This window comes from Mercenaria mercenaria, chromosome 1, assembly GCF_021730395.1.
Source record: "Mercenaria mercenaria strain notata chromosome 1, MADL_Memer_1, whole genome shotgun sequence".
Taxonomy (NCBI): Eukaryota; Metazoa; Mollusca; class Bivalvia; order Venerida; family Veneridae; genus Mercenaria; species Mercenaria mercenaria.
Window position 1 is genome coordinate 106,448,330 of NC_069361.1, and position 129,247 is coordinate 106,577,576.

Consider the following 129,247-nt stretch of genomic DNA (forward strand, 5'->3'; position numbering starts at 1 on the left):
GCTGTTTTAAAAATGAAAAAAATAAGTTTACCTCGAGTCAAAGCAACACAGTTTCTGTCTGATTTCAAATTATGTAATAGAGCTAGAAAATCTTAATGTAACTTTTAACATGGTTTAAAAGTTTGTATATATCCATAAATCTTCCGTCAAGCATCATTACTGCTATCAAAATTTCTGCAACGGAAGTCAATCAAAATAAACCTTGATGACATCAATCTGCCTGATTTCCACTGTAAGAGATGTGGACTGCGTAAAGTAGCAATAGGCGTTACGTGAAAGAACTGAAACACATATTTATTTCCTCAGATATAAATCAGGGCTATCTGTAAAGGAAATATTTTAGAAGAAAAATGTTAACTTTTATAAGAAATTCAGGCTATAAAATATGTAGCAATTTGGGGTTTTCGAATTATTTCAATTGTCAGATAAGTTGCTGGGCAACCATATCATTTGTGCATACCCATTGTTTTAATTTAGAAATATTCAAAAATAAATGTAAAATTCCATTTTTATAAAACAGGTGATATTTCCATATTATATACTTTTTGCAGTGATACAGTTTCACAACAGTGATTTTAGCAGAAATGGTAAAAATATCAGTTTCTAAATATAGCTCGGGAATACATGACAGGTGCTTCCTGGAACTAGAAAGTATGTCACTGATAAAATGTGCTACTGTGAACTCAACGAAAATGGAATTGTGTATTTTTTAAATCAGGATGATCAGGAAGGGGTAAAGTTTTGAGGAAATGGTGATTTGAAAGACGAGTTTATCTTATTTATTTTTAAATATGCCTGTTTTTGTTAGACTGTCGAGAACACATGACGCCAGGATATCTGATTCAGAACACGTTCGTAATTTGCTTTAGCTTACCAAAGGAAAATAAAATAAGTTTGCACAAAACAGTTTTATACAAGATTGAAATTTGGCGAGCGCGCGGGAAATTTCCATAACAAAAATACACCGGTATTTCTTTGATAAATTTATGGTATTTTTGTAGGGGTTTATGGCAGAATTCAGTCTAGTCCAAATAATTTGACGTCAGAACTGATTCTGAGATATTTTCATGATAGGGCAGAATCCCTCTCTTTACGTCAAAACCATGTAAAGACTTTTTCTGTAGTGAATATAGATATAGGTAAAAACACGATCAGACAATATCCTTAAACGATAAAATTGTAAAACCAAATAAAATCGAAACATTTTATGGTTTAAACACGTTAATAAAATGTTAACACTATAATGTTTCATTTTGGCTGCCTTGCTTGTATTTACGTGTCCGCCATTACACTCAGTACAGCTGACAGTGCAGTTGCTTGTTATTGATCATGTGACACGAATCGGAGCCATGTAAAATTTGTGTAAAATTTAGTGTGCGTTGTTTAAAATAGTGGCAAACTCATGTTTTGCCGTTAATTCACATAAACATCAATTGAATGGAAAGATAAAATGGATATTCTTTCTAGGTATCTTAAAATTTCACAAATATTTTTGTTTTTTAATAGTAAAAATGCGATATTAAAATACTTTAGCACATAACGTGACCTTAACCACTGGGCCACATAGGCCGGTATACCAGTGTGAAATAAGGCCAAGCTATTCACACGACTTGAGAATTCAGGCAGATGTTGATAAAAATTCCCATCTACGTTGGTAGGTCACCCTATCAAATCAAAGGAAAAGCTTGTTAACACTCTAGACGCCACATTTCTGACCCTATCTTAATGAAACCATGTCAGAATGTTTATCTTGATGATTCAAGGCCAAGTTTGAATCTGGGTGATGTAGATTCAGAAAGTAGACCACACCCTCAAATTAAAGAAAAAGCTTATTATTAACACTAGAGGCCACATTTATGACCCTATCTTCATGAATGTCTGTCAGAATGTTTATATCGATGATCCCTAGGCCAAGTTTGAAACTGGGTCATGCAGGGTAAAAAACTAGGTCACCCACTGAAATCAAAGGAATGCTTGTTAACATTCTAGAGGCCACATTTATGACCCTATCTTCATGAAAGTTGATCATAATGTTTTTCTTGATGATCCCTTGGTCAAGTTCGAATCTGGGTCATGTGGGGTCAAAAACTGGATCACATGCTCAAACCTCATTAAAAGCTTGTTAACACTGTAGAGGCCAAATTTATGATCCTATCTTCATGAAATTTGGTCAGAATGTTTGTCTTGATGATCTCTTGGTCAGTTTTGAAACTGGATCATGTGGTGTCAAAAGCTAGGTCACTAGGCCAGATCAAAGGAAAATCTTGTTAACACTCTAGAAACCACATTTTAAGTTTGAATCTCTCATGAGAATTTGTCAAAATGTTTGGCTTGATGACCTCTAGACCAAATTCGAATCTGGGTCATGTGGGGTCAAAAACTAGGCCACTCGGTCAAATCAAAAGAAAAGATTGTTAACACTCTAGAGGCCACATTTATGACCCTATCTTCATGAAACTTGGTCAAAATGTTTATCTTAATGATCTCTAGGCCAAGTTCAAAACTGGGTCATGTGGGGTCAAAAACTAGGTCACTAGGTCTGTTCGAAGGAAAAGCTTGTTAACACTCTTGAGGCCACATTTATTTCCCTAGCTTCATGAAACTTGGTCAAAATGTTTATCTTGATGATCCCTAGGTCAAGATCATATCTGGGTCATGTGGGATTAAAAACTAGGCCACATGCTCAAATCACATGAAAAGCTTGTTAACACTCTCAAGGCCATATTTATGATCCTATCTTCATGAATCTTTGTCAGAATGTTTGTCTTGATGATCTCTAGGTCTTGAAACTGGGTCATGTGTGATCAAAAACTAGGTCAGTAGGCCGAGCGATGTAGGGCCATCATGGCCCTCTTGTTTATTTTTCCTAGCCTTTTCCTTTGATGTTGATTTTTGTAATTTACAAAATTGCTCCAAATTTTAAGGAAGAATGACACAGACTTATTTGTTGTTTGCTATAATATCTGCATGCCGTGGGAAACCATGGTGGGGGACTCTTTGTTCAGAACCTTTGTAATTTTCAAGTACAGAAAGTTTCTTATCATGAGCTTTGACTTGGATATGTCATTTCTTCCTGCCAAAACTTTTGCATTGATAAGAATCAGATTTATTGCATACATGATTGTATCAGGCAATGACAGCTCTACTATATGCATGCTCATATTATTAAAACACCTGGGGTAATCAGTAATCACAACCATCTGTAATCAATTACATTTGTTCAAGTAATTACATGTAATTAGTAATCAGATACATTTTGATTACATGTTGTAATCCAAATGGAATTGATTACATCAGAAAATTTTGTATACTTTATGAACTAGTTTCATAATAAACCCATATTGTAGATGACATTTTCAGCAGCAGAGTTATTTCCCCTGTGCATTTTCAAGGAGAAAATACCACTCCAGTGAATAACTTATATTGAATATATTTTCACCAGAATCAGGAAGTTTCATCTTAACACTATGCAATGGGAAGTAAGATATTGTGATATTGAAATGGTGAAACATTTCAATATAACATGTTGTCACATGATCTGATGCTGCCGTTTTTCCTATCTGTGATACAACAAACACTGTGTTACACAATACAGAACATTGTTTTTTCACTGTTATAGGTAATTTATCTATTAAATTTGAAATGGAGTTTGCGATTAAATTTAGGATGTTATTTAATAAACAAAAATGACAGGTTTATAAAGTGACAGGAAGTTATGCATTTATTAGGTTTGTTTTAATATTTTATAACTGGAAGTAATTAATCCCTGGCGAAATAGTTTCCTGTTGTATTGATCTATCTTATCTGTCAAAGGAGCAATAGGTTGACTACTACATTTATTTTCTTAATAAATATACAATCTTACCACCTATCACTCTCTGCATTTTGGTGTATATATATATATATATATTTGTATTCAATTGAAACTGCTACCCTGCAATTTTATTTAAAATAAAATAAATATTACCAGAGTTATTGCCCCTCCATTAATCAAAAGCTGCAAAAGTCATTTAATGGTTAGTCTTATTTAGCTGTTATATTTACTCATTTCTGTTCTCTGCAAGTCAGAATCAGTTTAGAATGACTAGAGTTAATGCCCTTTAATTGATTGAAAAGTGAAATTTTCATCTTTTTGCTGTCATATATCTTTGTAAAGATTGGTCAAACTGAGTTGATAAGTGGTGTGAATGTATATTTATATTCACAGCTGTAAATGTTGTTAAAACAACATTGTGTTATCAGAGTTAATGCCCAGATTTGGTTAAAATCTTCTTTTTTAGCTCGACTATACGAAGTATTGAGAGCTGTCCTGCTCGACCCGGCATAAGCGTCTTTCCACATCAGCACCTTGGTTAAAGTTTTGATGCATTTCCTCTTTGTCTCTGTAATTACATGATCGGTTTTGTTTCAAACTTAAAATAGTTATTTCTCATCATCACCCACATCATATGGCACAAGGGCCATAACTTTCACACCAATATTTCATGAATTATCTCCCCTTTTTACTTAGAAGTTCAGGATTACTGAATGGATTTGATTCAGACTGAAAGTAGTTGTTCCACATCATCTCCTACATCATATGACACAAGGTCCATCACTCTGGTACCAATATTCAATGAATTATCCTCCTTTTACTTAGAATTTCAGGTTAAAGTTTTGATGCACTTTCACTCTATCTCTTTATTCTAAATGGATTTGATTCAAACTTAAAACAGTTGTTCAACATCATCACTCACATCATATGACACAAGGGTCATAACTCTTGTGCCAATTTTTCATGAATTATTCCCTCCTTTTTCTTAGAATTTAAGGTTAATTTTGATGCATTTTCACAATATCTCAGTTATTATGTCTCCCACCACACAGTGGTGTGGGAGACATATTGATTTACTCCTGTGTATGTGTGTGTGTGTCTGTCTGTCACTCAGTCACAAATCTTGTCTGCACTCTAAGCAGAGCTCCAGATAAGCTGCGTATTTGCGCAATTAAAATTGCAGAAAACCCAACTGAATTCATACAGTGTGCATACTGAAATGCAAGTAAAATTCCTAATACCCAGTTCGTAAAAAATAGCTTGCGTATCGCATTTTCCTTATAACTAGAATGGGTATGGGACTTTAACGCTAGATTTGACTGACTGGTTATACGTTACCGCAGAACAGGTTGCATTTTATTGGAAAAATCACAGGACCATTCTTTCAGCTGATAGGTGTTATTTGGACGCTTTGTAAACAATTTTACGCTGATAAATTGTAAAGAGGTTGCAGGAAAAAACATTGTTGCAGCACAAACAAACAAATTAGTGGGATATTTTGCTGTTCAACAATCACAGTTATCTGTTTGTGACGATGTAGTGTCACCAATACTGGATGACATCTTTTGGAAGAATGCAAATTGCAGTGACCACATTGTTTGGGATATTGTGGATGAACTGATCTCTGACTACATTAAAAGTGAAAAAGAAAACAACAGTATGAAACATTCATTACAATTTTAAATACATTTTTGTATTAAACATTGAAGGGCGCCATTAAAATACTTAGTCAGTCCTGTTTAATGATATATACCATGTATACTGTAAGCAAAAAAATACTCAATTGTTAGTGCGAGATTGGTAAAATACCCAATTGGTTTTAGCAAATACCCAATTACTTCTGAAAAGGCTGGGTAATGATATTATTTTTACCCAAGTCAAATTTCCAATACCCAATTCAGACAAAAAGTGATGGGTAAATACCCAATTGCACCAAAAGCCTATCTGGAGCTCTGACTCTTAAGTTGAACATTTTTCATCCGATCTTCATCAAACTTGAACAAAATGTTTGCCAATAAGTCCTCGGCCAAGTTCGATAATTAGCCAAATTGGCCCAGGCACTTCGGAATTATGGCCCTTGAACATAATTATCGAGAGGCCGATTACTCCAACATGTGAATTACCAATAGGCCGCTTACTCCAACACGTAAACAGTATATAAAGACAGACTTACTATTCAGATGATTAGGCAGTTGTGGGAGACATGCGCTTTTCTCAAAAGCACCTCTAGTTACTAAATGGATTTGATTCAGACTTGAAGTAGTTGTTCCACATCATCACCCACATCATATGACGCAATGTGCATAACTCTTGCATCAATATTTTATGAATTATGCCCCCTTTTTGCTTATAATTATACTTATATAGTGTTTTGATATACTTTATCACTCTTATGACTCAATTAAACTCAGGTGAGCGATATAGGGCCATCATGGCGCTCTTGTTTAGATCATCCAGTCCTTTTCGACTTAAATAATTAGAACAGCTACAGATTTGAAATTTTATATATTTTTCTCATGAGTAGGAAAGTTAAGTACATTGTAGGCCAAGAACCATAACTATGTCTTCCCTGGTCCTTATCAGAGGAATATTTTCACCCACAGGTGATGCTCTTCTTATTTCTTTATTTCATTGTGTCTGAGGTGTCAAAACTGAAGTGAGAGAGCAAAGTCGTGTTCTCGCTTTTTATTGCATTAATTAGGTGAGAAAGGTCATTCAGAACTAGTGAAACTTCTTTTCCATTTGAAATTTTCATATATGGCATTATAAATTTGCTTATCTCAATCAATCATACCAAAATTAATCAGTTTTAGAACAAAAAACATATGAACATATGTTTTTGTTATACATTGATGGAAAATGCATTTCCAGTATATTTTAAGTTTTTAACCCTTACCTTGCTAAATTTATATAGTGTACTTGTCCATCTTCAATTATGGACTGTACCATTAACTATTAAAAGGAGTTCTTACCAAAAAGATACTGACTGAATGGTGAACAGTGTAGATCATGATCAGACTGCACAGATGTACAGGCTGATCATGATCTACACTAGTCGCAAAGGCAGAATCAATAGTATCCAGCATGATAAGGATTAAGGTAGTTCTGCACGTTTGAATCGAAATTTTTTCTACAATGTAGAATTTGCTTAAACCCCGATTTTTCAAAACTTCAGAATATACCTAGAAAATGCAGCAAATAAAAAAGATAGGATCGTGTGCTTGATTTTTTGTTAGACTGGTTTAAACAAGTTGGACCTCACGCAATATTTCGTAATGGGAGTCTATGGGAAAATCATAACTTTCATAACATTTTCGCGATTAGAAATTTTTCTACAATGTAGATTTTGATGAAACTTCTTACAGTTGTAAATAAACATATGGCCTATAATTTCGTGAAATAAAATGTATAGGTCTGTATGCTTATTTTTGAGATATTTGACCATAATTAAAGCGAACCGGACATTTCACGCTAATTTTAAGACATTTTTTGAAATTTTTAACGTATCCTTTGTTTTAATATCATATTTTGACTTGAAAAATATGGCAACAGTGTCACTGCAATAAATTTTCTCACAGGTTTCGATTAATTCATAGAATGATTTTCATTTCCGTACGCCGAATCCAGGCTTTATTCTACATTTTCCGGATAAATGACGTTACGCCATCACTTCCGGTATCTCAAACGTGCAGAACTACCTTAACAGTGAAATCAAAATAAAATAGTGTTATTGCTGCAAAAGGTATTTGATAGTAACTGTTAAATAAAAAAAGTTGACCTTATGTAGTAGTTCTATTTCTATATAATATCTGTATGCAAAGTCATAAATTTGATAGGCCACTGAACTTGTTATTAAATATATGATATTTAGAACTTAGCGTATCAGTGTAACTGTGAGTTCAATCTGTGATACTGTGAAAGTATACAAAATGTTCCTAGCTTATTTTCTCTCTGTGAATGTGTTGGGTATTTGATTGTATTTGATATGTCATCTACCGAACTAGGTGTATTATTGATACAATGTAACAATAAAACCTCTTTGTTTAGAGTATAAAGTTTCCTTGTAATGCTGACAGCATGGATTAGATTACATGTATTTCATAATTAGATCAATCAGTTGATAGGTAACCCTTACATGGGTTGAAAAAGTCATGTGCTGATATATTTTAGCTGAGCTAGAGATACTGGCGGAAGTACAGCTGTTTAAGTTGGTAGTGGCAAGGCAGGTATCAAAACTGAGTTTGAGAAGTAGCTTCAGGATATACCTGTTTTTTAGCTCGACTATTCGAAGAATAAGTAGAGCTATCCTACTCACCACGGCGTCGGCGTCGGTGTCGGCGTTGGCGTCGGCGTCGGCGTCACACCCTGGTTAAGTTTTTCGTACCAGTCCACATTTTGACAAAGTCTTTTGAGATAAAGCTTTGAAACTTTCAACACTTGTTTACCATCACCATGTCCAGTTATAGGCAAGAGTACATAACTCTGTCAAGCATTTTGACTGAATTATGGCCCCTTTTGACTTAGAAATCTTGGTTAAGTTTTTCGTACCAGTTCATATTTTGACAAAGTCTTTTGAGATAAAGCTTTGAAACTTTCAACACTTGTTTACCATCACCATGTCCAGTTATAGGCAAGAGTACATAACTCTGTCAAGCATTTTGACTGAATTATGGCCCCTTTTGACTTAGAAATCTTGGTTAAGTTTTTCGTACCAGTTCATATTTTGACAAAGTCTTTTGAGATAAAGCTTTGAAACTTTCAACACTTGTTTACCATCACCATGTCCAGTTGTAGGCAAGAGTACATAACTCCATCAAGCATTTTGACTGAATTATGGCCCCTTTTTGACTTAGAAATCTTGGTTAAGTTTTTCGTACCAGTCCACATTTTGACAAAGTCTTTTGAGATAAAGCTTTGAAACTTTCAACACTTGTTTACCATCACAATATCCAGTTGTAGGCAAGAGTACATAACTCCATCAAGCATTTTGACTGAATTATGGCCCCTTTTGACTTAGAAATCTTGGTTAAGATTTTTGTACCAGTTTATATTTTGTGTAAAGTGTTTGACATATGGCTTTGAAACTTTTATATCTTGTTCAGTATAATAGTCTCTATCAATAGGCAAGAGTACGTAACTCTCTCCTCTTTTTTGGCTGAATTATGGCCCTTTTTGAACTTGGAAACTGGTTCTGTTTTGTATATGTCCATGTTTTGTCAAGACTATTTGACATATGCCTTTTAAACTTTAAACACTTGTTTATCATTATGATTTCCATCTCTAGGCAAGAGTACATAACTCTGACAACTATTTTGACTGAATTATGGCCCTTTTTGGACTTTCAAATTTGTTCAGTTTTTCTTACAAGTCAGCGTTTTGTCAAAACTATTTGAACTGTGGCTTTGAAACTTTTAACACTAGTTTATCAACATGATTTCCATCTGTAGGCAAGAGTACATAACTCTGTCAACTATTTTGACTGAATTATGGCCCCTTTTGGACTTGGAGATAAGTTAAATTTTTCATATAAGTCCATGTTTTGCCTAACATATAACTTAACATATTTGCCATCATGGTCACACATTGCCATTTAGTGCAAGACTAATCGAAATCCACAAATACAGGAACATTTTTTGTTTAATCCATTTTTTTGTTTAGTCTGAAAATCTATGGAAATATTTTGACCCCATTCTTCAATCAATTCTTCGAATAGTCGAGCGCGCTGTCATCCGACAGCTCTTGTTTGGCAATGTTCAAAACTCGTGTTTTATTACAGTTCAAAAGATGTGAATGGAAAGGTCAGCATTGTTAAGTTATAGAAGAATGAAATGAAATGACAAAATGAGTGTGTGGAAAAGATTACAGCGTGTAGGCAAATCAGCCTCCAAGTTCCAGTTTACAGCATCGTATCAGGAGCTTCAAGTTGAAAGTTCTAAGAAATGGTAAGAAACTTACTGATATAGTATTCTTTTATAGTAGTGGAGGCTAAAATCGGATTTATGGAGGGAAAAAGTTTGACACATGTGTATACGTGATTTTGAGCATGCGAACTTACTGCTGGGGACTAATATTGATGGAAATCAGGATTATGTTGGTCCTACAAGTCCCAACCAATTAACAACTAAACTTACATTTATTTTATTTTCAGAATGAAAAAAATCTGTCTCCAAAAGAGCTGCTTTTGCCAAAACCACAAAATTTTCCAACAAATTCAAATTATTTCCATTAATGTGTTGGACCCCTTTTGACTGGCTTTTTATATTTTGTCAGTTTTAAATATTTGAAATCCTTTTCAGCATAATCACATTATGATTAAGAATAAAAAGTTAGCCTTTACCCAGCCCTGCTTGAATATGTTAAACACTTTCCTTTTCCATTTTGTTTCCAGGCAACCAGACAAGATTTGTATTGTTTGGACAAGAAGGAACCGGAGAAAGTCCACCATGGTAAGAAGTCCTGTCTAGCAGTTTGTCCAATCCAGCAGCTGGACAGGGTGCTCTTTAAGTTTCTGGTTTATCTGCCCCAAGAGCAAATGTTCACTGCATTGATTATGTTCCCGTAATTTGTCGTCTATTTTATTATACCATCAGATAACAAATTATATAGAAAATTTACTTTTGTCATGCATGTCTGCTTGACTATCATGTCAGCTCCATATCTTCTTAACTACTGGGAAGATTGTCATAAACTAGCATCTGTTGTTGGCCTAATCAGCATGCAGAGTGCACAGTCGGGTCACAAGGTCCAAGGTCAAGGTCACACTGAGGTCTAAATGCTGAAAAGATTTTCATAAAGCTAGCAACAGTTGTTTACCAAATCAGGATGACGTGCGAAACACATGACCTTGGTCACTAAGTTCATGTCAGGGTCACAGAGGCCAAAGATCATGATATAGCTTGAATTCATGATCACTCCATATCTTCTGAAACTTTAGAATGAATTTCACAAAATTAGTATTAGTTGTGAACCTCAGCCAGGTGACAGGCAAAGTGTACTAGTATGACCCAGGTCATTATGTCCGAGGTCAAGGTCACGGAGGTTAAAAATCAAATAGCTGAAATATGTTTCAGCTCCATCTCTTCTTAACCACTGAAAGGATGCTCATAAAGTTTGCATCAGTTGATTACCTCATCAAGACGACATGCAGTGTGCACGTCCCAGGTAATTAGGTTTAAGGTCATAGTCAAAGGTCATGATCTCAGTATCAAAGTAGTGTATTAATAGCCTTTAGCGATAGCTCTAGTTTGAAAAGTTTGATTAGTCTGTTAGTCTGTATTAATCAGACATTCTAGGACCTCACTTGTCAATAAAATGAAACAACTAATGTTGCAATTTAATTAACTAACACAACTCATTTTACAATAAAACTCTTTAAGAGAACATATTAACAAACTATGTATATTTAGTTAGAGAGTTCAAAACTTTGATTTACAGATGGAGTGAACATTTGCAATATCCTCATAATTATTACTTCCCAAATTGTAACAAAACATAAGCTGCATTTAACTTTGCTTATGATCACCTATTAAATATTCATTAACAAATACTTACCTGGGTTTATTTTATCTCTTGATACAGTACTTTTTAGCTCACCTGTCACATAGTGACAAGGTGAGCTTTTGTGATCACCCTTCGTCCATCGTGCGTCCGTCCGTCCGTCAACAATTTCTTGTCTGTACGATAGTGGATTTATTTATGATTTTATTTTAACCAAACTTGCACACAACTTGTATCACCATAAGATCACAGCTCCTTTCTTGAACTGGCCACATCCCATTATGGGTTCCAGAGTTATGGCCCCTGAAAGGGCCAAAATTAGCTATTTTGACCTTGTCTGCACAATAGCAGCTTTATTTATGATTTGATTTTTACCAAACTTGCACACAACTTGTATCACCATAAGATCTTAGTTCCTTTCTTGAACTGGCCAGATTCCATTATGGGTTCCAGAGTTATGGCCCCTGAGAGGGCCAAAATTAGATATTTTGACCTTGTCTGCACAATAGCAGCTTCATTTATGATTTTATTTTAACCAAACTTGCACACAACTTGTATCACCATAAGATTTTGGTTCCTTTCTTGAACTGGCAAGATTCCGTTATGGGTTCCAGAGTGATGGCCCCTGAAAGGGCCAGAATTAGCTATTTTGACCTTGTCTGCACAATAGCAGCTTCATTTATTATTTGAATTTAATCAAACTTGCACAAAACTTGTGTCACCATAAGATCTCGGTTCCTTTCTTGAACCGGCCAGATCCCATAATGGGTTCCAGAATTATGGCCCCTGAAAGGGCCAAAATTAGCTATTTTGACCTTGTCTGCACAATAGCAGCTTCATTTATGATTTGATTTTAACCAAACTTGCGCACAACTTGTATCACCACAAGATCTTGGTTCCTTACTTGAACTGGCCAGATTCCATCATGGGTTCCAGAGTTATGGCCCCTTGGAAGGTCCAAAATTGGCTATTTTGGCTTTTGCAGCCATATAGAGACTTCATTTATGGTTTTATTTGATACAAACTTCCTAAATACCTTCAACAACAAGAAATCTTGGATTCTATGACAAATCAGATCCAATCATAGGTTCCAGAGTTATTTTATATCTGATTACCTCCCCTGATTGTAATCAAAATGGATTTATATCAGTAAGTACTTACAGGACTTATTTGAAATTTCATTATTGTTATTAGTTGGACTGAGACAATCAGGGTAGATAACTATAGACTGATTTTATGTCAAATTACCTCCCTTTATTTCAAATTAAAATTGTTATATCTCCATAACTAATGAAGATACTGATCTGAAATTTCATTTATGTCAACAGATTTATTTGGCAGATCCTTCTTTTGTCCACTTACAATATTTATTTTTTTTAATTACTTCCCTTTTACGTTACTATAAATAGCTTATTTTTAGTAACTTTTTTTATTATTGGCCGTAGGGAAAACACGAGACCAGTTTTCTGTGGTACAACATGGATGGTACCTCCAATTTTTAGGTGTATTTTAACATATCTATACCTTGTAAGATTTTTTTTTCTTTTTGGTTAAATTTCTTCCCTTTGTTGTTCCAGTCCTTTGGACTTAGATATTTTTTCTGAGGACCTTGTCCTCAAGTGCAATGATAACAGGTGAGCGATATAGGGCCGTCATGGCCCTCTTGTTTAGTTTAATCATATTTTATTGTAATTATCACACGAGACATTATGGTAAATGTACATCAAGACAATAATATACAGATACATATGTAAAGATATATATACAACAGCAAACTGTCATTACATCAAGACATATATAATACTACTGTACATTAAGATACATTCGGTAACTTAGCAAAGGTGCAAAAATACAAAAGGGTTGGACCACAAGTTTTACCAACATTAGAAATTGGTCTGTCCCTGGATACAGTAGTTAAAATAGTGAGTGTAAAGGGGTGGATCTACCTACCAGTATCATTTTTTCACTAAAAAGGGAGATGGTTACCAGGACCATTTTTCACCAAATATGTGCCAGGCAAGGGAGCTGGCTAGCTTCAACTATTCGAAGAATAGGTAGAGCTGTTGAATTGCCCATTCATCTGCATCTGTGTCCCGATTTGGTTAAGTTTATGTATGTAATCTGGTATATCAAAAACGACTTGAAGGAATGGATTGAAACTAAACACACATGTCCACTTGATGATCAGGTATGCATTGCACAGGTTTCATAACTCTTTTTTTTTTTTGTATTTTAACAAAATTATGCCCCTTTTTTGACTTAACAAGTTTTTGTATTTGAGCTGGTATCTCAGTACCCACGGATGGGAATGGATTGAAACTTTACGCACTTGTCTGCTGAGACGAGCTGACATACACTATACAGGTTCAGTAGCTCTGATTTACATTTTTGGGGAAAAAAAGGTCAAGGTATTTTTGTCACTTGATTGTTAGAGTTCATTAAAAGTTTTGACACATTCTTGGTTTACTAGTTAAATGTATTCTCCCGAATCTGTATTTCCATTTCAGCTCCATAATTGGGAACCTACCATAAAGAACCCATACTTAGGTGAAGTTATTTGGACAGTTCCAGAGAATATAGAAATACAGGTGACATTGTTTCGGGACAATAAACATTCACCATATGAAGATAAAGAATGGCATTTCGTGATTGAAAATGTAAGTAAACTTAATTATGTCTCCCACACCACTGTGGTTGGAGACATATTGATTTTCTCCTGTCTGTGTGTCCATCTGTCTGTCTGTCAGTCACAAATTTTGTCTGTGTTCAAAGTCGAATATTTCTCATCCGATCTTCACCAAACTTGAACAAAATGTGTTTGACAATAAGTCCTCGGCCAAGTTCAATAGCAAGCCAAATCAGCCCAGACACTTCGGAGTTATGGCTCTTGAATTACCGAAAATACTGATGCCAGTGATACAGGTCTTGGCACATGGTTGACTCAGATACATAAGGGAGAAGAATGCCAATCTAGATGATTAGGCAGTTGTGGGAGACATGCGTTTTTCTCAAAAGTAGCTATAGTTTATAGCTATAAAAAGTCAAAAGTTAGATATTCACATAACTGTAATACATAAACTTAGTTTGTAAAAGAATAGATCATTTGTCTGTAATTGATTTCAGTTTTAGAATTTATAATCATATTCTGGAAATTTTGTAACTTAACCCAACAGTTTTAAATGTTTTACTTAATGGCATCAGAAAATTTAGCCATTGATCAAGTATTCCAAAGCCTAAGTATAGGGGAGTAGATTGTTTGCTGCTCAACCCAGAGGTTTTGACGCAGCTGACGATTTAGAGTGACTTTGTAAACTAAAGAGTAAAATTAATAATATTTCATTTTGATATTGTACCAGTATACCTGAGCCCTATATTGTTCCTACACTACTAGTACATGCTGACATTAAGGAAACTTATTCAGAGGACATGTTAGTTCTTGTACAAAGTTAAAAGAGACTGGTTGAAAAAAGTGGATGCCAAATAAAATATGAAAATACTGTCTAATTATGCTGTTAAACAAAATAATAATCTGAATAACATTTATTTTTGTATAGCAAGATAAGAGTGGCCGGAGAAAGGTTCTGGCATCTGCAGCCATCAATATGATGAAATATGCTAGTGATGTACCAACACAGCATGACCTGGCCATCAAACTGAGTCCAGCTACAAGGAAAATAGTGTCAGCAAAGATTAAACTCACCTTGTCTTGTGTCTTTCTCAGAGAGGGTAAAGCAACGTAAGTTACTGTGGATTCAGTTTCTGAAATTAATTTAGCGCAATGTATTTTTTTGCATCTACTTAAAGATTAAAGCAGTGTTCATTGTGTGGTTGTTTGTGTACCCCTAGTTTCAAGAACTCATGAGGTATATATAGTGTTTAGTGTTCATATAAGGGAATGATTGAATGTTTTAAAGTAGTAAGGAACATGCCTTAGTGTAAATTACCTACAGGTACAAATATAGTCTTTATTAGTCCCCTACTGGTTAAAAACCAGTTTCGGGGACTATAGGAATGCGCTTTTCCGTCATTCTGTCCGTCTTTCCGTCCGTCCGCAATTTTGTGTCCGGTCCATAACTCTGTCATCCATGAAGGGATTTTAATATTACCTGGCACAAATGTTCCCCATGATGAGACGATTTGTCACGCGCAAAACCCGGACCCCTAGCTTAAAGGTCAAGGTCACAATTTGAGGTCAAAGGTCAACAGGGCTTTTTTCCTGTCTGGTCCATAACTCTGCCATCCATGAAGGAATTTTAATATTACTTAGCACAAATGTACCTCATAATAAGACAATGTGTCCAGCACAACTTTCAGACACCTACCTCAAAGGTCAAGGTCACACTTGGCAGTCAAATGTTAACATGGCATGACCAGGGTCTGTTTCCTGTCCGTTCCATAACTCTGTCATCCATGAAGGGATTTTAATATTACTTGGCTTGAATGTTCCCCATGATGAGATGATGTGTCGTGCGCAAAACCTTGACCCCTAGCTCAAAGGTCAAGGTCACAATTGGAGGTCAAAGGTCAATAGGGTTTTTTCCTGTCCGGTCCAGAACTCTGACATCCATCAAGGGATTTTAATATCACTTGGCATAAATGTTCCCCATGATGAAACGACGTGTCATGCGCAACACCCAGAACCCTAGCTCAAAGGTCAAGGTCACACTTGGAGATCAAAGGTTAATGGGACATTTTTCCTGTCCGGTGTATAACTTTGTCATGCAAAACAGGATTTGAATATTACTTGGCATGAATGTTCACCACTATGAGAGGGAGTGTCATGCACAAGAACCTGGTCACTAGGTTGAAGGTCAAGGTCACACTCAGATGCCAAAGGTCAGATACAAGAATGACTGTGTCTGGAAAACTTCTTCATGCATGGAGGGATTTTGATGTAATTTGACATAAATGTTCACTATCATGAGACAGATTGTTGTGCGCAAGAACCAGGTCCCTAGGTCTAAGGTCAAGGTCACGCTTAGAGGTCAAATGCCAAATTCAGGAATGACTTTGTCTGGAGCATTTCTTCTTTATGCATGGAGGGATTTTGATGTAACTTGGCACAAATGTTCACCACCATGAGACACTCTTGTTTTTTAGAGTTATGTCCATTTGTTTTTACTACAAATATACTGACGAGATAAAGAAACGCCTCATTGAAATTTTGCGTTATTTTTTTCCTAACGCTTTTTATTGTTGTGAAATGTAGTAAATCTACATGTACTCTGACCGACAAACACAGTGAACAAAAACTCGCGCGATTTCATTCAGCCAATTGTTCACTTCATGTACCTAGTCATGATTTCCTCGTGCAGTCCGTGCATGTAAACCATGTGGTTTGATTGAATGATTTTTGCACATGTACATGTGTAATACGACACACAACCATATTTTCAGCTATTCTCTGAAAAAAACATTAGTTTTCATAATGCCGAGGCTGAATTCTGAAGAGAGGGCTCAGGTTTTGGCTATGCTTGAATGTGGGCGAACGCAGGAACAAGTTGCTAGACGTTTTAACGTCTCTCGTTCGACAATTGTGCGTCTTATTCTACGTGTTAGAGACACGGGAACATCTATCGATAGACCACGTTCAGGTAGACCGCGTGTAACGTCAGTACGACAGGATAATTATATACGTCAACGTCATTTACGTGACAGATTTGTGACGGCGCAATCTACGTCACGAATAGTTGTAGGTAACCGTGGACGTCCAATTAGTCGACATACAGTGAGAAATCGACTCAGAGAACGCGGAATTACCTGTCGTAGGCCCTACCGCGGTCTAATTCTAACGTTACGCCACCGTCACCAACGTCTTATTTGGGCCCGCAACCATCGCGGCCAGCGTTGGCAGAACGTAGTGTTCAGTGACGAGTCGCGTTTCAACTTGTGGAACGCCGACGGACGTATCCGTGTCTATAGACGACGCCATGAACACTACGCAAACAATTGCGTTTTGGAGCACAATCGTTACGGTGGAGGTGGAGTAATGGTGTGGGCAGCAATCAACCATAGGTTTAAGTCCCAACTCATCATTTGCCAAGGTAATCTCACAGCCAGGCGTTACATCGACAAGATATTACGTCATGTAGTTGTCCCTTTATTCCGTCAACGTCAAGGATTAGTCTATCAGCACAACAACGCGCGACCTCACGTTGCACGCGTCACCAGGGACTTTCTACAGGCTAGAAACATTAATGTTTTACCTTGGCCGGCGTGTTCACCGGACTGCAATCCGATTGAACACGCGTGGGATTATCTCAGACGGTGGTTACGCCAACGTCAACCCCAGCCAGCAAACGTCCGGGAACTGGTAGCAGCGCTGCACCAGGAGTGGGCCAGAATCCCACGGTATCTGTTACGCAACTGGTGCGGCTCTATGAGGCGTCGCCTTGCTGCTGTGATTGCTAGCAGAGGTGGGCACACGCGCTACTGATTTTTCTAATGCAATTTCTCCGACCGGGCTATTACAATTCAAGATTTAAGCATAATGCGACAATGAAATGATTTCTTATTGACCATAAATTCTTGTAAAGCATCTAATTTGCGAATGGAATTGTTCTTTTCTAATTTTGAATCACGGTTAACGAAAAATTGTATACCGAGTTTGAATGAGGCGTTTCTTTATCTCGTCAGTGTAGCTTATATTGTAACTTACTTGTTACAGGCCGTAGGGAAAAATCGAGACCAGTTTTCTGTGGTACAACATGCATGTTACATCCAATTTTTAGGTGTATTTTGACCTATCTGTACCTGGTAAAGAGTTTTATGTGGACTTATATGTTGTTTTTTTTTGTTTTTTGTTTTTTTTTTTTCGTTGTTTTTTTTTTTCGATAAATAACGTTACCTTTTTGATAATCGGTCAGATATGCTATATGAAAACAACTATAGGGTTTTATGTATACAAATTTTAATCCAAGTCTTTTGTTTATAGCATACTGTATATATAGTACAATATTGTTTATACATCATTGACAGATATCAGTTCATTATGCTATACTGCAGTACAGAAAATTAGGTGCCTTCCAGTAGGGGACTTTGTATTGCATGGCAATACTTCATTCACTTGTTTATCTTTATAGTTCAGGTGTATATGGGATAAATTGAAAAAACTGTGTTACCTTTCAGAGATGAGGACATGCAGAGTGTGGCTTCGCTGATGTCGATAGGAAAGACAGACATTGGTAATCTGGATGATGTAGAGGATGATGAGGAATCGGACCTGAACATGTCAATGAAAGTTGCAGAAATAACAAGTCAGATGTCACAGTTGCATACAGCCAATCAGAACATGGGTAATCCATTTGGTGACCCAGATTTAGATGTTGATGAGGACATTGGTATTTGTTGTTTTCTGTTTGCTTCTTTCTTGCACAAGGGTTCTCCACAGTGTATCGATAAAATCTCTTTTTCTATTCCTATTTCACTTCAAAAACAGATGGGTCATGATGTTAAAAGTTTCAGACAAGCTTGTGAAATGACATACCGTTGAAACAGGAGATTTGGTTGACCTTCGTTGAGTTTAACATTTGGTAAGACTTATCCCAGTAAACTTGTGGGGAAAATGGTTGATGTTACGACAAAAAATGTTGCATTTAGCAGGGCTGAAAAAATAAGAACAGCTAAAACATGATTAACACTAGATGTGTTGTCAGTTTTATTTCGATTCTCAGTGTTGATGTTCAGTTTTGATATGTTCTTTTGTACAAGAAATGGAAAAATTATGAAAAAAAAAACAAGAGCTGGTGTTATTATATGCTGATTTGGAATGTTGTTTTGGCAGTGGGAAAATCACTGTTGGGAACCCTGAGTTACAAAAACACCTCCTTACAGCACTGCTGAAAAACAAATTAAATCATGTGAAATATATAGTAACTTTGATTTTGGTATGTAGTAGGAAATGCACTGTTCTGCATGCAAAGAAAAACTAAGGTTAGTATATCAACCGCAGTGTAAGTTTTCTAACAAAAAAGAGATTTTCTAATAGCATAATAATTCCTTTATGAAATATTATGCTTCACCTTTCAAGTTTTACTGAGCAGTATTGCATTTTGTATAGATATTTTTGGTTGCTAACAGTTTTCAGTGTAAGGAGGTGTTTTTGTCTGCCATATTTTGTTGAATTAAAATCTTTAAAGCAAACTTCAGCATGTTTCAAGTTTGTTTCACACATCAAAATCTTATGTTTTAACATTTGTTATTTCCCATTTATAATTAATTCTGCTTGTTATAATATATGTTATTCTCTGTTGGTAAATTTATTTTTAAGGTTTTGTTACACCCTGATCAATAATTGCCTGGAAATATTTGTTTTTGCCTGTAAACTTATTGCTATTAATTACCATTTCATTTGTGTGAACTCTCCTCACCGGTTGGTTTTATTTAGAACTACTAGTAATGATGTTTTCAAATAAGTTTTATGAGCATTTTCTTTATTTATCTTACATAAGGTATATATTTACAATACGTAAACTATACGATGAGAAATTGTCTGTGCGAAGTACTCTGCCAAGATACACAAATACCTCCCAGCAGTTGCAGATATTTCTTTCCAAATACATCAGTTTCCAAAAAAAAAATTACTGTTGCAGCAAAACTGTTTACAACAAATAAGTTCAGTCTAGTAGTCAATGTTTGCAGTAGGTTTCACTTGAGCCTGTGATGTCATTTAATATTCAAGTGTTACCATGTAACACAAATTGCAATGCTGTTTTATCAACCTATTCTGTGACAAGGATTTTTCTTTACTGCTCTTTAAAGTACAGTAATATGCATATTCATTCTAAAGAGGTGTAATGGTGGCAATAGGAACCATTTTAATTTTCGAAATACTTTGACTGCTTTTAAATTTTATTTTATCATCAAGAAATAATTTTATAGGGTATTTTCCATTGTAAATTTCAGCTATTTTGGACACCAGAAAAGTTATAAAATTTCTTTTATGATGGGAAGGTTAAAAAAGACATAGACATTTATAGAGAAGTTGTAGTTTGATGGATATTTTATCGAGTGCAGTAACTTTTGGGATCACAGAGAGAGAATGCAGCTATTTTCCGTGTAAATTTCACAGCTTCTTGTACAATTCTTTTTCGAATGTCAATTGTTTAATTATAAAATCTAGCAAGTGTTTCTGTTCCGTTCTCTCAGGCTGTCTTAGTAAGCATTATAAACTAACATTTTCATGCCAAAAACAAGATGGTCATATTTCAAAAAGGTATTTACAGATTTTTGATGGGCTAAATTTTACAGTGTATTTTTGGCCATGGACTTGACATTAAAGATATCTTAAAAAGTTCAAAAGCATAATACTAGGACCCATGGATACATTTAGAATGATTTATAAATTATATCAGGATTTTACAAAAAACAGTGACAGATTTGATAGACCACACAATAGGGTAGATAAAACTAAAGATATTATGTTTTTATCATGCATCTGGTAGTTACACTTTTGCAGAATTAATCAGCAAGTTGCTTTAATAGTCTGGTTAGGTATATGTTTACCAAAGAGCTATGATTTCCATGTTGCATGAACAGTGTTGGTGTCAATTTTCGTTTCTGTTTGATGGAAAAAGTAAGTTTTGTTTTACTGTTGTGACTTGTTGCATGCTTCATGTGTTTTTGAAGTAATCAAGACCATTTACAATGAAAACATGAGCAGTCATGAGTTGTTGTTGTTGTTGTTTTGGGAATGGCCTTTGCAAGTTGGCATTTTATTGCAATCACAGATTTAAAAACTATTCATTGCTCCATCGTGACTTATTTTTAAGGTAGATAGTACATTTAAGTTTAGATTGATTTCATTCAAACTTTGTATTTTTTTAAATTTCTGTCATGCACAAGTGTAACTCAAGATGTTATAAATTTTTGCTGTGTATTCACTTTTTAAGGTGTCTACAAAATAATCAGTTATAATTGAACGTTAAAAATCTTGTACCAGTTTCTCAAAATTTTAACTTATGATTAAGCTGATTGAGTGTGAACTTTTAGGGTTATATTTCAGCATTTTAGAAAACTTAAAAATAAGTATAAGTTCGGGATTATGAACACTAGAAATTCTTTACAGTTAAATCAAAGCATCATACTAGTGTTTCCCACCAACACTAACATTTTGAACCAAAATTTAAGTGACAATAAGTTTAACAGCCAGTTTGAGTTTTGAATAACTGGGCTGGTGTGTATTTGGTAGACTTAAAAGATGATTTAAAAAGGATTTTGATATGTTAATTTTATAAGGTTAACTTTTAAATTATCATTTTCAGATCAAATGTTTCAAAAATACACACCACAGAAACTTCCACTGAATCCATTTGAGGAGGCTGAAGAAGACAATTATCAAAGTCCGTCAGCAGAAAACAGCAGCATAAACCCATTTGAAGAAGAGTTTGATAAAAACACTGATGATACTAATAATAGTGCGAGTACTAATCCATTTGAAGATTCAACTGAACTTGATGATAGTAATCCTTTTTCGGAAAATTTCAAAGACACATCATTAGAAAAACCTGCCAAAAAGAAAAAGGCGCCTGCGCCACCTGTATCAAAATTTCAAACATTACCTCAAAATGTGCCAGTGAAATTAGACAGTGAGGCCAAGCCTCCTTTGAAAGTAGAAAATGAAGTAAGTGTTCCCCCTGTGAATGAAAAGCCGCATAAATATATTAAATCACCAAAAAAGAAGGCTCCAGTAGTCCCTAGACCAGTTTATCAAGGGACACCACCCTTGTCACCAAAGGAGAAAAGAAGGTCAAGGCCAATTACTCCTCCTCCAGATGCAACGGGAGATAATTCTGTACAGCAGACACCAAAGACTGAGTAAGTAAATTGCAATAATTTGAGAAAATTGCCCCCACTGAAAATGAGGGCAATAGTTTTGAGAAAATTGCTCCCGCTCAAAATGGGGATGAATTGAATTGAATATCAGACAGCATCTTGAAAATAATTTTTTGTGAACTTGTTATAAGGTTGACTTGTTTTGTATTTTTAAATATGGTCACACATGATGTGTAGATTTGTAAGAGGTAAAGAATGTTTGAAATGGACATAATTTGGGGGTTTTTTATGCCCCCGAAGGGAGGCATATAGTTTTTGAACCGTCTGTCGGTCCGTCGGTCTGTCAGTCTGTCCGCAATTTTCGTGTCCGGTCCATATCTTTGTCATCGATGGATGGATTTTCAAATAACATGGCATGAATGTGTACCACAGTAAGACGACGTGTCGTGCGCAAGATCCAGGTCCGTAGCTCAAAGGTCAAGGTCACACTTAGACATTAAAGGATAGTGCATTGATGGGCGTGTCCGGTCCATATCTTTGTCATCGATGGATGGATTTTCAAATAACTTGGCATGAATGTGTACCACAGTAAGACGACGTGTCGCGCGCAAGACCCAGGTCCGTAGCTCAAAGGTCAAGATCACACTTAGACATTAAAGGATAGTGCATTGATGGGCGTGTCCGGTCCATATCTTTGTCATCGATGGATGGTTTTTCAAATAACTTGGCATGAATGTGTACCACAGTAAGACGACGTGTCGTGCACAAGACCCAGGTCCGTAGCTCAAAGGTCAAGGTCACACTTAGACATTAAAGGATAGTGCATTGATGGGCGTGTCCGGTCCATATCTTTGTCATCGATGGATGGATTTTCAAATAACTTGGCATGAATGTGTACCACAGTAAGACGACGTGTCGTGCGCAAGACCCAGGTCCGTAGCTCAAAGGTCAAGGTCACACTTAGACGTTTAAGGTCATTTTTCATGATAGTGCATTGATGGGCGTGTCCGGTCCATATCTTTGTCATTCATCCATGGATTTTAAAATAACTACGCATGAATGTGTGACACAGTAAGTCGACGTGTCGCACGCAAGACCCAGCTCCGTAGGTCAAAGGTCCTAAACTCTAACATCGGCCATAACTATTCATTCAAAGTGCCATCGGGGGCATGTGTCATCCTATGGAGACAGCTCTTGTTTATTCCATATACAGAGATAATATCTTTTAAGAGCCACAAATGATGATGTCTGTAATTAAAACACATGTTTCCTCACACCCAAAAAATGTATAAAATCAGAATTACTTGTTTGTGTACATTTGTCTCTCATGACATTTTTCTGTTCTAAATTGAGACATGAGATGTTTCATGTTCTAGCATGACAAATGACAAACCATGTTTCATTTCCAACAATACATAGTAAAGTTGATGTCACAGTGACATAATTGTTGTGGCAAAGAAATAGTGCAGCTATGTTTGTGTGTTCAGATGCTTTACATAACTAAAATCAGAAGAATTTAGTGAAAGGGTGTTATGATTAAACATTCTGAATTGGTTATATGCCACATGGGATAATTCATACTGACTATGCCCTGGTCAAGTTGTTTAGTGGGACGTATAACTTCTCCTTTTTTTTTTCAAATTAGTTAAGAATTAGTTAATACATGCTTCTGCTAAATATTGTTTCTTAACTGTAGCTGCTTTGAATTAGAATATAAAGGAAAGCATTCTATTGTATCATGCTGAAAGTCCTTGGCTATGTAACTTAGTTATTAGATGATCTTTTGACAAGTTTCCACTGACAAATCTCAAAGTTGTAACAGGAAATGGCCAGTAAGAATTGGAGTTTCGACGTTGATCTGCATAATAAGTTTTATAACCTGATGATAATGGCTTATTTATGTTAGGACAAAAGTGACAGATGAAGTAAATGGAACACCAGTAGCCAACAACTCACCCAGCACAGACTCTAGTTATGTAAGTATATGTAAGCATTTCAGATGTGGATATAATTATAGTCATCATTTAGATGTAAATTTAAAAACTTATATGAGATGGTAAACTTACTTTAGTAGTTTATGACTTAATCTTTGAGTTTTAGAATACTGCCATGCATTCACTAAATCAAGTTTATGTTAATGTTTGTATACACTCACCATAGTATGGAGTGCTCATGGTGAGTTTTCAAGATCTCTGCATGTCTGTCGTCCATCTGTTGTCCACAGTTTTGTTAAAAATTCTCATGAACCATTTGATGCAATTTTGCAAAACTTGGCCAAAAGCATCCCAACATTGAGATCTCTTAAATGTGCTCAGGTGGTTCCACTTGATTAAACAACATTGCCACCAGAGCGAAAAATAATAAAAACTTTGAAAATCTTCTTATCAGAAACTGCAAAACTGAGGTCATAGCTATTTGGTTTGTAGCATTGTCAGTTTGTCCTGTACAGTTATGGTTAAATCATGCCCCTGGGGTCAGAATACGCCCCGCCCTAGGGTTCTTTTGACCTGGAGCTTAGATATCTCTTTTGCATGTAGTATTGTCAGGGTTCTAGCCAGGATTTCCCGAAGGCATGTTGCTGAAGGATATTTTTGAAAAGAGTGTGTACAACAATGGGGTGGGTGCGGGAGGGGTACCACCTCCTGCTGGGGGGTGGGTATGGGGGCTACCCCCAGAAAATTTTGTATTACTACAACTCATTTTGGTGCATTCTGGTGCATTTCAGAGTGAAAAACACAGTGTTATTTTCAGTGTTTAATAAGCATCATTTACATGCTCAACAAGAACAAATAGAGATAATGTGTCATAAAAAATTCCTCTAGAGTTTATTTGCTGAATGACAATGTAAACTTATCCAGTTATATAAGTTTCTGAAAATGTTCACTATTTATTTTACATAAAACAACACAATTTTAGCACTGCACATTTTCAGTCTTTCAGAAGTTTCAGTCTTCTATTCCTGTGGAATTTATTTGCTGAATGCCAACGTAAACTTATCAATTTTGTGTACTTGGCGTTATCCCCCTTTTCCAAACTATTTAGAACATCCACTCCTAATGTCTTAGCTACATCAACTAAAGGTTTGTGTTTGGTGGTGTGGGGAATTTCCTCCTTACACGGAAAGTAAAGCAGTGTCATAGATGCTGTCATTGCCTCGCAGTTCACATGTTCTTCCCTCACAAAGCAAGCCTCGATCCCACCATCTATTTTTGCTTCCGCAACGTCAAATACCAATGCTTTCTTGTGTGAGTCTGTGTCCTTATGAAATACTAAAGATGATCGCCTTATTGAGGTACATGGAATGTCAGCCCACACAGCTCTACCAGGAACACACTTCTTTGGCCTTCTCTGGTGCTTACCCATACTGAACACAACATACCTTGGCCTGAAGTAAAGAATTTAAAACAATTTTGTTATTTACATAGCCAAAGGGATCAGTCACAGCTTTGATAAGAGATCTAAATGTTGTTGTTTTTAATGAATTTCAAGAACTTATATGTAAAAAAAAAAAGACACAAACACATAAAATATACTGTAGCCCTATGTGTAAAAGACATGACAACTTAATTTCTAGTTAGTCATCAACTCTTCCTCCCTATTTTAAGTATGCATGTCCAATATTTTTTCCCCAAAGGAATCAGATTTGAAATATAAAATGTGGTCTTCTTATAATTTGTTTAACAAATGATAGTTTGCACTTTTTTTAAATACCTTAACTAATCACTTGATACATATGATATGATATGATACATTCAATAGACCGTTCAGTATTTTTGGGATTACATAAAAATGATTTAAATTACCATTCTCTGAGACTGTCATCCAGGGAAACGCTTGTTTCCATTTTGGATCAATGCCTGATTTCCTTTGGCCATCCGGTGTGGCTGGGTGGGATTCTGAATTTGTGACCGTTTTCCCAGGTGTACCTGGTCCAGGAAGAATGTCATTCACAGATTCGTCTCGCTTTTCACATCTCACTGTCTCCTCTATTACTGAGTCACTAACATTGTTCTCCTTCCGTACCTTCTTGAAATAGTTCATATTTAACAATGTCCCACTCTCTGATTTATGTTTATTTCCAGGCATCATCAATAATTAATTAAGTAATAGATCAACAATATTTCAAACTTTTCTCTACAACTTCCATTTTGAAAGTGACGACAGAAACACTAATTGTGGCATTGTCTTTTCGATACAATTCATACATGTCAAAAAACATTAATATTACGCCGAGAATTGTTCAAAATCATTTTAACGTGTTGCACAATTTTTGACTTGGTACCTTCCATTGTCTTTCCTTGATTGCGAAAAACATTCGGACAATAATAATTATTGTTGAAAGTCATCTGTCATTATTTCTGATTACATAAAAAATCTTAAAACACTTTCATGTACACATCACAAGATACCGTCTGTCAAAGGATTTAAAGGCGAAGCTACGATAAATTTACGTCACAAGTTTCTACATAGGAAGCTGTCATTGGTTTATCGTGTATCTTAGCTGACATCGCTTTACCTGAACTATCGGGTGAGCATGTGGTAAACCTTCGAATACACTATCGGGTTAATCGAGATGTTTATTGGAATGCGTTTAAGACACATCGCTTTGGCAATTAAGGGATGACGGGGGGAAATAAAGGATGTCGAATATACAACTCAAAGCCTGAAGGCATGTCGCACGTGACAGGCGATAATAGCCTGGCTAGAACCCTGATTGTGTAGTGGTCCTTTACCAAGTTTGTTCAAAACATGCCTCTGGGTCAGAATTGGCCTCAGCCAGGAGTCAACTGTTTATATGTACATATAGTACATTGAAGTGGTCCTCTACAAGTAAATTCAAAGCATGCCTCTCGGCTCAGAATTCACCATTCATATGTCATGTGTTAAAATCAGTGACTGGACTATAAGCAACATGTATCCATTTAAGTCAGGTGAGCGACATTGAGCCATCATAACCCTCCTGAGTCCTGTTTTTAATATTTGCTAAAAGAACTATAAAGTATAAGCATTACATCTTTCTATTCATCTGTCTGTCTCATAATGTCCTTTTTATATGTCTGTCATCAATCCAGGTGTTTTAAGACTTTGATAACATTTTACATACAAAATCATACATCACATTTATACTCTCATTGGGCAACTTTTTATGTATAATCTTAAACTTACTGCATTTTCAGAGTGAATCTCCTGCTCAGAATGCTCCTAGTTCAACCCTTGACCTCCTGGGATGGTGTAAAGAGGTCACAAAAGGTTACAAAGGGGTCAAGGTCACAAATCTTACAACTTCTTGGAGGAATGGAATGGCATTTTGTGCTGTTATACATCATTTTAGGCCTGACCTAATGTAAGATTCTTTTATAATCATTTTATTTCTTAATAAAGTCTTAAAGGAGAAAATGAAACATTATATCTATAATGTAAACAGTCCTGTTTTGGTTGCTGCAAAACAAAACATCCATCTGCAAAGAAAAATTTCATCTTAAGATAGTTTTGCAAATAGAAAGTAAAGGAGAGAGTTAGACTGTAAGTATAAAGTGTATAATTTAAGTATAGTTGTGAAATAATATTTGTTTTTGTTTAAAAGACACAAGGTCATGGTCTCTGTATAATTTATACCCAGTGTGAAAATTAGAAAAGCACTATTCCATCTATATTTGTAAGTGAATTTTGTGTCAGATGAATTCCTAAGTACCTAAATGTTTCATTAGAATATAATTATTATCTTTTTGACATTTTTTTTTTGGAAAAAATGACATGAATGTAAAGAATACACATTTTTACTTTAGTATATCTCCTGCCACGCCTCTGACACCACATGGCAGATTTACATCAAACTCTATAAAAGTTGTCATTACTATGCTTAGTTTTGCATGTTTTCAGCATAATACTAGTTCAGTGATTTTCAATGGAGTTATGACCCTTGATTTGTCAAATTTTGTGTCTTATATCATAAAGAGGATTTCCACCAAACCTTACATGAGTGATCAGTGCCAAGCTTAATTGTGCATATTGTCAACAGGCTCTGGTTCAGTGATTTTCAGTGGAGTTAATGCCCTTGATTTGTTGTATTTTACCTTATCCATGCAACTTCTCTGATACCACCAAGAGGAATTACACCAAACTTCATAAAAGTTAACACTGATATATACTGAACTGTGCATATTCTTGTTCAGTGATTTAAATTTTATGATGTTTTGGCTACTTCTCTTAAACCATTAGGCAGATATCCACCAAACCTTGCAGGAGTTATCAGTGCCAAGCCTAGTTATGTGTATCATTGGCATGTTTCTGACCAGTGTTTATCAACAAAGTTACGGCTTTTGTTTTGTCACATTTCACAGTGTTTACACTACTTTTCAGTTATCACTTTGCTGAACTTAAACAGACATCATAAGTGATCTGTATGAATCGTAGTTGTGCATATCATTGACATGTTCTAGTTAAATGATTTCCTGAGATGATCTTTTATTTGTCAAATTCCATGATGTCTGTGCTACTTCTATAACAGTGGTTGGAATTTCAACAAATTTCGCAGGAGTGGTCAGTGCCAGTTTATTGTTGGAATATTATGGTTTAGTGGATTTCACTGGAGTTATGGTCCTAAATTTGTGGCATTTTACGATGTCTGCATGTTAAGTGGTGAGAGACATACATTTTTTATGGGGAAAAAATCTGCAGTTTTCCAACTTCTGCATGGCAGATATATTGTGGGTTTTTTCTCAACTTTTTAAGTAAAAAATCAAATTTTCTGAAAATAGAATTACTTTGTGTTTGTTTCTTTGTACAAGTTTACTCTTTTTTGTAGTTTCCTAATGTTTTGTTACTACATTATAGAGAATTCAGCAAGCTAGCACCACATGATATTAAAGGAAATAATAGAATTGTAAGTATGGCTTTATTGTTATTTTGGTTCTACTGCTAACGTCTGGAAGAATTTGGGCCCATGTAGTTTTCTGAGTCTGAAAAATTACATTTATTTAATTTGCAGCTTTGTTTCTAGTCTCTATTAAATGTTGACAATATTTGTCAAAACTCATTTTCATACATGCAATTTAAGTACATGATAGAACAAAAAATTGAAACTTGCCAAATTTTAGACTGTAAAAGTACTTTGATGTAGATTTGGACTATTCACACTTCCCTGTACAAGTTAACTTACATAGATAACAAAAATCATATTCATGTGATCAACTTTTAAATGTTGAAATATATAATATATATTATGGTTTAAGTAAATTTAATAAATTACTACATAGGAACTTGTCAGCTAGTTTAACAAATCCGTCTGACTTTGGGTCCAGGCCTCATGTTCACAGAACATTTTCAGTCTCAGTTAAGTTTGTTAATACAACTTTATACTCATTTCTGTGTTGCATGTTAAGGTAATGATGGTTTTAAAATAACTTTTCACTACTGATGGTCAGTCCCAATTTGAATTTAATCTTTAAGTTATAGTGAAATCTGATGTCAAAGTAAGCTGAGACTGAAAAATGTTTTGTGGGGCAAGATTATAAAACTGAGCTTGAAGACAAGTCTCAAAATTCTGGTATTTGATTGGTTGTTTCTGGTCACAAAAATGAAATAGACCAATGGGAAGGCTGCATTATGAGAACTCAGTTTTGAAAGCTTCAGCCCTGTTTGTGTGTTATGTTGCAGGCATTTGATGCAGCAGCAAGACTTGGAATTCCTCGTGTGATAGAGCCATCAGACATGGTACTGCTGGCTGTCCCTGACAAACTGGCTGTGATGACATACCTACATCAGCTGAGAAGTTACTTCACAGGAACATCTTTAGAAGTAAACAAACATTGTTAACAGATGTTTATTTACTGTGAACTTTGAATTTCTCATTTAGCCTTTCACTGTATTAATGCAGTTGTGCTTGTTGTACCCCCCGATAACAAAGTTGTAAGGGTGGGTATACTGGTTTCAGGTTGTCTATCTGTCCGTCCGTCTGTCTGTCTGTCCGTAGACACAATCTTGTGCACACCATCCCCCCTCATCCCCTTGACACAGTTTAATGAAACTTCACACAAGTGATCAGTAACAAACAGTAGTTGTGCATGGGGCATGTTAGGTTCTTTCAGAAAAAAATTGAAGAGTTACGGGACTTTGTTTTTTGTTACTATGCTATATACATAGACACAATCTTGTGCACACCATCTCTCCTCATCCCCTTGACACAATTTAATGAAACTACACGCAAGTGATCAGTAACAACAGTAGTTGTGCATGGGGTATGTTAGGTTCTTTCAGAAAGAAAAATTGCAGAGTTATGTGACTTTGTTTTTTGTTACTATACTATATACATAGACACAATCTTGTGCGCACCATCTCTCCTCTTCCCCTTGACACAATTTAATGAAACTTCACACAAGTGATCAGTAACATCAGTAGTTGTGCATGGGGCATGTTAGGTTCTTTCAACAACAAAAATTTCAGAGTTATGGGACTTTGTTTCTTGTTAACATACTATGTATATACAGTCTGCATATGCAATCTTGTGCGCGCCTAATCTTCCGAACCCTTGCACACAATTTAATGAAATTTCACACAAGTGCCAACCCTGGTTGTGTATGGTGCATGTTACATTCTTTTCCCTAAATATTCTGCATAGTTATGGGACTTTGTTTTTTGTTACTATTCTGTATACATACAGTCTATCTATATACATACAGTCAACATAATTATGCAATCTTGTGTGCGTCAAATTGCAATGTACTGTGTCGGTGAGGGGGGGGGATACATTCATCACCTTTAGTGATAGCTCTAGTTTAAATTGCAAAAACGCTAGTGTGGGCTGAACTTACATGGGACAATTTATTCTGCGTTTAATGATCTTCGCTATAAGCTTATTGACATGTATTGTATCTAAGTAAAGTACAAACCTTTTGTCTGAAAGTCCCAAAATCTCTGCAGCACTTTAATAAGATCTAAGGATGAAGTATGAACTTGGCAACGACTTTGATGTTCATTACATGTGAAGAAAAATTTAAAACCAAATTACTGTATTGTTTTAGATTCAGCAAGTTGGTCCTAGTTCTTCTGAAAGTACATATACTCTTGGTGAGCATGATACGGCCGAGGACACGGCCATTTCTAAAGAAATGTATGGGGATAAAATGAGTGATAGAGTAGCCTCCCCATCTAAAGAAAAAGTTAATGAAAACTCTGTAACAGGAGGAAGTGATAAAGTGGACAAACACATGCCAAATGGAATAAAGGAAATTAAAGACAGCTCAAGTGATAGGAGTAATAGATCTAGTCTTTCAAGAGGAAGTTCTAAAGAAGGTTCTCCAACTAAAACTGTAAGTGATTCAAAGAGAAGTTCTGTCTCTCCAGAGTCAGAGAAAACTAAGACAGTAGGAAAAGAGGAGTCATTAAATCCATTTGGAAGTGATGATGAACATGAAAATGCTGTTGAAGATTCTGAACAACAGTCTGATACAGCTGATAAGTAAGTTAGAGCAATATATTGTAAATTGTTACCACTTTTGACAAGTCATTCATTACAATGTCTTTGTGTTTAATCAATTGAACATTAAATAATAGTGAAAGGGCATTTATAAAAAAAAGTTTTTGTTCGAACTCTGCAGGTTGCCAGATTTCCTTCTCGGCCTTTTATCCAAGTATATAAGTTTTTAAATCAGTATACTTCTATGTGGAAATTTTGCATGACATAGTGCTTTTAATGCTTGTGTCAAAGCTATTATATCTTCTTTAAAAAATATGTTTTAAATGATAATAGTTTTATAGGAAATAAGGGATTTTTGTAGGAAATGAATTTTTTTTTGTGCCCTCAAAAATTTGGGGGATGCACAACTATTTGCCTTTGTGCATCCAGATGTCAGTCCTTCCATCCAAATTTATGTTGTACATATCTCAAAAAGTATTTTATCTAGAGTCATCAAACGTCATAGGATGTGTTTGTGAAGTTACACAGTTAGGGCTTTATTTGGGAGTTTTGTGGGGAAGGTGGGGGGCGCTTAACTGAGTGATTATGGTTACTGACTTTGAACCGCTTGCCTCTCACAGATGATAGGTACCCGCCCGCTTAGCTCAGTAGGTAAGAGCGTTGGTCTACAGATCGCGGGGTCGCGAGTTCGATCCTCGGGCGGGGCATATGTTCTCCGTGACTATTTGATAAACGACATTGTGTCTGACATCATTAGTCCTCCACCTCTGATTCATGTGGGGAAGTTGGCAGTTACTTGCGGAGAACAGGTTTGTACTGGTACAGAATCCAGGAATACCTGTTAGGTTAACTGCCCGCCGTTACATGACTGAAATACTGTTGAAAAAGGGTGTTAAACCCAAAACAAACAAACAAAACAGATGATAGGTGGGTTTTGAAACTCACTTGGGGTGAAGCCATTCAGCTGGCTTATGAAAGATCAGTGGTTCTACCAAGGTGCCTGCTCATGCCTGAAAAAAAAATGCTTGGAGGAGAACCTGGGGTCAGCCTGCACTATCAAAAACTGGAAAAGTCTTCATATGATTTAAATAGCACCAGCATGACTCTAATCTCAACTAAAATTTTGGATGCAGTTAGGTTTCTTGACTTAGTAAAGAAATGTTTAAAAGTCCTTTAAGTTCGCAAAAAGTATTTAATTAAAGAATTATAAAACCTTATAGGAATTTTATTCAGCATGTGAAGTTGTGCACCTAATACAGTCGAATACCGTTACCTCGATATTCAACGGACTGTAAAAATTGCATCGACGTATCCGAAGTTCAACGTAACGATATCGACTATCTGGGACTACTTTGTACTTGTGTCGTACGTCTATATATTGCATTATATCCAATGCTATTTTCAGAGGGTTTGAAAGGGGAAAGAAATAATATTAAACGTAAATACGATTTTAATTTTATTGACAAACAAATCATCTTTATTAAATACATACATACATACAATTTTTTAATTTTTCAAAATATACATTTAAACATTAATTTAGCATTTTTACTCCTTCCAGAAACAAGTCTGAATGTTTTATAAGACTAATTATTGGGAATTATATGCAAACTTCTGACATTTAAATTGGATTAAAGATCAAATAACAAACAAAACAAACACACAAACTAACTTGAATATAATTAATACAACGCCGGACAACAATAGGTTGATTTTCACACCTTACAAATAACATAGATATTTTTTGACAAGCTGTGATATCAAAGAAACCAGGTGTAAAAAACAGTACAGATAAGTTGACGGGACTGAAAAATCTCATCAAGCTAAATGAAATATCGAGCTAATCATATCGAGATAATGATAAATAATTACATTAAGATAAATAGGGAAAAATTGGGACCGTCTCAAACACATCATGCTAACCGGAGTATCGAGCTAACCGATATCGAGGTAACGATATTCAACTGTATTTTGTTTGGGATATCCCTTGGCAAGACCCGAGTTATGAACCGTGACTTAGTCAAAATATGCATAAAGGGTCTAAAGTTTCTGTTCTCAAAAAAGTATTTGATGTAGAGTCGTGAAAATATAATTAAGTGTAGTTTAGCAATTGGAGTTGTTCACATAGGATTTTACTTTGGGTTTGTTGTACGCCTCACCAACACACACACACATTTCGTTTTACTGCTGAGGTCCATTTTCACATGGTGTCAGTTTACTACAGATTGTCATCATGAATTTTATTTCTTGTAGAAAACAAGATGGAAATGCAAAAAGAGCTATGAATCTGCCAGGTTTAAAAACTACAGAATTTACTAAGGTAAGAACTGTTTATATTTCATACCCCATACAGTCTAATTTCTGTTTACAGCACCCATATATAGCAAACACCTCACTGCATAGGCAGATATTTCCTTTTTACAAGTCAACCAGTTTCTAAGTAAATAGATTACTGTCAGAATATCTAATCTCCATCGATTGACCAGTCTAAAGTTTGTTCAAATAAATTGGCTCTTTCTCTTAGCTAAACTCTGGAAACTCTACATATTTAATGAAAAGTTTGTTTGATCTTTACCAAATTTGGCTTTCAGCATCTCACTTGGGTCTTTCTTGGGTTTTTAGCTCACCTGTCACATAGTGACAAGGTGAGCTTTGTGATCACCCTTCGTCCGTCCGTGCGTCCGTTTCGTGCGTCCGTCAACAATTTCTTGTCTGCACGATAGTGGTTTCATTTATGATTTTATTAGCTCGACTATTCATAGAATAGTAGAGCTATTGGACTCGCCCATGCGTCGGCGTCCGCGTCCCAATTTAGGTTAAGGTTTTGTATGTAAGCTGGTATCTCATAGAATAGTAGAGCTATTGGACTCGCCCATGCGTCAGCGTCCGCGTCCCGATTTTGGTTAAGGTTTTGTATGTAAGCTGGTATCTCAGTAACCACTAGTGGGAATGGATTGAAACTTCATATACTGTGACAAACTGACTTACATTGCACAGGTTCCATAACTCTATTTTGCTTTTTTACAAAATTATGCCCCTTTTTCAACTTAGAAATTTTTGGTTAAGGTTTTGTATGTAAGCTGGTAACTCAGTAACCACTTGTGGGAATGGATTGAAACTTCACACACTTATTCACTGTGACAAACTGACTTACATTGCACAGGTTCCATAACTCTATTTTGCTTTTTTACAAAATTATGCCCCTTTTTTGACTTAGAAATTTTTGGTTAAGGTTTTGTATGTAAACTGGTATCTCAGTACTTGCTAAAGGGAATGGATTGAAACTTCACATACTTGTTCACTGTAATGATCTGACATGCACTAAGCAACTCCCATAACTCTACTCTTTTTTTTTCAAAATTATGCCCCTTTTTCGACTTAGCAGTTTTTGGTTAAATCTTTGTAAGTAATCTGATATCTCATTATCCACTAATTGGAATGGATTGAAACTTCACACACTTGTTCACTGTCATGATCTAACATGCACTGTGAAGGTCCCATAACTGTGCTTGGCATTTTTACAAAATTATGCCCCTTTGACTTAGCAGTTTTTGGTTAAGTTTTTGTATGTAGGCTGGTATCTCAGTATCCACAAATTGGAAAGGATTGAAACTTCACACACTTGTTCACTGTCATGATATGACATGCAGTACAGAGGTTCAATACCTCTACTTTGCATTTTACAAAATTATGCCTCTTTTTCAACTTTTGTATTCATTCAGTTGACAAGGCTGTTGAATAGTCGAGCGTTGCTGTCCTCTGACAGCTCTTGTTTTAACCAAACTTGCACACAACTTGTATCACCATAAGATCACGGTTCCTTTCTTGAACTGGCCAGATCCCATTATGGGTTCCAGAGTTATGGCCCCTGAAAGGGCCAAAATTAGCTATTTTGACTTTGTCTGCACAATAGCAGCTTCATTTATGATTTTATTTTAACCAAACTTGCACACAACTTGTATCACCATAAGATCTCGGTTCCTTTCTTGAACTGGCGAGATTCCATTATGGGTTCCAGAGTGATGGCCCCTGAAAGGGCCAGAATTAGCTATTTTGACCTTGTCTGCACAATAGCAGCTTCATTTATGATTTGAATTTAATCAAACTTGCACAAAACTTGTGTCGCCATAAGATCTTGGTTCCTTTCTTGAACCGGCCAGTTCCCTTAATGGGTTCCAGAGTTATGGCCCCTGAAAGGGCCAGAATCAGCTATTTTGACCTTGTCTGCACAATAGCAGCTTCATTTATGATTTGATTTTAACCAAACTTGCACACAACTTGTATCACCACAAGATCTTGCTTCCTTGCTTCAGCTGGCCAGATTCCATCATGGGTTCCAGAGTTATGGCCCCTTGAAGGTCCAAAATTGGCTATTTTGGCTTTTGCAGTCATATAGAGACTTCATTTATGGTTTTATTTGATACAAACTTCCAAAATACCTTCAACAACAAGAAATCTTGGATTCCATGACAAATCAGATCCAATCATAGGTTCCAGAGTTATTTTATATCTGATTACCTCCCCTGATTGTAATCAAAATGGATTTATATCAGTAAGTACTTACAGGACTTATTTGAAATTTCATTATTGTTATTAGTTGGACTGAGACCATCAGGGTAGGTAACTATAGACTGATTTTATGTCAAATTACCTCCCTTTATTTCAAATTAAAATTGTTATATCTCCATAACTAATGAAGATACTGATCTGAAATTTCATTTATGTCAACAGATTTATTTGGCAGATCCTTCTTTTGTCCACTTACAATATTTATTTTTTTTTTAATTACTTCCCTTTTACGTTACTATAAATAGCTTATTTTTAGTAACTTTTTTTATTATTGGCCGTAGGGAAAACACGAGACCAGTTTTCTGTGGTACAACATGGATGGTACCTCCAATTTTTAGGTATTTTAACATATCTATACCTTGTAAGATTTTTTTTTCTTTTTGGTTAAATTTCTTCCCTTTTTTGTTCCTGTCCTTTGGACTTAGATATTTTTTCCGAGGACCTTCTTGTCCTCAAGTGCAGTGATAACAGGTGAGCGATCAAGGGCCATCATGGCCCTCTTGTTGTAAACAACTTTTAAGCACAGCTGAAACAAAACTTGCTTTTTACTTTTTAAGGGTTGATTTAAATTCAAGATTTGAGAACAAGCTTTTTTGTTTTAGAAAATTACACCTTTTCATATAACAAAAATTTAAAAAGTAAAAATCTATTAAAATTTGTAAAAAAGTTGGATATTATCCAGAATTTTTTGTCATAGAGAGTTAAGGTAAAACCTTATAATAATACATAATGAAAATGGCATTTGTGTCCGTGCATCAGGAATATTGTGTTTCTTTTGTGTTGTTTTCAGAAGAAGCCTGTTTCTCCATCCAGAGAAAAGACTCCAGATACACCCAGCTCTGAGGCATCAGACACGTCACAAGTATGTCTGTGATATTGTTTTACCACCAGATACAAAGTATATAGGGGCTATATTTGAGTCCATCCGTCGTAACTGCTCTATATCTTCTAAACCCACAGAAAGATTTTCATAAAACTGTCATCACTTACTGGTATTAACCTCAACAAGACAATGTGCAGAGCACACAACTTGGTCACACTTGGGAGTCAAAAAGCTTACCTTAATGTCTGCTTCATATTGCCTAAACTGCTTCAAGAATCTTCATAAAACTAGCATCAATGATATACCTCATCAGGATGGCAGGCAGAACACATCACAAGGATCATTATGTCTATGGTCAAGGTCGCAGTGATCAAAGTTCATATGGCTTGAATTTGTGTCTGCTCGGTATCTTCTAAACAGCTGGGAAAATTTTAAAAATCTAAACAGCTGGGAAAATTTTGAAAAACTAGCATCAATTATTAAACTAAGGTCAAGGTCATGCTTTGGAAGTCTAAAGTCAAATATTAGCAGTTGAAATTCATAACTGCACCATACCTTCTTTACCACAGGAATGACTTTCATAAAACAAGCAACTATCGTTAACTTCATCCAGACGACAGGCAAAGTGCACAACACAAGGGCTAGTTCCAAGGTCAGTGTCACACTTGAAGGTCAAAGGTCATTATCACAACATTCTACTTTCCCTCTATCAAAGTGGCATCTGGGTTTATTAATCCTCTTTAGTGGTACCTCAAGTAAATGTTGTTTTACTTGTTTAATATTTGATTTAGCTACTTCTTTCAGTGGCATTTAAGTACTTTAGCTGTGTTTCTAGCTTTACAACACAATGGTATAATTTCTTAGGGGAAAAAACGGACATCTTTGTCTCATGAAACAGAGACTGAGGTCAAATTATAGTTTGATTTATTTCATTGGTTGTGCCTCTCACAGAATGAAAAACTTATTTTATTTCATGCTTTTTGGTGAAATACTAAATTATATCACTGAAATGAAATTGATATGTTCACTGTTTCAGAGCAGTGAAAATATTTTTATTTTTCACTGGTACGGAACTACATTTGAATGTGAAAGAATATGAATTTTAAACAATAGATAATTCTTTGAAAAATTTACTTTAATAAGGTTTAAATGTTTATAAATCCTTACACTGAAATAAACAAATATCTTCTATATCTTGCAGATTTACAGGTTAGGGGTCCTCTTACTGAGTAAGTTTGGTAACCTTTTTGATATTGTATGAAAATATAATTATTTAAATAGCTGGTCTGTTGTTTACTTACAGTCGAGTAGAAAGTCGAGACAGCTGGAGTTGAAGGAGAGAGCTCAGCTTTTGTTACAGAAAGCTCGAAAGGAGACTGAACAGAGACAGAAAGACATGGAAGATTCAGTAGAAAGTACATCAGAAGATAAGCCAGATACAGCTGAACACAAACCTGAGACTGACGTATGTTATATATGTGCTTTACTAAATCTGGATGCCTTTGGCCTGCCTCATTGATGCCAAAAGTCTCTAATTTAGGCTAAGGACTTTGAATCACTGAAAAGACTCCAGTTTCTATAGCATTCAAGCACTTAAATGATGTTAAAAATTTGTAGAACTGTTATATTGAGATTTTTATTCCAGCAAAGTTTTATGAAAAATTATAGCCATTTAATTAAAGCAGAACTAGTTCAAATTGATTATTTTTAGGCTTTGAATTTTAAGCTCTGAAATCGACCAGTCACATGGCTTTCTGAGACTAGTTTCTACACTCAGTTTTATTACCCTGGACCTTTGTCAGAAACCTGTGAAACATCAGGGCCCGGCTTAGTTGTGTTGGGTTAGAAGGTATAACTTCCTGGAGATTACCAGTTCAAATCGCATATAATGCAATGTTTTGCTGTAGTCATTACAGTCCTTAATCATAGCTTCAAATTTAAACTGGTCAGAAACCCAGAGGTTGTGCATGGGCATAAATAATTAAATGTCGTGAGAAGTTTAGAGTACTGTGAAGAATAAAAGCACTAAAAGTAATTGTTAAATCTGTAAGGCAATATGTTTTCAGATGCTTTTGAATGATATAGAAACTAGACTCAAATAGACAAATATATGGCAGAGAAGATAGCATAAATGCATATCCATAAATTTAGTGTTGGAGAAACTTTTGTAGTTTGTGTTATCATGAAAAATGTTTAATGAAGACTAGAGACATAATTTGAAGTAAGAGCTATGCTTCTGTCAGTTACAGATAAGGTGAAGAACTGATTTACCTATTTACCTATATGAAATTTTAGGAAGAAGAGAGGAAGAAACGATTACGCGAACGTGCCCGAAAGTTGATCAGTCAGACACGAGACAGTATTGGAAAACCAGAGACAGAGTTTATACGTCATATGAGCGGAGACGCTCTGTCACAGACAGTGACTTCGTCAACTGCCCAGCCATCTGCTCTTAACATAGAAGAAACAGGTAAAAAGTCTTTAAATATAAGTACTACATTTGTTCAACTTGGAAGAGTTTTCCTGCATGAATGTAATACTGTTGGTAAAGTAACTTAGTAAGCCCAGTAGATTATTACTTTGATGATGCATAACTACAGAGAATTCTGGATTAACATGGGCCATGCTTTAATTGTAGTTTAATGATGAATGCTTTAAAAATATTTTGTCAAAATAATTTTGTTTTCTCCCCATTAAAGTGAATAATTGCAGCTTCTTGTGAGAGTTCTTTCCCTTTTTACAAGACTTTACTGCAGCTATTTATGTTAAAATTATGATAATTGACAAAACATCTGTTAATGTTGTTACATACTAGTGCATTTGATATATCTGCCTTGCTTTAAAGGCAACAACATGCTATGCCAGATAGTATTTGCACACTGCAAATCTGCTTCATTGCTCAAATAAGTTAATAGAGTCATGGATTAAAGCATTTTCATTGATGGAGGAAAATTGGCAATTAAATGCAAATTTTATGAAGTTCAAATGTTTTGGTAACTGTGCAATATCTTATCTGTATGATAAAAGTTTTTTTGGGTTTTTTTTTGTAAAATGCATTTTCTACCTTAAGTTGTAGATTCATATGCATGAAATTAAGTTAGTTCCCTTAAATTTTTAACAAGAGATATGAATTTTGTTGTTAATTTAAATGAGATGTTTGTTTCACCTTTGTGGTTACTTGACTAGAAGGAAAGATTATGCATACACATTTTGTTTCAATGTCTTATTATGAACACCATTTCAGACTTAAGAAATAGGTTTAATAAGTATATCACCAACATTAATATCAGAGTTCTGTTTAGATCCATATTCACAGTTTAAACATCTTAGACGTAATGAGATGAATTTACGTCTCTGCATGTAGAAATCTGTACTTCTGTCGTTAAATAAAAGAAGTTTTTTCAAAACTCAAAAACATACTATCTTTCCTTCTTATAATTATTACCCTAACCTTTTCAGTATGATTTGATATGTTGTTACTATAAATATTTATGCCTTTTGCCACTTTGCTTTCTTAGTTCCACTTTACACTCGTCAATTACTGAGGTCTTACTTGAATGTTCATCAACACGGTATGTACCTGTATAATGGTATTAGAAAAACACTTTAACATTACTGCATGCACTCACATAATGGTCAGTTAGAATTATGAGGTACTCAGTCCAATAAAAAAGTTGGAGATGAAATTTTGATAACATGCTCTTTGTTTTTAGACTAAGAATTATCAATTTAACCATTGTCTATAAGGTTATGAACTCACCTTAAAAATTATGAAGAAGACTTAATGTGTCTTTTCAACTGATTTCATTTTCAATTTCAGTATATTTCACTTATAGCCTGTTTATTCAGTAAATTCAGAGAGATTTGAGATAAACTGGAGGACCTGATAATTCTAAGTGCCTGGACTGACTTAACTTTCTTGCTTCCTAATTGTAGGCTTCCATGCAGTGATTTTAGTTCTGATTTCTGACTTTCTTGAGCAGTCTCAGTATTCTGCCTTTTGATTGGTCAGTTTTCAAGATTATGCTCAGAAACAGCCAATTAGATGCTATAGTTTTGAAACTGACCTAGCCTTGTAACCTTGAATTCTGATATCCATTTGGGCTTAGTGTAAGTTCTTACAAGTTTTATTTATGACATGTTGGGTGGACCAGAGACATTGCACCATACATATGCACATGACCTTGCTATTTGGAATAAAAAAGTAGAAAAAACAGCATTTAGCATTTATATGAATTACATCACTAGCACTCTGCACTGGCACTTCTTTTTGCTTTTAAACAGTAGTATGATATACAGTTTATTTTAGCGTAACCCAAATAGCAACATCTGTATAACACTGTACTCTCATTTAGTATCTATTTCAAACTTCATTATATCTCATACCTTATTTATCCTTACTAAGACATCCATAGCAAACAAAAATGATGCATGAAGATATTCAAGAATTCAGAATCAACAATTTTGCAGCAAAATAGAATTGGGGAAAAGTTCGTATGTGAAAAAGAATTGAAAACAAATAAAGTGAAGATCAATCCTTTGATTTAGTAGCATTTGCAGTAATAGCATGGTGGTGAAAAAGTTGAGGAAATTAATATTAGGTGGATTGGTTGCATATTTTACTAACAATTGGGTCGACATAAATCATGACTGTCTAAGACTATTTTCAGGATTGGACTTGCCTAGTTATAGAAAATCAGTTTTTCCCTCTAAGACTGTGATTTTATTGGGTGATGGATTGTATGTAACCTAATTTTTAGCTTGACTATTCGAAGAATAGGGGAGCTATCCTACTCGCCCCGGCGTGAGCGTTAGCGTGAGCGTCACACAAATGTTAAAGTTTGCGTACCACCCCAAATATTTTCAAAATCCATTGAGATATTTCTTTGATATTTTGCATACTTGTTTACCATCATGACCCCAGTCTGTAAAAAGGAGGAGGCAACTCTATCAAGCATTTTGACTGAATTATGGCCCCTTTTCGACTTAGAATAAATGTTAAAGTTTGCGTACCACCCCAAATATTTTCAAAGTCCATTGAGATATTGCTTTCATATTTTGCATACTTGTTTGCCATCATGACCCCAGTCTGTAAAAAGGAGGAGGCAACTCTATCAAGCATTTTGACTGAATTATGGCCCCTTTTCGACTTAGAATAAATGTTAAAGTTTGCATACCACCCCAAATATTTTCAAAGTCCATTGAGATATTGCTTTCATATTTTGCATACTTGTTTACCATCATGACCCCAGTCTGTAAAAAGGAGGATTCAACTCTATCAAGCATTTTGACTGAATTATGGCCCCTTTTCGATTTTGAATAAATGTTAAAGTTTGCGTACCACCCCAAATATTTTCAAAGTCCATTGAGATATTGCTTTCATATTTTGCGTACTTGTTTACCATCATGACCCCAGTCTGTAAAAAGGAGGAGGCAACTCTATCAAGCATTTTGACTGAATTATGGCCCCTTTTCGACTTAGAATAAATGTTAAAGTTTGCATACCACCCCAAATATTTTCAAAGTCCATTGAGATATCGCTTTCATATTTTGCACACTTGTTTACCATCATGACCCCAGTCTGTAAAAAGGAGGATTCAACTCTATCAAGCATTTTGACTGAATTATGGCCCCTTTTCGATTCTGAATAAATGTTAAAGTTTGCATACCACCCCAAATATTTTCAAAGTCCATTGAGATATTGCTTTCATATTTTGCATACTTGTTTACCATCATGACCCCAGTCTGTAAAAAGGAGGAGGCAACTCTATCAAGCATTTTGACTGAATTATGGCCCCTTTTCGACTTAGAATAAATGTTAAAGTTTGCGTACCACCCCAAATATTTTCAAAGTCCATTGAGATATTGCTTTGATATTTTGCATACTTGTTTACCATCATGACCCCAGTCTGTAAAAAAGAGAAGGCAACTCTATCAAGCATTTTGACTGAATTATGGCCCCTTTTCGACTTAGAATAAATGTTAAAGTTTGCATACCACCCCAAATATTTTCAAAGTCCATTGAGATATTGCTTTGATATTTTGCATACTTGTTTACCATCATGACCCAAGTCTGTAAAAAGGAGGAGGCAACTCTGTCAAGCATTTTGACTAGATTATGGCCCCTTTTTGACTTAGAATAAATGTTAAAGTTTGCGTACCACCCCAAATATTTTCAAAGTCCATTGAGATATTGCTTTCATATTTTGCATACTTGTTTACCATCATGACCCCAGTCTGTAAACAGGAGCAGACAACTCTGTCAAGCATTTTGACTGAATTATGATCCCTTTTCGACTTAAAATATGCTTATTGTAATGTTGAAGTTTTGCTCATAGCTTATATTATACTATCAAGCACTGAGAATAGTCGAGTGCGCTGCCAACTGACAGCTCTTGTTTTATTCAATTTACCAGCTATTGAGAGTATTTTCTGTGTTCCACTTACATGCACTCACTCTTCTTGTATCTGTATGAGAAAGTAGAGAAAAAGAGGTCTTTAAAAACACTAGTCTAAGAAATCTACACAAACCACCCTCCCACCCTCCACTCTGATTGTTATTTTCTGTTGTTGCAACCATAAATTTGAATTTCAATTGTTTACCACAGACCCTCAATCTGCCACCCTGCTTTTTCTCACATAGGCAGAAGAAAAATATCTTTCATTTTGTCTTCACAACTTGCTATAAATCTCAGACATGTTTATTTTTTAGCTCACCTGTCACATAGAGACAGGGTGACCTTTTGTGATCGCCCTTCGTCCGTCGTTCATCCGTCCATCCACAATTTCCTTGTGAACACAATAGAGACCACATATTGTATTTGATTTTAATCAAACTTGCACTCAACTTGTATGGGCATAATATCTCGGTTCCTTTCGAAAACTGGCCAGATCCCATCATGGGTTCCAGAGTTATGGCCCCTGAAAGGGCCAAAATTTGCTATTTTTGGCTTGTGAACACGATAGAGACAACATTTTGCAATCAACTTTAATCAAACTTGCACACACCTTGTATTGGCATAATATCTTGGCTCCTTTCAAAAAATGGCCAGATCCCATACTGGGTTCAAGAGTTATGGCCCCTTAAAGGGCCAAAATTTGTTATTTTTGGCTTGTGAACATGATAGAGACAACATTTTGCAGTCAACTTTAATCAAACTTTTACACAACTTGTATTGGCATATCTCGGTTCCTTTTGAAAACTGGCCAGATCTCATTATGGGTTTCAGAGTTATGGCCCCTTAAAGGGCCAAAATTTGCTATTTTTTGCTTGTGAACACGATAGAGACAACATTTTGCAATCAACTTTAATCAAACTTGTGCACAACTTGTATTGGCATAATATCTTGGTTCCTTTCGAAAACTGGCCAGATCCCATCATGGGTTCCAGAGTTATAGCCCCTTAAAGGTCCAACATTTGCTATTTTGGCTTTTGCAGCCATATAGAGACTTCATTTATGGTTTGATTTGATACAAACTTGCAAAATATCTTCAACAACAATAAATCTTGGATTCCATGATGAATCTGTCAGATCCAGTCATAGGTTCTTGAGTTACTTTATATCTGATTACCTCCTCTGATTTTAATCAAAATGGATTTAATATATCAGTAAATACTGATAGGACTCATGTGAAATTTCATTATTGTCATTAGTTGGACTCAGACAATCAGGAAAGATAACTATGGACAGATTTATGTCAAATAACCTCCTTTTATTTCAAATTAAAATGGGTATATCTCCGTAACTAATGAAGATACTGCTCTGAAATTTCATTTATGCCATCAGATGGACTTGGACAATCATTGAAGACACATACTGACTGAATTTATGACAAAGTACTTCCCTTTATTTTTTATGTAAATGAATATACCTAGCAGCTTCTAATGAGAATGGTTTGAAACATTATTTATGTCTTTCATGGTAAGAAATTTCTACTTTTACTTTTTTTAGCTCGACTATTCAAAGAATAGTCTAGCTATTCTACTCACCCTGGCTTCGGCGTCGGCGTCACACCTTGGTTAAGTTTTTGCATGCAAGTACATACAGCTGTCATTTAAAGGCATATAGCTTTGAAACTTATTTATTCTTTTTCTAGGTCAATTACCAACCTCACTGTGTCAAGTTCCATAACTCTAACATGTATTTTGAGCAAATTATGCCCCCTTTTGGACTTAGAAAATTCTGGTTAAAGTTTTACATGCAAGTTACTATCTCCAAAACTAATGTAGATATTGAATTGAAACTTCACATGTGTCTTCGGGGTTGTAAAACTAGTTGATAGCAGCAAGTCCCATAACTCTGACCTTCATTTTGGCCAAATTATGCCCCCTTTTGGACTTAAAAAATTCTGGTTAGAGTTTTGCGTGCAAGTACATACAGCTATTACCAAAAGGCATATAGATTTGAAACTTATTTTTTCTTTTTCTAGATCAATTACCTACATCACTAGGTCAAGTCCCATAACTCTGACATGTATTTTGGCCAAATTATGCCCCCTTTTGGACTTAGAAAAATTCTGGTTAAAGTTTTGCGTGCAAGTACATACAGCTATTACTAAAAGGCATATGGATTTAAAACTTATTTTTAGCTCACCTGTCACAAAGTGACAAGGTGAGCTTTTGTGTTTGCGCGCCGTCCGTCCGTCCGTAAACTTTTGCTTGTGACCACTCTAGAGGTCACATTTTTCATGGGATCTTTATGAAAGTTGGTCAGAATGTTCATCTTGATGATATCTAGGTCAAGTTCGAAACTGGGTCACGTGCCATCAAAAACTAGGTCAGTAGGTCTAAAAATAGAAAAACCTTGTGACCTCTAGAGGCCATATATTTCACAAGATCTTCATGAAAATTGGTCAGAATGTTCACCTTGATGATATCTAGGTCAAGTTCGAAACTGGGTCACGTGCCGTCAAAAACTGGGTCAGTAGGTCTAAAAATAGAAAAACCTTGTGACCCCTCTAGAGGCCATATATTTCATAAGATCTTCATGAAAATTGGTCAGAACGTTCACCTTGATGATATCTAGGTCAAGTTCGAAAGTGGGTCACGTGCCTTCAAAAACTAGGTCATTAGGTCAAATAATAGAAAAACCTTGTGACCTCCTTTAAGGCCATATTTTTCATGGGATCTGTATGAAAATTGGTCTGAATGTTCATCTTGATGATATCTAGGTCAAGTTCGAAACAGGGTCATGTGCGGTCAAAAACTAGGTCAGTAGGTCTAAAAATAGAAAAACCTTGTGACCTCTCTAGAGGCCATACTTGTGAATGAATCTCCATAAAAATTGATCAGAATGTTCACCTTGATGATATCTAGGTCAAGTTCGAAACTGGGTCACCTGCCTTAAAAAACTAGGTCAGTAGGTCAAATAATAAAAAAACCTTGTGACCTCTCTTGAGGCCATACTTTTCATGGGATCTGTATGGAAGTTGGTCTGAATGTTTGTCTTGATGATATCTAGGTCAAGTTCGAAACTGGGTCAACTGCGGTCAAAAACTAGGTCAGTAGGTCTAAAATATTAAAATCTTTTGACCTCTCTAGGGGGCATATTTTTTCAATGGATCTTCATGAAATTGATCTGAATGTTCACCTTGATGATATCTAGGTCAGTTTCGAAACTGGGTCACGTGCGGTCAAAAGCTAGGCCAGTAGGTATAAAAATAGAAAAAGCTTGTGACCTCTCTAGACCCCATATTTTTCATGAGATCTTCATGAAAATTAGTGAGAATGTTCACCTTGATGATATCTAGGTAAAGTTCAAAACAGGGTCACGTACCTTCGAAAACTAGGTCAATAGGTCAAATAATAGAAAAACCTTGTGACCTCTCTAGAGACCATATTTTTCAATGGATTTTCATGAAAATTGGTCAGAATTTTTATCTTGACATATATATAGGTCAGGTTCAAAACTGGGTCACATGAGCTCAAAAACTAGGTCACTATGTCAAATAATAGAAAAAACGACGTCATACTCAAAACTGGGTCATGTGGGAAGAGGTGAGCGATTCAGGACCATCATGGTCCTCTTGTTTCAATGAATCTTCATGAAAATTTGTCTGAATGTTCACCTTGATGATATCTATGTCTAGTTTGGAGCTGGGTCACGTGCGGTCAAAACTAGATAAGTAGGTATAAAAATAGAAAAACCTTGTGACCTCTCTAGAGGCCATACTCTTCATAAGATCTTCATGAAAATTGGTCAGAATGTTCACCTTGATAATATCTAGGTCAAGTTCAAAACTGGGTCATGTGCCTTCAATAACTAGGTCATTAGGTCAGATAATAGACAAACCTTGTGACCTCTCTAGAAGCCATATTTTTCAATAGATCTTCATGAAAATTGGGTCATGTGGAGACAGGTGAGCGATTCAGGACCATCATGGTCCTCTTGTTTCTTTTTCTAGATCAATTACCTACCTCACTGGGTCAAGTCCCATAACTCTGACATGTATTTTGGGCAAATTATGCCCCCCTTTTAGACTTAAAAAATTCTGGTTAAAGTTTTACATGCAAGTTACTATCTCCAAAATTAATGCAGATATTGAATTGAAACTTCACGTGTCTTCGGGGTTATAAAACTATATTTCTGACATGTATTTTGGGCAAATTATGCCCCCTTTTGGACTTAGAAAGTTCTGGTTAAAGTTTTACATGCAAGTTACTGTCTCCAAAACTAATGCAGATATTGAATTGAAACTTCACATGTGTCTTCGGGGTTATAAAACTAGTTGACAGAATCAAGTCCCATAACTCTGACATGTATTTTGGGCAAATTATGCCCCCTTTTGGACTTAGAAAATTTTGGTTAAAGTTTTACATGCAAGTTACTATCTCCAAAACTAATGCAGATATGGAATTGAAACTTAACATGTTTCTTCGGGGTTATAAAACTAGTTGATAGCATCAAGTCCCATAACTCTGATATGCATTTTGGTCAAATTATGTCCCCTTTCGAACTTAAAACTCTTTTGATGTTTAACATTTTGGGTAATAATTTCCTGCTTCTGTGACAATATTTCGAATAGTCGAGCTTGGCTGTCTTACGGACAGCTCTTGTTCTAATATATTGTTGTAAAGACTTGTACTCTGTATCTTCTACATGCATGTACCAATGCGTGATTACCTCCCCTGATTTTAATAAAAATGGATTTATCTCAGCAAGTATTTATAGGACTCATTTGAAATTTCATTATTGTCAATAGTTGGACTGAGACAATCAGGGTAGATAACTATGGACTGATTTTATATCAAATTACCTCCCTTTGTTTCAAATTAAAATGGTTGTATCTCAGTAACCAATGAAGATACTGATTTGAAATGTCATTTATGCCATCAGATGGACTCGGACAATTAGGGTAGATAACTTTTGAATGAATTTATGACAAATTACCTCCCTTTATTTTATGTAACTGAATATACCTCAGCAGCATCTAAAGAGATTGGTTTTAAATGTTATTTAAGTCTTCCAGGGTAAGGAAAAGTCATGCTAGTACAAAAATGCACTATTTGAGCCTAGGACCCTCAAACTTGGTATGGAGATTGGACCTGACTAGTATGTGACCCATAGGTCAAAAGCGACTGTTACAAGAAAATATTTATCCTGATGATATTTAATGTGTATGCCTATGTGATCTATGTCAAAACTTGATTTTATCATTAAGAGCAATGGTACTCTGGTGAACGATATAGGGCCATCATGGCCCTCTTGTTAGTAATAACAACCTTATCATATCAATTTACAGGTTCCTTTACACAGAAAACAAGGAGGGCATTTTGTCTGTGTGTTTCAAAATGAGGTTGGAACTTTGTCCGAGGAGAACCCAAGTTTCAGCAATATAAGGAATTAAAAAATGTGAAATCTATTTGTACTTAGAAATATAATGAAAATGATGACAAATTACAGGTCTCTCCACTCTGATTATTATTTTCTGTTGTTGCAACCACAAATTTGAATTTCAGTTGTTTTAATCAAAGCATGACTAATTATTGTTGAATATGAAGATATAGTCAGCGTCAGTGTATTTTAGACATGTTTTTATGCCCCCAGCATCTACTGATGCGGAAGGCATATAGCGATTGTCCTGTCCGTTCGTCCATCCGTCTGTACGAGGTTAACCAAATGGGACCGTTTTGTCTAGCATCAATACCCCTTACTAGAATGACTTGATACTAATGCAGATGTAACCTTTGACCATTCCTCATCTTCAGACATCACCTGACCTCAGTTTGACCTTGACCTCGTTTTGGACTTGGGTTGCTTTGTATGGGCCATCTCTTGGTTAACCAAATGGGACCGTTTCATCTAGCATCAATACTGCTTACAAGAATGAATTGATACTTATACAGATGTAACCATAAGGTGCAAAATCTATCGACAAGGATGCCACCAGAGGCATCAAGCGTTTATTGAACGCAGCTCCTTGTTTTATTTTAAATTGAAAGATTTGATGTTTATAATTATCACAGACAGTGCAACAGATCAGACAGATGGTTCCAGATCCTCTGGAGAACAAAGTTTATCGAAATCAGACCATAAATTAAAGAAGATAAGCTTGGCTAAACCAAAGATACAGCTGACATCACCAGTGTCTCCAGGATTTGAGAAGGAATTCCCTCCTCCAGAACAAAGTGAAAAGGTACCATTTATAAATTTGCTTCCAAGTTTTAACCCTTAGCCTGCTGGTGGCAAGTGATTCTGCTTTTGCTACCAATGCAGACCAAGATCAGCCTACACATCCATGCAGGCTGATCATGGTATACACTGTTCGCCATTCAGTCAGTATCTTTCTGGTAAGCACCCCTTTTAACATTTAATGGTACTGTCCATATTGAAAGACGGACAAGTTCATTTTAGAAATTTAGCAGGGTAAGGTTTAACTACATGTATAAAAATGCTATCTTGCCATTGGTCTTTTTGAAGGTTGTGTTCAGAATTAGTCAGCCGGATGCTCCAGTTATGACACTTGTGTTGTACAACTTTGAACCTTGTTCAGATTTAGCAATAGAGACTGGTCTTTGGTGCATGGTAAGGTGCAGAACCACAAACACACAGGTCACAAGTTAAAGCCAATAAGCTACAACTCCTCTAACTAAAATAGTCCTTTCAATTACATTTGAATCAGTGACTCATGCACATAGCAAAATCGCTTTAAAATGCTTATTTTAGATTATACTGTATGATATTACATACAAAACTTTAGATCCTTAGCTTGCGTCAGCTTCAGAATAGTTTGCTTGTCTGAAACCTAGCTTGGGCTGTATAATTAGTCATCCAGCTGGCTTACAGAAGGTGGTTGGTTGTACCTGGTAGGCAGTTTGTACCTGAAATAATGCATAGAGGGATACCTGTGGTCTCTCCACTGTCAAACTTTGAACGTGGCCATATAACCTAATGTTGGGTCAGTGTGATGTTAAACTATACAAAAGCAAAGCTTGAAGTATTAGAGCAGGTTTTTGGCTTGTATATGAATACGACTTTAGACTGAACAGTAAGTATTTAAATTTGTCTCTGTTAATCAACCTTACAAAACTTTCATTTATATATTCTCAAAAGGATTGACTCCTACATCAAAATATAAAACACATTCTATGAAGTTCAGTATCTACCTTGTTTATGCAAGATGGGCATAATTATTCTTTCATATCGGCCGATACCAATTGTAATTGGTGCTGCTTTACATGTCAACTTTACACGTTTCAGATGCCTTCAGAATCCAAGACTGAAACATCACAGACAAGACATGCTGTGACTCCACAGCAGCAGATTTCTTTCACTAGTTTGGATTTTGAAGACAGAGAGTCAAGAGGTATGTCTGCATCATTAGGGATACTACTAGTTTTTTGTTGACATGCATCTTTTGGCCACAGCTGTAGAATCTTTAAAAGATGTGACAAATATATTTGTGACTCTGCATGTTTAAGCAAATTATCTTTCTTCTCCATCGTTTTTAGCTCACCAGAGCACGAAGTGCTCAAGGTGAGCTTTTTTGATCACCCTGTGTCTGTCGTCAGTAGTCCGTCATTAACAATTTGACTGTTAACACTCTGGAGGTCACAATTTTGGCCCAATTTTAATGAAACTTAGTCAGAATGTTACCCTCAATAAAATCTTGGACGCTTTTGATATTGGGTCATCTGGGCTTAAAAACTAGGTCACCAGGTCAAATCAAAGGAAAAGCTTGTTAACACTCCAGAGGCCACATTTATGACCCTATCTTCGTGAAACTTGGTCAGAATGTTTATCTTGATGACTTCTAGGCCAAGTTCGAATCTGGGTCATGTTGGGTCAAAAACTAGGTCATCCGGTCAAATCAAAGGAAAAGCTTGTTAACACTCTAGAGGCCACATTTATGACCCTATCATCATGAAACTTGGTCAGAATGTTTATCTTGATGATTCCTAGGCCAAGCTTGAATGTGGGTCATGTCGGGTCAAAAACTAGGCCATTAGGCCAGATCAAAGGAAAATCTTGTTAACACTCAAGATACCACATTTTAAGTTTGAAACTCATGAGAATTAGTCAGAATGTTTGTCTTGATGACCTCTAGGTCAAGTTTGAATCTGGGTCATGTTGGGTCAAAACTAGGTCAGCCAATCAAATTAAAGGAAAAGCTTGTTATCACTCTAGAGGCCACATTTATGACCCTATCGTCATGAAACTTGGTCAGAATGTTTATCTTGATGATCTTTAGGCCAGGTTTGAATCTGGGTCATGTCGGGTCAAAAACTAGGTCACTAGGCCAGATCAAAGGAAAATCCTGTTAACACTCTAGAGACCACATTTTAAGTTTGAAACTCATGAGAATTGGTCAGAATGTTTGTCTTGATGATTTCTAGGTCAAGTTTGAATCTGGGTCATATGAGCTCAAAACTAGGTCACCCAGTCAAATTAAAGGAAAAGCTTGTTAACACTATAGAGGCCACATTTATGACCTATCTTCATGAATCTTGGTCAGAATGTGTATCTTGATGACCTCTAGGTCAGGTTCGAATCTGGGTCATGTGGGGTCAAAAACTAGGTCATCTGGTCAAATCAAAGGAAAAGCTTATTAACCCTCTTAAGAGGCCATATTTATGACCCTGTCTTCATGAAACTTGGTCAAAATGGTTATCTTGATGATCTTTAGGCCAAGTTTGAATCTGGGTCATGTGGAGTCAAAAACTAGGGCACTAGATGAGATCAAAGGAGAATCTTGTTAACAGTTTAGGGGCCACATTTTTGATTCAATCTTCATAAAACTTGGTCAGAATGTTTGGTATCATGAAGTCTTTTATGATTTCAACTCATGTAGGGTCAAAAACTAGGTCACTTAGGAAAAGCTTGTTTATACACTAGAGGCCAATTTTTTGCTCAAATCTACACGAAACTTTGTCAGAATGTTTGTTTTCATGAAATCATGGACGAGTTCTAAACTGGGTCATGTGGGGTCAAAAACTAGGTCACTAGGTCAAATGAAAGAAAATGCTTGTTTACACTCAGGCCACATTTTTGGTCCAATCTTAATGAAAATTGGTCAGAATATTTGTCTCCATGAAATAACGGATAGGTTAGAAATTAGGTCCAGTTGGGTAAAAAACTAGGTTACTAGGCCAAATCGAAGAAAAAAACACTAGAGGCCACATTTTTGCTCCAATCTTCATGAAACTTGGTCAGAATGTTTATCTCCGTGAAAACTCAGACAAGTTTGAAACTGGGTCATGTCGTGTCAAAAACTGGGCCACTAGGTCAAACATGCTTGTCATGGTGTGTTACTCTGGTGAGCGACCTAGAGCCATCATGGCCCTCTTGTTTAAAAAAAAATGATGAGTTATTGTCGTCACTTGATGGCGTTGGCGTTGCCTGGTTAAGTTTTATGTTTAGGTCAGCTTTTCTACTAAACTACCAAAGCTATTGCTTTAAAACTTGCAACACTTGTTCACCATCAATAGCCTTAAAGCAACTCAATAGCTGTACAGCAAGAAACATAATTCCATCCTGCTTTTTGCAAGAATTATGGCGCCTTTTGGACTTAGAAAATATCAGGTTTCTTGGTTGTTTTGCATTTAGGTCAACTTTTCTCTTTAACAGTCAAAGCTGTTGATTTAAAACTTGGAGCAGTTATTAGCAATTAAAAGTTGACTCTGCACAGCAAGTTTCGTAACTCTACATTGCTTTTTGCAAGAGTTATGGCCCCTTTTGGACTTAGAAAATATCAGATTTCTTGTTAGCTCACCTGAGCACGAAGTGCTCAAAGGTGAGCTTTAGTGATCGCCCTATGTCCGTCGTCAACAATTTGACTGTTGACAGTCTAGAGGTCACAATTTTGGCCCAATCTTAATGAAACTTGGTCAGAATGTTACTCTCAATAAAATCTTGGATGAGTTCGATATTGGGTCATCTGGGGTCAAAAACTAGGTCACCAGGTCAAATCAAAGGAAAAGCTTGTTAACACTCTAGAGGTCACAATTTTGGCCCAATTTTAATGAAACTTGATCAGAATGTAACCCTCAATAAAATCTTGGATGAGTTCGATATTTGGTCATCTGGGTTCAGAAACTAGGTAACCAGGTCAAATCAAAGGAAAAGCTTGTTAACACTCTAGTGGTCACAGTTTTGGCCCAATCTTAATGAAACTTGATCTGAATATTACCCTCAATAAAATCTTGGACGAGTTCGATATTGGGTCATCAGGGGTCAAAAACTAGGTCACCCGGTTAAATGAAAGGAAAAGCTTGTTAACACTGTAGAGGCCACATTTATGACTGTATTTTCATGAAACATGGTCAGGATTTTAATCTTGATGACCTCAAGGTCCAGTATGAATCTGGGTCATGTAGGATCAAAAACTAGGTCAACGGGTCAAATCAAAGGAAAAGCTGGTTAACACTGTAGAGGCCACATTTATGACCATACCTTAATGAAACTTGGTCAGAATGTTAATCTTGATGATCTATAGAACACTTTTGAATCTGGTTCATGTGGGGTCAAAAAGTACATCACTAGGTCAAATCAAAGGAAAAGCTTGTTAACACTATAGAGGCGACATTTATGACCCTATCTTCATGAAACTTGGTCAGAATGTTAATCTTGGTGATCTTTAGGTCAAGTTCGAATCTGGGTCATGTGGGATCAAAAACTAGGTCACCAGGTCAAATCAAAGGAAAAGCTGGTTAACACTGTAGAGGCCACATTTATGACCATATCCTAATGAAACATGGTCAGAATGTTAATCTTGATGATCTATAGAACACATTCGAATCTGGGTCATGTGGGATCAAAAAGTAGGTCACTAGGTCAAATCAAAGGAAAAGCTTGTTAACACTCTAGAGGCCACATTTATTACCCTATTGTCATGAAACTTGGTCAGAATGTTAATCTTGGTGATCTTTAGGTCTAGTTCGAATCTGGGTCATGTGGGGTCAAAATTTAGGTCACGGTCAAATCAAAGGAAAAGCTTGTTAACACTGTAGAGGCCACATTTATAACTGTATCGTCATGAAACTTAGTCAGAATGTTAATCTTGATGATCTTCTGGTCAAGTTTGAATCTGGGTCATGTGGGGTCAAAAACTAGGTCACCGGGTCAAATCAAAGGAAAAGCTGGTTAACACTGTAGAGGCCACATTTATGACCATATCCAAATGAAACTTGGTCAGAATGTTAATCTTGATGATCCATAGATCACATTCGAATCTGGGTCATGTGGGATCAAAAAGTAGGTCACTAGGTAAAATCAAAGGAAAAGCTTGTTAACACTCTAGAGGCCACATTTATCACCCTGTCATCATGAAACTTGGTCAGAATGTTAATCTTGTTGATCTTTAGGTAAAGTTCAAATCTGGGTCAAGTGGGTTTGAAAACTAGGTCACTGGGTCAAATCAAAGGAAAAGCTTGTTAACACTCTAGAGGCCACATTTATAACTGTATCGTCATGAAACTTAGTCAGAATGTTAATCTTGATGATCTTTAGGTCAAGTTCGAATCTGGGTCATGTGGGGTCAAAAACTAGGTCACCAGGTCAAATCAAAGAAAAAGCTAGTTAACACTTTAGAGGCCACATTTATGACCATATCTTAATGAAACTTGGTCAGAATGTTAATCTTGATGATCTTTAGTTCAATAGGTCAGGTGAGGGATACAGGGCCTTCATGGCCCTCTTCATCTCAGTGTTGTTATATTTTCTGGTCCTTTGGGATCATTGATTTCAACTCATTTAGATTTGAAGATTGAATACTGCTTAAGCCGGTGCTAGGGGGCGTGGGCAGTGTTGCTTTTTCCATTACTGCCCATGAACAGACTCAATCAAACTGAGTCTGCAATTTTCACTATTTGCCTTGTTCTCGGTGCTTCCGAGGGATCTACTTTCCAGATTTTATATTAACCATCATAAAAACACACGGGTAGGACAATATTTCTATTATACAGAGACCAAAAAAATCAGTTGAGCGTCTGCAACCGCGAGGCGGTGCTCTTGTGTTTTTTTTTACTCTATAAAGCAACTCAACATCTTTTTAGCTCACCTGTTACATAGTGACAAGGTGAGCTTTTGTGATCACCCTTCGTCCGTCGTCCGTCGTGTGTGTGTCCGTACGTCAGCAATTTCTTCTCTGCACGATAGTGGTTTCATTTATGAATTTTTTTAAACCAAACTTGCACACAACTTGTATCACCATAAGATCTCAGTTCCTTTCTTGAACTGGCAAGATTCCATTATAGATTCCAGAGTTATGGCTCCTGAAAGGTCCAAAATTAGCTATTTTGACCTTGTCTGCACAATAGTAGCTTTATTATGTCTCCCCCAGGAGACATATTGTTTTTGCCCTGTCCGTCCGTCCTTCCGTCCGTACGTCACACTTCATTTCCGAGCAATAACTGGAGAACCATTTGACCTAGAACCTTCAAACTTCATAGGGTTGTAGGGCTGCTGGAGTAGACGACCCCTATTGTTTTTGGGGTCACTCCGTCAAAGGTCAAGGTCACAGGGGCCTGAACATGAAAACCATTTCCGATCAATAACTAGAGAACACTTGACCCAGAATGTTGAAACTTCATAGGATGATTGGGTCATGAAGAGTAGATGACCCCTATTGATTTTGGGGTCACTCCTTCAAAGGTCAAGGTCACAGGGCCTGAACATTGAAAACCATTTCCGATCAATAACTAGAGAACCACTTGACCCCGATTGTTGAAACTTCATAGTATGATTGGTCATGAAGAGTAGATGACCCCTACTGATTTTGAGGTCACTCCGTCAAAGGTCAAGGTCACAGGGGCCTGAACATTGAAAACCATTTCCGATCAATAACTAGAGAACCACTTGACCCAGAATGTTGAAACTTCATAGGATGATTGGTCATGAAGAGTAGATGACCCCTATTGATTTTGGGGTCACTCTGTCAAAGGTCAAGGTCACAGGGGCCTGAACATTGAAAACCATTTCTGATCAATAACTAGAGAACCACTTGACCCCGATTGTTGAAACTTCATATGATGATTGGTCATGAAGAGTAGATGACCCCTATCGATTTTGGGGTCACTCCATCAAAGGTCAAGGTCACAGGGGCCTGAACATTGAAAACCATTTCCGGTCAGTAACTTGAGAACCACTTGACCCAGAATGATGAAACTTCATTGGATGATTGATCATGCAGAGTAGATGACCCCTAACGATTTTAGGTTCACTCTGTTAAAGGTCAAGGCCACAGGGGCCTGAACATGGAAAACAATTTCAAATCAATAACTTGAGAACCTCTTGACCCAGAATGTTGAAACTTCATAGGATGATTGTTCATGCAGAGTAAATGACCCCTATTGGTTTTGGGGTCACTCAGTTAAAGGTCAAGGTCACAGGGGCCTGAACATTGATAACCAGTTCCGATCAATAACTTGAGAACCACTTGACCCAGAATGTTGAAACTTCATAGGATGATTGAACATGCAAAGTAGATGACCCCTATTGATTTTGGGGTCAGTCTATTAAAGGTCAAGGTCACAGTGGCATGTTCATGTAAAATCATTTTTTGGAAATAACTTGAGAACCACTTGACCTACAATATTGAAACTTAATAGGATGATTGGACATGCAGAGTAGATGACCCCTATATATTTTGAGGTCACTTGATCAAAGGTCAAGGTCACAGGAGCCTGAACAGTGACTTGAGAACCACTAGGCCAAGAGTGTTGAAATTTAGCGGGATGACTGGACATGCCAAGTAGATGATCCCTATTGCAGCCAACCATCAGTGTCTCTTTGACTTTCGCTCCTGACCCCTATTGACTTCTTGCCTATAGGACTTTGCATTTGGGGAGACATGTGCTTTTTTACAAAAGCATTTTCTAGTTTATGATTTAATTTTTACCAAACTTGCACACAACTTGTATCACCATAAGATCTCGGTTCCTTTTTTGAACTGACCAGATTCCATTATGGGTTTTAGAGTTATGGCCCCTGAAATGGCCAAAATTAGCTATTTTGACATTTTCTGCAGCTTTATTTATGATTTTATTTTAACCAAACTTGCACACAACTTGTTTCACCATAAGATCTTGGTTCCTTTCTTGAACTGGCCAGATTCCATTATGGGTTCCAGAGTTATGGTCCCTGAAAGGGCCAAAATTAGCTATTTTAACCTTGTCTGCACAATAGCAGCTTCATTATGTCTCCCCCAGGAGACATATTGTTTTTGCCCTGTCCGTCCGTCCGTACGTCACACTTCATTTCCGAGCAATAACTGGAGAACCATTTGACCTAGAATCTTCAAACTTCATAGGGTTGTAGGGCTGCTGGAGTATACAACCCCTATTGTTTTTGGGGTCACTCCGTCAAAGGTCAAGGTCACAGGGGCCTGAATATTGAAAACCATTTCCGATCAATAACTAGAGAACCACTTGACCCAGAGTGTTGAAACTTCATAGGATGATTGGTCATGAAGAGTAGATGACCCCTATTGATTTTGGGGTCACTCCGTCAAAGGTCAATGTCACAGGGGCCTGAACATTGAAAACCATTTCCGATCAATAACTAGAGAACCACTTGACCCAGAATGTTGAAACTTCATAGTATGATTGATCATGAAGAGTAGATGACCCCTATTGAATTTGGGGTCACTCCGTCAAAGGTCAAGGTCACAGGGGCCTGAACAATGAAAACCATTTCCGATCAATAACTAGAGAACCACTTGACCCAGAATGTTGAAACTTGATAGGATGATTGGTCATGAAGAATAGACGACCCTTATTGTTTTTGGGGTCACTCCGTCAAAGGTCAAGGTCAAAGGGGCCTGAACATTGAAAACCATTTCCGATCAATAACTAGAGAACCACTTGACCCAGAATGTTGAAACTTCATAGGATGATTGTACATGCAAAGTAGATGACCCCTATCGATTTTGGGGTCACTCCATTAAAGGTCAAGGTCACAGGGGCCTGAACATTGAAAACCATTTCCGGTCAGTAACTTTAGAACCACTTGACCAAGAATGTTGAAACTTAATACGATGATTAGTCATAAAGAGTAGATGACCCCTAACGATTTTGGGGTCACTCTGTGAAAGGTCAAGGTCACAGGGGCCCGAACATTGATAACCATTTCCGGTCAGTAACTTTAGAACCACTTGACCCAGAATGATGAAACTTATAGGATGATTGGTCATGCAGAGTAGATGAACCCTAATGATTTTAGGGTCTCTCTGTTAAAGGTCAAGGCCACAGGGGCCTGAACATGGAAAACCATTTCCAATCAATAACTTGAGAACCTCTCGACCCAGAATGTTGAAACTTCATAGGATGATTGTTCATGCAGAGTAAATGACCCTTATTGTTTTTGGGGTCACTCCGTTAAAGGTCAAGGTCACAGGGGCCTGAACATTGATAACCAGTTCCGATCAATAACTTGAGAACCACTTGACCCAGAATGTTGAAACTTCATAGGATGATTGAACATGAAGAGTAGATGACCCCTATTGATTTTGGGTCAGTCTAATAAAGGTTAAGGTCACAGTCGCCTTTTCATGAAAAAATTAAATTTTTTGGAAAAAACTTGAAACCCCCTTTTTGACCTACAAGGGTTTAAACTTAATAGGATGATTAGCACCAAGTAGAAAACCCCTATTTTTTTTTGAGGTCCCTTGATAAAAGGTAAAAGGCCCACGGGAACCTGAACAGGGACTTGAAAACCACTAGGCCACTATGTTCAAATTTAGGGGAAAGGGGAAAAGCCAAAAAGATGACCCTATTGCACCCAAAACCATCATTTTTTTTGATTTTTCGCTCCTGACCCCTTTGACCCCGTGCCATAGATTTTGCTTTGGGGGGGAACATCGTTTTTTTTACAAAAGCATTTTTATGCCCCCGAAGGGGGCCATATATTTTTTAAAACCGTCGGGTCGGTCTGTCAGTCTGTCTGCCCAATTTTTGGGGGCCGGGCCCCTTTTATCTTTGTCATGGTTTGAATGGATTTTCAAAAAAATTGGGCATGAATTGACCACAGTAAGACGACGTGTCGCGCCCCAAAGACCGGGGTCTGTCCCAAAAAGGTCAAGGTCAAAACCTTTGGACGAAAAAAGGATAGGGGCTTTGGGTTTGGGCCTTTTCCCCCGGTCCAATCTTTGTCATCGAAATGGATGGATTTTCAAATAACTTCATAAAGGGTTACCACAGAAAGGGACACTTCCCGCGTGAAAAGACCCAGTTTCCGTAGCTCAAAGGTCGGTCACATTTAAAAACCTTTAAAGGAAAGTGCATTGAGGGGCGTGCCCCGGCCCCATATTTTTTTGTCACCCCAAGGAGGGTTTTTTTTCAAATAATTTGGGCAGGAATGTGACCACAGAAAGACACTGTCGCGCGAAAGACCCAGGCCCTAGCTAAAAGGTAAAGGGTCACACTTAACTTTAAAAAGGATATGCATTGAGGGGGGTGTCCGGTCCTTATCTTTGAAACCCATGGAGGGATTTTAAAATTTAACTTGGCATGAATGTGTCCCACAGTAAGACGACTGTCCCCACGCAAGACCCGGGTCCTAGCTCAAAGGTCAAGGTCACACTTGACTTTAATGGTCTTTTTTTTCATGATAGTCCCTTTGTTTGGGCGGTTCCCTTTGCCCCAATATCTTTGTCATTCAGCTGGTTTTTAAAAAAAACTACGCAAAAAAGGTAAACCCACATTTAAGACGAAAAGTCGCGTGCAAGACCCAGTTTCCTTTCCAAGGGTCCTAAACTCTAACATCGGCCATAACAAATTCTTAAAATTTGGCCAAAGGGGGGGCATTTTCCCCACCATGGAAAACAGCCTTGTCTATTTTAAAGTTTTTGTTTTTTAACCAAACTGGTTTTCAACTTGAAATCACCAAAAAAGGAATTTGGTTTTTTGGGGGGGGGGGAAACTGCGGATTCCATTAGGGGTTCCAGAGTTATGGCCCCGGAAAGGCCCAAAAATTTAGCATTTGACCTTGCCCTGCCATAGCAGCTTTTTTTTTGATTTAAATTTTTCCCAAACCCTTTGCACCCAAATTTGATCCCCCAAAAAGATCTTGGTTCCTTTCTTAAACTGGCCAGATCCCATTATGGGTTTTAGATTTTATGGCCCCAAAAGGGGCCCAAAAAAATTGGGCTTTTTTTGACCTTGTCTGCACAATAGCAGCTTCATTTTTGATTCGGCTTTTTAAACCCCAAACTTTCACACAACTTGTATCCCACCCAAATCTTGGGTTTCCCTTTTTTGAACTGGGCCCGATTTTTTCATGGGGTTTTTTTGATTTTTTGGCCCCCCTTTAAAAGGGCCAAAATTGGCTTTTTTTTGGGTTTTTCAGCCCCTATAGAACCATTTTTGGGTTTTAAATTTTAAACAAACTTCCAAAAAAACTTTAAAAAAACAATAACTCTTTTTTTCCATGACAAAACAGATCCAACTTCCAACGAAAGGTCAGAATTATTTTATATCGATTTCCTCCCCCCGATTGAACAAAATGGATTTATATCAGTAAGTACTTATATAAATTATTTGAAAATTTTTTTTATCAATTTTTGTCATTTGTTGGACTGAGCCAATCAGGTAATAACTATGGGCCTGATTTTATGCAAATTTTCCTCCCCTTTAAATTTTAAATTAAAATGGGGATATCTCCGTAACAATTTAAAATACTACTGAAATTTCTTTTTGTCAACAGATTTTTTTGGCAGATCCCTTCTTTTCCCCTTTACTTTCAATTAATTTTTTTTAGCCACCGTTCCCCAAGTGACCAAAGGGGACTTTTGTGATCGCCAGTGTCCGTCCTTTTGCGTTGTCCTAAAAATTTTTGCTTGTACCACTCAGAGGTCACAATTTTTTTATGGATCTTTTTGAAAGTTGGGCAGAATGTTCACCTTATGTATCTAGGTCAAGTTTGGGAAAATGGTCCCCATGCCCTTTAAAAAAATAGGTTTAGTAGGGCCAAAAAAAAAAAAAACCTTGTACCTCTCTAGAGGCCTAATTTTCAAAGGGTCTTCATGAAAATTGGGCAGATTTTTCATCTTTATGAAAATCTATCAATTTTATAAGTTTGGTTTAAAGTGCGGTTTAAAAACTAGGGGCAGTAGGGCCCAAAAATAGAAAAACCTTTTTGACCTCTCTAGAGGCCCATTTTAATTTTACAAAAACTTCATAAATTGGGGCAGAAAAGGGTTTAAAACCCTTGGGGGGATATCTAGGGCAAGGTTTGAAAATGGGGCCAAAAGTTTTGGGCCCCAAAAAAAAAGGGCAGTAGGTCAAAAATAAAAAAAAACCTTGTACCTCTCTAGAGGCCATATTTTTCAAGGGATCTGTATGAAAAAATTTTCCCGGGAATTTTTTTTCTGATGTTTTTAGGAAAGTTTGAAAATTTTCAACTGCGATCAAAAAAAAGGGCATAGGTCTTGAAAAGGAAAAAAACCTTTTTGACCCTCTAGAGGGCCCTAACCCTTGAATGGATTTTTCATGAAAATTGGTCCCGAAAGGTTCAAAACCCCTTTTATGATAATCCCCCGGGGGGGCAAGTTTAAAAATGGGGCCCCGTCCGTCAAAAACAGGGCAATAAGGGCAAAAATAGAAAAAAACCTTTTGACCTCTCCCAAGACCAAATTTTCAATGGGTCTTCATGAAAATTGGTCAGAATTTTTTCTTTTTTAATATCCTTTGGTCAAGTTTTAAAAACGGGGGCACTGAGCCAAAAACTGGGCAAATATGTCAAATAATAGAAAAAACGAGGGCAAACTCAAAACGGGTCACGTGGGAAGAGGGACAATTCAGGGCCATCATCGTCCTCTTTTTATAAATTCCCCTTTTTCGTTCATAAATAGCTTTTTTTTAGTAACTTTTTTATTATTGGGTGTAGGGGAAAAAACCCAGACCCACTTTTCTGTGACAAAAAAGGATGGGACCTCCCAATTTGTAGGGGAAATTTTTTTTCTTTTCCCCTTTTAAGAATTTTTTTTTCCCTTTTTGGGTTTAAAAATTTTTTCCCCTTTTTTTGTTTTCTGTCCTTTTGGAAATTAGATTTTTTTCCCAGGACCTTCTTGTCCCCCCCAAATCAATGATAACAGGGGAGGGGAAAATGGGGGCCCCATGGCTTTAAAATAGCAGTATTTTAAAACAAAAAACAAACAAGGGGGGGGGGGGGAAAAAAAAAAAAATGAATTTTTAAGTTAAAAAAAATAGAAACTTTTTTTTTTTTTAGCTCACCTGAGCACTTCTTTTTTGCTCACCCTTGTCCGTCGTCGTCATCATCCCCTCGGGCCGGCTCGTCAACATTTTACTTTTAACACTCTAGAGGTCAAAAATTTTTGGCCCCCAAACCTAATGAAACTTGGGCAGAATGTTTACTCTCCCAAAAAAATTTTTGGATGAGTTCGATAAATTGGGGCATCTTGGATCAAAAAATAGGGGCAAACCCGGTCAAAACAAAGGAAAAACTTGTTAACACCCTAGAGTCACAATTTTGGCCCAATCTTTTTAAAGAAACATTTGGGCAAATGTTTTACCCTCCAAAAAAATCTTGGGGCGAGTTCGATATTTTTTCCTCTGGGGGCAAAAAAAAGGGCACCAAGGGCCCAAAACAAAGGGAAAAATTTTGACACTGAGAGGGCCCCATTTATGACTGGAAAATTTTATGAAAATTGGTCCAAAAGTTAAATTTTAAAGAACTCAAGGGCCCCCTAAGGGCTGGGGCAGTAGAAACAAAAACTAGGTCACCAGGGCAAAACAAAGGAAAAGCTAGTTATCACTTAAGGGCCCCATTTTGACCTGGGCTTTAAAGAAACTTGGGGCGAAAAGAAATCCCGATGTTTTATAGGGCACCCTTTCCCAAAACTGGGTCCTTGGTTTAAAAACTAGGGCCTAAGGGCAAAAGGAAGGGAAAAACTTGTTAACATCAAAAGGGCACAATTTTTGCCCAATCTTAATGAAACTTGGTCAAATGTTTTCCCTCGTAAAATCTTGAATAATTTTATATTGGGGCACTGGGGGCCAAAAAATAGGCACCAGGTCAAAAACAAAGGAAAAGCCTTGTTTTAAAACTGTAAGGCCCCCATTTATAAATGTATCTTCATAAACTTAAATCAAATGTTAACTTGATGACCCTTTTAAATCAATTCTATCTTGGTGATGTTTCAAAAACTAGGTCCCGAGTCAAACAAAGGAAAAACTATTAACACTTTAAGGCCACATTTATACTAAACTTAAAAGAAACTTTGGGCAGAATATTAATCTTAAGATCCTTAGGGCAATAGTCAGGGGACGATACAGGGCCCCTTTATGGGCCCCCTTGTCCCTTTGTATTTAATACTTTTATATTCAGTGAATAGTTTTAGACTAATATGAAATAAATTTTTTGTTTCAGAACAAAGTCCATTTTCCCGATAATGCGGGCAGTGTCCTGACCATTTGATATTTAAACATCCTGAGGCAAGCTGATAAAATTTTTTAAAAAATTTCTCCCAAAAATTTTTGCAGAAATGTGACCGGGAGTGCTTTCTTTTTAAATAAACAATATCAAAAGAGGGTAAAAAGTGAAAAATTCCCGAAATTTTTTTTTGCCAAAAAAAAAGGGAAATAGGGAGATTTATGCAAGAAGGTGAGAAAAGACACTGAAAAAAGTACACCTACATGGGATCTTTTATACCCCCACAAAAAGTTTGGGGGGGGATATAGGATAGCTTGGCGTTCCCGGCCGTTTTTTTCATGGTTTTTCCGGTTTATAACTCTTAAAAAGGGTTTACTGATTTAAATAATTTTTTTTGGGACCAGGTGGGAAAAATCAGAAAATACAGGGCAAGTTCGAAATTTGGGGCAGTAGGTTTAAAGGTCAAGGCACAATGACCCTGAAAAGTTAAAAAAGGTTTTTTGGATGATAACTCATGAAAGGCTTGACCGATATAAATAATTTTTGGTACACAGGTGTAACATCATAAAATACAGGTCAGGTTCGACTTTGAGGTCTTTAGGTCAAAGGTCAAGGTCACAGTGACTTGGAACAGTTAAATGGTTTCCGGATGGTAACTTGAGAACCCTTGGACCTAGGATCATAAAATTTAGTTCACAGATGTAATATCATAAAATACAGGTCAAGTTCGACTTGAGGTCAGTAGGTCAAAGGTCAAGGTCACAGTGACTCGGAACAGTTAAACGGTTTCCGGATGATAACTTGAGAATGCTTGGGACTAAGATCATAAATTTTTGTACACAGGTGTAACATGATTGAATACATGTCAAGTTCGACTTTGAGGCTAGTAGGTCAAAGGTCAAGGTCACAATAACATGAAACAGTTAAACGGTTTCCGGATGATAACTTGAGAATACTTGGGCCTAGGATCATGAAAATTGATAGTGAGGTTGGTTATGACCAGCAGATGACCCCTTATTATTTTGAGGTCAAAGGTCAAGGTCACAGTGACCTGGAACATTTAAACTGTTTTCGGACAATAACTTCAGAACACTTGGGGCTAGGATCACGAAACTTAATAAGGAGGTTGGTCATGACCAGCAGATGACCAGTATTGATTTAGAGTTCCAAAGGTCAGAGTGACCCGTAACATTTAAACCTTTTTCGGACAATAACTTGAGAACACTTGGGTCGAGGATCTTGAAACTTCATAGGGAGGTTGATCATGACCAGCAGATGACCTCTATTGATTTTGAGGTCAGTAGGTCAAAGGTCAAGTAAGTTCAGCTTTGACATTTGCTTAGTTCTGTGACAAGGCCATATTGTGGGGGTATAATTCGTCACTGTTGTGACAACTCTAGTTGGTAGAATTCTTCATTATCTCTTAGTCAAAAGTTTTGACCTCTTTTGAGTCTGTTTTAAAATACATAGAAAATTCTTAATAAATATGCGATTAACAAGACTACACAATTTGAACACAGTCTATTTAAAATAACATGCTTTTGAATCATACTTTTCAATCAGTACCTAAAAATATGAAACAAAACACTTTATGTACACATTATTTTGCATCTATTGTAGAATCTACAGGACACAAATCAGTATGTACAGAATGAGATGGAGAACTTGGAGAGAGAGCAGGCTCAGATTGACTGTAGAGCTGCTATACTGGAACGTCAGTTACGGAGATGTATGGAGAAAAGTAAGCACCTTGCCAGAACCATTGCACATTTATTTAGTTTACCTTTATTAAAAGATCCAGATGAAATGTCAATGAAAAATCAAGTTTGACCTTTAGACACATGTAAACTGCTCATTCACAGTCTAAAGGAAAAATTTGAAGAACTTTTTTTAAACAGTTTGATGTAAATTACGTTTGACATAGAGATATAAAGAAAGTTTAAAACCAGTACTTATGATTAATTTTGTAAAATCCCATACAGAATGTAAGTACTGTTTAACATTCAGAGCTGTCTCAAATGTTACACCCTTTTGAAAATAAAGAATTTTTCTTGAATACTTTGTTAAAATTCTTATGTTTGTTAGGTAAGTCACTTTGTAAAATTTTGAGATTATCTCATTTTTCCAAAGACTGTGAACCAGCTTCTTTAAGATGTCTGTATTATACCTCACCTTGATAATGCATGTGCAGGTCAGGTAAGAATCTGTCCTAGAGACTGCTAAAGAATAGAAATCTTAGTGAAACTAATGGCAAGTTACTCTGCATCAACATTTAACAATACTAAGGTTTTACTGATACTTTGTGTGAGCAATAAATATTTGGCCTTGATAAGGTGCAGGCTGTAATTATCAGCAAAATTATATGAAAAAGGTTGTTTTACGTTACACAATTCTGTACATTCCGCAAATTCAGAATATGCACTATTTAGAAGTGTTTTTATGTCTTAATCTTTGGGGAAAAAAGGCAAAGTTTGCTCCCACTGCTGTCGGAAACCTTTAAAAAATGCCAAAGAAATTACCAACAGTCTGAAAATTTTAGAAATTTTGAGAAGCAAATAGCCAATGAAGGATTTTGGGATATGTCTCCAAAATGTTACCCCAAGAAAAAGGAGTACTCACATACGGAAATACTAGGTAGTAAAAGTATGGATTCAAAAGCCTTGTATCTGATTTTGAATAAAAGTCATAAGTACTGTACTAATTTCTAATAAAACATTATCTGGAGCACTGAATAATGTTGCTAAATATGATAAAAAGAAATATCCATAAACTTAAATGGAGCACCCATAGAGATTCTATTATAAATTCTTTAATGCCTGTGCATTTACTGTTTGTTTTACCTTTTATACAGAAGGTAAGAAAAATAAATGTGCTACGAGTGTCTCCATTTCTTTTTAAATCTGCCGGAGGCTGAAGTGACTCCTTCCAAAACTTGACCAAGCTTGAATCTCTATTGCATTGATTTTAGCACGAAGTAATTTGGATTGTCTCCCATGTATTATAAATCTTATTTTTGTCAGTGTATAATTGTTTCCCTTTGTCCTCTTGCTGCAGTATTTGAACATATCAGATTTGTCTCCCTTTGTCCAATTTCCTGTTTAAACATAGGAACTATGCAGCTTTATTTTTACAGATGAATCTGCTGGGTTGATGGATCAAGTAAAGGATAAAATAGACTTTGGTCCTCTGAATGATGTTATCAGTAGGTGCTCTTCACACCTATAGCTTGCTTTTGAAGAAAAACAGGAATGCCAAAATCACATGTCCTCTAATAGAATTTCTTTTCAGCCTATTAACAGTGTGTTTGAAATGAAAGATTTTCTACATGCGTGTAACTTTTGCATAATGGCTGTTATTTTCCTTGCATTTTTCTATACAATGGCCTGAAAGTTAGAAGCATGTGATGCTTTTATCTGAACATTGCATTTCTGCTATATAGTCCACTTATGAGATGTTCTGTCAGAGTTTAAATAACTTTTTATATTATATTTTTTGCATCATTATTGTAGAGCTGGTATTCTGTGGCTTGAAAGTCTTACTTTGTTAGTGCAACTATAGGAAATATATGGAAAGTTATCCTGCTCTCACATGTCTTGGTGTCGGCTACTTGGTTAAAGTTTTGATGCACTTTTGATTTATCTCTGTTATTACTTAATGGATTTGCTTTAAACTTAAATAGATATTTCTCCTCATCACCCACATTGGACACAAGGGCCATAACTCTCCCATCAATATTTCATGGATTATGCCCCATTTTGACTTAGAATTTCAGGTTAAAATTTTGATACGTTTTCACTTCATCTCTGATATTACTGAATGGATTTTATTCAGACTAAAAACAATTGTTCAACATCATCTTCTAAATCATGTGACACAAAATGTATAGCTCTGGCCCCAAACTTTCATGAATTATGGTCCCTTTATTACTTTGAATTTCAGATTTAAGGTTTGATGCACTTTCTCTCTGTCTCTTAATAGTGAATTATTTGACTAAAACTTATCCAGCATCATCATCCACGTCACGACATATTAATTACTCCAATATAGCTGTAGTTTCCTCAGATAATTGATCATCTCAGTGCAACAGCTGCATAAGTGCCCCACTTTCTGCACTGATACGACGATGCGCCCTATTTCACTATCAAGCATGGAAATAGTAGAGCGTGCTGTCTTCTCTGACAGTTCTTGTTTTCTTACTAATGTATGATTGAAATGAATTATTTGTAATGTTTTTGAATTAAAAAATCCTTTATAAGAAATTATGAATTATTAAAGGATTACGTTCACATTTTTAGTAAAAAATAGAATTGTCTGAAAAATTGGTGAAAATGTATTTTCAAGAAATGTCTTTTTATGAAAACCTACTATGCATATTGCTGCAAGTATAAAATCATTACTTCAAAAGGAGTGAAGCTTAATATTTGAAAAAAAAAAAAAAAATGAAGTTTGTGGGGGGGGGGGAGCGAGGCTTTCAGCAAATGTTGACTTCTTTGACTTCTTTGTTATTTCTTAATACAAGGTATCAGTTTGATATCCAACTTCATGAAGACGTTCATATTTTTTATCCAAACTATGAAGTGGCTTAAAATATAACATTTAATATCATATTGAGTCCATTGCTGAAGTCTTATTTTGATGATAGGTACTAAGAAACAAGTAGAATAGCTGATGATTTAGTTGCCTAAATAAAGGCATATCTACATTTTCTTACTGAACAGCTAGTAGTTTAGTTGCCTAAATACTAAGTAAAGGCATATCTACATGTTCTTTCACTAAGCCTTAAAATGATAAACTTACAGGTAGTAACAAGGCGAAAGAGGAGAAGCTGTTGCAGGAATGGTTTATGCTAGTCAATAAGAAAAATGCAGTGATACGTAGACAGATGCAACTCAACATACTGTAAGTATAAACAATATTTATTGCATTTCATGGGTGTTTAGGTCTGTGCTGCAGTGGTAAGCCTGTGGACTATGAAATCAGGAGCCTTGAGTTAGATTAAATTCCCCACTCCCAAATATTCTTAAGTGTTTGGGATGAGACATTAAAATGAAGGCCCATGGCACTCATGGATACTTTACACCTGGATTTAGGCTGAACTGCATGCACTGAAGAATCTGCTACGTCTTGTATATTCTTCCAAAATCTTGAAAAAAGAGCTCTCTTCTGAAACAATCATCCGTACTTGTAAATTGTGGCACAAATAAGCTGTATCTAAATAAAAGCAGCTATCTGTAGCTTGAAGAAAATCCAGTGTTATAGCAACTGAATTCCTTTATACCAGATCTTTTGGATTTCTAGGTACCAGCTCTGTTAGATATCTAGGTACCAACTGTTAGATATGTAGGTACCAGCTCTGTTGGATATCTAGGTACCAGCTCTGTTAGATATATAGATAGTAGATATGTTTTATAATTTAGCTAAAGTCATGGTTCAGCAGTTTAGTTTATGCATGTTTAATTAAGCTTGATTTAGTTCTAATCTTTAATCTTACTTGAAGCATTCTAGAATATTTTTTCTGAGAAAAACCAAACTAAAGTCTTATGAAGAGGTGGGGCGATGAAGTAGGGTTTGAAGTTGTAACTTCCAGGCCAAGTGACAGATACAGTTTGTTAGTCACTGTTTTAGAGATAGTAAAATATTGTTTCACATTTCAATAGCAGAAGGCTACCTCAGTGCAATATACTGAAAATGAATTCACATGTGTTCAGTCGAAAGAGTTTCAAGACTTGTCTGAAATTTAGTCAGACGACCCAGGATAACCGGTCTAACCAAATGGAAATTCGTCTGACTGAAGTAATGAAAAATGAACAGGTGCATAAGATAACAGTGTGGTACAAAAAAACACTTTGGCCGTAGTGAAAACCAATCCACTCCGTATCGTGTCGGACATGCAGACTGACACCCAGACCCTCCATGTCGGACCTAGCCATTTTTTTGTCAGACAGGTTGGACTGTCCAACAGGATCTAGACATTACTTTGTGTTTCATGAATTTTTTGTAAGATCATAGTCTGCGGGTCATATATGCATTCAAGCAGGTATTGTTACTGTATTTTCATGCCTTATGTACTCCTGATCTACTTACACTTCAGAAATCAGCTTAACTAAAATTGGTGTAAAACTGGACACCTGTTAGAGCTGTATCACTGCTGAAACATTTTAAGCCCTTGTGTAACTAAATTGAGCCCAGCAACTTGCAGATCTTAAACAAACACTTTTCCTCTATAGGTTCTTATTGAAAGGATGGTCAAATAAAAACTTGGCAATTCTGTTTTTATATTTGTTGGATAATTTTTGAAAGAAAATATCAAGTCAATATGGTCCAACTTTTCAAAAAGAAAACAATTTTATACTCAAGGTCATATTTCACATAGTCAAGAAAGTTTATGCTAAACTGACCCAAGTAGTGTCTATTTTGGTTTATCTTAGGTTAGTTTCTCGTTAGTGATTTCTTTCTATTTTATTCAAAGAAAATAGTACATTTTAGTCAGTCCACGCTCTCAAGTGGTCACTCTGGGCGTGAGCTTATTCATTTTGTCCCAGCATGGTTAAATAATCAATATTTGACCATGTTTGTTCGATTTGGTTAATTGTCAATATCGCGTAATGTTTTCCTGCGCGGTATGCGGGGTAGGATGGATTTAATGTTTAATTAGGCTAGTGCAAATTTTGGCCAAACACTCCAAATTTCCTCATGTAAATATCCAAGTTTAGATAGTCATGATTTTTGTACATACACTTGTTTAACCGAGGCAATCAAACATTATTTGCTCGATGTTCACTTTTCCTCTCGTCAGTTTCAGAAATGTTTATACTTCTCACATTATGATTTCATAATTAACTGGAACAAACACGATGGTCATTTGTACAGTTCTGTTTGACATTGGACACAAATTGAACTTGTGTTTGCTTAGTTTGGCCTTTCCATGGTGCAAACTTTCAAATGTCTAATGCCAGATAGTGTACATCCTTTAAGGAAAGAATTCATTATACAGAAAATAACTGTTTATAGGGACAGTTTGTTGCATATAGAGATAAAGGGGTCGGGGTTGGGGGAGGTGGGGGTGGGGAATCAGAAATTGTAATAATTTTAATTTATCATGGAACATTACCAGTCCTTTAATTCATTTTAATTCCTTAAGGTAATTAGTTTGAATAAAGTGTAAGGGTTAGCTGCAAATACTTGTAAAATAATGAGCAAGGCATTTTCACTACTTTAACTTAGAAAAGTCAGTTAGTTGATTTATTTTCAATATTTTTTTGTTGTAATTAGCAGTTTTAATATCTATATATTTGAAAATTAGTCATTCAAGTTCTTCATTATTTGATGAGGAACAAATTATATACACTATTTACCATTATAGTTACTTCTTTCATAAAAATTAAAACTTATATTGAAATTCAACACAAAAATATCTTGTTTGACACAACCATTTCTTATAGTTTTATATTTTTATCTTGTGACACATAGGAAATCTATTTGATGTAAAACAAAAACATGACATAAGCAAAATAAAAGTGCACTCTGTCCACTTACATCTGTGTGCACAAATTCTTTCCCAGTGACATCTGGTCATTACTAATATTACCACTGGTCAGCAGGGAAGAAATGTCTGTACTTAGCTTCATTAGTGACCATTTAGTGCAAAAGTCCTCCAAATATTTTTGATGACCGTATCGGTTTAATTGTATCTCAGTATGAGTAATGCCAAACATCAAACACTTCACAACTTGCCCATAAATATTGAAATATTTCCGACATATTTCTTGAATAACTGTTTTTAGTCGCCACAGTATATATTATACAACTAAGCAGCTATGAACTTTTAAAGAAGATTAAAATTTAGTAAGGGGGTCTAATCCCATCAGAGGGTATTAAGATCGGGACTTTGCAAGATTTCTATCAGTATTTCTTCTTGGCACGTTTCCGATACTGGTTGATCTGTCAGTCGCCACAGACCTACCGCTGAAAGACTTTGGTCTCAATTTGTCTTACAGACTGCTCAGTAAGAATGTTTTAGTAACAGACAGTATTGTGTAGTAAGTGTTATTGTTATTTAAACTAAAGAATCATTTTTAAGCTGTCATAAGCTACGATACAAAACTGCAGAATCATAAGTTTTTATGTGTTCATATTACAGACTTAGAATGTTACCATTTTTATCCCAAACCTTTACAAAAACGGGCCTTTTTTTCATCAATTTGGGAATGCCACCGACACTGGTGGAATTGGGAAAATGCTCTCGGAAATTGTCTTAATTGGGACAATTTGCAAATTACCAAAATCTACATAAATGTGTTTTTGTGTGAAATATTATGAATTGCATTTCAGTAATTGTTCAACAGTATTTAATTACCTAAATATACTACAATCAGCAAAACTATCTTAAAACAGCAAAACCTAAAAGGTATAATCATTTGGAATTTTAAATTCAACTTGGGAAAAAACATACTTTTTGCATTGGGAGTACCTTTTACAGGAGGTAGATTTATAGCGGAAAAAAGCCCTGAAAAATATTTAGTTTTTGTCTTTTAAAAGTGTTATAATTTCTAATAATGCACATGCAAAATGATATAATAAATTACACCCCCTAAGACTTAGTATAAATGATATTTTAAAAAAACATGGTTAATGTATGAAAATTCCGGAAAAAAAATATGCTACAGATTATCAATATATAGGTTAAGCAAGACTTTCAAAAGAATTTTGTATGAAAAAAAAATAGTGCTTCTGTTGGGAGAGCTGAATGTTCTTTTTGAATGAACAAATTGCTTTAATTGTCTCATATATAGCAGCTGTTTGAATAAGAAAGTGTCTTCAATATATATTTCTGATATATTATTCAAAGAATCAAGTTGATATTTATAACTTAAAAATATTTTCTTCTTTTTTCATGTTACTCCATGTTTCAGCCTAGCACACCTGTCAATACTTGGCACTAATACTGTTTTTCTTTATGATGGTCTGTTTGTTCTTCTCTCATTCAGTAATAGTCAACAAATAAAAAGGTGTCAATGTTGCTTTCATTTTCTTGATAGGTAATAAATGGTCAAACATTGCATGAAATCCCAAGGTGTAAAATAAGGAAGAATTACTTGACAATACTTTAGGGGTTTGTTTGTTCTGGTCTGATGGCCCCTAATTGAGAGGAAGTTGTCAAAATACAGGATTAGTGTGCTTTATTTTATCTCTGACATGGCTTGTGTAAACAGTGATAAGAAAATATTGATACTTTCTACAAATTTTTTAAAGCTGAAATCTTTGTGCTTTGTTTTTTGCTATTTTTGTATAAATAAAGACTCCTGAAAAATACGTCAAAAAAAAGGTTTTGTTCATACCCTTCATGTTTAAAGTACAAGAAGAAACTGTAGCTTGATTGAAAAACAAAATTTGATATCTAGAACCAGTCACGTGACACTCAGAAGTGAAATTATTTTACAACCCGTCAGAGTTGATGTTTTTCCTTTTATAACATTTTCTATGAGGATACATCAAGCTCATGGTCTGAGAGGCTTAAGTTAGCTAAGATGATTTTACAAGTATTTCGTGTGTCAGATTTCTATCGAGGGACCTCATTTGTACGTTCTTAGTGTAATCGGCTTGCAATTCCTAGCGTATTGGAAATGACGTCTTTCGGGATCCATCAAGATAAGATGATATTAGCAGGGGGAAAAATCTTAGAAATGGTTTTAAAAAAATAACAGAAAATTCTTTCTAAAAGTAGCATCACATTACTGTCTGTCTGATCTTTTTTTGTCTGGAACATGAAACCATTTTGAAATAAAGATATGGTGGACTTAATTGCAAAAAGTCCTACTAAGTTCATTTATTGAGTTACAGCATTGTCTCATTCAGCCTTTGATGTGTTCTTACTGTCTGTTTCCAGCTTTGAAATAATATGCTAGTGAAAAGGGACATATTTGAGTCAGGATCAAACATTCTGTCACAGTATAATTATATAATTTGTAAGATGAGTGTAAAACTTGTTTCTGCATCTTTATATAGTTACTAGTATCATTCTTAGATGTGTTGTCAGGCTGACAAATTAGGTATTGTTTTTACCTCAGTAAGGACAGACTTGCACAGAGGTTTACAGTGTTAATCCTCAGCGACTATTAGATGTGTTGTCAGGCTGACAAATTAGGTATTGTTTTTACCTCAGTAAGGACAGACTTGCACAGATGTTTACAGTGTTAATCCTCAGCAACTATCCACTCAGATCTGGATGCCATTGCCCAAACCCCACATAGGCTCATAGCAAATTATGTGAACATAGTTTATAAATGTCAGGGTGAAGAACCACATTTTTATTGCAAGCAGTATATTTTGAATATCTGGCAAAATCTCTAATGCTAAATGTGACAAAGGTGGACAACACCCTCTTTGATTTTGTTAAGTAAAAACTTGAAAATTATTTATAAGATCTACATACTGGTAAACTTAAAAGTAACAAATTTAAGATAATAATTATCAATTTTTAAGCTGAATAAATTGAAAAGTCAAGGATAATGAAATTTATCAAGTTTGAAAAAATGAAGTGGAATTGATCTGAGAGTGGACTGGGGAGGGGGAATTTTGTCTGTATTCCATATATTATCAATGCTGCTGTATAAAAGAACATTTTTTACCCTTCCTGTCTAATCTCTACCAGACAAGTAAAGATTGATGAAAACTACATATTTATTGCAAGTGCTATAGTATCAATACCATTGTATTGAAAGAGATCTTTTACTCTGAACTTTTTTACAAAACAACCCTCTTATAGACTTGGTTAACAGATATGGAACTGAGGTATTTATTGCGAGCAGTATATTATCAATGCCATCGTTGGAAAGGCGATGTTGTCAGCTCAGCCAAAGATTTAAGCAGATTAGTAGGTATTAGCAGCACAGAATCTTCCTTCCTTAATATGTCGAAGCCATTATTTAAAATATAAGGCTGATTCTGCCGTAATAATAACATACAATAAGTGATAATAATGATATACATGAAGATCAATGGTATTTGACTAAATAGTAGGCTTAATACACCCAGATCCTTAGAGAAATGCTTGAAAATACCCTAAGTATATTAAGAAAATATGATCATCTTGTAGACTTAAACCCATTACATTAATGCCGGCTAAGAAATCTGATTTGGTTCTGGCTTTCCCCTATAAAAGTAGCATAAGAGAAAAGAAAAGCATAGTCCTTATTAAAACTTTGACTTGGGAAATTTAATAGCTCAATTTTCAAACAGTTTTTAGTTGTGTTTTGTTCTTTTCCTTCAAAATGGAATATTTGTCAAGTGTATTCACAGCATATGGAGTATTTCAGTGGAGAATACTGTTGTTCTGCACTGATCTAGACTGGAATTTTTTAATGTGTAAAGTTTCATGAGAACCGGATTAAAAATTCTGGAGATGCAGAAGAACGTGGTAAAAACTATGTGCTATTAAAGTAGGTTTCTCTCTCTTCCATCCTCCAAATATTGTTACTGTACCACTTGAAAGGAGAGCAATAACAATTATTCACTTACTGTAAAAGCACATATTTTTGCTGGGTCAAAATTTCGCGAGTTTGAAATTTTGAGTATGTTCGCGAGGTGTAATATTCGCGAAATTATAAAAATGGTGTCCTATTTGAATCTGAATTATACTGATGGTGAATATTTACGCGAGGGTTAATTTTCGTGAAATGCAGGGCCTTGCGAATATAGCGAAATTTAAACCCTTGCGAAAATTTCTGCTTTTACAGCAAAATAAATGCCCACCAACAAATACATTATATGAAATAAATCAATAATGGGGATGGGATAAAAGGAGTGGGGGAGAAGAGGGAAGGGCAATAGGAGGGTGAAGGGAAGTAGCATCACCAACATTCCATACAAAATACATAACATAGAAAATGAAATAGACCACAAGCAAGTTGAAAATAAGGGCACTCAGTTCCTTGGAAGCTATGAAACCATCCAGTAAAATTTGTATTGTCCTATACCTATATGTTCTTGAAAGCGAATTCCTATATTTCTGGGATGTCTCCTTCTAAATAATAATTAATAAATATTTTTCCAATATGTTTGTATAATAAGGGTTATTGACGAGAGGAAAGATGGAGGGAAAAATTTAGGGTCTCTTAAGAACTTAATTTAATTACATTTCAAAATGAAAATACAAGCTTTTTTGTCCAAATAAATTTTCAGTTTGTTAGTTTCAATGCATGATACTCTAAGCACATAAAGTGCTTTACAAGCTTTATGATATACACTTTCTTACTGGTTAAAATGATTGAGTGACAAAAAAGATATGATCAAAATGACACATGTTTTTTTAAATTTACACACATGCATTAGTTTTATCCTACATGTTGAAGCAGCATGGTTTATAATGCCAGTTGCGTATCAAAATTCTAGAAACAAAAAAAAAATAGCAAAGACAAGCTGCTGTATTAGTAAGTTTTAGTCCGTACTTATTTTAAAAACAACAACAACAATACTCATAAAGAAGAGTTTTGATGACTTCATGTAATGGTGGAATTTTACTTGCATCATCTTGTACAATATTCATATAATTACGACTTTGAGGTATTGTCATACTGGTTAAGATATTTGGACAGGTCTTCTGTATTTAAGATGATATATTATACATATGTTTATTGAATTTTTTTTTTTTACATACATGTTTCTGTTGCTTTAAAATTTCATTCACCTGTTTATCATAATTAATTGTGTATGTAGGACAATAACAATATTTTTCCTTTGTTGAATTATGACCCTTTTTGTACTTTAAGAATTTGTATTTCTTTGTCAAAGGTTTTGTTTAGATGCACTTTTCTTGACCCACTTGCTGATTTAGTAATAACCTTTTAGCTGTAACTTGGAACATTTCTACATCATCTTGAAGCAAGTTAGATAGACAAGAAACAAACTGATGTCTTGCATCTTGCCTAATTAATGTCTTAATTGTAGGGATGGGAACGAATATTCGAATATTCGAATATTCAGAAATCAGTCGAATATTCGAATATGAAAATCAAATTCGAATATTCGTAAATTATTGTATATTTTTGTTCAAAATAAGTATCATTGATTTTGGGCAATATGAGCATGCTAATTCTACAGAATAAAACCATGTCATGTTTGTTTAACGAGTATCAAAAGATGTCCAATTAACAAGAAAATAGCAATGCATAATTGGCAGGGGCCATCGTTACGGATTAACAGTTTGCAACAGGCGTCATTGTGTCAGATGCATGTCAAAAGATGTCCAATTAACAAGAAAATTGCAATACATAATTACCTGGGGTCATCGCTACGGATTAACAGTTTGTATTAGGCGTAAATGTGATATCTTTATATCGTTTGTTCATTTTTATTGGCGCCTGTTTTATGTAACAAGTTGTAGAATTTTTTTTTTCGAAAACAATACCAAACTTGTAGATATTGCCGATCTTTTCACAATATTTTGTACGACGTTTCAGACCATCCGCAGAATCGGTTTTCATCCGCAATCGGCCGTATTCGAATTAACTTTTATAATAAAATCAAGATAACATATGACTGATGCATAAGTTCATGTTGAAGGAGGTTTAAGTTTGCCTTACTTGCTTTTTACACGACGATTAAAAATTTTCAAAATGGCGGCGGTAATACAACAGCGCGTCACGTGTTTAAATGGGGCGACCTGCTATTTTTAGATAAAATTGCGACGGTCTAAATTATAATCGTTTTGATTTTTTGTATTATTTTGAAGCTAAAACACTGAATTAGTTAAATATGTTCATGATTATATTGACAGAATCGTGAAATAAAATGCTAGGATCGGCGGGTTTTGCTAAGTAGGATCGGGTTACCCGAAGCAAACATTTTTTGGCCTTATTACGTACGATGATCCACGCTGTAAACAAATGAATACGTTGTGTTTATGCCAATCACTTAATAAGAATTGAAAGCTTCCATTAAAGCAAACCGAATATTCGAATATATTCGAATATGGCAAACCGAATATTCGAATATTGATTTCAGTATTCGTTCCCATCCCTACTTAATTGGCATTGGCACTCAAAGGCAGTTTTGGGCGTTTAAAACAAATTTTATCTGTTTTAGAAAATTTGATGTTTTGATATACATTTGGATGCAGGTTGTATAAAATGAAATATAAATTGCATTAGTATATAAATATGTTTATCATATAATGTGGTTACCATATTCTGTTCTTTTATACTTATTATAGGGAAAAAGAAGATGATCTTGAGAAGAAGTTTGACCTGTTAAATCGGGAGCTTAGAGCTATGATGGCAATTGAAGGTAAGATCATCCAAACTGGACTTGGCCAGTTTCAAAAAGGCATTATAACAATCTTATCAAGAACTCTTAACCCTTACGCTGCTAAATTTCTATAATGAACTTGTCAATCTTTCAATTTGGAGTGTACCATTAACTGTTAAAAGGCGTGCTAACCAACAAGATACTGACTGAATGGCAAACAGTGCAGATCATGATCAGACTGCACATCCGCTGATCATGATCTACACTGGTTGCAAAGATAGAATCAGTTGTGTTTAGTATGATAAGGGTTAAAACAAAACAAAAACTAGAAAAAAAATAAGAACTTGGTCTGTAAGAAGTTATCTCCCCTTTGATAACATGTTCTGCTTAATACTAATTTGTAAAACTGGCCATAGAAAAAAATGCTTTGAAATTATTATTTTTAATCCTGTAATGTAGAAAGTTAAAAAGCTTTGAAATGTCCATATTTTTACAAAATAACTTGGAAGTTTCAAAGACAATTTCATTTTAAAAAAACATAGTGATCAAACTACATTTTTTATGTGTTCCTGTTTTGGCAGAAAATAATTTCCAAAATAATCCTGAGTATCTTTATTGCTTTATCAGATATTGATTGTATGGTTGTGAAAATCTTATTTCTGGAACCTTTAATCTGAATACTTAGCAATATTAATCATTTATACAGTATGTTAAAACTTAATGTAATTCCACAGATTCAAATTGGTCAAAGCTTTTTAACACTTGCTTTGTAGCACCTATACAAATGATGTTTTCTCCATTTCATGTGTATTTCAAAAGAAGTCGCAGAACCATTTTGCTGGCAGGATTGAATGTTGTCATGCAATTTTGCAAGAATGAAATTTTTCAATTAAATCAGTCATTACCTGAGTTATCAATCGTATCTAGGGGCTAAAAGATGCCAGTAATTAATGTTCCCGTAGGCCTAGTCTCAAAGAAGCTTATGTTTTAATTAAGTCAAAAAGGCTCGTCATTAAAGGTCTTGTTATCTGATGAACGACCTATTAGATAGTTTTGTAATAACTAATTTTTGCACTGTAAAAATGTAATTAGTTTTACCATAAAACAGGTATTTTTGTCACAGGGCGGACCCTAATTGGTAATTAACTGGACAATCTCGGTGGCTTTGAACAAATGAAAAGAATCGTAAAAAGCTGCAGGTGCATGAATTACTCTGATATTGTATCTTAGTGATAGCATGTTAGCGAGTATTTTACAGAATTATGTTTTTTGCTTAATGGCATACAAGTAAAATGAAATTATTCAATTTCTTGGTAAAAGGTTATCAGTTACTCGATTGGCATACGAGTAACAACACTTTATGATAAAACTGTTTTGTCACTGTAAGGTATAAAAATATTTAAAATTAGTTTGAAATGCCAGCAAAAAGACTGATATATCTGCATCTGTATTTTGTTATCCGGTTATTTTACATTTTAGAAGCTTTTATTTAGGTCAGTATGTTAATAGTTGACATTCCAGAAAGTAATATTCATATAGTCATAAAATGTAAAAAAAAAAAAAAAATATCAGTTTTGATTTATTTTTATATCAATTTTTTGAGTTATTACAATTTTTTGTGAGCATGTGTTTGCAGTGTCCTTGACCAGACATATGAGCGTGATCCACAGCAGAGTAGATTTCTTAAATTTTATCATAGCGGGGACATAATTTTTCTCATATGTTGATCACTTTGCGGTGCAATTATTACTTTTAACTTTTTGCACTTAATCTAATTGAAATAATAAAATTAATTATTAATATTTATTTCTCAGGGGTTGTTTTTAGCTCACCTGTCACATAGTGACAAGGTGAGCTTTTGTGATCACCCTTCGTCCGTCGTCAGTCCGTGCGTCCGTCCGTCCGTCAACAATTTCATGTCTGCACGATAGTGGTTTCATTTATGATTTGATTTTTACCAAACTGGCACACAACTTGTATCACCATAAGATCACGGTTGCTTTCTTGAACTGGCCAGATTCCAATATGGGTTCCAGAGTTATGGCCCCTGAAAGGACCAGAATCAGCTATTTTGACCTTGTCTGCACATTAGCAGCTTTATTTATGATTTGATTTTTACCAAACTGGCACACAACTTATATCACCATAAGATCTTGGTTCCTTTCTTGAACTGGCCAGATCCCTTAATGGGTTCCAGAGTTATGGCCCCTGAAAGGGCCAAAATTAGCTATTTTGACCTTGTTTGCACAATAGCAATTTCATTTATGATTTGATTTTAACCAAACTTGCACACAACTTGTATCACCACAAGATCTTGGTTCCTTTTTTGAACTGGCCAGATTCCATCATGGGTTCCAGAGTTATGGCCCCTTAAAGGTCCAAAATTGGCTATTTTGGCTTTTGCAGCCATATAGAGTCTTCATTTATGGTTTTATTAGCTCGACTATTCATAGAATAGTAGAGCTATTGGACTCGCCCATGCGTCCGCGTCCCGATTTGGTTAAGTTTTTGTATGTAAGCTGGTATCTCAGCAACCACTTGTTGGAATGGATTGAAACTTCACACACGTATTCACTGGGATAAACTGACTTACATTGCACAGGTTCCATAACTCTGGTTTGCTTTTTTACAAAATTATGCCCCTTTTTTGACTTAAAAATGTTTGGTTAAGGTTTTGTATGTAAGCTGGTATCTAAGTAACCACTTGTGGGAATGGATTGAAACTTCACACACTTATTTACTGTGATAACTGACTTACATTGCACAGGTTCCATAACTCTATTTTGCTTTTTTACAAAATTATGCCCCTTTTTCGACTTAGAATTTTTGGTTAAGGTTTTGTATGTAAGCTGGTATCTCAGTACTCACTAATGGGAATGGATTGAAACTTCACACACTTGTTCACTGTCATGATCTGACATGCACAAAGCAGGTCCCATAACTTTATTTTGTTTTTTTACAAAATTATGCCCCTTTTTCAGCATAGAAATTTTTGGTTAAGTTTTTGTATGTAAGCTGGTATCTCAGTATCCACAAATGGGAAAGGATTGAAACTTCACACACTAGTTCACTGTCATGATATGACGTGCAGTGCAAAGGGTCAATAACTCAACTTTGCATTTTACAAAATTATGCCCCTTTTTGAACTTAGGAGTTTTTGGGTTAAATTCTTATATGTAAGCTGGTATCTCAGTACCCACTAATGGGAATGGATTGAAACTCCATACACTTGTCCACTGTCATGAGCTGATAAGCACTATGCAGGTTCCATAACCCTATTTTACTTTTTTACTAAATTATGCCCCTTTTTCGACTTTCTTATTCATTCAAGCGACAAGGCTGTTAAATAGTCGAGCGTTGCTGTCCTCCGACAGCTCTTGTTTGATACAAACTTCTAAAATATCTTCAACAACAATAAATCTTGGATTCCATGACAAATTAGAGCCAATCGTAGGTTCCAGAGTTATTTTATATCTGATTACCTCCCCTGATTGTAGTCAAAATGAATTTATGTCAGTAAGTACTTATAGGACTTATTTGAAATTTCATTGTTGTCATTAGTTGGACTGAGCCAATCAAAGTAGATAACTATGGACTGATTTTATGTCAGATTACCTCCCTTTATTTCAAATTAAAATGGGTATATCTCCATAACTAATGAACATACTGATCTGAAATTTCATTTATGTCACCAGATTTATTTGGCAGTTTCTTCTTTTGATCACTTACAATAATTTTCTTTTAATTACTTCCCTTTTACGTTAATATAAATAGCTTATTTTAGTAACTTTTTTACTATTGGCCGTAGGGAAAAATCGAGACCACTTTTCTATGGTACAACATGGATGGTACCTCCAATTTTTAGGTGTATTTTGACATCTGTACCTTGTAAGAATTTTTTCTTTCTTTTTGGTTAGATTTCTTTCCTTTGTTGTTCCTGTCCTTTGAACTTAGATATTTTTTCTGAGGACCTTCTTGTCCTCAAGTGCAATGATAACAGGTGAGCGATATAGGGCCATCATGGCCCTCTTGTTTTTTTTCCTTTTTGGTTAAATTTCTTCCCTTTGTTGTTCCTGTCCTTTGGACGTAGATATTTTTAGGACCTTCTTGTCCTCAAGTGCAATGATAACAGGTGAGCGATATAGGGCCATCATGGCCCTCTTGTTATTTCTTTTCATGGGACATAACAAATAAATTAGACATCGAATAACATATATCTAAGAGCTTCCTTAATCATTTTCTTCCAGAACTGTTTTCCATTTAGCTATCTATATATGAGCCGTGCCATGTGAAAACCAACATAGTGGGTTTGCGACCAGCATGGATCCAGACCAGCCTGCGCATCCGCGCAGTCTGGTCAGGATCCATGCTGTTCGCTTACAGTTTCTCCAATTCCAATAGGCTTAAAAGCGAACAGCATGGATCCTGACCAGACTGTGCGGATGCGCAGGCTGGTCTGGATCCATGCTGGTCGCAAATCCACTATGTTGGTTTTCACATGGCACGGCTCATATGTTGTGCTCACAGTTTCTGCCTAAGAATTAAATCATGTTGTTCAGTGCAACTTAATCCAGTAATTACTGTAATTTTCCACACAAGATCACTTTAAAACTTGGAAATAAAAATGTGCATTTTGAAGACTGCATCAAACGGAAACAAAGATTGTCTTTTGATCCTCGTATTATTTGATTTACAGAAAAGACAAAATGCACACATCTGGTCGGTCTCAGTCGGTAAATTATCCCCGTGATTTCAGCCATTCAGAAATTGTTCACCTTGATTAGTTGTCTTGGGACAAGAGAAGGTGATGTTACCTGTGTACCGTTAGATCCCTTTGTCCCCTTTTAATTAGAAAAAAAAGTGAATCATCTCTGTCATTAATAGTTTCTACGTCCTAATGACGATGATTTAAAACTGGGTTCAGTATCAGTGTTAGAAAAGGATATGTTGAATAGGTATTTATTGTTAAATTGATATTTATAGTCATTTCAGTCTGTCTGAACACAGTTACTGATTAATGATAAAACATCATATTCACTTGTGGACCTAGCCTGTGCAAGACCTGCCGATGTTGACCTGTGCAAAAATTATAACAAGTGAATTTGGCCATTGGAACCAAATTGCTAACTGCTTTAGCCTAATCCATAGTAATTGGTCTTAGAAGGACTGGAAACATTTAATTTTGACCATATGGTGAGAACATGAAATTGTTGAAATGTATGTCCACTGTGCCAACTGTCTAGGTCCATGTTGTTGTCTGTAAGAAATTGGAAACAGTAAAAATCAGGGATCTTTCATCCTTGAAGTATGAAAGCAAGTGTTGTTTTACTGACTTGTTTATTTTAAGTACACTTTGATGAATTGCTATCTATTACCCTAAGTACCAGGGGCGTTAACGATTGTAACTTATTCCACTCTGCCTGCTCCCCCACCCCAACTTCCATCCACAAAAAAAAACTTTTTCTTGATAGTATGTCTTAGTATCTCGACAGCTGGTTAAAAAGGATCACTATTAAATTTTGATTAGCTGGGCCAAGCATTTTTATGTGCAGTTTATATCTTAGTGAAGCCATACACTTACTGTAAGATAATTAATATTTGTTGGAGACTAATTTTTGTTTGATTTGTGGTTGCGCCATCGCAATGAACAAATAGAGTTCCCTTTCAAAATGTGAAATCCAAGTATTCATATACCAAAGAAATAAACTTTTTTTACCAAAACCTTGATATTTCATGACAAACAACATTAAATGAGTTCACAGGATATGCATTTGCACATTTGCTAAAATTTAGATTTATAAGTGCATTGAATTTAACTTTAAATTAAGTAATTTTGCAGTTACCTACCAAAAAGAATTGCTTTGCAGTTTGCTTGTTTTAAATTTTAAAACAAGGTGGCAGTTTTTAGCCAATGACATGCAAAAATTCTGTCAGCAACAGAAAGAGAAATCCATCTTATTTTTCATTTGAATGAGATTGATGCAGAATCATATGTCATTGGTTGAAATAAAATACCTGCAGATTGTTGCATCAGTTGACTGTGGAACACCTGACCACATGCCAACCTCAACATCCCACATTGCATTAACAGATTACACTGAAACATGATACCAACATGATGGCTGCCACAACAGTATGGCGTGTGCCAATTGTCAGCCATTGCTCAGATATGTCCATCGCAACAAATGCCTCCAACTGGTGGTCATTTTTCATTTAGGTCTGGTTTGTTGTTTTACATGGCTTTGTTTGGATTCTGCCTTTAATAAAGCAGGAACAAAGTTGATTTTTAGCTCATCTGATCTTTTGGGGGAAAAAATGATGAGGTATTGTCATCACTTGATCGGTGTCAGCATTGCCTGGTTAAGTTTTATGTTTAGGTCAGCTTTTCTCCTAAACTATCAAAGCCATTGCTTAAAAACTTGCAACACTTGTTCACCATCAATAGCTGACTCTATACAGCAAAAAACATAACTCCATCCTGCTTTTTGCAAGAATTATGGCCCCTTTTGGACTTAGAAAATATCAGATTTCTTGGTTAAGTTTTAAGTTTAGGTCAACTTTTTCCTAAACTATCAAAGCTATTGCTTTAAAACTTGCAACACTTGTTCACCATCAGCCATCAATAGCTGACTCTGTACAGCAAGAAAGGTAACTCCATCCTGCTTTTTGCAAGAATCATGGCCCCATTTGGACTTAGAAAATCAGATTTCTTGGTTTAGTTTTGCATTTGGGTCAACTTTTCTCCTTAACGGTCAAAGCTATTGCTTTAAAGCTGACTCTATACAGCAAGCACCGTAACTCTACATTGCTTTTTTTGCAAGAATGTTGGCCCCTTTTGGACTTAGAAAATCATGGGTATGACAATATTTGTATTATACAGAAACAAAAAAATCAGATGAGCGTCTGCACCCGCAAGGCAGTGCTCTTGTTATTATTAGACATAGTTAAATACTGAACAGCCTCTATATAGCATCAAGTTTAGGTAGACAGTTGACTAGTTTAGTTCTTGAGACATTTTCTAAAAGAATGTCTGCCTTTCTTGGGAGGTATTAAATTTTGTCCTTCACAGGTGCCTGGATACAAACTTTTTTCTACGTTTGAACTAGGCTTATGCCCAACTTGCATTCATAATTTTTCTTTGCATTATATGATTTACAGCAGTATTTCATTCTGCTGTCTTGTTACTTTTATAAAAAAAAAAAGAGTGCCATGCTACAGTATTATTACGTCCTCAGATAAATTGGCCAGTGTCATCATGTATGTTTCAACTGCGCCAAAAAAAAAATGGTGCATGCTACATTACATTCAACATGTTCACATCACGTGTGGAAAATCGGGCGCAGAAATCAAAGGATGTTGCCGTAGAAACTATTTCTTAATGGGAGAGATTATCATATCTAAATATTCATACAGTAACATGTGCATGTCAACGTAGATTCATAAAAGGGAAATTTTACTGTTTTCCCCATTATTGTTACAGGAGATAAATAGACAGCTGACTGTGATATGAAATCATTTAATCCTTTCAATGCATGTTGCACAAAAAATCATTAGAATATAGTTGATGCAGTGTCCAGCCTGTCTTAGGCACAGTACTTGATCATCTTTCTGATTTTACAGCTGTGTTATTTCCATTTGCTAGTTTTTATGTTTAATAAATAAGACTTAGTGAATTATGATATGTTTTTACTCTGTAATAATTCCACTAAGAAAGTTTGAATCACACCCAGTATACTACCCATAAAATGCAGTAGGAGTGTAATATGCAGAGGCACGGGAACCTAGCAGGATGGAACTGGCTACCTTAAGGCTCATTTGCCAACCATTGAATCAGATTAATTTTAACATAAGTTGGACTTCAATCATAACCATCTTTTTTTTTCCATGGATACGATTATAGCTCACTCATGTAAATTGTAACCCGCTTATCATTTTACCCGGTAGAAGCAACTCTGCAAGGCAACAATAGTGGCATAATTGTTTTTATCAATTAAAGATTGTTTCAGCATTTGTAACTATTGGTCAAATGAGACATGAATTATTTTGGTCATCTTTCATCAAAGAAAATTGAAAGTAATGAAAGCTAGGGTATTTATAATGCCAGTCATTATCACTGCCCGTTCAATCAGTATTCCAACCTCCGGATTATTGTTACTGATATTTATGCTTGGTTAAACGCCAGCACATGGTCATTTCTAAACATGTGGGCTCATACTTTCAAGCTTCATTGACTGGTTTATTGCGCCCGATGTTTGTTGTTGTATTTATTGAAGCACATATGGTGATAATCGTTCAATAATTTCTTCCTCCCGTGACTTTCTTATACAAAAAAAAATATGATGGAAGTATGTACATATAACTTTGAAGTTGTTTCATTTTCTTTTGATATGACTATATTTTGCTGAAAGTTTCTTCAGTGTTATTTATTGATATAGAAAATAAGATGGACAGTTTTCTTCACAGCATATTGTCTATTTTATTCCCCCGGTGTTGCGTATATTAAGGGGACTTCCATGTTCGAATTTTTTTCTGGAGTTATGGCCCTGTTTTGGGCTTTGAAATATTACAACTAAATCATTAAACCTTGTATACATTATCAACATGAAGTGGATATATGCCTGTTATTTGGACTTTCATGTTGGGTAATTTTGCTGGAGATCTGTGTTCACAAAACAGAACAGAACATATATTTTTAGATTTGTACATAGTACATCATATGTATAAAATTTTCACTTACATTACATTACATACGATTATAGTATCATCACATGCACCAGTATATACGCAGGTTACACAGAGGATGATCAGATTTTGTTAAACATTTATAATCTTATTTCTAATTTTCAACCTTTCTTCGACATATTTTGAAATTTTATTTTTTACTTTGTATAAAAATACAAAATCAGTAAAATTTGACTGAAAACAGTACTGTTGAGAAATAACAAAAGAAAAATTCATTGTTATTATCTAGTGAACACCTGAGATTACAGTTTCACTTGTAGCTGTGCCATTATTGAATATACTGCCTCTGAAGTCCACACGCTGTAAAATATTTGGATCTTGCGCTAAAACAAACAAATAAGTGTCTTTTTAGCTCATCTGATTTTTTGAAAAAAAATGATGAGTTATTGTCATCACTTGAGCGGTTGTCGGCGTCGGCGTCAGTGTCGTCGGCGTTGCCTGGTTAAGTTTTATGTTTAGGTCAGCTTTTCTCCTAAACTATCAAAGCTATTGCTTTGAAACTTGGAATACTTGTTCACCATCATAAGCTGACCCTGTATAGCAAGAAACATAACTCCATCTTGCTTTTTGCAAGATTTATGGCCCCTTTTGTACTTAGAAAATATCAGATTTCTTGGTTAAGTTTTATGTTTAGGTCAACTTTTCTCCTAAACTATCAAAGCTATTGCTTTGAAACTTGGAATACTTGTTCACCATAATAAGCAGACCCTGTACATCAAGAACCATAACTCCATCTTGCTTTTTGCAAGAATTATTGCCCCTTTTGGACTTAGAAAATCAGTTTTCTTGGTTAAGTTTTATGTTTAGGTCAGCTTTTATCCTAAACTATCAAAGCTGTTGCTTTAAAACTTGCAACACTTGTTCACCATCATAAGCTGACCCTGTACAGCAAGAAACATAACTCCATCCTGCTTTTTGCAAGATTTATGGCCCCTTTTGGACTTAGAAAATATCAGATTTCTTGGTTAAGTTTTATGTTTAGGTCAACTTTTTCTCTTAAACTATCAAAGCTATTGCTTTGAAACTTGCAACACTTGTTCACCATCATAAGCTGACCCTGTATAGCAAGCAACATAACTCCATCCTGCTTTTTGCAATAATTATTGCCCCTTTTGGACTTAGAAAATCATTTTCTTGGTTGAGTATTATGTTTAAGTCGACTTTTCTCATAAACTATCAAAGCTATTGCTTTAAAACTTGCAACAGTTTTTCACCATCATAAGTGGACACTGTACATCAAGAAACATAATTCTATCCTGCTTTTTGCAAGAATGATGGCCCTTTTTAGACTTAGAAAATCGTGGGTAGGACAATATTTCTATTACACAAAAAAAATCAGATGAGCGTCAGCACCCGCAAGGCGGTGCTCTTGTTTTTTCTTCATATTTATCTTTTGTCTGCCTTAGACATATTGCTTGATAATTTTTTCACGATCTAATATTTCAGTATGTTTGAAATTACTGCAGTTAAATGTAACTGCTTTCTGTAGTCTTGAAATACTATAACTGGCCACCCTACTCTGATCATTAAAATAAGTGTGCTAGAAATCTATAATTAATTACATGGCCTTATTTTGTGGCTTAAACAGTTCCTCTGAAAAGAAAAAGAAATGCACTGCCAACTGGTTAAATACAAAATGAATAGATCCTAATGCTGTATAATTATCAAGCAGTCAGTTCTGTACATTACAGTAGTGTTATATTACAGGACCAAAGACTTGTCCTGACTTAAATACCCTTTCTAGTATTTGTTCCTTTTACCCAAAATCCTTTGCAAGTACTGTAAGCAGCTTATTTCAGACACATTTCCAATTGGAACATTCCAAGAAAATTAGAAATTGATTTACTAAGCCGTAACATCAATTAATTTCATTTTTCGTGATTCTTCGATGTCAGTATATCTGTCGGCTTTCTGTCGCTAAGGATTTTCTGTTTTCCTGAAGAAGACATTAAAAGTCTGTGATAATTGATGGTAACAGAGTAACAACTGTGTAAACATGCCGGAGTCTTTTAACAGTCTTTAAAGGAGCGCCCCTTTAGCTTTACATTTAAATTTTAAAATTCTTTAAAAACAGAAATGTGAAAAAAAATAGAAAAAGTATGTTAATTTTTAGTTTGACTGTTTAAAGAATAAGGATGGCTATTGCCCTTTCATTGGCATCTGCATTGGTAAAAGTTTTTTATTATGGAGTCCAGTATCTTCTTTATTACTTAAGATATTCAAGTGAAACTTATGTACTTTCTCATAGTGATAATGTTCTTTCGTTTGACAAGTTATGTAAATCTACCTGCAATATTTTGAGAAATATGCCCCTTTTTAACTTCAAGATTTTGGTTAAAATTAATGGGGTTTTTTTTAAGTCCAATATCTTCTCCATTACTTAAGATATTCATTTGAAACTTGTTTTATTTCTTCATAGGGACAATGAACATTAATGTGACAAGATGTGTAACTCTACCTGTAGTATTTCCAGAGTTATGCCCCCACCCACCCCGAAGGTGGGCATATTAAAATCACACTGTCCCTCCGTGCCTGCGTATGTGTAAATTCTTGTCTGGGCTGTAATTTCTATAAAGGAATTTTGAAATAAATTGGCATAGATGTTCGCTATAATGAGACAATGACTGTGTCATGTGCAAGACACTGAGACTCCAAGGTCGAGGTTAGCTTTGGAAAACATTTTTTTTTCTTTGTCTGGTCACAAAATGATTCATACCTAAACTATTCTGGCATATTTTGCACAGACAGCTGTAGCATTCTTGGGCACATTTCGGGGGCATTTGTCACTAATAGTGACAGCTCTTGTTAACTTAGAAATTTGGTTGAAGTTTTTCTAGGAATACAATACCATGTTGTTAACTATTGCAAATACTATGTTTAAACTTCACACTTATTTTCCAGGTAATAACACAAGGTTACAGCATCAAGTCCCATAAATCTTGTATGAATTTTAACCAAATAATCCCCTTCATGTAGGTTGAAATATTGTATATAAATTGCTTGCTCCAAAATCATGCAGAAACAGATGTTGGATGCAACTGAACTCGATTATCAAGTCCCGTAACTTTTACATAAATTCAGACAATATATCTATTCATAGATACAAACTCCATATTACTGACAAGCCGTCGAGTGTGCTGTCATCAGACAGTTAAAGTTCAAAACAATATTATTAATGCTCTTTAAACAGAAAGAAATATATAAAAATCCTTAATAAATTTAAAAAAATGTAAAAATTTTAAAATTAAAAAATATTATTTATGCTGAAATTTCTGTTGAAAGTCTCAAACCTATGTTCACAGAAACATATGAAGAATAAATGGTAATGATTTGTATCATAACTTAAAAATGTTAATTTATCTACAAAAGTCCTTTTTTTGTAAGGTGTATTTTTTGAGATACTGCATCACTCTTACAGAAATGCAAAATGATTCAAATACAGTGTCATGTTTAGTGGCAACTTAAAATCTTTGTATGTACTATCTGCAAATATCTAATCAAATATTAAGTTAAATGATCCACTAAATATCATTTTATCAATACACTGTTTCTTAAAGACCTTTAATATGTTGCTTTAACACCCCATTAGGACATCATCTCTCACATTAGACAACTGAATAAATACCATGTCATTACTTTAATACCCCTTTTCTTTTTTCACTAATTTGTAAATATCATCATAGAAAACATAGTCTTTGTTCTCGCATTCATTTATAAGCCATATTTACAACAAATAGTCTCCATGTTTTCACCACAAGCCTTTATTTTTCCCTGCTGTTGACATTTTCGACGTAAACATTGGGTCTTAAGGGATTACAGACATTAAGCCGATTTCATTGCTCTCTTTGCCTGTATAAAACTGCTTTCTATTCGGCTAGCTAATTGTTCATTAGGTTGTCTACCAGGCGGAGATTCTGTCCTGATGCCTGTTTTTGGCGTTAAACCTCTTGCTGTAAGCTTTGGCATGCTTCGAGCAAATTTGTTCAAAATCTCCGTTTTGCCGTTACGGAGAGATTTCAAAAAATTAAATTACTGTTACTTGTAATCTCTGATAGGAAGATAAAGAATCCAGCTTGAAGAAAGTTGGCTACACCAGATTTTTTCAAGATAAACAAAATTAAGTTAAAATTATCATTATAAAGAAAACCATGATTTAGAGAGAAAAATATCATTTTGTCTGTTAATTTGTTATAGCCAAAAAAAGTCAAAATTTTCATTTGTGTCATTGGAGATTTATATATATTACAAATAGAATGCACAGCTTTGAGTCAATTTCAAATGTGATTTTAGCACACTTTATGTGTGCTGACTGGAAAGCTTTGAACTGGTACTTCTTTTTAAAATACTGGAAAAGGGACTGATTACAAACTTTATGCCTTTATATAATCTGGGTTTGCTTACATTTCTAAGAAATGGAGATGCTGAAGAAAAGTTCTTTAGGAATAGAGATGTATATCATCATATTTACAATGTTACAATAATTCCTTAGAATTTACATCACAATGGCAATAATTTTACTATGTTTATGACTACAGTTATCCCCTTGCTGCTATTGTTTGATCCATCTTATTCATAACAAGGTTTTTCTCGCTAAATATGAGACATAACCATTTGTGTTAGAATCATTTAAAAGAACTACAAGGGTCGTAACAGGATTTTTTTATATTTTATATTTTTCGAAGAAGGATGGGTATATTGTTTTGCAGATGATGGTCAGTTGGTATGTTGGTCTGCATTTCCGGATGATAACTCAAGAACGCTTAGGCCTAGGATCATGAAAGTTGATAGGGAGGTTGGTCATGCCCAGCAGATGACCCCTATTGATTTTGAGGTCAGTAGGTCAAAGGTCAAGGTCACAGTGACCCGGAACAGTTAAACAGTTTCTGGATGATAACTCAAGAACGCTTGGGCCTAGCATCATGAAAGTTGATAGGGAGGTTGTTCATGACCAGCAGATGACCTCTATTGATTTTGAGATCAGTAGGTCAAAGGTCAAGGTCACAGTGACCCGGAACAGTTAAACCGTTTCCGGATGATTACTCAAGAATGCTTGGGCCTAGGATCATGAAAGTTAATAGAGAGGTTGGTCATGACCAGCAGATGACCCCTATATATGTAGAGGTCAGTAGGTGAAAGGTCAAGGTCACAGTGACCTGGAACAGTTAAACAGTTCCTGGATGATAACTTGAGAACCCTTGTGCCTAGGATCACAAAACTTAATAGGGAAGTTGATCATGATCAACAGATGACCCATATTGGTTTTGAGGTCAGTAGGTCAAAGGTCAAGGTCACGGTGACCCAGAACAGTTAAACTGTTTCTGGGTGGTAACTCGAGAACACTTGGGCCTAGGATCTTGAAAGTTGATAAGGAAGTTGATCATGACCAGCAGATGACCCTTATTAATTTTGAGGTCAGTAGGTCAAAGGTCAAGGTCACAATGACCCGGAACAGTTAAATGGTTTCTGGATGATAACTTGAGAATGCATGGGCCTAGGATCACAAAACTTGATAGCGAGGTTGGTTATGATTACCAGGTGACCCTTATTGATTTTGAGGTCAAAGGTCATGGTCACATTGACCCATAACAGTAAAACAGTTTCCGGATGATAACTCAAGAACGCTTGGGCCTAGGATCATGAAAGTTGATAGGAAGGTTGGTCATGACCAGCAGATGACCCCTATTGATTTTGAGGTCAGTCGGTCAAAGGTCACGGTCACATTGATGCAGAACAGTAGAACTTTTGTGTACAGTGACCAAATAATTTCTGTTCCTTGTGCACAAGGAGGACATTTCGTGTTCTACCAGCTCTTGTTTTCAAATTATCATGATTTATTTTATCAAAAAAATGAGGTATTTTCAGTTGTAAATATTGGCCATTTTTAACACCAAAAATATTTCAAATTCATATTTTGGCTTTAATTGTCGATGGATTGTTATGAAACTTTCAGGATATCTTAGATAGCATAAAAGCAACATTTCCATACAAAAATGTTGTAAATTTTATATTTTTCAGAACTTGCTAACCAAAGTGAAAGTATTGAAATATTAACCTCTATAGTATTATTTTTATAGTAGTCAAAAATTAATCTCAGTAGTTACCAGTGATAAGTGTATAATGCTATATATTTTCAGACTGGCAGAAAACAGAAGCTCAAAAGCGTAGGGAGAAGTTGTTATTGGAGGAACTGGTTGTCATAGTGAACAAAAGGGATGAACTTGTCCAACATCTCGACTCCCAAGAAAGAGCGTAAGTTACACTTATAAATATAAACTCTTTGCTAAACAATAAATGGGTATGCATGTTATACATACGTGTGTCTTTACTTAAAAATTTTAATATTTAATTGTTTCAAATTAAAATAACATGCTTTTTATTATGTCTTCCCCCCCCCCCTCTGGGGGAGAGATATTGTTTTTGCCCTGTCCGTCCGTACGTCACACTTCATTTCCGAGCAATAACTGGAGAACCATTTGACCTAGAACCTTCAAACTTCATAGGTTTGTAGGGCTGCTGGAGTAGACGACCCCTATTGTTTTTGGGGTCACTCAGTCAAAGGTCAAGGTCACAGGGGCCTGAACATTGAAAACCATTTCCGATCAATAACTAGAGAACCACTTGACCCAGAATGTTGAAACTTAATAGGATGATTAGTCATGAAGAGTAGATGACCCCTATTGATTTTGGGGTCACTCTGTCAAAGGTCAAGGTCACGGGCCTGAACATTGAAAACCATTTCTGATCAATAACTAGAGAACCACTTGACCCAGAATGTTGAAACTTAATAGGATGATTGATCATGAAGAGTAGATGACCCCTATTGATTTTGGGGTCACTCCGTCAAAGGTCAAGGTCACAGGGGCCTGAACATTGTAAACAATTTCGGATCAATAACTAGAGAACCACTTGATCCAAAATGTTGAAACTTCATAGGATGATTGGTCATGTAGAGTAGATGACCCCTATTGATTTTGGAGTCACTCCATTAAAGGTCAAGGTCACAGGGGCCTAAACATTGAAAACCATTTCCAGTCAGTAACTTGAGAACCACTTGACCCAGAATGTTGAAACTTCATAGGATGATTGTTTATGAAGAGTAGATGACCCCTTTTGTTTTTGGGGTCACTCCGTTAAAGGTCAAGGTCACAGGGGCCTGAACATTGATAACCATTTCCGATCAATAACTTCAGAACCTCTTGATCCAGAATGTTGAAACTTCATAGGATGATTGAACATGCAGAGTAGATGACCCCTATTTATTTTGAGGTCACTTGATCAAAGGTCAAGGTCACAGGAGCCTGAACAGTGACTTGAGGACCACTAGGCCAATGGTGTTGAAATTTAGCGGGATGACTGGACATGTGAAGTAAATGATCCCTATTGCAGCCAACCATCAGTGTCTCTTTGACTTTCGCTCCTGACCCCTATTGACTTCTTGCTTATAGGACATTACAAAAGCAATTTCTAGTTGGTCTTTATTTTAATTACTTTAAGAAAAGTATGAAGTACATGTAAAAATGTTATAATTTACTTATTAGCAAAATCATCTAATAGAGTGGTCTTTTTAAACATTAACAAAAAATTGACATGTTGGGGCAATTCTAAGACAGTCACAGGTCAAAGGTATGATGGAACAGCTTTGTTAAAGTTCTATCTGACCAAAGAATATCATTAATCTCTGTTTATCTGGCCTTCAGTTCTACAGATATTTCAGCTTCATCAAAATATTGACAATTTTCATTCATGCAGCATGTCCTTTATAGTAATTTGAATGCCGCCATTCCACAGATGTGCTCCAGAATAGTTCCATTAACAAATTAGTAAATATTTTATATAACATTGAAACATTTGGTCATGCAGGGTAAAATGCAGGGATGTTTTTCCCTTGAAAATTACTCTCATTTACCTCTTCAATAAAATCCAATTGTGATGCGTTTCACCCTCATATGGAGGTATTAATGAATATATGGCAGCCAGTATTTGTGGGCGAACAGGTTCTTTTCAAGATCACTCGACCGTACTGTGAACAAATTTCTACAATATTGTCTGGATCATAAAAGCATCCCTTCACAATCTACCCAATTATATTTTCTGCGAGGTTGGATATGATATTTTTTTTAACTCCGTATCTTCTTCCAATCACTAATGGACTTTATTTTTCCCCACACATTAGTAAATGGGTTTTCTTCTTATGTCTGCAACTAATGTCATTTTGACACTTTTGTCTGCTCTAAGCATGCATGTTATCTTCTAAAAAATGTCATTTGATGAAGACAGGTAATACTAAATAATTATATTTAATCCCTTTTCAGGAAAACGAAGAAATTAAGTAGTTTAGACATACTAAATCAAATATACCTTTATGATTTCAAATTATTGAATATTTGAAATTAGTTAACCTTTAGCCTGCTGGCGGCAAATAATTCTGCGACCAGTGCAGACCAAGATCAGCCTGCACATCATGGTCTGCACTGTTCGCTATTCAGTCAGTAAATTTTCAGTGAACATCCCTTTGAATAATAAGTGGTACTGCCCAAATTGAATGATCGACCGGTCCATTTTAGAAATTTAGCAGGGTAAAGGTTAAAAAGACTGATTTAGGTATGTTCAATCAAAGTTATATTAAATACATTACTAGTATTAGCCCTGTATTAATTAATGTTTCACTACAGCCTGAATATCGTCACCCCAGGTTCAACATGACAGAAATACTGAATTGAAGCAGTTCAAGGTTTACATTGCAATTATCATGAACTGGAGCTGATATTAAATGTGAGAAATTATGTCCACAATCATTCATTTGAAGCCATACAAGTGATAAAGTAATCAGTAATTGATTAACTTAATTTATGTTTTGGAAGCCATTTTACACAAATGTTGTCATTTGCAAGACAGAACACATTGACTGAGCCTCATTGTGGTCTCGTCTGTTTTGGGGGTTGTGACAGTAACACAGCTAGTAGGTTTTGTTGGACACTGTCATAGTAATGATGCTGTATTTGAATTCAGGTTCTTCCTAAAGTATTTTTGTAGTTTTTGTTAACAAGAATGTGTTCTTTAGTTATAAGTTGAAAGATAAATTGTGCAGCTAAGGAACCACCATATTTATTTTAAAATATACTGTTGAGTAAAGTAGAAATGCATACACTTTAATTGAAAATATACAATAAACACATTTTGCAGACTAAAATATTAATGCATATATGATTGTAGTTTCTATATCAAATTAAAAAAAGTCTCATAAAATGAGAACTTTTTTTTAATGTTGAATTTTTTACTGTTCTTTATTAGAAAGATGGGAGAGATATTGAAGTGTTTATTCTGCTATATGGCACCACTTCCAATAATGCTGAATTATTTTGGTGCTTAAAGAACTATTTAGTAGTCACTCATCGCCATTGATTTTGAATTTTCAAACAATTAGGGGAGTATTTATGTCGTCTAAATAGAAGAGGATTAAAGGGGATTAACTCTTAACTGTCAAATGTTTCTCATTTGTCAGCAGGACCACACGTGATTTAAAACTGACTTTTTGGTTTCTATTGTCACAGAGCAGTATGAATTTGACTTGTCCACATGGTATCAGCTCATGGTTTATCCCAGTGTCCGGCGGAGAAAACTGAATGCCGTCTTTCAAATGTTTTATGATACTGATTTGTTGTTGGAGACTATTAAGTGAACAAGATGTCAACATTTAAAGAAACAAATTTTTTTTGCCAGTCATTTAATCCGATTGGATGAGAATAATTCTTTTTACAGGATGAACTCATATTTCCATTGTGTAAGAGTTAAAGTTATAAATATATACAATGTATATTGTTAAGATAGAAATAGCAGTATGTGGCAATAAATGCATAACAATTAAAGAAGGGAGGGAAATACAGAAATGCTGAAATAAAATATTTGTAGATTAGTAAAACCAAACAAAACTGAAGGCTTTTCTTTTAATACACTTTAGTTAAATATTTACAAATATAAAGACATACCTCTGATATATTCACTTTACCATAAGATGAAAAGGTGGAAAGGGAACAGTAACATTATTGCATTTTTGTTTTTTTTTTAGCATCGACAATAACTTTCTATAAAATGTAATCTTTAATATGTAAATTATAACAGCTAAGTTATTATCTGACATTAACCATTAAATTGGCATCCCTAATTCACAAACGGACGAAAAGGAATAAACAAACAGGCAGGAAAGAACTATAAACAAACAGGCCAGAAAAGGATTCATGATTAAGACCATTTGCAGATAGAAAATTTGTTGAGTAGGATCAATGGCTGACTTGTGTCAATGTGACTATATAATCAGACTAATAATGGATCCCCAATTAATTAGGGGGCTAATTGTTTCACCTCCCGCTACCATTTCATTACCCTAACAGGTAGTTAGGGAATTCGACACCCACCCCTTGTAAAGTAAAGGGCAAATTATCATATTTTAAATAGTTGCCGAGGAGACTCGATAATGCCCGAAGCAATAAAGTTTATGTTTTATTGCTGCGAGATGTGCACAGTTTCATGCATGTTGTGAAGGGCATTATGCATTGCATCATGCATGGCAGTGTGCGTTATTCAAGTCTCTCATTGCAGTTCCCGAGGTTAATATTACAAAAATCACTTTGGCCCATAATTATCTATAATGGATTATGAGTAGAAGGGGTGACATAGGAGTTAAAACATTGTTTTATGAGTTTTCCCATTTGCTGCTCTGATTTTTTATGGCTAGGATGGTGTGTCAATTTGTTCGACAGCACAATGTGGTCGATGTCTTGTCTTTGAATCTTTTTATGCTCGCTGTCATGGAAAATTAATATATTTATGAAAGGATTTGTGTGACAAATAGTCTTTTTATTACATTGTGTGCCGAGTTTTCTAACTTAATTAGACCTTTATTTAAGTTTTTTCTCTGGTGGCAAAATAGAAAAATGATATCTCAATAAGGTATGGTGTGTCTCACATTATAGGAAAAGAGAGATGACTGACATTGCAACATGGGGCAGAAATATGTTTACAATAATATGTATCACCTATTCCATGTGATAAACCAGTGTTTCAGCTAGATTAAGCTGGTGTACATGCTTAGAAAACCAGACACACAAAAAACAAAGACTGATACTTTGCAGGTGTCGGAGAAATGCTTTCATATAAAACTTTATTTTCCTAGTTTAACTATTTCTAAAAAAAAAAAACTGCCATTGTATGCCTAAGTATAGCTATGTCACTGTATTATATGTGACAATATGTTTGTAGTCTATGTCACTGTGTTATATGTGACACTATGTTTGTAGTCTATGTCACTGTATTATATGTGACAGTATGTTTGTAGTCTATGTCACTGTATTATATGTGACAGTATGTTTGTAGTCTATGTCACTGTATTATATGTGACAATATGTTTGTAGTCATTCATTCTCCAACTTAAGAAGAGAAAGTACTGGTACAGAATACAGGAATACTGGGTATATTAGAGATATGCCTTAGGGTTCTTTGCAGGAAGTCATTTCTATGCAAATCCATTCAATATCAAAAGTCACCTGTTAAGGTGCTTGACTTTGAGAAACCAACACTCACAGTGTAGTGCATTTATGGAAGTGATTGAATAATCTAAATTAAAATCCAGTCCAGTATGTAAACTTTCATTTTGTGTACATTTCAGTATTGAAGACGAGGAGAGACTAGACAAGCGCATAACAGAGGGTAAATTACTCAATCAGGATAAAAGCTGTACCATACAGTAACATCATCACAAAAACCTACACCATTCTGTAGTAAATTCTGCACAATACTGCATGTACCATACAGAGACCCTAAAATGGATGTCGCCCTTCAAGATATTGCATTCATTGTGCAAGGAAAGTTGTGCTTAAAACAGTTGAAACAGCTAAATACAATATATTATATTATAATCCTTGGAATGGACCCTTGGAGTTAAAAGCATCTACCATACAGTGATCCCATGAGCTAATGTATCTACAACACAGTGATCTTTGGGTTTGATCTAGGTAGTACTAGCTAGGTTTTATTATTAAAGCGAGGACAATTTATCTGTTTGCCAGTAATGGTCAGATGTATGTTGTGCCATTTAGAAAAAAACAGCACTCAGAAATCTGATGTAGTATATTTGTATTTGAATGGGCTGAATATATTTTGAAAAGTTTTATTGATTTATACTTATAGTTTTGAGTGAAGCAATGTTAGTTTTCAACTAATTTTTTTTTTTTGAAAGTTTTGATATCTTGTGGAGATAAATCCCTTTATTAGCTCACCTGAGCACAAAGTGCTCAGGGTGAGGTATTGGGATCGCTCACCGTCCGGCGTCCGTCCGGCCATTGTACGTCCGTCCACACTTTCCTTTAAACAACATCTCCTCCTAAACCAACAGGCCAATTTTGATGAAACTTCACAGGGATGTTCCTTGGATGGCCCCCTTTCAAAATTGTTCAAAGAATTGAATTCCATGCAGAACACTGGTTGCCATGGCAACCGAAAGGAAAAACTTTAAAAATCTTTTTCTCAAAAACCAGAAGCCCTAGAGCTTAGATATTTGGTGTGAAGCATTGCCTAGTGGACCTCTACCAAGTTTGTTCAAATCATGACCCTGGGGTCAAAATTGACCCCACCCCAGGGGTCACTTGATTTAACATGAGAATATCTTAAAAAATCTTCTTCTCAAAAACCAGAAGCCTTAGATATTTGACATGTAGCATTGCCTAGTGGACCTTTACTAAAATTGTTCAAATCATGACCCCGGGGTCAAAATTGACCCCGCCCCAGGGGTCACTTGATTTTACATAGGAATATCTTCAAAAAATTTCTGAAAATAAACCAGAAGGCCTAGAGCTTAGATATTTCACATGTAGCATTGCCTAGTGGACCTTTACAAAATTTGTTCAAATCATGGCCCCCGGGGTCAAAATTGACCCCGCCCCAGGGGTCACTTGATTTTACATAGGAAAATATTTAAAAAATCATCTTCTCAAAAACCAGAAGTCCTAGAGCTTAGATATTTGACATGTAGCATTGCCTAGTGGACCTTTACTAAAGTTGTTCAAATTATGACCCGGGGGTCAAAATTGACCCCGCCCTAAGGGTCATTTGACTTTACATAGGAAAATCTTCAAAAGTTTTCTAAAAATAAACCAGAAGGCCTAGAGCTTAGATATTTCACATGTAGCATAACCTAGTGGACCTCTACAAAATTTGTTCATATCATGACCCCCTGGGTCAAAATTTACCCCACCCCAGGGGTCACTTGATTTTACATAGGAAAATCTTCAAAAATTTTCTAAAAATAAACTAGAAGGCCTAGAGACTAGATATTTGACATGTGGCATTGCCTAGTGGACCTCTAAAAAATTTGTTCAAACCTTGTCCCCCGGGGTTAAAATTGACTCCGCCCTAGGGGTCACTTGATTTTACATAGGAAAATCTTTAAAAAAAAAATCTAAAAATAAACCAGAAGGCCTAGATCTTAGATATTTGACATGTAGCATTGCCTATTAAGACTTTTACAAAATTTATTCAAATCATGACCCCTGGGGTCAAATTGACCCTGCCCCATGGGGTTACTTGATTGTACATAGAAAAATCTTCAAAATGTTCTAAAAATAAACCAGAAGAGCTTAGATATTTGACATGTAGCATTGCCTAGTGGACCTCTACAAAAAGTTTTCAAATCTTGTTTTTAAAGTTACTTAAAGAAAATTTCAACTATATTTTCTCATAATTCTTTTGATTGATTTCTATTATGATCTTTTGACCTTGAAGACTTGTCCTTAAGTGCAATGATAACAGGTGAGCGATATAGGGCCATCATGGCCCTCTTGTTTCAATGAATCTAATTACCTTTCGTACAAGAGCTTTATCTGGTAGTCCATAAAAATGGGATATATAGTGTTAATTGTCAAAAAAAGACAGCTTTGTTGCTAAATAGTGCAAGAACTATGAAATATTAAATCTAAATTTCTATGTTGGAAAGATCTATTTAGAAATGCAACACTTGTTCTATGTTAATTTACAACAACAAAAATCAAGAATTATTAACTTACGTTATGCTTTTTAATCATATGGATAATGTGCAATATTATAATGTTAAGTAATTGCATGTAAATTGTGTGTATGTGTTTTGTTGTAAATATTTCGAGCAAATTTATTACTGGTAAGCCTTTGAAACTGTGGTGACTATGCCTGTAGATATTTAATGAGTCAAAAGATGGTATATTGTCAGTTGTCACAAATAGTCTGCATCAGATATTTACCTGAAACTTGCATTGAATTATTGTTTATGATAAGGCCAAAACAAACTTCATCCTTTCTTCAAATATCTTGTGATGTTTTGGTCTTTCAGTTATTTCTGTGCCAAATACATGTATATATTCCTAGTGACTTGTAATCCCATCTCAATATAGGGACCTCCATATCTCAGATTTTTGAAACAGTATGTGCAGGTGTTTTTTAACTTATTTTGTGGATTTAACCATAATGTATTATTAGATGGAGCATGATTGACTCACCAGTTCCAGCAACTTCTCTGAAATTAGTATAGGCAAAAAAGTCCTAAATTTTACCAAACTGTCCATATTGGTGAAAGGAAATATTTGCAAAATTGCATAATATATTTTTATATAATTATGCCTATGTCTTTCAAAAGACAGCCATAAATCTCAAATATTATTCCTAGCAAACCAATTAAAGTTTTAAATATCACAAATTTTTAGCGTTATGAGACCATAAGAATTATTGAGTTTACAGTAATAAAGCTACTTGGATTGGCTTACAAGGACAGGAAATTTCTTCATGTGCTTTCAAGTCTGTCTTTTTGAATCGTTCATGTAAACTCCAACATTTTGTAATCAACATTATACCATCTTTGCTCAGCTATGTATCATTTAAAACCTTTATAAAATGAGCCGTGCCATGAGAAAACCAACATAGTGGCTTTGCGACCAGCACAGATTCAGACCAGCCTGCGCATCCGTGCATCTGGTCAAATCCATGCTGTTTGCTAACGTTCTGAATTGCTATAGGCTTTGAAACGAAGAGCATGGATCCTGACCAACTGTGCAATGCGCAGGCTGGTCTGGATCCATGCTGGTCGCAAACCCACTATGTGGTTTCTCATGCGCAGCTCAAATAATATTCATATTGTATTGCCTTAACTCATTTAACAGTTTTTATTTATATGAAACACTTTCACTAGATATTACATGATAACATTTGTCAAAGGTTGTAATCATGTATAAGTTCCATTGCAAGCAAATCTGTCTCGTGCTGTATTGTCCCTAACTGCATTAAATGCTTCAGTCTTTGTTATGCCAGATAATAAATATTGTATATTTGTTAATGTATATAAATATTGTATAATTGTAAGTTATTTTAAACCCTAGAGGTCTAGTTTTATTTTAGCTTTTCAAGTAGATACTTTTATACTTTGATGATAAAAATTTCAGGTGATTTTGTGGATTTTTAATTGACCACACACTGGTAAACTGATAGATTTTTGGGAACAAATTACATGCCTAACAATTATCACTTTTTAATTGTAGTCCAGGTTTTAAAAGTGAATTGTAGCTTTAAAAAAACCCATCTAGTTATAGTATAGAAAAAGTGCCATCCATGTATTTCTTGAATTGAATGCAACAATTTAGTGCTGATATATTGTGGTATATGGAACTTGGTGCTACATTTTTGCATCCTGTTTAAACGGGTTTGTTTTTAGTCATGTTGAAATTCATGTATATTGCCACCTTAGTAGCCAGACACCACTGGGTAGACTGAAATGAGCTTTATATTGAAAAGAGATTGTGGCTCTGGAGAATTTAATTTATTATGAATTCTGTCTGAGAGGAATTATGTAACCATCTGTATAGGAAGATATTTGCTCCGTTGGGTATTACTTGAAGAGGTAATGCTGTAAATGGTTATTAGAATATGATTTTATTATAACTTTGACTTTTGGAGGAAATATAAGTCGTTTTTAGTTTACGGTAATTAACATACATTTTATTCTGGCTGTAATTAGAGTTGACTGATGTCACATAATATCATACCTTATTGTTGTAAGTGGAGCAGTGGGCCAATTTCTGCTGAAAAATTGTTTATTTTTGTGGGCATGAAATTATGTGGTTTTGGTAAAAAAAAAAAAAAAGAAGCTCTTTTGCAGGGAGATAAATTTTGGATATCAACTTCTGAAGATAAAATGAGTGGGAATTTCATGTAGTCATTGGGATGTATTTTCTGGGATTGACGCAACCTGTAATCCACAAAATTAGTACCATTATAATTTTAATGATAGCTGATTGTTTCATTTGATATACCAATTTTGTATCAGAACATGTACATGATTTAAAAGAAAACAGATATATTGCAGTTTTAATTAACAAATAATCAAGGACTTCGAGTGGTTTATCGTCTAATTTATCATGGTTCAGAGTTTAGATGCGTAGGAATTAAATACTGAAGCATCTGAACGATGAACCGTGGTAAATTAGATGATAAATCACAGGAAGGGCTTGATTGTTTTCATTCTGACATGCTCATTGACATATTATAATAAATATTATGCTGGACTTCATTTACCCGAGGAGTAATGTATCGGACGTCATACGGCAATTTGACATCATAATTGACGTCATAATGCTGTCTTACCTGTCCATGCGTCAACTGTTGTTTATCGCAGAATATACAGAGCTTGATTTCCTTCTTTGTTTAACTGGAAATCAAATCGAGTCATGTTACAATTAATATTCAATTATGCTGTGCTGCATAAATATTGTTGGTCATTGATTTTAATGAATCATAGGCCAAGCAAAAAACTGACAAAAAAAACAAAAGTCGCCAACCTTTTCATAGCTGTGCTTTAGTTTCAATGTTACTGCCAGTATTTCAATGTGTAACCTGTCATTCAGTACAATAAATTAACTTTACCTCATTGTTCAAACATTGATTATTAATCAATCATTTATTTTCCATTCATTGATCTACTAATACATTATCATGATATTAAACTCTTCGTTTTACATGTGCACAAATCCTCGGGCTTTATTTCATTGTTTTAATCATGTTTTATCATATTTAAAAATGTTATTCATCATGTTGTAAACGAGTACACAACAAAAAAGGATGATTGAATTGTTTCAGTAATAAGGCCATGTGGAAAAATGATATTGTTTCTCAGAAAATGTTTGTTTGTTTTGGGTTTAACACCGTTTTTCAACAGTATTTCAGATATGTAACGACAGGCAGTTAATTTAACCAGTGTTCCTGGATTCTGTACCGGTACAAATCTGTTCTCTGCACCATTTCCACATGAATCAGAGGGAGATGGGAGACAAATGATATCAGACACCATGTCATCAAATCGTCACGGAGAACAGACGCCCCACCCAGGGATTGAACTCAGGACCACGCAATCCGTAGATCTGTGCTCTCCCTTTTGAACTAAGTGGGCAGGCTTTCTCAGAAAAAATATAAAAGGAAAGTTTTGTTTAAATCATACTTCTGTATTATAATAATATTTCCAGAGATTTTCTGCATTTATCTAATATTTCATGCAAACAAATATAAATCTGAAAATCTAAAAGGGTCCTGTTTGAAAAATTTAACATCAGACTTGTACTGACATGTGAACAGATGCTCAAACATCAATGTTTGTCATATATAGAGATGTAAGATAAAAAAGTAAAATTTGTAAGATAAAAAAGTAAAATTTATAAGATATATATGAATATCTCTACAGAATGTTGATTTTCTTCTTGATTCGAAAGCAGTAAGTGTTTCAGCCTCTTAAAGCATGACTATTACACATAGATACATTTGGAAAATTAGTCCTGTAGCACAGATTTAAAAAAAAATAATTTTGCCAAAATAATTATGAACAATTTTGCTTAATATTTCTTATAAGGAAAAAAGACACAAGAAACAAACTGTTCATTATCCAGTTCCAATTAAAAAGATAATTATCACACAGTGTTACTTTGTTAAAATTTACTAACCTAATCATTACATGTGCCTTTCCTAAGGGCACCGCATGATAAAGTTGCAGTTATGTTTTATTGCAGTGTCCGTGGGCATCTGATATAGTTATCATTTTAATTTTTTAGATAATAAAATTGAATCCAAAGTTGTATTAATGAATTAAGCCAAAACAGCAAATGAGATATTTTTATTTTGCTGGGTTTAACGTCGCACCGACACAATACTAGGTCATATGGCGGCCCCAGGTGCCCCTCTGTGCATTATTTCATCACAAGCGGGCACCTGGGTAGAACCACCGACCTTCCGTAAGCCAGTGAGATATTTGTCTGATATCAACAAGCTAGTTATTTTAGCCTGCAGAAATTAAGGTTTGACAAAGGATCTTTTTTTTTGCTTCCAAGATCTTGTTAAAAAGCAGGTGTAACAGAGACAATTTTTGTAAGTTTAATAAAAAAAATACACAAGATAAAAGTAATTAAAAAGACTGTATTAAAATTGAAAAATAGTAAGTTAGACTGCATTTTAACCTGGTCTCAAGATAAGAAAAGATTGAAATTGTTGTTTTACCTGCAGATGCAGAGTATTAAGGGAGCTATATTGGATTCATGCATGGCCATCCATTGGTTCCCCTATCCATCCATCTAGAGCTATTATCTCTGGTCTGTATTTTCTTATTATCTGGGAAAATTTTCATAAAACTAGTATCAGTTGTTGACCTCATTGAGACAACCCAGGTCACTAGGTCCAAGGTCAAGGTCACATTTCAAGGCTAAATAGCTAACCTCTGCATCCACTCCATGTTATCTGAATTCATTGATAAATTTACTGGAAGATTTTTGAAGAACTAGCATCAGTTGTTTATCTCACCAAGACGGCATGCATAGCACACAACACATATCACTAGGTCCAAGGTCATAGTCACACTTGGAGGTTAAAGGTCAAATAGCTTTACTTTATGTGGGCTTCATATCTTAACTGCTTGGAAGATATTCATAAAACTAGCATAAATTGTTTAACTCGGCAATACGTTATGCAGAGGTCAAAACGGTTTAAGGTCAAGGTCACATTTGTAAGTCATAGGTCAAAAAGTTTAAATTTGTGTCCATTCCATATCTACTAAACCACGGGAAGATTTTCGTGAAATAAAAATTAAATAAAAATTAATTTTTAACCGCATCAAGATGACTTGCAGAGTGTATACAACCCAGGTCACTAGGTCCACGGTCAAGGTCAGTCTTGGAAGGTCAGAGGTCTTGATCACAACATTTTACTCTCCCATTTCAAAGTGGCGTCTAGGGGTTTTAGTCACCTTTAGTGATAGCTGTAGCTGTTCTTGTAGATTTGTGATCACCGTATTAATTCCATGTCAGTTTCATAAAATCTCTCTTCACGGGTAGTTTCTAGCATTCTGCTGTAAATTGCTTGTTTGGTGCTGTACAATAATACATTGTTAGGGTTTAAAACTTACTCCATTCAAGTTGAAATATGAATTCACACAGTCAGTTTATGTTTTAGTTTTGCTATAGCATATGAAATATATTTGAAACAATCGACAGTCACTGTTGCCTTGCTTGTAATTGTTATGATATTATTTTGTTTTAACATGTTCATTATGTTATTGTGATCAATGGTTAATTATAAAGTCTATTAAAGATACTCAAGTCTCCTCTTGTCTTTATATATCTATGTTAGAAGACTTTATCATCGTTGGAGAAAGCCATCACTTCGAGCCCATTTTGTTAAAGGTGGATAGTCAGATTTTGGCTAAGTAACTGATTTGTTTTAAACTTTAACATCTGATCATTTACACTCATTTATGTTCAGTTAGCGCTTAATACAAGTTAGGTTTTCACTGGAGATATTTTTAATAATTGGTTTTCCTATTGCAGTTGCCCAACCAAGATCGACTTATTTTATCATAAGTATAAATGTGATAAACATACTTTACCTAAGAAAATGTATAACTAACTGATATATTGTATTATATTCGTAAATAATTGCATTAACAATTACATATATAATTTGAATTCATTAGAAATGCAAGTTTGAAAAATTATTATTACCTCCCTTTGCCTATCTTGGTTGCGCAACCAAGATAGAATGGGAAAAAATGAATTCAAAGCTACATACACTTAAGACCACCTTTTGATTCAGATTGGTTAAATATTGGTATATCTTCCAATGCGAATGTAAAACTCGGAATTATACGAAATAAAAAGAAATACCAAGCATTTAATATTTCATATTAAAGGGAGTAATTGACAAATTTTATGAAAATCAAAAGTAACATTCTAACAGGGATCTAACTCTAAGTAAGGGTATTTGTTCTTAAATCAAATCTCTACCAGATATACAAAAAGTAAAAAAGTCACTAAATTTGCTTAAATGTGATTGACCACCTTTAATGCCAAGAGTACCTTTAATGCCAAGAGCACACTTTGTTATAGCACATCTTGTTTGAAGTCCCATCTTGTTAAAGCCGTAACGACTACACATGTTTATATCAAGGTGACCTTAATACATGAGCACACCTTATTAATCAGGAGCCACCCTTGAATAGCCTGGATCTACCTTGCTCAATGCAGGATCCACCATGCTAATGCCAAAGCAACCTTGCTAAATGCCTAGAGTCCACCTTGCTTAGCATGGTAACTAACTTGCCTAATGACGAAATATCGAAGCACACCTTATTTTTATCCAGAACACCGGAGCACACCTTGCTAATGCAAGAGTCCACTTGTAATACCAAGAGACACCTGCGATGCCAAGATCCACCTTGCTAATGCCAGAGTTCACATTGCAATGCCGAATCCACTTGCTTATGCCAAGGTCCACCTGCTGATACCGGAGTCCACCTTGTGATGCAATATCACACTTTTTATCGAAGTTTGAAAGGTTTAACTGACTACAAGAACATCATTAAATATAAATACATAGTGTGCAAATAGATCATGAGCGAGTTGTCTACGGAACATATTCACGTGACAACCATTAAGTCGACCAAATGATTTTTTATAGCGTCATTTGTCGGGAAATAAAAATAAACCTAAAACCTTTGAAATGATAATGTGCTGGTTTTCCATTCTTAAACAGGTCATTAGAAGTAAATACTTAGAATCATTTTCAACAGAAAATGGACAGTAAATGGAAGCCTACCACATCCGAAGCTGTTGATTTTGTTTAAATATACCGCTTTATACTATATGGTTTTTGACTGTCACCCATAATTAGCATTTATATCTGGTCCATCAAGTAAATGTCCTTTGAAAGACAGATAAATGTCAAAACTCTAAATGTACATAACATGCCCAGGTGAACAAATATCAACCTCACTGATTTGAGGAAGTGTCAACTACAGTAAAAGGCACCCTAGTAACGAATTGAATGTAATTATGGTTTTAATTTACAAGCATACAGAAAAATAATCCAAATGTATTTAAATCTTTGAGTGATCGAGAATTCGGGAATATTTGCTGCTGACTTCGAGTTCTTTCCACGCAGCACCACTGTGTATGTGGTACATCATATGCAATGTATCGTCCTAAAATTGAATACCTCTGCTTTTATTAAAAATCATATTTCCGAAGGAATAAGAATCTAATATTTTGTAAGCATTTATCAGATAGAATCTTTCTTGAAATTTTTAAATTGAATTACCTTTAATATTTTTATATCACTCAAAGACTACAACCCAAACTTATTCTTGTAATTATTTTTTTTACGTATACTATGGAGATTAAGACTTTTAATGTACGAATTGGATAGATCCTGATACACAAATAGATAAAGTCCCTTTGTTTTGCAATGAAAATATAATGTCAAAGTCAACTAAAACAAATACCTGATAAGCAAATATAAGGCGCAAAAATACACACTCAACGAAAAAAAGCGATCTGAGCCGAAAATAAAGACTAGAAAATTTTCCTATGATTAAAATATATCTTCAGAATTCAGATGAGCATCTGTGTTGATGTGTGTAATTTCACGGGGTATGGAGCACCATATATGTTGAATTAATTGAGCAAAAGTTAACCCGGTACGATTGTGAAAAGAATAAATTGAAAATTCAATCAAACATTCAATGATTTCAACAACTTCAAGACAGCTCAGATCTAGAAATTAGTTTTTCGTTCGTTCTTGACATGTGAAAATAGACAATTTGGTTCTTGGCATGTGAAAATAGACAATTTGGGTTCTTGACATGTAAAAATAGACAATTTAGAATTCAAAATAAAACTATTTTGATGTCGAATGAATGCTGATTTTGTAGAATTATAATAATATATAGGCATATAAAAATGGATGCATTTTTTTTTGTCTCAGAATCTCAATATTCTCGACTAGGCCCTATGTTGTTGTTTTTTTTTTTGTTTTGTTTTTTTTTTTGTGTGTGTGTGTTTTCCTTTCCTTTTTTGTATGATAAATGACATGACCTGAAATAAGTTTAACCGAACTTTACAGTTTAAAACGTCCATGAAGACCTTATTTTATATAATGAAATAAAAAGTACTTTTAAGCTGTGCAAACGTTCTGACACAAGCAAAGACGCGATATGTAGGCCTAATCTAAATAACCTAACATTTTGGCGCCATACTGATTTGAGTATTCAAGTAAGTGCCCCGTGGACAGTCACAGACAGTGCATTTTTCCCATAAGCGTTTGTGACACCAGAGGAATATCCTTTGAGTAAATACGAATCATAATTAAATACTATGTCGCAATATTTTCTTTAGAATTGATAATTTCCGACAAGAATTATATGAGCTTAATTAGCTTTATGAGCTTTGATAAAAGCATAAAGTCAACCTCGCGAAGGGAAACATAATGAAGATTTTCTCGAGAGCGTTCTTGGACATATGCGTGATGTCGTCTGCAAAGATATGCACGTGACTAACAGATTGGCGCGTGCGGCGTCACGCATGCGTAGCGCTGACGTATAATTTAGCGACACTACACGTGTCAAACGTTAGTAAATCTGATTGAAAAGTTGACAAAGTTTTAAAGCCGATTTGAAATTTTCTTTTCAATTGATTATGGAAGAATTTCCGGGATTTTTCTTGCCTCGGGAAAGTATGATCCCTGCTGAAAATATCTCTTAAGTGGACACCACATATTCAGGCGTCAAATCCCTTGAACGCTGAGACGACTGAGGCGGTCAGTGACAGCCCATCTGTCACATAAATGTGTTTTTGACCAAAAAACTACTCAAAACATTTGCAAACGTCTTAAAGTCCTCCGCCACACCATCCGCCGATGATTAAGCTGCACCTACAAAGTGGTAGATAATATACTAGTGTTTGTCAAAGGAGACTGTCATCAAATTGAGATAGCAACAAATGTAGGCATCAGCAAGGCTCATTTATAAAACTTGTTTTCTACTTCAGCAAAATCTGTCACTGTTTGCCCCCAAAATTAAGCAATCGCCAATCATGTATCGAACTTCAAATGAATGATTGAACAATCTCGACGCTTTGCATTTCACCTGGAATAAAACAATTAAACAATAACTTTCAAAGAAAAATGCTTCAAACTGCTTTGCTTTTGCGCTGTTAATGGTTATCGCTTTTGACACGAAATGATCGTTTTACAGAAAAAATAATTAAACGTCTATGACAAATGTCTGCTCGATCACGCAAATAATTATTAACAAGCATCTTCTAGTCCTAGATTAATTATGAAACAGAGTAATAAATTGTCTAAACACGAAACCAGCAAAATTCATCATAAAACTATAAAAATGTAATGAAATCTCGCGAAGTCTCGCGAAATCTGTTGAATTTAATGAACGAGAGTTGTTGCCGACAGCGTTCCAAATTTTCTCTGGGAATCCTATCTGAGAAACCTTCTCACAACGACATAATTTAACAATTAATTTCAAAATGTCAAAGTTTTCATTCGGTTTACTTGTCCGTAATCAGTTCTCAGAGATGAAAAAACAATGGAATTATAGAAATAAAAAATACTCCTTCCTGGAACAACAAGCTGAACGCAATGGAACATTTGTTCCAAAAGTGTTGCGAATGGGCGCGTGCCCGCTTACTATATGTTTCACGTCAGCTCAATACAAAACTCTCGGACAAACACTTTATAAACTTACCTACAAATGTAGGCTTTTAACAAACTACAAATGTATGTTGAACAAACGCAATCGTGTCAAGTTTTTATTCAAAAATATTACTGGTACTAAATACAAAGATATCCGAATAGTTTTAGCATGGCCAGCTCGATTCCGATTCATACTAATATTAGTATTATTTTTCTGGTTCTTTATGTTAATTAAGTTTATTCGACGTTGCTTTATGGTCGAAGTTCCTGTTGGGACGTGAGGACGTTTGCACATTTTTACCCGTCATAAACAGGTTCAATCAAACTGAGTCTGTGGTTATTTTGCTTGGTTGCAATCTATCTTACAGAAAGTTTGAATTTTTACACCTACTTGTAACTAAGGCTTGTTATTTATGTACTCTGTAAGGTATAAGAATCGGAATCGAGCTGGCCGTGCTAAAACTATTCGGATATCCTTCTTATGTACACGGGACTCCTATCCAATGCGAGTTGGAGGAGTAGGGGCTCAAAGCCAGACAGTGTTACAACTGGACAACAGCGTCCGCTTTATGAATGGTTATTGTGACTGCTTACAACACTAACTGCAATGGGGCTTCCGATTATGTGATTTCTTCAGTTGTATTTACATATTTTATATACGTAGATCTTGGTCGTCATAGTCTAGAAGCACACGTCAAAGTACCAAAATGTACGTGCATTTGAATAGTTTTCTGTGATCCAAAAACTGTATAGTTTTAATTCAAAGCCCGTTTTATTCACTTTTTCCGTAGTAAACAGTTAATGTAAACATATGAGGAAAACAGCATGTAATTCATATAAATCAAGCGAATTTCTTATTCATACGTTCATATTGAGCAGCAGTCAAATGAATGAAAGTCAATGACAGAAATTTCTTCAAATTTAAATATTTTAACAAACTTTTCTACCGTCCTTATTTCACCCCAGAATTTTGAATACTGATGTTCGAAATCTCATTAAAACTGCATTGACAGGCAATGTATCCATTGCAGAAAGAAATAAAAACTCATAAAGCATAAATTTGCATCGCGGGTTTTCGAATTCATGATATCCATGTCATTCCGGACCAATTTGTCAAAGTAGCAGTGTGAATAAATCCTGCTATCCGTCATCCGGAAAGTCCATATTCTTTCGAAGAACAAATAAGATCAAACAGGGGGTCAGATCTTGATTTAAGTTTGACGTACGTTCAACGCTTAAGAACGATTAACTACAAAAGCAGTTAGACGATGATTGACAAAGGATTTGAGTATTCTTTTGTAAAATGTAAACACAAATGAATAAATTAGACGAAATATTAATTTTAGAGGTCAGTATTTGAATACAGTATCAAAACAAATGTAAATCGGAAATGCGCACGAATCAATTGAATTCAAGTAAATATGTAAATTGCTCTATAAAAGAGCCAATAAAAATATTGAAGTGAAATAATGGCATACTAAATGCTCTGTGAATCTTTGAACATATTTTCTATGAATACCGCACTTTTTATGCTTACATAATGTCTTCGACTCAATTATAGGCGTTGTTCTATTAACTGCAGCGGCTGATATGGAAAGCAAAATTTTTCGATTCATTTTCGATCGACGTTTCTAAATAAATAAAATAGAAACGTTCTCTAATATATCCAGTAAAACGATTATCTAAATTGTGTGGTTACAATATGCCATCTAGCGTTTAGTATCAATAAATAGACTATTCCGAACTGTCATTATGTCTGCCGTTATATTACTTGCAAGTATTAATATATATCTAAAACAAATTAAATAAATAATAATATGTATGTACCCAGCTTAATGAGAGACACATCACTCATTTCTTATCGATATTTTACCTGTGTATTTTATACTGCAAATGGATTAACAATATTTTAAGCTGATGTGCATATAAATTACCAGTAAATTACATTTTCTCGCATAATTTACATACGCATTATATTTTAACACATATTTAATGCTTATTGCAGTTTAATAATGCCCTAATACACTAGTTCATGTTTATATTATACAAACGTAAGCCTCTTAGCCGAAAAAGTTGTTAGCGGCAAATAGAATTGCCGTTATTTCGATCAAAACATATGTCCAAAGTATTAAGCATGGGTCTTAAACACCCTCTCACGGGTGTATTGGTATTTCTTTACAAATCCCCCTTTATAATTCCATGTAATTCTATTATTTGAGTAAATCTGATTAAAAAGACGTTTAGACACAGTTTAATTAGGAGAATAGGCTACTTATAAATATAATCCTTTCGGTTTTCCGCTCTGGTTCCTGGCTCCAATAGATATGAAATGATATGAATGCAGTGTCCAACCTTTAGGATCAAAATTTTAAGGGCCGAAAAATTCCTTTCATGTTTTATCAAGTATACCGCTATCTCATGTTTTGGTATACTTCTCACGATGCTTTGGTTCATTAGGTGTCTGAAACATGACAAATATGTATAAAGCCGTAAGATTTTATACTGAAGTGGAATAAGACCATTATAACTTTTGGGCGGGTTGCTCTCTCTGTCTGAATCAGATATCTGGTCTCATTTTCAAGATGAGACTTTTCAGGCTCAGCTCAGACATGTCCGGCGGCAGTTTCTTCTGTAACTGTATAACCTTGTTTAGAGAGCGACTTTGTAAAAATACTAATCATACATATGAAATACATGTAACTTATTAAAATTGGTCCAATAGCTTGTCTAAGGTTGCAGATCTTTTGCAGGGTGTAAGCTTGTCTTTGGTCAATTCCAATACTGTACCGAGAAAAACACATGTAGATGTTAAAGTGTCGTCTTTATAAAGTCAACTGACAATTTAAGGGCCTGATATCTTTTTCTTTTCTTTCTCATCAATGAAATTTCTATATTCTCAGATATAACATGCTATCAATCTACACCATATTCAGTTACTAAACAACTTTCTCAAATGACTATAAACCCAATAATTGAAAGTTTAAGAAATCAGAAAGAGCTTTCTGAAACAAAACAGCGCTTACTGATAATGAAATCAGACAATATATTTTGAAGATATTCGAAAATGTTTGAATACACTTATATTTACATTAGGTAAGTAAATTAATAATAATTAATGTTCAGTAACTGTCTGTCAAACTAGAATTGACGATACAGTAAGACGTAGCAACAGTCGGTCTTGTTGTATTTGGAAGAGAAAAATGTTTCATGGAGTATATTTATGTAAACTTTCCTCATAGATTTATGGTTGGTGAAATGGAGTATATTTAATGAGATCCTTTTCACCAACCTTAAATCTATTAGGAAAGTTTACGGACTTATCAGACACCCTCATGCAAATGACTTCCTGTATGACCGAGTTTCTCTGGGACTTATCAAAGAAGAAAAGATACTGAGTTGAGACTGTGGATTTGTTAATCGCAGCATGCTTATGTATGTTATATTGTTTGAGGTTACTCAACATATCACCATTACTGAATACGGCTAGCTTAATTATACATATGTAATGAAAAGTACAGATCATTGTAGTTCAGAAAAAGGGGTAATGGCAGCTTTAGAGAAGTGCTACCCTGTGTCAGGTCAAGAAGTCTGGATATCAAAGTTTTTTTCAAGCATCTTCAAAAATATAATGACCACAGAACGTGCTTCAAAGATCAATGAAATCGCATGCACTTCAGGAAAATTAATGGAAGTTGAACTCGGGACACTATTGCGTTTTCGTTGAAAAGGTCATAATCGTGAGAATTACAAAATACTTGATCAGTACCTTTTTGCCGACACTGTGACAAAAACAGTCTATGTGCATTTGCTACCTTCAATAATTTAAGTGCTTTTTGCACTTGTCGTTTACGTGTAATTGAAACAGAAAACCTTGTTTTGACCACAAGCATTCTCAAGTACCATAACGAGCCGTGTATGGAGTGTCCAATGTTTGGTCACCGTTGGTCATCAGGCCGCTTTGACCTCTGGTCAATTACTCGGCCCCTCTGATCTCAGCAGGGGTCGCACAATAACTGCTCCCTGAAGCAAGTAAATAAGAAATCATCGTTCCCTTTCCATTTCAAAATGAAGTGTCATTCAGCTCGGCGGCCAACAGGGTTCTTACAGTTGAAGTGAAAGGGTGTTGAGTCGCCGTGGAGTATCAACATTGCAAAACCTAATGAGAACGGTAAGGCTAATCATTACTAGCTAACAAGATCTTCTCACTAACAAATAACATCTTTATCAAACGATCGCCACGTCCAATTTCTTCATTCATCCTTAAAGTAAATTGAGCTTCCTGTGGAGTTTGTGTCCGCGCTCAGCGGTTTACACCTGTACGCGGGAATATCATTTCACCGATGACCATTTCACGTCTACAGTAAGTTTCATGACGTAATCGCATCTATTGATGGGTGACGCCATATTGGGCATTCTTTACACCTCCGCTTCTTCTGTTGCCCATGGTTACGTATGATTTCCGGTCAACCGAGATATTTGTCGCCTGACGAATAGGCAAGGTATGAATTTAGTGGAGGGAAGAAGCAATTATCTTCAAATATTTCGGTAATATTTTCTTGATCATCTTGCCGTGTCGTGTTATTCGTAGGAGAAAGGCGCTGACAACACCAGGCGTCCTATAAAGATATGGAACATATAAAATTAACTTTGATTAGCTTGTATGACTTACTTATCATTGACGGTCATATCTGGGTATTAAATATGATAATCCGATATCTTACTTTTTAAGGCACTTTATTAGAGCTACAGAATTTCCCTGGGTCTTTTACTAGCCATATATAAAGCATCTAGTTAAGTCTGGAGACACTTGGTTGAAAGTCTTTTGGATTTCGAAATCTTGGGGCGATAAAAATGATAGACAGAACTGTTGGTACATATCTTAGACGGACATTTTATATGCCTAATTTAGTTCTTATATTGACAGAGTTAACTGACATGTCAAAATCTTTTAGATTTTCTCATGATAACAAGGCTGGACAGGAAAAATAATATTGACCAGTGTTTTCCTGAATATTGTTTCAAGAACAAAAGTTCACTTTATTATTAAATTCATCCATTCTCCTCGGGCTGGGGGTAGTCAAAATACATTGAACAATATATAAACATTTTTGAACAAACACGAATTCACAACAATATATCAATCAGTGAAAATATAGGTGGCGTTGACTTGGGTCTTTCAGAATGTGGTTAATTTTAAATGGAGCGGTTAATTTTCCGATTTTATAAAAACATTTCAATTTGAAAGGTAGTTGTTTGACAATTGAGCCGAAGTGTTCCGTTCGAAGCTCTTTCGCAAAACTGTATCAATATTTATTTATCATTCAAGTCTTTTTCAGCGCTGGTCAAGTTTTGACCATAACCCGCGGGCCGTTAATTACTGACCACTCCAATGGTCATTTTTCACCCATCAGGAGAAGTGTATCAGCCGAAATGTCATTGAAATAAAAACGCAGAAACCAAATAAAGTCAGTACAGTTGACAGAATAAGCTACATTTAATTCTATTAGCAGATCCATTTTCAAATTTTGGATGGAAAGTTAATATCAGTGACTAAAAATCCGTGTTCAAAGTCGTAACTATACGAATGATGTTTATTAGAGTCGGTCCTATACAGGTGGTTATTATTCACAGTGGTCACAAATAACAGGTAAACTTGTACCGGTATTCAGTAGTTAAAATCATAACAGAAAATTATGATGAATCAAGGCAAGTGGGTGTGATCTGAGTTTCTATATCATGCAAATTACTACTGTTGTAGAAGATATTCGTTGTTTTTTTTCCCATCGTTTAATCTCGACACGTTACCACAAAAATTACAAATCTCCTAAAAGAAACGCCTTTGATTTTTTTTTCTTTTCGTAATCAAAAATATTAATACGTTGTGTGTATTATGAAATTTGGTCACTAAATAGTTATGGCATTTCACATTTGTTTTAAAGTGTCCATTTTCATGGAATAAATGACGGCTGTTTTCATTTATCATTCCAATGCTCATTAAAACTTTAGCAAAAGAAACACGGTGTGCGGGCTGTGGCCAAAGTATCAGAAATTAGCGAGCTAAATGGGTTACAAACAAGATATCCATTTGATATGCTGTCCGCGTATATTAAAACGATTTTACGCAAAGTGGATTTCCATAGTCCTTTTAACTCTTAATGATGAACGGTAAGTACATAAAGCAGGTCAGGCAAAACAAAGTAATGATGTTGTAAAACATCGCTTTGGTGAAACTTCTACAGACCTATCCTTGCAGAATGAGATGGTGTCAAAGATTGGGATTGTCTTTGCACATGGTTTGTCAACATTCATACATAATTTTTATGGTTTGAATGTTTTTCCTGGTTGGCCAGAACAAAAGCGAGAGCAGTTCAGTATAGCTGAAACACAATTTTTATATAAACTAAATTTTGGACAGTTTTTATACTGGCTTATGTAGTCTGTAAATCTAAAAGCTTTAAGGTGTCAGATAAGTTAAAAAGATTCCTCGCTGTTACGACCATGTTTTCTGAAATGAAAAATGCAGATATCTTTTAAACAACATTATATAAACAAGAGGACCATGATGGTCCTGAATCGCTCACCTCTTCCCACATGACCCAGTTTTGAGTATGAGTCTTTTTTCGTTATTTTTCTATTATTTTGATATATGACCTAGTTTTGAGCTCAATGACCTAGATATTAACTTCCCAGATATTATCAAATAAAATTCTGACCAATTTTCATGAAGATCCATTGAAAAATATGGTCTCTAGGTTTTTCTATTATTTGACCTATTGACCTAGTTTTCGAAGGTACGTGACCCTGTTTTTAACTTTACCTAGATATCATCAAGGTGAACATTCTCACTAATTTTCATGAAGATCTCATGAAAAATATGGCCTCTAGAGAGGTCACAAGGTTTTTCTATTTTTATACCTACTGGCCTAGTTTTTGACCGCACATGACCCAGTTTCGAGTTTTTTATGCCACGTGACCCAGTTTCAAACTTGACCTAGATATCATCAAGGTGAACATTCTGACCAATTTTTATGGAGATCTATTCACAAGTATGGCCTCTAGAGAGGTCACAAAGTTTTTCTATTTTTAGACCTACTGACCTAGTTTTTGACCGCACATGACCCTGTTTCGAACATGACCTAGATATCATCAAGATGAACATTCAGACCAATTTTCATACAGATCCAATGAAAAATATGGCCTTTAGAGAGGTCACAAGGTTTTTCTATTATTTGACCTACTGACCTAGTTTTTGATGGCACGTGACCCACTTTCGAACTTGACCTAGATATCATCAAGATGAACATTCAGATTAACTTTCATACAGATCCCATGAAAAATATGGCCTCTAGAGAGCTCACAAGGTTTTTCTATTATTTGACCTACTGACTTAGTTTTTGACGGCACGTGACCCACTTTCGAACTTGACCTAGATATCATCAAGGTGAACGTTCTGACCAATTTTCATGAAGATGTCATGAAATATATGGCCTCTAGAGAGGTCACAAGGTTTTTCTATTTTTAGACCTACTGACCTAGTTTTTGACCGCACGTAACCCAGTTTCGAACTTGACCTAGATATCATCAAGATGAACATTCAGACCAACTTTCATACAGATCCCATGAAAAATATGGCCTTTAGAGAGGTCACAAGGTTTTTCTATTATTTAACCTACTGACCTAGTTTTTGATGGCACGTGACCGAGTTTCGAACTTGACCTAGATATTATTAAGATGAACATTCAGACCAACTTTCATACAGATCCCATGAAAAATATGGCCTTTAGAGAGGTCACAAGGTTTTTCTATTATTTGACCTACTGACCTAGTTTTTGATGGCACGTGACCGAGTTTCAAACTTGACCTAGATATCATCAAGGTGAACGTTCTGACCAATTTTCATGAAGATCTTGTGAAATATATGGCCTCTAGAGAGGTCACAAGGTTTTTCTATTTTTAGACCTACTGACCTAGTTTTTGAAGGCACGTGACCCAGTTTCAAACCTGACCTAGATATCATCAAGATGAACATTCAGACCAACTTTCATAAAGATCCCATGAAAAATGTGACCTCTAGAGTGGTCACAAGGTTTTCTATTTTTAGACCTACTGACCTAGTTTTTGACCGCATGTGACCCAGTTTCGAACTTGACCTAGATATCATCAAGATGAACATTCTGATTAACTTTCATGAAGATCCCATGAAAAATGTGACCTCTAGAGTGGTCACAAGGTTTTTCTATTATTTGACCTACTGACCTAGTTTTTGATGGCACGTAACCGAGTTTCGAACTTGACCTAGATATCATCAAGATGAACATTCAGACCAACTTTCATACAGATCCCATGAAAAATATGGCCTTTAGAGAGGTCACAAGGTTTTTCTATTATTTGACCTACTGACCTAGTTTTTGATGGCACGTGACCGAGTTTCGAACTTGACCTAGATATCATCAAGGTGAACGTTCTGACCAATTTTCATGAAGATCTTGTGAAATATATGGCCTCTAGAGAGGTCACAAGGTTTTTCTATTTTTAGACCTACTGACCTAGTTTTTGAAGGCACGTGACCCAGTTTCAAACTTGACCTAGATATCATTAAGATGAACATTCTGACCAACTTTCATAAAGATCCCATGAAAAATGTGACCTCTAGAGTGGTCACAAGGTTTTTCTATTTTTAGACCTACTGACCTAGTTTTTGACCGCATGTGACCCAGTTTCGAACTTGACCTAGATATCATCAAGATGAACATTCTGATTAATTTTCATGAAGATCCCATGAAAAATGTGACCTCTAGAGTGGTCACAAGGTTTTTCTATTTTTAGACCTACTGACCTAGTTTTTGACCGCACGTGACCCAGTTTCGAACTTGACCTAGATATCATCAAGATGAACATTCTGTTTAACTTTCATGAAGATCCCATGAAAAATGTGACCTCTAGAGTGGTCACAAGGTTTTTCTATTTTTAGACCTACTGACCTAGTTTTTGACCGCACGTAACCCAGTTTCGAACTTGACCTAGATATCATCAAGATGAACATTCTGACCAATTTTCATAAAGATCCCATGAAAAATGTGACCTCTAGAGTGGTCACAAGCAAAAGTTTACGGACGGACGGACGCACGGACGGACGGACGGACGACGGACGACGGACACCGCGCGATCACAAAAGCTCACCTTGTCACTTTGTGACAGGTGAGCTAAAAATGCATCTAAGAGAGAAAAGTGAATGCAATTTTCTTAGACCGTATGCGTAGCCCAGTGACTGTAAATACTCTCTATGTCTTCGTATTTTTCTGAAACATAGGCAAAAGAGAAAAATGATGAAAACTTGACAATAGATGTTAATGAAATAGTTGGGGTTTTTTTGCGAAATCCCCCCCCCCCCCCCCCCCCCCTTTTTTTTTTTTTTTTTGTTATCTCCACAAAAATGGTGTTTACTTGAAACATAACACTGAAATATTTATATCTGTGACTACCAGAAAGCCAGAAAGAACCAGACAAGATAGAGACGGGCGACAGAGACATTTCCTCTAACAACCCGGAAAATTAACCTGTAGAGAATGGGATCCGTAAAAAGGGGGCGCCATATTTTTAGGTTTTAAACTGGACCTTACGACGAACGGAATATGATGAAAAGAGTGGGTTCCTATCTACAGTACAAATCAGTGAAAAGGAAGGATAAGAAATAAACCTACAAATGTAGTTCTTCACATGACGTCAATTGTATCACGTTTCAATTGTCGTCTTACTACACCAGTAACGCACGCGAGCCAATTATGTAAAGGAAACTTGTCCGACAACCATCTAGTTAGACATAATGACCAGTCCATAACAAATAATAGTAACAACGAATATTGTTAAGGAATAAGCTATTTTGCGGTTACTTCAAAGAAACTGCGGCCTCTGCAAGAGTCCAGCGAGATTAAAAGTTTATTATACCGAAAGAACTAAAATCTAAAATCATTTTACCAACGGACATGTATATACTGGTTGAAGTAACTGCTCAGGAAAAACAAAGGCTACATGTGTCCCCAGATATAACTAAAAACTTAACTGGAATTAGACTTTGGGTGCTAGGAAATGCGTAAGCCAGCATTTTCCCTTGAATGTCTGCATGCGAAATGCGACAAGATTTGAGTGTCACCAAGAATGCATCAAAAGACTCTGTGCGAGATGTTCATGTAATTTTGGTTGTTATTCCTACAAAAAAATACTAATATGAGTTTTAACCAAAATTCCGTTTATAATCAGAAATATTGTTCAAAATGTCTCAAGAACTGGCATGTAGATTTTTTCCGAAATATTGATGATCAGCTTTCAAATATTTGGTACATTGTACAAAATTCAATACAGGTTGGTCCCAATGTATATGCCGCCTGGAATTCTTACCGTGTGTTACCAAGGAATCGCATTTCCTCCATATCACAGAAAATGTCATTTAAATATATTACAAGTGTTTGTTGCCGAAAATGAAGTTTGAATCCATCATTTAAAATGTCTGAAAATATCGCTTACAATGTTTAATTAACATATAAAAGAATGTTACATACAATTCCTAAGTTGCAATTCCGTAACATTCTGAAATTTCGAAAGAGCTGTCGCTTGCTTGAGTAATATATGACGGTCACAATTCTGTTAACTTAACCGAGCATCTCAAAAGGGATCGAACAGTTATATAAAATGAGCCTAGCTACCCGTTATACCGTCGCTTCTTCCGACAGGAAGTTGCCGCCGGATTTTTTTATTGCCTCAATATATGTGAGCTGATTCGAAAGAATTGTGGGTCCTTGTGACGTCTAAGTTGGCGGGAATAAAACCAAAACTGTCGTCTTTTTTGTCAGTACTTTTTTTACTGTTTCTGAATTAACTTTATTATTTTGTGTCTACATAGTACATACAAACGGTCTGTTTAAGGTATCCATTTAAAATGACCGAATTGCGTCAGTCTTTGTTATTCTTTACGCCGTTACCGTAGATACTAATCGCTTCCCTACCTGTTTTCCGCCTCGGCGTCCGCATCTTGTTATTTCAAATCGATTTGTAATTTTGTCATTTCACATAAATATCCGTGATATCCAGTCAATTCCCGGTCTAATGAGTCGTAATGGATTTCTGCTAGTTCATAGTCATATCTCATTTGGCTTTTAGAGGATTAAGACTCAGAAATTTGAAGAAATGCATTAAAATAGTATCTCCATAAAAGACATTTCCGATGCACAGACACGGCCATAGATGTATGAAAAATAAGACTGAATGAAGAATTCAGCGGGTTTTTTTCTCTTCCTAATTTCTGAAGCATAAAATGTTAATGCTTTTCAAAGGTTAATTTCAGCAGTACAAAGTCAGATTTTGTGTATGTACTTATTTCCCTACACAATTTCTTACCGGCGCCATATTAGATTACAAGAACTGAGAGCGCAACAGAAGTGTTTCTGTAGAAGCAAAACAATTAATTTTGAACTGGAAACACATACGCAAAGAAAGTGTCGCAAGGTGTCATCATAGGTCGAAATGAGAGCAAATCAGTAAATTAAAAATACTTATATGGAGAAATTATTTCTGGTTAAATGTAAATTTACCTGCAAGCTTATGTTAGGGTCTTTAAAAAGGCGGGATAAAAATGACAGTGGTGGGACTTGGTCTGACAAACTAAAAAGAACAAGATTGTTTAAACAACAACTACACTTAAATATGAAAATGACGTCATTTCAAATATCTCAGAACTATTAATATAGTAAAGTGAAGGAAGCGCGTTTCCGAACTTCTTCTGAGTTTTCTATCTGATAAGTTCGTCCAGACATTTAAACGAAATGTTATACCACGCCCATTGGAAAGGTTTTCCGACCAAATGCATTATCTGGCCTACTTTTGGACATTTAATCCATTCTAATAATATTTTTGTAAAGGATCAGGCTTCAGAATATTTTTGTTTACAAGACAAAATTTACATGTCCAATATCGACAGCAAACAAATTTAGGTGAAAAATTAATCTTTTTCTGAATTCTGTTCATTAAATAGAGGTTCTATGTTTATTTTACGTTTTACGTACAAGCTTGGAATATGTCCAAATTTAGATGCGATAATCACTTAAGACCATTCCTGGAAAATTTAATTCTTAAATTTCAAGATGATGGGCGGAAGTTTCTTCTAGCGTCTATGGGAGTCTGATTATATTTTAAGCCCTGTCAAAACTTTAGTTGACAACAATTTCATTTTTCTTTGTTTTGAAGTCAAAATTAACCGAAAGCTCTTGAAAAATCAAGATCCGGCTGTTTTGACATGGCTATTTTTATATCAGTATCCGGCTGGATAAACCTGTATTCATTAGCTGTATGCGCAAAAATAAAAACGTTTTTGAAATGTTCAGAACAACGTTTTTCTTCAGTAATACTATCAGGGTCGTTGGTCTGAGGAAGTAATTTTTTTTCTAAAATAATTATTATTTTATTTGAACGAACCTGCTAAAACAAATTTAGACTAAGTTTTCAGAGTTACCTAAATATGTGATACATGTAGTAAGACAAATGACATCTCCCTATACGTTAAGTTAAGAATTACTCACCATTTAAAATGTACATGTATCACAAATTTGTCGGGTTTTGCACCCTATACGCCAGCATGTAAACACAAGAAAGGAAAGTACAAATTAAAGCTCATCTGTATGTATGTGCACCCCCCCCCCCCCCCCCCACCCCCTTTAACATCCATTTACCAGTATATGCTCGTAACTGGTCGTTGCAGCATCTTTTCTTTTTCCTGCAAGACCTCCTTTTACAACTGACGTATAAGAACTGATGTTACTCTCAACTGCTAACTTCAGGCTGGTCATTTTACACAGATAAATGTAAACATTCTTAGGTCCCCAAAGTGTACGTCAAGGCAGGTTGATTAAAGTTTAACAATAGTTTCTTGCTTCTTTCACACCGCAGTACGAATGCACAAAGTATAACATAAAATAACAATTTTATAAATACATCAGTGTAGACTTTATATAAAAGCAAATAGGTGAGGCCATAAGTTAATATTGGAGTGATGGCCCTTCCCAAAATTTACAAAAAAAATATGGTTATTAAAAACAGACACTCCATAAAGTGTATGTTATTTTAATAAAATCAACATTCTGCTTGGGTATCACAATACGTTTGTATGTTTCTATACCTAATAATATCATTTTCTCTGTAAGATTTATGCGTTAACTATGAATTTATTTGCAAATCACTGGCTTCTGTCGAGTACTCAGAGACTTACGTGTAATATGTGCATCCACTGAATTAAAGTACCTGTATAAATGTCACAATCTATGACTATTAGTTGCAATCCCATTTCCATGTATCAAAAACTTGTGATCAATCAATGTATCGATTGCACGCGACACGCACTGGTTTTGCTTTTAATTAATTTCTGATTTTCTTTACTAACGAAATAATAGATAATTATATTCTAATTAACTGACAGTAGCTTTGTATTGTATTAAACTATCTACGACCTTCTAGTCAGTGTCGCCACCAAAGGTATAAAGATAAGCTGGTACGCACGTGTCTTATTACCTTAGGCACGTGACGCACGTGCGTGCCTAATTCCTTGATTTAAAACGAGCGTTTCTATTTAGTAAAGTGATATAGGAACTGTCATTCAAATCCCATTTAAATTTCCTTGCTTTCGGAAACTGGTCGCGAATGATATCCCATGCTGAAGTTTAAAGTATTATTTGTGAATGCTAGATGTTTTTCCGACTTTGTAACAAAGTATAAGGTTTTGACATTTAATTGCGGTTACATACAGCCTGTCAGCTTTGCTCCGTCAATGAAATCTTCGACCACCCTAATTTGGTAATTTAGTGAGAATATGATGGGTCTTTTTTTAGAAATAGTTTAGCTTGTCATTTAGTTCGATTTAATGTGATTTATTCCAGCAGGATTTAAATAAAAACATTAAGTTATTGACTCACTAAGACGTGCTTCCGGCGTTGTTACCCTATATGGAAGTGTGTTTGCAATACTGTACCAAACCTAAACCAGGCTTGAACCCGCTATTGACAGAATGAGGGGTTAGCATTTTACCTTCGAAACAATCGCCTCCTATCGCAAACCTAAAAAACAGACATAGTGTGCATAAAATAAACACATGCAAACAGTAAACATAATAAAAAATAAATAATAGGCATATAAATAAAAATGTCCCTGGATTTTCTTCAAACCCATATAACAGAGAGAAGTGTAACTACACAGAAAACTGTATATTCATAAAAATATTATAACTCGTTAAAAGTATATTTAGAAGACGGCAATGACAACACCAGCAATAAGCAGCTTCTTTCACATATCCGACGGAAGTTTATTTACATACTCCGCCATATTACTTCCGCCCGATTACCCGATGATCATTCGCTGAAAAACTAGAACTGGGATTTTAAATTAACATGGATTATGAACGCTGCAAGTATTTGATTAAAATGTCATAAAAATGTTTTTTGATATGAAAAACCTATTCAGCACCTCTGCTATCATGTCTAATTACAATATTTTCAAATTATATGCATCTCTTCAACTGTCCAGTAAAATGATTGATGACTATGCACTATCTCGAAGAAGTCAACGCCACAATTGTGCTGTCGATTATGAACACAGTATAATCATGAAATTGTGAAAAAAGTTGCATCAGAAGACGGCAATACTTGTGTAAAATATAACACTTCTTAAGACTTTTGTAAAACGGCAGACATTTTTTCTGGGTAAACAAGTTTTTAAATGTCGTTTACCTTTCTCCAGTGTAGCAAACTCTGCATTTCAGCCTTTCTGGCAGTTTTTTGAACTGTTTGAAGGTTACACTCCATGTAAATACAAATTGTGTCTTGTAGCAATGTGTTCTGATGCCATTTCAGACGAATATTGTGTTTGAAATGACGATTTTAGAGAACAATGTACAAATGTATTGAAACCTTCTTGGAAATCTGAATATAGATTAACCTCTTATGTCTAAATCCAATGTTAGCGGGAGAGAGTGTGTGTGTTTTATCCAGATAAGGATATCTTTAATTTTCATCTGCTTTTTTGACGTCTGCTTCGGACAAATTGCCGAACATTTCTCTTCAGTTGATTAGCAATAGAATGATATCTCGAAGCTTCAGTGAATTACCTCGGTTTGTTTTCTATTTATTCATTACCCAAAGCTGTTAATTTTGCGTCCATGAAGCAGAAGAGATTCGGTTGGCAGACGACTATTGATGCACGCGCACGCGACTTAGAAAAGCTCTTGGATGTAATCCAATAATATAACGCCTCTTGTGATTGGTTGCTTACAACGGTTAAATACTACAAGACAGTGTCTGTAGATAGAGTGACAGTAAATTATGCAAGAAAAAAATACTTAAGGACAAGACAGTAAATTAATGCTTGAATATTATTGAACACCATTGCAGCAGACCGTTTGCAATAAAAACTACAAGAACATCCTTTAGAGGCATATATATAATATTAGACTAATGAAAGGTGCACCCTCTTTTTATACAGGTACATTAGACGAACTCCGTGATCCCAAATGACTAGAAAATAAAACACTTCAAGTCCAAGTTCGGGGAAACATTTTACGACCTTCATAAGGTGGTGCTTTGGAACATGGAACGTAAGCATGCAAAATAACCAAAAGGACTAGAAAAAATATACACTGCGTCCAAATATAAGAAGACATTTAACGATTGATATGATGGAGGAATAGGACGCAACCAAGCAAAATAATCCCAAAGGACAAGAAAATATAACAACACTGAGCCCAAGTATGGAAGGTTATACGAGCGGCGGAACGTACGTAAAAATGTCTCACCAAGGACACAACAGCGTTTTCCTTTTTGTCTGCTTTTAATGTTATATAAGGAAATAGATCAGTAAAATATTGCGTATCAGGATATAAGGAGTAAACAGTCTTTAGTAGTTCCACGTGATGGTTACAATTTACAACGAATTTACAGAAGCATCCGGTAAAATCAACAAGGTCAAGGGGTTCTGATTTAATTAGCCAATCATATAAATTTCCGGTGAAGTTTCAGTAAAATCCTCAGGTTAACGTTACGAGAAAAAAAAATAAACAATACCAAGAGATTTTTTCAACTCTTCACAATTTTTTGTTTATTAAGTTTTTCACAAATTTTTGATTGCCATACATAGGATATCCTTGTGTGCAGAACACTTGACAGTGTCCTTAAAATGTTTTGAAACCTTTGTGCAGACAGCATATTAACATGAATTGACGCACGTTGTACATGTATCATGTAGTATCGATTAGCTTTCTTATATTTTGTTCTTAAAATTATACCGTTCATTGTCTGCTTTAATCAATTTAAAAATCTTTGTCATTTCTTAACCATTTTTTTGTTGTCATTTCTTAACTATTTTTTGTGCCAAAAATAGAATTTGGGCGTGCATTCTTAAAATAAAGGGGAAAAAGAAAATAGTAAGTTTTAATTTTTAAAAAAGTATTTTCTTCTTTACGAGGGACAAGAAGAATTACTGGGTCATACAACAGTGGTGTGATGTTACAACATTTTGTTCGTCGGATGTTCTTCCGAGAAATATGTACTGAAAATACATAACCGCATGATGTAAAACAATTGTTCAGAAACACAAACCAGGATATCTACTGGGTTGAAAGTAAGATGAAAGTAAGTATATACCGTAAAACAGGAAGTTGAATGGGGAAATTTAAGATAAGTTAGGGAATGTTAAGGCTATTGGGGGAAGTTAAGGTTAGTGGGGAAAGTTAATATTAGTGGGGAAAGTGAAGGTTAGTGTGGAAAGTTGAGGTTAGTGAAAGTTAAGGTTAGAGGTTAAGGTTAGTGGTTTGTAGGGGAAAGTTAAGGTTTGTGGGGAATAGTTAAGGTTTGTGGGGGAAAGTTAAGGTTTGTGGGGAAAAGTGTGGGGAAAAGTTAAGGTTAGTGGGGAATGTTAAGGTTAGTGGGGGAAAGTTAAGGTAAGTGTGGAAAGTAAATGTTAGTGGGGGAAGCTAAGGTTAGTGGGGGAAGTTAAGGTCAGTGTGGAAAGATAAAGTTAGTGTGGAAAGTTAAGGTTACTTAGTAGTGGGGGAAGTTAAGGTTAATGTTAGTGGAGATGGAGTTAAGGCTAGTGGAGAAAGTAAAATCATTAAAAAACGTTTTCTGTTGTAACTTTCTTTTGCCACGGTGCGATGTAGAATTTGTATTTTTATATAGACTAAAGTTCAAGCACGAGTTCAAAATATGGCTAAATTTCATATTAACTCTTAATTAACAAACACTTCTCAAAGAGAACTGACTAAAAAGTCAGTCTTATTTTTCATATATAAGACAAACTTGTGTGTGGCCAGATCTTATGATTCGCTGTTTTCCTTGTGTAAACATTTAAATTACAAATCGTGGTATCATCCAAAATATGATGAATTGTGCAAACAATAAAATGATCAGTTCTTTATATCATGACAAAATAACTGTATTGAGTAAATAATTCATTACCCACTTTTAACCTTCGTTCTTATGACCCATCCATAACCCATACAGTGTCACCAAAGTATACTTTAAACATTACAAAGTAAACACTTGAAAATTGTGAAAACATATAATTATAAGGAAATCTGTGCCATCCCAGTTATTACCAAAGATTTTGAGTTAAGGAATGGAAGGGAAATGGTGTGTAGACAGTGTGTCGGACTCCGTACCTGGTGGTCGCAGGTTCAGATTCCTAATAAATCCGCTTTTAGTCAGAGTGACATAAGTCCTGTCCCATTTATGTATTTTATGTAGAATATACAATGTTGCACATAGCAAGGTCATTCCTGTATTTTAAGGAATAGTTCTTAGACCTACCAAAACGTGGAACAAAACGTAGCTGACCTGTCATTTCTAACACATATCTTTCCTGTTATACAGAAATGGAACTACATAATTATATATTCATACTGCTATTCGACTGGATTCTGATTTCCAGTACTTATACTCACAACGACGTGAAGCGTTGAAAGGCTGTAATTCTATTGAGTTACCGGCCATCAAAGTTAATGATTACGTGACCCTCCCTCTGTAAGGTGGTCTTTTTCAGCGACAATTTTGAGTCTGTACGCCAAGGTTATCACATAGTTCAGCTTTAAGTACACTTCCTGCCAAAAGTAACTCGTGATATTAGCTTCCTAGTTTTAAATCTGTTTTTACTATTTTATTAATTACTTACAAAAGCTGATAGTTTACAATATGCCTTTCAAGTCCACCCCATTCCCGGCGCTTCATGAGAGCAGTATTTGATTGTGTCTTTGTAAAGTGGTTCAATCGGTGTCTTCCGTTTGGGCACCTCATCATGGAATAACAAATGCTTACGAAATGTGTTGATATTCATTTAATTATGTCTTCTGTTCCTGATAGGGATTCTGAACAGTACAGAACCGCTTCACGTGCAACTTCCTGGTGTAGAACAAGTGAATGCAATATATTAAACGTGTCGGAACTTTTTGCCGTATCTGTAACTGCATTAAAGTCAAACTATATGGTTGA

At 35.4% G+C, this 129,247-nt stretch overlaps 1 protein-coding gene across 1 annotated transcript; it reads left to right on the forward strand.

Moving 5' to 3' along the window:
- Nucleotides 1-3,460: 3,460 nt before the first annotated feature.
- On the forward strand, nucleotides 3,461-101,686 carry LOC123527595 (EH domain-binding protein 1-like). The gene is made up of 26 exons (XM_053527377.1): nucleotides 3,461-3,619; nucleotides 9,591-9,756; nucleotides 10,203-10,260; nucleotides 13,819-13,968; nucleotides 14,866-15,047; nucleotides 18,440-18,651; nucleotides 21,574-22,126; nucleotides 23,991-24,060; nucleotides 27,262-27,428; nucleotides 28,919-28,967; nucleotides 29,741-29,881; nucleotides 31,105-31,541; nucleotides 33,753-33,819; nucleotides 36,859-36,930; nucleotides 38,195-38,356; nucleotides 39,187-39,361; nucleotides 40,410-40,463; nucleotides 49,358-49,527; nucleotides 50,592-50,697; nucleotides 63,717-63,728; nucleotides 63,775-63,789; nucleotides 65,338-65,460; nucleotides 68,519-68,618; nucleotides 77,929-78,002; nucleotides 92,840-92,954; nucleotides 98,368-101,686. The coding sequence occupies exons 2-26, from the start codon at nucleotides 9,656-9,658 to the stop codon at nucleotides 98,447-98,449; spliced, it is 3,447 nt and encodes a 1,148-aa protein (XP_053383352.1). The 5' UTR covers nucleotides 3,461-3,619; nucleotides 9,591-9,655; the 3' UTR covers nucleotides 98,450-101,686.
- The last annotated feature ends 27,561 nt before the right edge of the window (nucleotides 101,687-129,247 follow it).

What these genes read in the sequence shown, in the direction of transcription:
- LOC123527595 (XM_053527377.1), top strand. Translation starts at nt 9,656, where the DNA reads ATGAGTGTGTGGAAAAGATTACAGCGTGTAGGCAAATCAGCCTCCAAG. An exon ending in TTAAAGGAAATAATAGAATT is followed by an intron (nt 28,968 to 29,740) that starts GTAAGTATGGCT and finishes GTTATGTTGCAG; the next exon opens with GCATTTGATGCAGCAGCAAG. An exon ending in CTCCAGAACAAAGTGAAAAG is followed by an intron (nt 49,528 to 50,591) that starts GTACCATTTATA and finishes TACACGTTTCAG; the next exon opens with ATGCCTTCAGAATCCAAGAC.